General features: G+C 39.6%; 1 protein-coding gene, 1 long non-coding RNA gene and 2 pseudogenes across 5 annotated transcripts; 3 read left to right on the top strand and 1 right to left on the bottom strand.

The window, feature by feature from the left end:
* Positions 1-65506: 65506 nt before the first annotated feature.
* ZNF326 (zinc finger protein 326) lies at positions 65507-101298 on the bottom strand. 4 transcript variants are annotated; one of them, XM_027058653.2, is made up of 12 exons: positions 101133-101298; positions 98584-98628; positions 90095-90130; positions 89888-89999; positions 87331-87736; positions 84760-84958; positions 79118-79229; positions 73619-73766; positions 72221-72320; positions 70250-70380; positions 68361-68456; positions 65507-66474 (listed from the first exon to the last, which is right to left on the bottom strand). In XM_027058653.2, the coding sequence occupies exons 1-12, from the start codon at positions 101146-101148 to the stop codon at positions 66106-66108; spliced, it is 1770 nt and encodes a 589-aa protein (XP_026914454.1). In that variant the 5' UTR covers positions 101149-101298; the 3' UTR covers positions 65507-66105. The 4 variants fall into 4 exon arrangements, with proteins under 4 accessions (XP_026914454.1, XP_026914456.1, XP_026914458.1 ...); XM_027058655.2 differs by having other exon boundaries at positions 87331-87472; XM_027058657.2 differs by lacking the exons at positions 87331-87736; positions 89888-89999 and having other exon boundaries at positions 90041-90130; positions 101133-101201.
* Positions 101299-104220: 2922 nt separating this feature from the next.
* On the top strand, positions 104221-112244 carry LOC106968097 (40S ribosomal protein S2-like; annotated as a pseudogene).
* Positions 112245-122241: 9997 nt separating this feature from the next.
* LOC113599079 (uncharacterized) lies at positions 122242-135822 on the top strand. Its single transcript, XR_008295041.1, has 4 exons — positions 122242-122625; positions 133499-133623; positions 134493-134569; positions 135663-135822. It is a non-coding gene; the product is annotated as an uncharacterized LOC113599079 (long non-coding RNA).
* A 1777-nt stretch (positions 135823-137599) lies between these two features.
* Positions 137600-137830, top strand: LOC113599714 (uncharacterized; annotated as a pseudogene).
* The last annotated feature ends 6349 nt before the right edge of the window (positions 137831-144179 follow it).

Raw genomic sequence — 144179 nt, 5'->3', positions numbered from 1 at the left:
ACTTGGGGTATTTTTATGGGTTTATTTCCCCCAAGTACATTCCTGGGCATAGCTTTCCAGGCTGAGAAGAGCCTGAACAATTAATGTATACATTTTTACATAAATGTTTATAAATTTAACAAAGGGAGAGAGCTTTGCCACAAGAAGCCTCAGCTCTTTTGAAGGCGGTTTTCTAATGATGACCCTTGGCGTGTTGGACCACATGGGATTCCTCTGAGAAGAGTCAGATGAAAATTAGTCTATTCTCATTTCAAACAGAATTTTGCTGAAGTCCTGATCAGAGCATCAGCATGGAGTCCGGGGAGACAACACTCGCTACTTGATTCACTCCGCAGCCTCCCTCTCCTGGTAATTGTTGCAGGAACACATAGTGACAAGGCTCTAGGATGTGAGCGGTCTGGATGTACTCCGGCTGTTACGCTCTGTTTAAAGATTTAAACCATCAGGGTATGATAAGGCTTTTTGATGTTCATTGAACACGGAGCTTGGGTACAGAAGAAGGGGAAAGGGCTTCACCAGAAGGCAATCATCTTTCAGAGCCACAGTAAGACAGAGAGAGGTGGGGAAATCTCAGCCTCAGCACAGACACGGAACAAAGGGAGATGAAAGGGGCAGGGTGAGGAAGGGGCCAGCTCTGGCTGTGAGGCAGAACTCGCTCCACGCTCCACGAGAGTCCGATGCCTTAAAATGCGGGGGAAACATTTAGTGTTCCTCTTTCATTAAAAACACACTTCTGTTCGTGGGGGAGGGGGGATGCCAGCTGCAAATTTGGGTGGCTTCAGTTGACCCTGGATTTAAAAGAGCCTCCCCATGGCTTATTTTGAAATTATTTAATGAGTATTTATTTTGAGTCTGATGAATGTCGTTTCCAGCACTCAGCCCTGCAAACCTGGAAGAAGACCTTCCTTAAAAGTACTTTTTTAAGATCCTTGCACAGTGTTTTCTTCCCCCAAAGGTAAAACCTGGTATTTGTCTTGAAGAACGTAAAGATCAGGAATGAAAAGGCAAAGAAAAAAATTAAAGAAAGTGCCCCCTCCGGAATGCAACTTAATTTCTTCATATTTTTCTTCTTTGGCAAAATACCAGCTTTTCCACCCTCTTCACGGTCCTATTATGCCAGGTTAACTGAGCCTGCACTTTGATCATATTAAGTAGACAAGACCCAAACCAACAATTTCCCATCTTTGTCTCCCCGGCCCCTAGCACAGGGCTGTATGTACCAAAGTCTTAAGAAATGTGTGTTGAATTAATGAATGAATTAATGAATGAACAAACGAACCCATGTGTGCAGGCTCCTAGGAATTGACAGGACACATTTCAATTTCTTTTCTGTGCCTCCATTAAAGGTTTCAGACAACTGCTATGTAAAGAAAGCAAAAAGTTCTGTTATCCCCTGTTGCCTCCTGTCCCAGCAAACACCACCGCAAGGCATAGTTGTCAAGAATGGTTGCTTTGGATGCAGACATACCTCTTATTCAAGGCAGCTTGGCTACTCACCACTGGACTCTAGGAAACTTCACTTTCCTAAGCCTGCTTTTCCCCATCTGCAGACTAGGAGTATTAAAAAGAGCCCCCTTGTGGAGTGAGAAAATCCATGTAGACACCTAGCACCGTATTTGGCATATGGGAAAACTCTCAAAATATTTAGCTATTGCTTTATTATTGCTATATTAGTATTGCTCTCCAAAACATTTTCTGACATGGTGGCACTGGAAGGGGATTTTAGAAATACATAGTTATCAACACAATTTAAATTCAGGATATTATCATCACATACTCTACTGAAGGGTTGTTTCCGTACTTGTCTCTATAGTGACAGGAATAAAATGTGTTGTAACCTGCTGTTCTCTTCTGGTCTGACAATGTGCTCTTGTTCCCACCTCATGTAAGTATTCCATAAGCAGGGATAGGATCCCCTTCTCTTAGATATCAGCAATGGAACAAGAAGTGGGTTTGACCAACCAATACCAGGAAACCAAAATGGATCCTATCTGTTTGAACCTGGAAAGCGATAAACCAGTCAAAACATGTACAGTACTGAGCCATTTCCTCATATATTTCAGTTCACCACAATATAGAAATCACTGCTTTTGAGCAGGCAGAAGGAGATGAGGCCCCAAACCCAACTCCATCCCATGATGGCTACACCCTATCTAAGCCAAGCAAGGGCCATCCCTGATGAGCCATGTCCCAGGAGAAGCTACAAACACCATCACATCTCTGGGAAAGCAGCCCTCCCATGTAATCCTCTCAACAACCCTATGATGAAGGTAGACTTAATAGATGAGAAAATTGAGATGCAGAATGTTAGTATCAAGAGAATGACATTTACTGGCATTTTATTGTATTTCTCTTTTAACATTTTGCTCAGTAACCTACTGGACTGGAGTAGGGCACTCATTATGAGACTGTATGAATCCCTCGGTCCTCTGGATCTCCGTGTCCTCATTGGCATCACTGGGGGGCAGGGAGTAGATGGGCTGGCTATGGTCTATGAATACTGCCAGGAGGCCTGAGCTCCTTACCTAAGGACACTGGAATCTCTGTAGAAACCACACACCTTACATCATGACCTTCCTCTCTACTTTCCCCTGGCCTTCCAGCCTCCAATACCAAAAATGGGAGCATTCCAGCCATTATCATTACTGAAAGAGTCCATTTTAGCAGAGCTCAAATCTAAGGGAGCACTATGGCCAAATAACCTGCCCCATGATTGAGCAGTACGGGAATTACGGTTTCTTTTTCCTTAGCCCACTAACACAGAGAAAGTCAATCCTCTAAAAACAAATTGATTGATGATATAATTTAATATCTTCATATGATTTCTAGTGGCAGAATCAATCTGCTGCCAGCACAACCATCCAAGGCAAAGGAAAAGAAAAACTGCACCAGTTGCTTTTCTTTTATCGCACTTCTGGGTGCTCTAAGAGAAAACTCTCTCCAGAAAATCAATAAGGCAGATTTTGATTTCAATAAGGGGACTGTGCCCAGCAGTCCCCCATTACAGAATTAAATCCATATGACAACACAAAACAATGAAGAGACCCAACTAGCAAGGGATCCATTTGCTTTGTTTGACTTTGGCAGCCAGGGAATGAGACCACAAGACTGGCTGTAATTTAATGCAAACCTCAGCCTATCCTGGTTGTGCATATGGCTGACCCTTAGGGCACGACCATCAATTTTCTATTAAAGATCAGAGATTTGACATATCAAAGTCAACATCTAGCTGAATAACTGCAGTAACCTGATAATAATTCTTTTGTGGATTTCACAGTGGCTTTTCAGTAAAGTATCAGAAAGGTAGCCGATTTCAATCCTGACCTGGCAAGATCTGAATATGAAATAAAGGATTTCAGCTTGATCTCCCCATGATGTGAGGATGAATGTTCTGGTAAATGTTAACTTAGTGCTCTGAGTAGCTCAGTAATAGATGGGTTTAGGCAGTAATAGGTTTAAAATGTCAACTTATTGAATAATAATTTCATGTTGTACAAATACTATGTGTAAGAAGGGATTTGTTTTGCAAATTTTGAAATAAATGAATGGATTTATAATGTCCTTGACTGTTTCATTGTTCCGGTCAGAATTTTACAGAAGAATCAAAATTAGTTTTGCTTTCTCTGGTCTTGTTGTTTTCCTGCATTTGTCTCTATTCAGTTTTCACAATTACTGGGTCATTAATGGAGTTTTTCCCTGTTTTGGTCCCCGAAGCCAAGCTGGTAACATTATTTTCTAGTAAAAATAAAAACTCAATTATCCATCCCTATAAAATGTTTCATGACACCAATAGCATAAAAACCTTTCACCAACTCAGCTGTAAAACATTCAACTGTTCAAAACATAAGAACCAAATAAAATTCTGTTTCCATAACTGAATTCAGCCCTTCAGTCCAATTATAAGCTGACAGCTCTATAAATCCAGGTGGAACACAAGTGTGGGTAAAACCAAATTGTGATTGGGACACTGAGGACCTGGGGCAAACACCTCCACCACAGCCTGTGGAAAAGGTCCCCAGATTCCACAACTAGCCCCCCGCTCTCCATGCACATACATACCTACATACACATACACACACACACTCACTTACTCTCACTCTCTTCCAACCATGCTATATACAGTCAACATCTTTGCTCACGGAAATGGGAGATGCCAAGAAATCACCCAGGTAAGTTCTCTGACTACTTCAAGTCTGATTCTTCAGATCCTCAGCTTACCTCATCTTCCCAGAAGACTCAGAAGGAGAAAACAAAAGGAGCCCACTCTTCAGCCCACCAGCCTGGCAACAGGAGGAGCTTTTTAATGCATAAAGGACATAATTTCCACAAACCATAACACCTGTCAGTAGCTTACAGATGCTCACGCTTGGGTAATATCTACACGAAATGGTCCTGGATGAAATTACTCAACCATTCAGCTCAATGGTTGAACACATCACTCCCTGATCCTGTCCTAGTCTGAGTTGCCCCAGAAGCTGACTATAAACCAAGGATGTGAGTGCTTATAGCTTATTGGAATGTAAAGAAAACATTGGTAAGGAAGTAAGACAGGGAAGCAAAGGGAGCCAATAAAGTGTGCATCCAACTAGTTACCACCTTGGCTAGATCAAACTTAGTTCCTCTGGGGACACTCTGACACAGTGTGGGAACTGAAGTATTTACACACCAACTCCCCTGTCAGTCATTGGTTGAAGCTGCTCCTTCCTTGGTATTTCCAAAGGGCACTCATTCCTTGGTATTTCCAGCCTATACTATATGGTAGGCAGAGGGCTTCAGGGGCCAGCGAAAGCCCTCAGGAAAAAAAATGCAATTGCTGAAAGCTTGAAGTCAGGCACTGAGAACCAAAGCACAAAGTGAAAGTGATGTGGGCAGGGCATTATTATAGCCTCTGCTATAGACCCTGGCCTTTTATTAACTTTTGAACTTTTATAAAGTTATTTGTAAGTTATGAAAGTAATATGGATCATGGAAAACAAAAACAACATATTTAAACACTGCAGAAAAGCTCAACTATTTCTTTAAGACCCTCTTCCTCCCAGTCACTCAGTCCCATTCTCAGGGATAAGCATTTTTTACAGTTTTTCTATATACAAAACCTATGTATTTAAATACATACACACCCACAAAATTTGAATATCCTTTTTTTTTTTTTTGCTACACCAATCAGATCACAGTGGATATGATTTCCTGTGGTTTGCTTTTGTCAGATAATTTATTATCTTGGACATCACTGAATAGTAATACGTCTATTATTTATTTGTCTCAAACTTCTTTGTGGATACTAAGATCAACATACCTTAATTCATTTAACCTATTCCCACTTGATAAACATTTAGGTATTTGTTCCAACATTTTTGCTATCAAAGACAATGCTGCAACCTTATCTGCAATATATACATATATTAGATCTCTCTCTATATGTGTATATATAGGATTATACAATGTTAAACATGCTATATACATAATTCCTAGAAGTGAAATTTCTAAAAGAATATATGCATTTTAAAATTTGACAAATTGTGCCAAAGTAACCTCTAAACATTTCAGCAATTTACACTTCTACCAACAGTGCGTGAATGCGTGGTTTTTTCCTTCATCTATACCAACACTGAAAATGATCACACTTTTTTTTAAGTGTATTTATTTATTTTGAGACAAGGAGCAGAGGGGGGGGGGCAAGAGAGGGAGGATGAGGAGAGAGAGACAGAGAGAGAGAGAATATGAATGAATGAATCCCAAGCAGGCTCCGTGCTGTCAGCACAGAAACACATGCAGGGCTTCATCTCACAAACCATGAGATCATGACCTGAGCCAAAATCAAGTCAGACACATAACTGACTAAGCCACCCAGGTGCCCTCAACACTTTTTAATCTTTGGCAAATTAATAGGTTAAAAAAGTGTATCACTGTCCTACTTTGTGCTTCTTTTATTATGAGTGAGGTTCCTCAACAGTGTTTCTTGGCAACTTCATACATCTTTCTAATGTCGTGGTAGCCTTTTCCTTAATATTTTGAAAGTACTGTTTATAAGAAAATGTATTCCAAGTGTGTGTTTCATTTGTATTGCTGTTTATGGCTTTTTTTGCTGTATAAAAGTATAATATATCTGTGTTTTCAAATTATTTTTATGATTTTGGGGTTTTGTTTCATATTGTAATCTTACTCAAAATTATTTTTTAAAAATTCAACCATTAGTTCTCTAGAACATTTACGGTGTGATTTTTATATTGAAGTTTTTCATCTTTTTTTAATGTTTATTTATTCTGGAGAGAGAGCAAGTGAGCCAGCGCACAAGTGGGGGAGGGGCAGGGAGAGGGAGGGAGGGAGGGAGGGAGAGAGAGAGAGAGAGAGAGAGAGACAGACAGAATCTGAAGCTCCAGGATATGAGCTGTGAATGCAGAGCCCGATGTGAGGCTAGAACTCACCAACCGTCAGATCATGACCTGAGCCAAAGTTGGACACTTAATCAACTGGGCAACCCAAGCGCCTCATTGATTTTTTTTTTTTAATATAAGAAATGAAGTAGAAATATGGTTTAAACAATTTTTTTCCAATGGCTACCCAGTGTCTCCAAACCTTTTCATAAATGTATTTTTAGCATTGATTTGAAATATCTCTTTTATCCACAATTACCATATGAATTTAATTTTTTATCTGGAGTATTCATTTTGTTTTAAATGTTATAGATCTATAATACAGTTTATTATCTGATAAGGCTTGTCCTCTCTAATTCCTAGCATTTCCCCATGTTTTCCCCTCCAGATGACTGTAGTATTTTGTCAAGATCACAAAAAGTTGGTATTTTATTGGAACTACTTGAATATCTAGATTAGCCATGGGAGAATTTTCATGTTTATAACATTCAGTCTTATGGAATAACAAAATTTGTTTTTCCATTTATTAGTGTTCTCTCATGTCCCTAGCCAAGTTTGTTTTGTTGAATTGTGATTTTGTACCTCAGAGAGAGAAAGGTCCAAGACAGTAATTATTCTCAATTATAGCAAACTATCATCATGTTCTTCCCTTGAGAAAACTGAAAGTTTTCTTCGGGTATTTCCTGAACCTTCCTTGTTGAATTCATTTCTATAGCTCAACACATTCACAGCTTTCGTGAGTTGTTTTATCCCACTCTATTTACCACCCTCTAATTGTTTCTGAACTGTTTATTTTTGTGTATTAACTACAAATGTAGCTACTTACTGAATTCTCTCATTGTGCCTGAAGACTTTCCCACCATGTATTATCTTGGATTTCCAAGATCTATAACTATATCAAATATAAATAATGACTTTTGAAGTCTTCTACAAATTTTTTCTTGTCTAATTGCATTTGCTAGTACAATACTTTTAAAATAATGGTAAATAATAACAATGATTATTGGCAATTTTTCTTGTTCCTGACTTTAATAAAAATGCTTCTAATGTTTTATTACTAAGAATGATGCTATTTTAAACTAAACTATACATTTGCATCAAAGTAAGGGAGAATCACTATTACTTGGAATCCATTTACTATATTTTATTGGGGAGAATGTTTTTAATTCACCAGTAAATTTTATGGAATTTTTCCTTTTTTGTGCCTTTTTTGGCAAATCTTAGGATCAACATATTACTAACAATGATGCTATTTTAAACTAAAACATACATTTGTATCAAATTAAGGGAAACAGCATTATGCTAGCAGGCCTTTTCTGAAAACTAGCAGAAAGGATAGTTCCCATTTTAAGAATTAATCTTCGACCAACACAGGATTCTCTGGAGGCCACATGATTTCTCTGGACATGACCCCAAGTATGGATATAGCCATAGTTTAATTCTAAAGTATGTACTGAGCACTTATGTCTATGCAAAAACTATGCATAGTCTGGCTCTTAAAATTAGTATTCAAAGCTAAAAAAACTCACATGCTACTCTAACAAAATTTTGAAAGGGATTTTCCTACTGTCTTGAAATTTAAACTGAAGGCCAAAGCAGAACATAACAAATATGCATCCAGCTGATATAAAAACATTTGAAGAATATACATTCTTCAAATACTTACAAGATTAAAAAAATTAAACAATTAAGAAAATAAAAACCCTAGTTCTGTAACCCAAATCCAGGCTTACAAGAGAACTCAAGACATTCAAAATGAAGATTGAGCAAATGAAGTAAAAAGCTGTCAACTCTCCTAAGCCAAGTGAGAAAGGAGCTTCAGGAAAATCTCTCGTAGACAATGAGTGTTGTTTTCCAGAGAAGACACTGACACATTAATCTCAAACAGATATGCTGAGCTGCAGGGACTTTCCAGCGTCCCTGGATCAGAGCTGAGCCTGGGGCAATTCCTGGGAGATGCTGACAGAGTCCCAGGCTGAAGAAAACTTGTGTAGACCACAGTGACAAGAAAATACAGCAGCATGAGTGGTTTATCCTTCCAGAATTAGGTGGAGCAAGGATATTGAGCTTTCCTTTGAACTAAGGGGTCATCTCATTAGCTACCATCTTGAAAGGTTTCTGTACCAAAGGAGGTTACCTGCCAGAGTAGAACACTACCAGCAGAATGAGGCTGGCAATCTACCATCCTAAGCAGGAGCAAAGACTTGTAAGAGCTGTGCTAGAAAATGGATTTTCAACAGCGAGTGTCAGGGAAGTGCCACAGATGCCCACAGGCACCTCCAAAGTACCCACAGAAACTTCCCAGAATAAGAACGCCAACTTTCAGCTATCTGTCACATGGAAGGCACCAGAGCCAGATTTCATCCATACCCATCAAGTACAGCAGTGCCCTTTCAACTCATCTCATTCTTGCCCTAGCACAGGAGGAACTAGGAACATCAAGAATAGATGAGCAAGGCAGAGTAACAGTGAAAGAACAAAATACCGCACATCTTCTCCACCGGTCTATGGATTTTTTAGTGAGGCTAAGGCTTGATGGGGAGTCGAGGAAGGGAAAAGTTTGGAACTGGAGAAAAGAAGGAAAGAATGAAGCTGTGGTTTGAACTAGACTGGCCATTTTAATGCCTTCACAGGAGACAACTCTAAAGCCAAAGGTGAGCTTTAGAAACTGGAAAAACTATGTGATATGCCCAAAATATTGCCAGGTTGTGGAGACCCAACTGTTCATATCTGAAGGCAAAGGTGAGGTACATGACATAGTCAAAATTACCCTTGAACATGTCTCAGGGGAGTTTACATCAGAGACTGACACCCTCATCTTTCATTAATTCCGACAGAGTATTTCTTCCAGCACTGGAACTGATTGCAGCTATTTCCCCGAGCACAGATGAAGTAGTCGGCTGAGGTTAGCAGCCATGTTGTTGGAAAAATATGTATTTTTAAACACAGGAATCATACCCGGCACAGCAATACACTCACACTCCAAGAGGCACACAGACATTGGGTCTGTGTGAGAGAATGAAAGATAAAAGGTGATGGCCTCCCAAATACTGTGTATTCAGGACCACAGACTAATTAGAAGCAATGGTGAGTGGCATCCCTTACTTGCCCTACTTCAATCGATCAACCAATCTCTAATCCCCACCCCAACCCCCACAACTATGTATAGTTAGATACATCTGGATAGGTAAGACTCACATACCATACAATTCCACTTATCTCACTCTGAAAAGACCCAAAGGTTAGTAGCACACCCTTCTCAATGAGTTCCCAGATAATGAGAGAGAAAACTATGTAAACAAATGTGTAACAGGTCCTCTAGCAAAAGTAAGCTTAGGATCCAGCAGAGATACAAAGGATACATTCTCGTCTTCACCTTGAGGAAGAGGGACTTCCCAAGGGAAGTAAAGTGGTCTAGCTCAGCCGCACCATCCTTAACAGGCAGTGCCAACCGCCCAGAGCAACAGTCTCTTCCTTCTCAGTTTCGGTTGGGAAACTACCACTTAAAATTGATAGTAAAAATAATACCTTTTATTACAAAAATGTCTATAGCCCTTTCAATGGATTGGATGAGAAAATTCCCAAAGAGGTTGAGTCTTGCACAAAGGTATTAAAGTTGGCAGGTTTAGGAACTCAGCCTAGACCCAGTGTGCTGTCTCTTAATTCCATGCTCCATACCTCACTGCCACTGAAGACGAGAGTCATTTGTAAGATTTTTAAAACTTATTTCTCCTGGAATGACATTGCATTGATAGTATTGACAGTAACTCTAATCAGGTACTGATGTAACTATAAACAGGTTTTTTAAAGGGATTTGCAAACATTCATGGGTTGGAAGCACAAAAATGATACCAATATAGAAACATAAGCCTGATGTCGAGGACAACTGTGTCTTTGGAAATTTCAGGTCTTTTTCTTCCCCCAGCTTTATTGGGGTATAATTGACAAATTATAAGTTATTTAAGATAATATCTGTAAGATATTTACAGCATACATGTGCATTGTGAAAGGTTTCCTCTCATGTAGTTAACACTTTTGTTACCTCACATATTTATCTTTGTGCGTCTGTGAGAACATTTAAGCTCTACCCTCCTAGCAAATTTCAATTACATAATACAGTGTTATCAACTATAGCTACCATCTTATACATTAGATCCTCAGACCATATTCATCTTATGACTGAAAATTTGTACCCTTTTAGCAACCTATCCCTATTTCCCACTACCCCACAGCCTTTGATGACCATTTCAGGTCTTTGTGTATAACTTGATTCTCAGCGCCAGAAACCAAGGTCAGACATACTATGGCAATCTCTTTGCTCTCCTGGAGTTGTTCCGCCCACCACCCCAGATACCACTTTTGCCCTCTGACTCCATGTATGCTTTATGGTACACTTGAATAACATGATCCTGGGCTAGCATTCTCTGGTTAGTACAGAGGTAGTGGAGTGTGACAGGGCCCTTGCTTGGAAGCCATGAAACTTCGATTCTAGTACAGGCTCAGCCTTATGTAAGTGATTCATGCAAATTCCTGGGGATTTGGTTTCACCGTCTTTGGAACTGAACTAGTAAGTCCCAACTAAGCTTTATCATGAGGGTCTCCAAAATCCAGCTGCTGCCTTGTCCCACTGTTATCTTCAAGGTCTTTACCTGCCGTCTTCAGGGACACAATCAGGAATCTGACCAGGGCTATGTCAGCCTGAGATCAGCATTTCAATACAGGCCCAGTCAACAGCGCCATGGAGACAGACACTCTTTTCCTCCTCTGCTGGTAATTGGAAGAAAGCACACTAGAAACCCGATTTTCTGACTCTACTTCAATTCCTCTGCCCACCCTTCTCCAAAACCCTTGGCATGGCATGTAAGGGTCCCCACTGATTGACCTCAATTTTCATGTCTTGCTCCCATTCTGCAGAATTTTAAGTTACACTTCTCGGCCTCCATACATTGTCTCATTCTCTTCTTACCATTCATGTGCCTTTTGTACCTCATTGCTTCAGACTGCCCAATGAAACCCTCATTGTTCTCTATAGCTCAACTCCAATGACGGCTCTTTAATAAAACCTTTCCTGATGACAGTCTCGAGGATGGGCTCTCGCTGTTCGTCTTTTACTTCTCTCAAAGCAATTTCCACACCTTGGCTTTTTACTTGACTCTTTCCCACTAAACCAAGGTTGGCAAACTACAGACCAAGAATAAATCCAGGTTGCCACTGTTTGTTTGTTTTTTTAAATAAAGTTCTGTTGGAATACCATGATGCCCAATCATCTATATATTGGCCGTGGCTGCTTTTACTCTATAGCAGAGGCATTGTAACAGAGACCATCAAGCCCCAAAACCTAAGATATTTACTATATGGCCCTTTAGGAAGAAAAATATCAGTCGACCCCTGCACTGGACCATAAGCCCCTTAAGAACAAGGTTATAGTCCCAGCACCTAACAGAATAATTGGCTTATACTAGGCATCCGATAAATGTTGTTTAAATAAATGAGTAGGCTCATGAGTGTTTATGGAGTTAAAATCAGTAACAAAAGACAAAGAAACAGGGAACAGAGAGCATCATAACTTTAAATTTTGGCAAAATAATCTCTCCAGATTCTCTGTTCTAGTTTCACATCCTACCACTTTTTTGGACAATGAGTAAACACTGGGAATCAACATTAATCTTCTAAGTGTCAAAGCAACTAGAATTTGCTACAGCCTAGTTAGAACAAATTAAGCAACTGTGACACTTACAAAATGCTTTAAAATTACAAAATTACTAAATCCACATCCATTTGTTCTGTAGAATATTTCATTCTCTTTGATTAACAAATCTGACTTAAATGAGGTGCAGACCTTTTCACACAGTATTGTAGAGCCTTCAAAAGTACCGCAACTGGTATGAATTGCCTCCAAGCTGAGTATCCATGAGATAATGTAAGTACACTGGTTCAGAGCTTCCAGAAGTAAACACACAGTATCTGGGCCATGGTGATTTTACAGCATATGAAAAAAAAAAAAAAATCTTAAAATGCAAGCAAATCTGGAAAGTACAGCATCCCAGCTTGTTTATAACAGCAATTTCAGCTAGTACAGATCCACAATTTATTTGCAAACAGATTAATTAATGTTTCAGCAGCTGTTTGCAGCCAGTCTGTGATCTTGCTGAGCACAGATGACACTTTTTTCCTCTTCTATTCCATAGGGGCGATTTTAGCAATGCTTAGATTAGATTTTTACTGTATCAGCCTACATGATAAAATAAGTTGAGTCCTGAAGCAGCCAAGATGGCTTTACAAGATCCCCAGGCCGCCGAGTCTCTGGTGGGTCCCCCATGCCACCTTCCCTGGGCTTCCTTTTAATTACGGCCCCAAAATGCCAGTTTGCAAACAGATCTGCAAGATCAAAACCTGCCATTTTTTAAAATTGTTTTTTTCCTTCTCCTTTTAGGTCCCTCAGGGTTGGTATTCAGCAATGTGTACCACTGGGTGTAATAAAAGCAAATGCTTGAATATTTTTCAGTAACCTGACAGAGAATAAACAAATGGAAGAACAAATGTTGAAGAGCCTACAAGTTAACGCACTGCATAAGCTAGGTGGATCGCTTCTGACAGAGCAAGGCGGCTCTTCTGATTCTATTTCTCTTCTTGAAGAAAAAGAAACAGAGAAGACAAGACAAAATCCCCAAAGCCTCACTAGGCTAAATTTCCTTATTCTCCTTTGAACAGACTACACAGATTTTGTTGACTAATTGAGATCAATCCCAGTTGTAAATCGCCTAGCTATCCTACAGCTTTAATTAAGCTACCAGAGGGAGCTGTTTATCAATTAACACTTGTTACAAATTATTAGTAATTATATGGACTTTGTGTATATACCATAGCCTGCAAGACCAAAATTGCTTCCCAGTTGTTAGGGGAGCAAATTGAGTAGCTAATGGGCTATTTGGGTGAAGGCGCCGGGCACCGCCATAATTACAGACCTCCTTTCTTGGCACAAAGATTTAAGGTAAGTTCCAGCACCATCAGCGGTATTTGAATACACACCATTGTCAAGGTTTCTCTCACCAGGACTTTGCCAAATCCTGTTAACTAGTGGACTTTCTGATACAGACGTCGGATCTGTATTTACTTTTTGAGTAACAAACATAATGAAGATAGGAGCATTAGGTAAAAGTTGATAATGTATTCAAGCATTAAAGCTACCTATTGCGGTATGCACTGCATTCTGTGATAATTTTAATTGGCTTAATTGAGATGCGCAAGCCTGATTAATGTTTAATTCCTTTATATTAAAAAAAAAGAGTCAAGTAGTTCGACATTTCTTCAATTATGTTAGATCTTTCCAGACTTCAAAGGAATGTTACATTAGACAGCTAGATACGGGACGAGCTGATTAAAGAATAAAGACTGCTCATTATAATCTAAGAGTACAAAATTGGTTTGTGTAGCCTTTGAAAGTCAAAATTATGAGCTAAAACTTGAGCTACAGTAATTAACCCAATTTATAGTCATTCTTGCTTATCTATTTGCTTATGATTAGTAATTTAAAATGATCCATGGGATTGATTTACAGATCTGAAAGCCATTCAGGGACCCAAAACGTGTTGTTCACGATTCTTAAAAATGTTGGAGAAATATACTTAGTAGCATTAGTAAACATCTATCAGTCAGTGAAAAACACCAGTATGAAAAGACTCGATGGTCAGCTTCACTATCCTAGACGCAAAACATACTAAAATATTTGTATAATGTAATCTACTTGCAAAAAAATTTAGCTTAACTTGAACTTTTCTGTGGCTCTCTGGAAAAACGAAGACAATGTAAAAATTGTGGATTTCTTAAGATCAACTCATAATTTCTCTAATAAATGCTGTTTTTTAAAGGTATATAGATGATATTCTAACATGCAGTGGCATTTACTTTAACGATGTGTAGCAGAAATACTTGTATGGGAGTCATATTTCTCTCTCCCCCTCTCTCTCATATGCATTTTCCAAAATGTTCTAATTTCATTTCCGGAGGTGGTATCACAACAAGCTTTGGGAGAAGTTGGGACAGGCACCCTTAGAGAATTAGGAGATAATAGATATGTACATCTACCAGAAATAAACATTCAGGGGTGCCTGGGTGGCTCAGTCAGTTAAGCTCCTGACTTTGGCTCAGGTCACGATCTCGCAGGTTGTGAGTTTGAGCCCATGTCAGGCTCTGTGCTGACAGCTCAGAGGCCTAGAGCCTGCTTCAGATTCTGTGTCTCCCTCTCTCTCTGCCCCTCCCCTGTTCACCCTCTGTCTCTCTCTCTCTCAAAAATAAAACATTAAAAAATTTTTTTGAGAAATAAACATTCAGAGTCATTATCACGTTTGCTAAATTTTAACCATCTCTACCACCTTACTGATGTAGGGACATGAAAACACAGAACCTTCTATTTGATCAAGGACACACAGAAATTTGAGGCAGAGAAGAAATGGAACTCACAAACTGTTTTTTGGTTTTTTGTTTTGGGTTTGTTTTGGCTTCTTATAGCTCCAGAAAATACAAACCATTTCATCAGAACTGAGTCCAGGGATTCAGGACAAATCACACTTTCAGTCAGTCATAATATTATGACTCCATGTATGAGTCAATGAGTGTATAACAGCATTTCCCAACATGGGTTTCATGGGACACAAATTTACCTAAATGTTACACGAAAAGGAGATTCTGCACATTAGTATGGGAAACCTTGCACTATATCCTTCTCTTGAAATTGCGATGCCTGTTAGCATATCAAATGCTCTATATATTTCACCAAAGAACATTTTTAATTGAATATCAATATTAGCCAACATTATTGAACCACAGTGGTATAATAATATGTATCTAAATACAATACTGGTACTTGCTCTTCCCAGAGCAGCATTGACCACATATGTCCAAATAAATAAACTTTTCCCATCCCACCAGCCTCGCTGAGGGAACGATCACATACCACATTAGAAAGCAGTAAGGTTTTATTCTCCTATTGTTTCTGGCCACTTGTATTAATCATAGAATTTGGTATTCTATGTAGCACATGTGCTAGAGTTCACAAATTTAAAATAAATGTGTGAAATGTGTCCAAGAATTGGGGAGGAAAAGGTTAGTCATTTTTTCACTTGGTGAAAATATGAGTCCTAGACATTTTTTTAAGTGCTAACCACATATAAAATAGCAATTCCTTTCCCTTTGTCCTGTAAACTAAATAAGCAAAAGCTAACCCCTATGGATCGAAATAGAAAGTATATAGGGGTGTGTATATGTGTGTGTGGATGTGCGTGTACCCTAGTGATATCTGGTGACAGCAACTAGAAGAAAAGATATCTCAGTGTTGATGAACATCCCTAGCACCAAGATCTTGGTTTCTAAGTGCCATTCCTCACCAAGGGGAATTAGGGCCTAATGAAGAAACAATTTGTTCCAGGGCTGGGATAGGATATGCACAAGGTGAGCCTAGAACATGCTGCTATACCAGAGATTAAAGTACTCAAAGACTAGTGAGGCCATGTCAAAAGGACCCAGAAGCCAGCTTCAAATGGCTCCCTGCTAGCTAAATCTGGGTCATTTTGAACATCAAAGTAAATAATTACAGTAAGATATTAAAACCCATAGAACATAAGAGTATGTGAGACTATACAAGTATCAGTCCATCAGAAGGGAAAGCTTTTCTTTAAAGTAAAATGCCAACTAATAAACACAAAAGGCATAATGAAATTCCGAGTCACCATTTGACAACTACCGTGGTAATAATTATTTCAGGAAACAATCATTAATGAATGCTAAAACTAGTGGGTTCTAACTCAATGAGAAATTAAAATATTTGCATAGTCTCAAAGTATTTCCCCACAAGATACTTATTAACAAAGGAGAAATATTAACTGTAAGTATGATGGACAAATCTGACCAAGTGATCAAAACCTACATTACCATTAATGAGACATTACCATTAATGTATCTGACATCAAGTGCCTCCCAATAAAATGCACTAAGAGGGACACAACATTACTTCATTTTCCCACCCAAAATGTATAATCAGAATCTAATCATGAGACAACGCCAAGCAAACTCAAACTGAGGCTCTTAAAAAATGACGAGCTTGTACTCTTCAAAAATATCAAAGTCATGACAAAGAAAAAAATCTATTCCACATTAAAGAAAACTAAAAAGACATGACAACTAAATTCAAGTACTAATCTTGAACTGGATTTTGAACCAGATTTTTTTTTCTTTTCAACATAAAGGACATTAATAGGATAACTGACAAATTCTGAATAGGGTTTGTTGATTAAATAATACTATCTCCATGTTAATTTCCTAATTTTCAATTATACAGTAGTTAAGATGGTGTCATTGTTTTTAGGAAATACACACTGAAATACACAGGAGTAAAGTTTCATGTCTGTGACTTACTCTCACAATTCAGAAAAGTGTGTGTGCGTGTGCACACGCACACACACACACACACACACCTGGAAAGAGAATGAAAAAAAAATACGGTAAAAATGTTAACATTTGAAAAATCTGGATGAAGGATATGTAAGGATGTATGGTTTTTGTAATTTTTCTATAAATCTGAACTTATTTCAAAATTAAAAATTAAAGAAAAAAGAAACAAAAGTTATGGCCCTGAGAAGGGAGTGCTGGGAAAGAAGTGCTGAGACCCGAGTGCTTAGCCAGCTACATGCGAGGCTTCCCGTTGGATTCTCCAGGAATGTGTCGCCTGCTACTTGAAGGCTGTCCTATCTGCTGGCCTCTAAAGTCACCTTCCCCTCGGCCCTCCCACCCTCGACCCTGCCAAGCTCAGGTCCAAGTGACTGTTACAGGGCCTCAACCCTAAAAATAACTCTGCATTTTCTTCAAAAAATATTTTTAGGTATGTGCACCCAGAGCCACATTGCAGCCCCAAGTGCTATTTCTGGGACAAGGAAAATGGAGTCAGTATAAAAATGCAGGTAAACACACAGCAAAGGTTTTAGAGGAATAGCTACAAGGAAGAAAAAGTCTTTGAGACTACCCCCCCAAAAAAAATTACTTTCCCCCTTTCAAAATGCCACTATATTCTATAACATGCCCTAACACAGCAACAGCAGGCTGAGAAAACAAACAAGAAAAGGAACTGCATGAAGGAAACAAGATGGTAGGTGCATGGAGTAGCGAAAATGGGCACCAAAAAAAATTGGAAAAGTTTTGCCACTGGGATCATTGAGTGTTGAGAGAAACAAGCTAACAATATCAGTCAATAAATTTAAATTAATTTTAATTTTAGTAAAATTATCGCAATAGCACAGGCTTCTGGGATTGAACAATCTTCAGCTCCCTCCCCTTCCCGCTAGTGTCTTCATAGAATGAGTTAATTTAAACACATACACATACATACACACACACACACACACACACACACACACACACACACACACACACCACTTATTGAAAATACAGATTTTGAGGTATTAAGCCTTTTTAAGTACTCTGCAGATTTAAGGTTTATTATATATGTTCCTGTCAGTGAAATCTAAGAATGATTATTGGGTAAGGTCAGAATGTTGCTTATTAAGCAGATATCCCCAGAATTACAAGGTATGATCCCTAAGACTTGTGCCAAGACCTCAAGGAAAAGTGCAGCAGGAATTAGAGTAACATTGCTATGTTAAGAAATGCGTATGAATCAGAATCAAACTGGACTTAATTAGGGGAGGTATGGGGTTATAGAGCAGCCAGAAGAAAATAGTTCCTTAAAAATGGTTTCTCATTCTGATTTTCCTACTAAACCTTTGTAAGGCCTTGAACAGGTGATTCAAACATTCTACCTTCAACTCCTCTGGCCACTGAATGGAGAACTGTATATAGAAGGACAAGAGAGGGGGAGGCCAGTTAGGAGTCTGCTGCTCTCATCCACGTGAGGACTAACAGCACCTTGGGGCAGAGTGGTGACGGCACAAGTGGCAAGTGAGGGAGCCCAGCCAGTGTCCGCTCCCTCCGAGAGCCTGTGCATGTATCTGCGGATCTGCTTCAACTAAATCCAAGAGGAAAATCAAATCTATTCCTTAGGTTCCCTAAGCTGTTAATATCTTCTGAGTCATTCACTCAGCATCGGCAATAGCATTTATTGTACTAGGGGCCAAGACCTGTGGTAGCTGATAGAACCTGTACAGGGGTGAATGAGAGAGACATCATCTCTGCACCCAAGGAGCTCACAGCCTAGCTGTGCACAGAGACAAGCAAACCAGCAATTACAGCGAGGTGGAATCAAGCTTTGCTGGAGGAGTTCAGGACTTAGGCTCACAAATGAAGCCCAAGCGACTTTACCTTGGGAGAATCAGAGAACACAGTGCTGGAAGAGGTGACAGGTAGGCTGAGATCAAAGAATGTAAATTAATTACTCCTTTAAGATACGTGGACAGGGACGGGAAGGTATGTGGGCGGACAGAACAGAGAAGAGACAGAAAGGGATGGCAAAGTGCAGGAGCTGAAGGGAGTTTGGAGCAGAGAGGAGTGTGTGAAGGAGGGGGAGTAGGCAGGGGTCTTATAACCCAAGTTAAGAAGTTTGGTCTGTATCCTGAAGGCAAGAAGGACAGCTGAAAAGTTATAGCAGGGGAGGAACAGTTATTTGGTCATTTAACAAATAATGGCTGGGCATCTACCATGTCCCAGAGTGTTCTAAACGCTGGGGAATTAGCAGCTAAACATGATCGGATTTATGAGTAGAACAATCACCTTGGCTACCAAATGGAGCACTGTGTATAGAAGAGCAAGAAGGGAGAAAGGGGGACCAGTTAAGAGCTTATTTCGGTTTATTATATGAGGACCAACACAAGCATACCTTGCTTTATTGTGCTTCACAGATACCTTTTTTTTAAACAAATTGAAGGTCTGTGGCAACTGTGTACCAAGCAAGTCTATCAGCATCATTTTTCCAATAGCATTTGCTCACTTCATCTCTCTGCGTCACATTTTACTAATTCTTGCAGTATTTCAAAGTTTTCACTATTATTTTATTAGTTATGGTGATCTGTGATCAGTGATCATAACTTTCCAGAAGCTCAGATGATGGTTAGCATTTTCTAACAATAGAGTATGTTTTAACTAAGGCATGTACTTCTTTTTAGACATAATACTATTTCACACTCTACACTCTTACATGCTGTGTAGGGTCTACACAGACTCTAGTATAGTGTAAACATAACTTAAATGCACTTGGAAACAAAACACCCATTTGACTCGCTTTACTGTAATATTGGCTTTATTGCAATAGTGGCTTTCTTGCAGTGGTCTGGGACTGAACCTGCAATATATCCAAGGTACGCCTGTAGTAGCTGGGGCCAGGGTGGAGACAGTGCAGGTGACAATGAGGAAAACTTGGACTTCAAGAGGCACAGGCTTCCCCAGCTAAGAGAGTTTACTGCTGTGCCTCAAAATAGGGTAAGAAAGTTTGGTGATAAATAGCATTTAGCACACTACACCCTTCATCTTTGAGGAGAGCAGACGCTTCAAGCCTGCTAGGGAAGCATTAAATTATTGTTTTGACATCGAGCACTTCATCAAGTACATTACTAGGTTTGTCCATCCTTACCCAAACCATTATTAAAAGTACATGAAATCAGAAAGAAAATCAGTCTGCCAGCATAACCAGCCTCCCTCCATGTACAAAAGTAAATAAAACTCAGAAAAAAAGTCTGCTAAACATAACCTTTTTCTAAGTCACCAGAAATATTGTTGGCAGCTGCTGGTGACAACTTATTTCATTACATTCTAATGATGTAAACTGCTCCCTCAGGATGATTTAGCTTGCTGCAGACAAAATGCTTATTGCTTCTTTACTCGTGTAGAACACAAATGATTGCTGAGAAACTCAAGCCCGATATTCAGGATTTCAAGCTAACCTAATGGACCAGCAGCACTCTATGGAGAATAGAGGCGGTTCAACAGGAATGCCTTTCACAACCCAAATTACTGCCACGTTGCATTCTACGCATGCAGGCTATTAATGCGGGTTTCATTCTGCAGCCTGGGACTTAGGAAGCCAAGGGAATTTCCTGGCATGGTTCCAACACTTCCCCAGCCAGAACTAGGTAATCAATAAATTCATTAGTGAGGACTGCTGTGGGTAACTTAGGGGAGTAAATGCCTGCATAAAGCCCACACACTGCCTCCAGCTGGTGGGTAGCTTCAAGGTAGTGATTTCTCAAGACCTGCCAGGGAACCAGGTGCTTCAGAATTTTCTGAGGTTATTGTTTAAAACATGGATTTGTTGGACCTCCCTGAGACCAGCTGGAGTCAGAACCTCTGGGAGTAGGACCTGGGTACCAGTACATTTAACAAGATCCCAGAGAAAGGAGATGCGCAACCAGTTTTGTCGGCTCCTTTAAGGGACCGCCTGCGTGAGGCCAGGTACGGAAAGCCAGTTTGTGTAAGCCGCAGAAACAAAAGCATCCTGCTCAGGGGTGTTCTCCGGACACCACGTTCAAGCATCTCTTACTGCTCTGGTTCCAACCTGGGCCCCACTCCCCAGATGTGCTCTCCTGTCGGTTCCATCTGGGAGACCCTACCAACTTACTTAACTTTCTCAGCTACAAAATAGGGATAATATCACAACCAATTGTATTACTACAGGAATTGAGTAAGCTAATACACCTAAGTACTTGACACATACCAAGCAATCCATATCTATTACTATTTTTAATTTTTTCTGGCTTTATTTCTGTCTCACCTCTCATTTCTTACTGGACAAACCTTTGTTTGGTTTCTCCTCTAAGCCCAATACATCTTCCTCCACGCTTCCCCCAAATTTGTAAGTCAAAATCTGAACAGGAGCTTGCCCACAGGCTCCAATCCTACCCCATCTGGCCTCCTTGGAACCACCAACTACCATCTGATGCCTGTGAAGCAAAATTCTTCCCCTGAGTGTCATCCTGCACAAGGGAGCCTCAATGGTCCTGAACTCAAGACAATGGGAAATTCAAGGTGATAGTCCTTACCTACACTAGGAAACAGGAGCTTGTGACAAGCTTGTCCTGTTGCTTGTACACCAGCGAACTGACTGATAATACAAGGGTGACGACCATGGTATTAGTAAGTAACACTAATTAATAACCAAATCTTGGCCAGGCACTATATTAAAGGTTTCAAACAAAAGCACCTAAAAGATATAAATTGGAAAGAACAGTACCTGTTTGAAAAAAATGGAGTCTTGGAGAGTTTATGAAACTTGCCTGAGTTCACACAGGTAGCAGCCAGGATCCTGACATATGTAGCCTGATTGCAGCATTCTTTTTTTTTTTTTTTTAACCATTCCACTAGCAATCTCCCAGAGATCTTGGAATATATATACATATATATTCCAGCCACAGAGTTTTTTGTTTAAAAAAACAATATATATTGTTTGCTTTTTATCAGAAAGTATCTGGCATTCCACATGGAAACCTTGCTGTCTCAGACTGGTATCAGCCCAAGTCACATCTCCTTGCCTGTGGTAGACAATATGCTGTGAGATAAATACCAAGAAAGTGAGATATAGGTGGAGGATTTGGGGCAAAGACACAAACTCTCTGAACTCCATGTTTCTTCGTCAATGAAACAGGGAAAGTAATACCTACCTCACAAGGTTATATACGGAGATTAAATTGGATACTAAATATAGAAATGCCTCAACATGGTATATTGCAACTATTACCAGTTACAATTATTTATTCATTCCAGTATTTATTTATGCAATGCTATGTTCTAAGCGTTGAAGTTGTGACCATGAAGTAAATGCAGTCATGTCTATCAATGTAGAGTTTAGAGTCTAGCAAAAAGACCATTAGAAATTCAAGTAGTAAGTGCTGAAACACAGGATGTACATGATACAATGAGGACATGTAGGAAGAATGCCTGCTCCTGACTTGCGGGAGCTAGGAGGGCTTTTTGGTAAAGGGGAAAGCTCCATAAGGATCTGGAATGTACTAGGGAAACAAAGTGGGAAGAGATGATGGGAAGGTAAAGGAGAATCAAAGATGTCTACTAGCATTTTGGTTGGCTATTGGTGCCTTTTCATGCTGTAAGAGACCTTCAAAGAAATCCTATTTGGAAGAAATGGTAAGTTGTTTTAGATATGATGAGCCCAAGGTGCCTGCGGCTGGAGAGCGGTGTCTGCTAGGCAGCTGGATAAAAGGATCTGGAGCTCAAGAGACTGATTTTGCACGAAGCTATAGGCTTGGAGGCCATTAGAATGAAGGTAATACTTGAAAGCATCAAAGAGTTATTTAGAGTAAGAAGAAATAAGATACTCTAGTCCAAGTAGAGGTTACAGAAGAAGCTAAAAAGGCTTTGGATTCTACTCCTTCCTGCTTCCACATGGACCTACTCTATCAAGTGTCCTATCCTGTTTTGTTTCTTTAGTCTCTCCCTTTATATCTATTCTTCCAATGGGCATTTAAATATACTAAGTCTCAATGATCAAGAAGACAAATAGCTTTTATCTACCCCATAACTCTCTCCAGTCATTTACCCCCTCCCTCTCCTTCATAGCTGAACTTCTTTACAGGGAAGTCTAGAATGGGAATCTCTAGTTCCTCAGTTGCCATTCACTTCTCAACCCACTCCAGCCTGGCTGCTGCTCCTGTGCCTCCAATGAAGCACTCTTACCAAGGTCCCTAAGAGCCTATTTGTTGCCAAAGCTGAAAGATACGTCTTCATTTTTACCTTGACTTCTCCATGGTTTTAGAGATTGGAAATATTCTTTCTTCCTTTTGTTTAGAAAGCACTCATCTCTTGTCCCCCTTAACATGACACTTCCTTGCTTGTCCTCTCCCCTCTCTGTCCCTGCGGCATCCTCTTCCATCTCTCTCAGATAATGCTATTCTTCAGGGTGCTTTCCTAGATCTTTTTCTTATTGCACATTTTCCCTCTTTCCCCCAACCTGGTATTTTAATCCATACCCAAGTTATTAGCTAAGATAGACAGAATCCCAATTCCTTCTTTTTAATGGACAAGGAGAAAAGGATGATGGAATCCATGAGTAATTTTTTACATTTGACTGCAAGAAGTTAAACCTATATGATGGCTTATATGTTCTCTGAAAAGTAACAGGCACAGGCATCTGCTGAACATGTGGTAGAAGGTGGTAAGATTCAAGAGTATTAAAAAAAAAGTCTTGAAATAGTCATGGAGGATTGGGAAGAAGGTTAAGTGGGGAGACATAAGCGGATAACTGAGAAATGTTGAGGTTTTAATTAAAGCTAGAGAGGATGGTTTTTAAATGTCTCTAATATACCCATGATTTCTGCTAGCAATCTAAATATAAGCTTGGAGATGGCCACAAGTGGTTTGATCCAATGTGGAATTTTCCAGGTGGGCTCCATAGAACCCACAAACGGACAATAAAGGAGTAAAGGATTTAAAGATAACAGCAAAAGAGTGGCCAAAGGTAATCTGTGGCAGTCTACGCTGGGAAAAGAGAGAACTTTATCATTTTTTTTTAAGTTTAATTATTTATTTTGAGGGGTGAGGGGCAGAGAGAGAGGAAGAGAGAATCCCAATCAGGCTCTGTGCTGCCAACGTAGAGCCCGACATGGGACTCCAACCCACAAACCATGAGATCATGACTTGAGTCAGATGCTTAACCAACTGAACCACCCAGGTCCCCCAGAAAAGAGATTGGATGATTGGAGAATGAAAATCTTGAGAAGTTTGAAGGAACAGTTGTAACTGATCATAAGTGAACAAGCAAACTGGAAAGAATGGTTGGTCTGGTCAGGGAGTAAGATTATGATTTTATGGTTTCAGAGATGGGACAGTTCTGGATGATGAAAAAGCCTAGAATATGGCCATGGGAGTGGCTGAAGATGAACACAGAGGATGGTCATTGGAGATGAAAGGTGAGTTCATACCAGTATAGGGACCCAATTAAAATGTTGCTTCTGTAAATTCATCATCTCCCAACTCCAAAATAATGTAGGCTCTTCTGTACTCTTTCCCAAGGCGTTTCAATTATTCCTCTTATTCCACTGTGTTCTACTTAGCATGGTCTCTTGTTTACCCTCTACTTGACTGTGAGCCCTTCAAGGAGAAGTGTCAGATTGTATTTTTCCCATCCACCACAGTACATAAGGTCAGTAAGCAAACAATGCTGAATGAATAATTAGTAAACTGTTTCAATATGACTTCTTATCATAGGCCTCTTTCTCTAATTCTTGGCATATTTCACTGTTTTATCTATAAATAAAGATAACTATGCATTGTATTTGTGTATTCATAGCTCTTTTTCAATGATAAAATAGATCTTTTTTCTAAATAAATTATTTGCTAAGGTTTTAGATAGGGAACAATGATCATTATTTTTCCCTTCAATAATATTCCTTTATCACTTTTCCTCACATCAGAGCCATGCCAAGGGCTTGGCTACCGTAGAAATGAAATCTTCAGATAGATCCTCCCTTGATATAGAATTATTATTTCATCCCATGAATGATTTGTTATTAGTTGCCTACCATATTTCAGGCAGGTTTGTAACAAGGCTCTAGAGATAGAATGGTGAACAAGATGGTTACTCCCCTCAGTAAGACCTATAGACAGGGGAGGAAGCAGGTTGATGGCCCAGGAATGGCTCTATCAGTCAGGATATGTTGCAGGGCGCCTGGATGGCTCAGTCAGTTAAGCATTTGACTCGACTTTGTTTCAGGTCATGATCTCATGGTTCATGGGTTCAAGCCCTGCATCGGGCTCTGCACTGACAGCATAGAACCTGCTTGAGATTCTCTCCCTCTCTCTGCAACCACCCCCAACAAAACCTCCCCCTCATCAAAGTAAATACACACACTTAAAAAAAAAAAAAAAAGATATGCTGCAGTAACCAACAATCCCAGAAATCTCAATGGCTAAAAGACAACAAAGGTATATATATACCATAGCAATGTCTATTGTATGTTTTGGCAGCTCTCCATGCCAGATGTCCTCCACACAGTGATTCATCATTGCACCTCCATTAGCAACACATGCTTTCAGAATTTCCATGGCAGGGGAAAACAGGAGGACTTGAGCACAGGGTAACTACATAAATTCTGCTCACAAATCAAACAAATCAAACCATATGGCCACACCTCACTTCAAGAGGGTGAGAAGGTACAGTCCTCTCAGACATTCAGAAATAAAGAAACATACTACTGACCAGTGGAAATACAACCATCACAATAGCAATGCAGAAGGACAGATGCTATGGTATAGTATACTTGGTTATTATAAGAGTACATGGGAGGAGCCTCAAAGAATCAAGGAAGGTTTAATGGAGGACATAACATTTAAGCTAAGAGGCAGAAGATAAGTAAGAATCTAATAAGTTAAATAGACAGTACAGGAAGGCAGAAACAACTATTTATATAAAGAAAGCATGGGGGGCACCTGGAGGGCTCAGTCAGTTGCAAGTCCGACTTAGGCTCAGGTCAAGATCTCATGGTTTGTGGGTTTGAGCCCGGGGCAGGCTCTGTGATGACAGCTCAGAGCCTGGAGCCTGATTTAGATTCTGTATCTCTCGCTCTCTCTCTCTCTCTCTCTGCCCCTCCCCCCCTTGCTCACTCTCTCTCTCAAAAATAAAACATTAAAAATTTTTTTTCAATATAAAATTAAATAAAATAAAGCATGGGAAGTCTACCCCCTTGCCTGGTCCTGCTAGTCCCACAAAAATTGCAGCCAATGACATGAATGTAAATGGTGAGGTAAGAACAACCAGGGTTGGAGGAATCAGTAATGAGCCTAGGCACGCACACACACACACACACACACATAGACAACGGAATATTATTCAGCCATAAAAAAAGATACCTTGCCATTTGCAATGACATGGATGGAGGGTGTAATGCTAAATGAAGTAAGTCAGAGGGAAAAAAATACCATATGATTTCACTCATATGTGGAATCTAAGAAACAAATAAAGGGGAAAAAAAGAGAAACCAAAAAGCAGACTCAACTACAGAGGCCAAACAGATGGTCACCAGAGGGGAGGTGGGTTAGGGATGGGGGACCTTGGTGAAGGAGAATAAGAGTACATGTATCCTGATGAGCACTGAGTACAGAATTGTTAAATCACTTCTTATACATCTGAAACTAATGTAACACTGTATGTTTATGGAATCAAAAATAGCTTTTGAAGTGGAGTGGTGGTAAGGATGCCAATGGACTTTTGATGGTAACGCCTTCCCCCACTACCCTCTAGAGACAATCACACCATGATGTGCAGAGGAATCCCAAAGTTACAGAACAAAACTCCATGGAGTCCACTGATAGGGACAAAGCTACTTCCCTAGCAACTGGGTCCACGACAGAGAAATAACAAGCTGATCATAGATCCCCAACATATTTCTCCTAGTATCCTTGCCCTCAAAGCACCTGCTCTACTGTACTACTCTGCCAGCATGAAATGGTTACTGTAAGGATCCAATGGCTTGAAGCTCATAGTTGCTTAGCACATAATAAGACCTCGATTAAGTCAGCTCTGCCTCTGTGGGCCACACCGAATTAGGTGCTCTTCTTAAGCTACATACTTTCAAACCTCCCCGGCTGGTAAGAATGATCATCTCCATTTTACAGATGGGAAAATTGTGAATGACGGTATGATCTCCCCAAGGATACAGGCCAATAGTGGCAGGAACAAAGAGTTAATGCTAGGACTGTCTTAATTTAAATGCTGATTAAATGGTATTGTAATTACTACCAACAGAAGTAAAACTGCCAAGTTCATTTAGAATGAGGATACTACATTTGACCAAAATTTTCTTCATACAGGTATATACATATGAAGCATTAAGCAAGTATAAACCATTTGCCAATCCTAAAGCCTAATCAACACTGTCTGTACTGATGGTGACCCTCTGGCATAGACATCAAAGAGACATGGCTAAAGTCTTCCAGTTTAAAGTGCCCTTCTCATAATTCTAGGACCCCTCCAAATTTTCATAGTTGGCTGGAAGCAACTCAACTCTCAGAATCACATCTCTCTCCCTCATCTGAACACACTTGTTAGTGCAGATTAGAACTTCTTAAAGATTAATTCTTAAAGCATCCTCAAGCTTCTTTTCCAACAAAGGAAACATCAATTACAGGCTCACACATAAACTTTGCCCCTTTCTTGAATACTTGCTGCCCTTTATAAATCTTAGATTTCTTCCCCTTGAGTATTCGTTCAAAGGAGAGATTTTATTGCCTCCAGGGGTTGTTAAACTGATTGCAATACTGCCTATTTAGAGCAGTTCAGTGGGAATTACGCTGGTTCAATGCTGTCAGACCTAGAATATAGCTGTCAAATAGCATTACAAGTAAAACACCCTTGATAAGAAATAATGACCAAATGTCAATCTGTTTTTCACTACCCTTACTACAGACTTCTCCTGCCACACACACACACAAAGCAATGTTTTACACGTTATAGTAATAGCACATTTCTGATATATCAGTTAAAATTCTATCAGTGTTTTCAAGGACAAAAAGATAGTTCCAAATGCAGTCTGAGTTCAAAAATGGACTGAAGCATGCTTTTTCCTTGTAATGAAGTATCTGGCAATCTGTTTCAAAATGCACCAACTTTATTAATGCAAGTAAATATGATGTGTCTTAAGCTATTTTTAGATGTCACCTGTACTTCAATTTAAAAATTTTAAGTTTCATCATTCATTCATTCATTCCACTAACATTTGTTGAGCTTCTAGGAGTTTGGCATTGTGCTGGATGGTTGTCAGGGTACAGACATAAAGTTCCTTGCAAGCCACTTTAACGGATCTAGATTTAATCCTGTGGGCAACAGCAGACTAAATGAAAAACTTTAAGCATGATGATGAGATTTGATCTTTAGAAAGACTCATTTGGCTATAGGGTCATTCTCTTTCCTCTCTGTTCTTTGTCTTCATAGCATGGGTTATAATTCATAATCACATAAAGGTTTTTACCCATCTTCTCACTAAATTATAAACCCATGAAATCTGGGATCATGTCTACTTTTGTTCATTGTTATATACACACAGAGCCCAGTACAGTTACGGGTATAGAAACCATCTGGTAATTACTTGCAAGATAAAGTGAATAAACAAATTTATTGTGAGGGGTTGACACTGTATTTTAAGAGATCAGTAAGACTATCAGGTTTCTGTAGTGTAGTGGTTATCACATTCACCTAAAAGATTAGTAAGACTGTTGTAGTTTATAGACAGTTCATGAGAACCTAAAATAAGGCAGTGATATTATGGCAAAATAGGACGTGAATATATATTTAATTTAGTACATATTTAGATGACAGAGAAATGTACCTAGAGTAACTCAGAAATTTCTAATTTGGACCTAATGCATATTGCTATGTTTATATCAAAAAAAGAAATATATAGGAGTAAACATTTATTGACTATGCCCTGATGAAATATTTCTAAATTTTAGGTGTTATGGAAGATGGAGTAGATGCAAATAGACACAGTATGTAACCCTGTAAAAAGGGGTTGTTACATCATTTTAAAAGGATTTTTTTTAATATTTATTTTTGAGTGAGACAGACAGAACATGAGTTGGGGAGAAGCAGAGAGAGAGGGCCCCAATGCGGGGCTCTAACTCACGGACTGTGAGATCATGACCTGAGCTGAAGTCAGACGCTTAACCGACTGAGCCACCCAGGTGGCCCTAAAAGGATTTTTAAAGTATAAATAACTTAAGGATTTAATTAGTGATTTAATCCATTTAATCAATTAATGATCCAGAATCACAATGATCAGCAACAATTAATCTTCCCCCCTTTGATCCTCACCCCCACTTCCATCCTCTCTTGATAATTTTCCATCAAGGAAAATTACTTTGATTCTGAAAGAATGGAGTATCATCAGTTCACTAATAAATTGTGTCAAATAATTTCCTCAACTGAAAAGGGTTACTATGTCCTTTTAATTAAAGAATATCACAATGTCCTAGATCTCAGAAACATACTAGATTTGGTTTCCCAAACATTTTTCACCTTCCCCTTCATCCATTCTTTACTATACATGTCATTCCACAGCTCAGAAACCTTTAATGGATCCCCCACTGAAGCTAAAATTACATTCCAATTCAACAGCTTTGCAATCCCAGCTTTGAATCCTACCTGCCTTTCTAATTTATCTCACATACATGACCAATGTCACCCTAAGAGCCAGTTTGGGATTCCTTTTCCCCCTGATATGAGAAAATTGGTCTCGTTACACTATGATCCTGTCAAAGGATCATAGACAAAAGACAAAAGTCTTTGACCGAAGAACAGATTGGTTGCTGTTTCAACCAGCCCTGTTTCTGAAGGGTCTCTGCTATTTCTAAAAAACAAATGTATTCTTCTAAACAAGACGATATTTCCATTACTGAAAAATATTACCATGATTAACTTTACGTGTCAATTTGAGGGATATAATTACCAACAACAGCAAAAAGCACAACAGGCTCCAGAGAAAATTCTAAAAAAAGTGTTCTGTAAATAACCTAAGGATGGAGTGCCTGGGTGGCCCAGTACCTGGAATGTCTAACTCTTCATCTCAGGTCTTAATCTCAGGGTCGTGAGTTCAAGCCCTGTGTGGGGCATAGAGCCTACTATTAAAAAAATAAATAACATAAAGGTACCATTAGAACAGGTGTCTTCATTTCCAAGATGACCATTTTGAAGGGACTCCTACTTATAAGTACCAAAGGTTCTTTGACAGCTGCTGAAACATTGGTTTCTTTTCTTCAGAGTTCCCATTGGATTCTTAAAGTCTTTATTTCTTATGAAGATTTTATTAAATGTAGATGGTTGGCTCCAGTTTCACATTCTTCTTTTTCTCATTTCAATTAATATTTACATTATTTAAGGTACTTTAAATCGTTAAGACACAAATAACAAAATCAATATATTAAGCAAAAGATTTTGATGTGTTCAATCTTCTCTATTAACAAATCAGAATGAACAAAAATTATGAGTCTTAGATTTTTCACCAGAATGTTAACAAATAAATTTGTTGTCACAGCTAAATTGTCCCAAGTTAAAACTCTAAAATTAAATATTCCTAACTTTTTTGTTTTATTTTTTAATTTTTTTTTAATATTTATTTTTTTGAGAGAGAGAGAGAGAGAGACAGAGCGTGAGTGGGGGAGGGGAAGAGAGAGAGGGAGACACAGAACCCGAAGCAGGCTCCAGGCTCTGAGCTGTCAGCACAGAGCCTGACATGGGGCTCAAACCAACAAACTGCGAGATCATGACCTGAGCCAAAGTCGGACCCTTAACCGACTGAGGCACCTAGGCACCCGTTTTATTACTTTTAATCCCAAGACCAGAATGCTTCCAAATAGGAAAAAATGTTTTAGTATTTATTTTTGACACAGACAGAGAGTGTAAGCAGGGAGAGGGACAGAGAGGGAGACACAGAATCTGAAGCAGTCTCCAGGCTCTGAGCTGTCAGCACAGAGCCCAACGTGGGGCTAAAGCTCATGAACTACAAGATGATGGCCTGAACCAAAGTTGGAGGCTTAACTGACAGCCACCCAGGTGCCCCAAGAAAAATATTTTTAACTGCAAAATAAGGTATAAAATAGAAAAGATTTTGCTGTATGTTAATGGAAATGCTATTCTCTTGAAGAAAAAATGTATCTTAGGCTCAGTCATGTTTCCTAGGCTCTCTTGAACATTGTATAGAACAGAATAAAAAGAATACAGAGCTGAAATAAAGAGGGCATGAGACATAAAAATTGCAAAGGTTTTAAAAATAAAAGGTTTTAAGGATTCCTGGGTGGCTCAGTCGGTTGAGCAACAGACTCTTGGTTTCAGCTCAGGTCATGATCTCCCAGTTAATGGGATCGAGCCCCACCTCGGGCTCTACGCTGATAGCTTGGAGCCTGCTTGGGATTTTCCCTCTCCCTCTCCTTCTTCTGTCCCGTCCCCACTCACACACTCTCAAAACAAAGTGTGTCTTCTCTTTCCTGTGAAAACCCTGATACACTAATATAGAGATTTGTATATCAGTCCTCCATATTTCTTAACATCTATGTTAAACTTTAAAAAAGATAGAAAGTATATTTTATTTTTCAGACAGAGAACGTGCAAGTGGGGGAAGGGCAAAGAGAGACAGAGAGGGAGACAGAGGGTCAGAAACAGGCTCTGGGCTGACAGAAGAGAGCATGATGTGGGGCTCAAACTCATGAACTACGATATCATGACCTGAGCCGAAGTCAGACGCTTGACCAACTGAGCCACCCAGGCACCCCCTCTTTCCTAATGCTTACCTCAAGACTTCTTTGTCCTAATCTTCTAATTCATTAATTCATTCTTTGGCTATCCATTATGCTAGTCAATCAATTTACTGAATTCTTCTTTTTGACAATTATAATTTCGCACCCAGTATTTGCACTTTGTTTTTCTCAACTTGTTACAGCTATGTAGCTTGGCTACACTCCATATCTATTTGAGAGTATTTGTTATGCTTATTTTAAACTCTTATCCTGTGGGTTTCATTAATTCCACTTTATGTGGCAGAGGTTTATTTTTTTTTCTGTCATCGTAGTTTCACTCCTTGAGTATTTTCTTCAAGCAGTTCATGTTCCCCTGGAGCCAACTCACTGGTTGACACTGTGCACCTTCAAGAGAGGAGCTAAATCCCAAGCCCCAACTCATTCCCCTTCTTGTGAGAACAAGGATGGGAAAAGTGTCTTCCACTGGACAGTGTCTGGCATTAAAATCTAGGTTTGGCCACTTCCCATTGGTGTTTGTTGTAGCAGATAAGCATGCCTCACAGGAACCCCCACCCTGGTCTTTTGGATTATCTAGACCTGGTAGTTTGGGTGGGTGTGGAGCAACAGAGACTCCTGGTGTTTGTTATCTGCTCCCATCACCTGCCTGCCTCAAATACAACTCTCATGTTACTTCCCTACTCTACCAGGAGCTGATCTGGTGATGCAATTTTTTTTTTTTATGTTTATTTTTGAGAGAGAGAGAGAACACGGGCACACACGCGAGCACAGGGAAGGGACAGAGACAGAGAGGGATAGAAGATCAGAAGTGTGCTGTGCTGACAGCAGAGAGCCCAGTGTGGGGCTTGAACACAGGAACTGTCAGCTGGAACTCACAAACCATGAGATCATGATCTAAGCTGAAGTCAGACACTTAACCAACTAAGCCACCCAAGTGCCCCAAGCAATGCCATTTTCTTTTGATGACAGGGAAGGTCATGACCTACTCAGGGCCATGGAGAGGAATTAAAAATGGCACAATTGAAAAGTTGTCCTCTGCCTATTCCCTGTCCTTGCCACAGAGCCCCCCTCTGCCCTGAGCCACCACTGCCTTCTTATAAAGGGGCTAAACCACATTCTCTCTCCCCAGTGATTTCTCACAGTTTTATGTTGTTCTCTCAGATCCAACAATTCTCTTCATGCTCTATCATAGCTTCCGTGTTGAGTTCAGGAGACAAATAGCTCATGTTACCTCACCACTACTTTTTCTTAATTATAAAGTGTAATCTCTTAAAAAGAGAGAGAGAGGGAGAGAGAGAGAGAGAGAGAGAAAGCATATAACCATTGGATTCATGTACCACATTATCCAGAGCCACTGGCCTTACAGGTCAGGTCATGAAATTACAGTTCAGGAGTTCAAGCCTTGCATTGGGCTCCATGCTGACAGTATGGAGCCTGCCTGGGACTCTCTTACCCTCTCTCTCTCTCTCTCTCTGCACCTCCCTCGCTCATGTACACGCTCTCTAAATAAATAAATAAGCTTTAAAAAGAATTTAAAAAATGCAAATGAAGGGATTCCACTTCCATTTATATAGAAAGATGGAAAGAGCATTACAACTACGTGAAAAGAAAAATCCATGGGAATTCAAGCTGGTGCAGCCACTCTGGAAAACAGTGTGGTGGTTCCTCAAAAAATTAAAAATAGAACGACCCTATGACCCAGCAACTAGATATTTATCCAAGGGATACAGGTGTGCTGTTTCGAAGGGATATATGCACCCCAATGTTTATAGCAGTGCTATCAACAATAGCCAAAGTATGGAAAGAGCCCAAATGTCCATCGATGGATGAATGGATAAAGAAGATGTGGTATATATATACAATGGAGTATCACTCAGCAATCAAAAAAATGAAATCTTGCCATTTACAACTACGTGGATGGAACGTGAGGGTATTATGCTAAGTGAAATTGGTCAGTCAGAGAAAGACAAATATCCTAGGACTTCACTCATATGAGGACTTTAAGAGACAAAACCGATATACATAAGGGAAGGGAAGCAAAACTAATACAAAAACAGGGAGGCAAAACATAAGAGACTCTTAAATATGGAAAACAAACAGAGCATTACTGGAGGGGTCGTGGGGGGGAATGGGCTAAATGGGAAGGGGCATTAAGGAATCTACTCCTGAAATCATTGTTGTACTATATGCTAATTTGGATGTAAATTTAAAAAGTAAAATTAAAACTAAATAAAAGAAAATAGATTCAATATTCTGAAAAAAAAAAAAAGAAAGAAAAATCCAGATAAAGTCCAAAATCCTAACTTTTCTTGAACATACCAGAGCTAAAATCACATGGCAACCAAGTAGCCCGAAATTTAAGGAAAGACAGGCCTTTCTAAGGAGATAAAAATACAAATGCTGACTCACTTGTGGCAAAGCATAGGAGAGAACCAAGGCACCATACAAGAATGTAATAAGTCAAGTAAAATTTTCAACAAATTGTTAGACTGAGCATAAATTAGTATCAGAGTGTAGAATTACTGATCTCTGCAGAAACAAAGGCAGTTCATACCACTCTTCTCCTCTGTCATCTATCGTGTGCATACAACATGTTAAGGTCAGGACAGAAGGCCAGAAAAAGCTTCCTTCAGTGATGCAGGCTATGACACAGGCATATACACTTATACACACAAACACAGGTACACAATTCTAAGCACATTATGTTCAAATTGCTAAAAAAAAAAAAAAATTAGATGGCAAGGGAAAGCTGGAGAAAAAACACACAAAACATACTAAGGAAAAGAGACATGAATTACAGCAGACTGTCATAAACTATACAATCCAGAAGACAATAGAATGACATCCTTAAAATACTAAAAAGGGAAAAAAAAAAAAAAACAAGACAAAACACCCTCTACCCAGTGAAAACATCTTTCTAACAAAAGCTGAGAGAATTTATTACCAGCAGACATACAATATAAAAAATGTTTTTAACAACTTCTTTAGTAATAAGGAATAAGAGATCAGACTTGAATCTATACAATGAAATTACATCTCCAGAAATGATTAAAATAAAGATATATGTAAAATATATTTTTCTCATTTTAATGGCTCTAAAAGATAATTGTCTAAAGTTAAAATAGTACCAATGAATTGAAGGTTAATCACAATATACGTAAAAGTAAAATATAGGATAAGACACACAAGATTGAAGGAAAGATGGACAGATTAGGAGTATGTTATTGTAAGTTTCTCATGCAATAGGTGAAGCAGATTATTGAAGGTAGACTATAATGACTTAAATGTGTGCAGTGTAAACACCTGGACAGCTACGAAGAAGTCTTTAAAAGAAGCAGAAGTAGTAAGTCTAATGATGGGGACAAAGTGGAATTTTTTTATAAAACTCAATGCAAAGGCAGACAGCAAAGATAATAGGACAAAAAAAATCCACCAGCAGGGGCACCTGGGTGGCTCAGTCAGCTAAGTGTCTGACTTCAGCTCAGGTCATCATCCCACGGTTCGTGGGTTTGAGCCCTGCATCAGGCTCTGTGCTGACAGCTCAGAGCCTGGAGTCTGCTTCGGATCCTGTGTCTCCCTCTTTCTCTGCTCCTCCCCAGCTCGCACTCTTTGTCTCAAAAATAAACAAACATTAAAAAAAAAATTCCACCAGCAAAATGGTATGTATAATTCTAACCAATTATTAGGTAAATACACCATTTAAAAAACAGAGATAATCAAATAGTATAAAAAAGCAAAACCTGGGGTACCTGGGTGGCTTAATAGGTTAAGCATCCAACTCTTGGTTTCAACTCAGGTCATGATCTCACTGTTTGTGGGACTAACCTCCCACATTGAGCTCCACACTGACACCACAGAGCCTGCTTGGGATTCCCTCTCTCCCTTTCTCTCTGCCCCACCCCCCAAATAAACAAACTTAAAAAACATAATAATGAACTTAAAAAAAAAGGCAAAACCTAACTGCATCAGTCTACAAGGACTCCCTTTAAACCTAAAAATGCAAACAGATTAAAAGTATCAGATGAAACTATATATGTCTTGTAAAACAATGATTAAAAGAAAGCTGCAGATGCAGGGACTATACTAAGACCAGATAGGGTAGAGTGCACATGATATATTACAAGAAATAAACAAGGACATTGCATGATAAAGGGTCAATTTACTAAGAAAAAAACAGTCCTAAATGTTTACATACCTAACATGTAAGCCTCAAAACATATAACCCAAAACTGATAAAGGTGAAAGGACAGATACAGCCACAATTATTGAGGGTGACTTCAGTACTACTGACTCAATAGTAATTTAAAGGACAAAAAAAGAAACCCAGTAAGGATACATGAGCCATGAATAACACTATTAACCAACCTGACATAATTAATATCCAACAGCAGAATACACATTCTTTTAAGTACACATAGATCATTCACCAAGAAATAAATGAGGCTATAAATCACATCCCCCAAATTTAAAATAATTGGAATGACAAAGTATGTTCACTGACAGTGTCAGAATTAAATTAGAACTCAAAACCAGAAATATATCCAAAAACTTCCCCTACATATTGGAAATTAAATAATGCACTTCCAAATAACCCCCTGGTCAAAGAAAAAGTCAAATAAATAGTTAGAAAACATTTTTACTTAAATGAAAATAAAAACACAACATAAGCTAAATTTGTACAATGCAGTTACAACAATGCATTAAAAGGTATGGCATTAAATGCTTTTATTAAGGGGAAAAAATGGGTCTCAAATCAATGATCTAAGTTTCCATCTTAAGAAACAAAAAGTACAAGTTAAACCCAAAAGCACAAAAGAAGAGCAAAAAAATCAATAAATGTGAAAACAGAAAATAAGAAAAAGGAGTCAAAAAGCTAGTCTTTTGGAAAGATCAATAAAATTGATAACACTGCAGCCAGACTGATTCAGAAAAAATAAGAGAAGATCCCAATTACCAATGTCAGAAACAAAAGAGACATCACTACAGTTCATACAGTCATAGGATAATAAGTAAATATTACCAACATTCTTATGGCCACTTGACAAAAAAAGATGAAACAGAGTCCTTAAAAGACACAAACTACCAAAGCTTACTCAAAAAGAAATAATTTGAATTTTCCTACATCTACCAAAGAAAAATAAATTTGCAATTAAAATTTCCTACAAAGAAAACCATAGGCCCAGATGGCTTTACTGGCAAAATTTCTCAGACTTTTAAGAAACAAACAGTGTCAAAAATATCTATTCTACAAACTCTTCCAAAAAATAGAAGAGAAATGAGCATTTCCAGTCTCATTTTTAAGCTACACCTAACCTTGATAACCAAACCAAAGACATTACAACAAACCATTATCTTTCATGAACATAGACACAAAGATCTTCACTAAACATTAGCTAATTAAATGCAGCAGTTCATTTGTAAGAATTATATAGCATGACCAAGTTGAGTTTATCCCAGGAATTCAAGACTACCTAAACATTTGAAAACATCAATGTAATTCATATCAAAAGACTGAAGAAGAAATTGTTACGATTATCTCAAGAGCAACAGAAAAAACTTCCAATCAAATTCAATATCCGTTCACCATAAAACCCCTCGGCAAACCAGAAACATAAGAGAAATGCCTCACTCCATAAAGAGCTTCTACAAAACACCTGTGGCTTACATAATCCACAATGTTAAAGACTAAATGTTTTCAGCCGTGCACCTGGAGGTCCCGTGCATCTGTCTCTTGCTTCCACAGTGCTTGGGCACAGCAGTCCCGGGGACCCCGTCTTCCAGCGTCCCACCACGCCGCAACCCCCTCTCCAGTCCCAACCTTGGGAACCATCGTGGCCCCCTGTGCCTCCCGGACCGGCCCACCCCGTGTTTTGCGCTCGGCTCCTCACAGCGGATCAAGCACGAGCCCCCGGGCCGGTCGGAAAGCCTCCCCTCGAGGGGCCGCCGCCCAGCCGCCCACCGCCTGGTCAACACGCAGCCGCGGGCTCGCGTACCCACCTCTCTCCCGCTTCTCTTTCCGCCGCCAGGAGGTGGCTCCGGAGCGCGGCCCGCTTCTCGAGAGCCGGTGGAGGTGAAGCCAGAAGGCCTCTCTGAACAGGCAGAGCCACGGCGGCGGCCGGCCTCTTCCGGGACGAGCAGAGGCACAGGCCGTCCCAAGAAGAGCGGGGGGCAGCCCTGGACGCCACGCAAACCACCAGGGACCTGGAGCGGACCCTGAACCCGGCCCTTTATCTGCGCGCCCGGTTCCAACCGCGCAGGCGCCCATCTCCGGGGCCTCCTGCAGAACCGCCGCGAGGTCAGCAGGTGAAGCTCATCCAGAAGATGGAGACCACCTGACTCACCTGGGAGGCCGGCGGCCCCGGGCCGGGCTGGGCGGGCACCGCTGCCAAGCGCCCAGCCTCCGGCACCACGAGGAGCCTCCGGATCCCGGCAGGCTTTGAGGGGCCCCTCTGGCACCCCGGCCCTGGTGTCAGGGCCTCTGGCTGAGGCTCTCCCTGCGGCCCCTAGGCAGGTTTTTGACCACCGGGGAGCCCTCGCCCAGGCCCGGACCAGGTGGAAACAGTAAAGTTTTTTGCCAGTAAAAAAAAAATTTTTTTTTTTAAAGAATGAAATAAACTACTATCATATACCATACACAAAAATAACTCAAAATGGATTAAAGACTTGAACATAAAGCCCAAACCCATAAAACTTAGAAGAAAAATAGGTAACCTCTTTGATATCATTCTGGGCCATGATTTTTTGGATTTAAACCAAAAGCAAAATTAACAAAAGCAAAAATAAGAACGAGGGACTACATCAAACCAAAAAGCTTCTGCACAGCAAAGGAAACCATCAACAAAATAAAAAGGCAACCTACCAAGAGAAAAATATTTGCTAATCATATAAAATATGATTTATCAGCAAAAAAATTTTCTGATAAAAGGTTAATATCCAAAATATATTTCAAAATGCATAGAATTCAATAGCAAAAACCCCCGAACAATCCAATTTTTTAAATGGTCAGAAGATTTGAATAGACATTTTTCCAAAGAAGATATACAGAGAGCTGACAGGTACACGAAAAAGTACTCAACATCATTAATCAGGGATATGCAAATCAAAATGATAATATCACTTCACACTTGTTAGAATGGCTATTATCAAAAAGACAAGAAATATCAAATGTTGGCAAGGATGTGGCGAAGGGGAACTTTGGGCACTGTTGGTGGGAATGTAAATTGGTGCAGCCACTATAAAAAACAATATGGAAGTTCCTCAAAAAATTAAAAGTAGAACTACCATGACCCAGCAATTCCACTTCTGAATATTTATCCAAAGGAAATGAAATCACTAACTTGAAAGATATCTGCACCCCCATGTCCATTGCAGCATTATTTACAATAGCCAAGACATGGAAACAACCTAAGGGTCCATCAATGGATAAGTGAAAAAATGTGAAATAAATATATACAATGGAATATTATCCAGCCATAAAAAAGAAGGTAATTCTTCTATTTGGGACAAGATGGATGGACCTTGAGGGCATTATGCTAAATGCTAAACCAAAAAATAAATAAGTAAATAAATAAATAAAACAAGCTCACAAGTACAGACAGCAGATTCGTGGTTGTCAGAGATGGGGGGGTGGGTAGGCAAAATATATAAGGGGGTGAAAAATTACAAGCTTCTAGTTATAAAGTAAATAAATCATGAGAATGTGATTTAAGCATGGTAACTATAGTTGATAATACTATATTGCATATTTGAAAGTTACTAAAAAAGTTTTACTTTTTTACTGACTTTTACAAGTCCATTCAGCTCTCTTTGTCTTAATTTCCTCATGGATAAAATGAGGTTTTTAAACTACAATTTCCCTAAATCCTTTACAAGTGTATGATTTCAGTTGTATCATGTTTTGTTTTGTTTTTTTTAATGTTTATCTACTTATTTTGAGAGAGAGAGAGAACGTCCAAGGGGCATAGAGAGAGAGGGAGGGAGAAAGAATCCCAAGCAGTCTCTGCTCTGTCAGCAGAAAGCCCGATGCAAGGCTCAATCTCAGGAACTGTGAACTGAAATCAAGAGTCGGACACTTAACTGAGCCAACCAGGTGCCCCTCCAATTGTATCAAATTCTTCATTCTGCATTAAAGGGAATAGACATATATTTTTTAATGTTTATTTATTTTTGAGAGAGAGAGAGAGAGCACAAGCAGGGGAGGGACAGAGAGAGAGGGAGACATAGAATCTGAAGCAGGCTCCAGGCTCTGTGCTGACAGCTCAGAGCTCGAACTCACAAACCATGAGATCATGACCTAAGCTGAAGTTGACCACTTAACTGACTGAGCCACCCAGATGCCCCTAAAATAGACATATATTTAGTGAGAATCCAGTTGTTTGTTCCATGAGCATTTACCAAAGCAGTGCACAAAGACAAATAAAGACACATTTCACCATAGGGGGATTCACAAGACAGACCTAAGTGTTGTGAGTAGCACTGGACCTGGGGTTTACCTCAAAGGAATAAAATTTGGGAGCCTATTCTGTGAGCATAGGTTCTGTTCCCAAATTTAATTATAATACATAGTGTACCACTCTTAGTGAAATCAGACAAATACAAATTGGACAACTAGCCTATATTTACCTTGTCCAGAGGTATGAGAATGTAGATATAATGCACAATTATAACAGAAATAGCACCATTCTTCCAAGCATGGAGAGTAGGGATCAAGGAGGATTTATGACATGTTTTTGGACAGGATCAAATAGTCACCCTGTCCTTGGTACTCAACTCCCACATTTAGAGCTTTCTTCCTTTAGCTACAGCATTAAACACCTATTAAAATGCAATTGATCTTGAGAGGGGCTGCAGTCACTTACGTCTTCATATGAATGAGTTTAGTCAGTTCTTTCTCCTAAAAGAAGGAAGAGAAGAAAGCATGAAGACAAAGGTCCCCCCTCCAACTAGAGGGGAAAGGCAAGGCAGGAAGATAATTGTAAAAGTGCTCTACTCTTTTCCCATTCGTAACTCATTTAAATAATGTTTAATTAAGTTAGGTGATTATAACTACAAATAAGCAGAGTTAGGAACAAGCATTGGGACCCACTGTAACCACACACCTTACAAGAGAAGCAGGTGCACATGGGAACACTGGAGAGCAGCCACATGACAGGAGGGTTCAGCCAGCCACAGTCACCAAATGGCATGCGGTTTGGTCAAGAGCTTCCATTGTGCTTCACAGCTTGCTTAGGGTTGGGTCTGTCTACCATTATCAAACTGTACCTCTGCTGATTCAGAATTCAGTGGAGCACTAAACCCAAATAAGTAAAAGTCATCATCCTGTTGAGCCACATGCTATGGCAAGTACGTTCACTGTGTGCTAAGTGGTAGGCACTGTCAGTTGCTTTATATATTTATAATCTTCTTTGGTTTGCAGCACAGCACAATCCTATGATGGAGGGGTTGTTATTCCATTCTATTATGAGGAAACCGGGGCATAGACAGGTTAAGTAATTTTCCCAAAGACCAAACAGCTATGAAGAGACAGAACCAGGATTCAAAACCATGTCCGATGACTCCAAAGCCTAAGCTCCTAGTTATTATATTTTGCTGAGTTTTGTATGCATTACTGTGAAATATTGCCAACGACATTTATGGACCGCTCATCTGTTTAAACTGTTGTGGAGCACTAAAGGTCAGACCCTGTGCTGTGCGTGGGGAATACAGACATGAGCACAGTCCTATTCCTGAGGAAATATGAATCTAGTAAAGAATACAGTCAGATCACCTGGGTTCAAATGCTAACTCTACTTCTAAGTATGTAAACTTCAGGGAAGTTAGTGAATGTCTTTCAACTTCAGATGTCCTGCATGTGAAATAGGATAAGAGCTCCTACCACACAGGGTTGTTGGGTGGAACTATGAGACAAATACATTAATAGCATAGTGCCAAGAAAACACAGTGGACACACAGTAAACATTAGCTAATATGATGTTGCTGATGCTGTGAACAAGCAGGGCTCATAGGAGGTAATCACAAAGCATGCTAACACTGGTCCTTTAAAATGTATACAGAAGGGACTCTCTAAAATTAAGAAGAAGAAGAAGAAGAAGAAGAAGAAGAAGAAGAAGAAGAAGAAGAAGAAAAAGAAGAAGAAGAATAAAGGGCGCCTGGTTGGCTCAGTCACTCGAGCATCAAGTCTCAATTTCAGTTCAGGTCATGATCCCAGGGGGTCACGGGTTCGAGCCCACCTTGGGCTTCATTCACACTGAGCATGGAGCCTGCTTGAGATTCTCTCTCTCTCTCCCTCTCTGCCCCTCCCCTGCTTGCACACACTCTCTCTCTCTCAAAAATAAAAATAAAAAACATTTTTTAAAAAATTCTCTTTTTCTCTGGGCGCCTGGGTGGCTCAGTCGGTTAAGCGTCCGACTTCAGCTCAGGTCACGATCTCACGGTCCGTGAGTTCGAGCCCCGCGTCGGGCTCTGGGCTGATGGCTCAGAGCCTGGAGCCTGCTTCCGATTCTGTGTCTCCCTCTCTCTCTGCCCCTCCCCTGTTCGTGCTCTGTCTCTCTCTGTCTCAAAAATAAATAAAACGGTAAAAAAAATTTTTTTTTTAAATTCTCTTTTTCTCTGTTCCTGCCCCCTGTTCACACACTATCTCTCTAAAATAAAAATAAATACAGGGACGCCTGGAAGTCTCAGTCGGTTTAACATCTGACTTCGGCTCAGGTCATGATCTCATGGTTCACAAGTTCGAGCCCCACGACGGGCTCTGTGCTGACAGCTCAGAGCCAGCAGCCTGTTTCAGATTCTGTGTGTCCCTCTCTCTGCCCCTCTCCCACTCACACTCTGTCTCTGTCTCTCTCAAAAATAAACATTAAAAGAAATTTTTTTTTAAGATTCCTAGGTAATAAAAAGATTACTCAGATCACTTTATGGCATAAAAACAGTCTGAATTCAGAAATCAGAATGTCCAGTCCTTAAAAGTACGAAGCTGGTTTAATGGTAAGTCAGTAAATCGTCTCTGGGAGGGGGTTGCTGAAGACTGACAGTGTTTATAGAAAGACAGGCCTCATCTTCTGCCTCTTCCCAGACCATGTGCCTCCCAGTGCTCAGGATTCCTCCTCTCCCAGCTGTAATCACTAGGTTTCTCACCCTGCCAGAGGCGGTATGGAGGAGAGGTAAAGAGGGACCAGGAAGTTCTTGTTTTGACAGATTCTCTTTGGGGCCAGTTTCTTGCATTTGGAAAATTCTTTGCTTTGGGTGTTTAAAGATGATGCTTTCCAACAATTTCCTGAATTGTTCAAAGCCTCCTCTGCAAAAGACTTTTTTTAGTAATATTTGACTACACTTCTTCCTTTGTCAAAGGTAATGCATTTTACTCCGGCTGGCCACCTTCTTTGTCTCCAGCTGTCCTGGAGGGGAGCCTTCAGGTAGCAATCACGGGGAGGACTGAAAATGACCCGGCTGGTTCAGTCTCTCACATGATTCACCCAGACTCTGGGGGGGGCCTCCTTGTTCCCACGATCAGAGCAGCCGGCTGACCTGTCTTTGCCTTCTGCCATTTCCAGGCAAGACTCAAAAAGGACTCGTGTTTCCCTCACTGCCAGAGACACACTATCTCCATGTAGTCCCTGTGAGCCCCTTCCTTGGCTCAAGTTGAAGGTAGAAGCACCCTCCCTGCCCCTCGTGGTAGGGGTGGGGGACTCCCAGCACAACTCTTTCAAAAGAAATTCTCCTCATCAAACCTTTACTGGTCTCTACTCTCTTGATCCTTCAATGTCCACAATGTAAGTGTTTTTGGTGGTGGTGGTTTTTGTTCGTTTTTTTCGGAATCAGGAAACTCATGGAAATGTCCATCTTTGGATGATATCTCAGATATTTTGTACTTATTGCATCTTGGCGCCTCCATCAAAACTTCCAATTTAAAATTCTGTTACATTATTTTTTGTTATTGTCATCAAAATATAAAGCAACTATCATACAGTAGGGTAATTGCTATAATACAAATAGAAACAAAGTGCCACAGGAAAATAGAGGACAGATAAACAAATCTTATCCAGGATTGGGAGAAGTCAGACATAGAAGGCTTCACGGAGGCAATGACATAGAAGTCCAGCCTTCGGGGACCCACTTCTTCACTGAACGAATTATTTATTGAGTTCCTATTATATTCTAAACAGTATTCTGGGTGCTGGGGATCTATAAGTGACCAACAAAGATCCCTGCTCTCACAGAGCTTATATGCTACCTAGCAGGAGAGGAGAACAGACAACAAACTAATAGATAAACTACCTAACTTGATAAAAAGAAATGAATTCTATGAGGGGAAAAAGAAAAAGTAGGGCAGGAAAAAGAAGCTGATGAAACAGAAAAGAGGAAGGACACGCCAAGGGGGAACACAGTATGAACAAGGGCCTGGAGGTTTCAGGGGCACGACGCAATCAAAGAACTGAAGACAGTGTGACGTGACCCAGGTATGGAACCACCTTGAAAGCATGAATGCCCGCCAGTCCCTGCTGGAGGCTCATCCCCGAACAGCCACTTGGCACTGAGCTGCACGCTGTCCCTATCTTACCCCGGGACCATATAAACCTTTTGTACTTATTCCCATGGACAATGTCTGACATCTGGAAAGAGAAGTACAAGTTTAAAAACTGGGGCTAACAACCCTGTTTTTTAAGAGAAATTTTATTAAAAATCCCATTATGACATTGAAGTGAAAAGGTTGTGGTGCCTATTCAACAAAATGATCAGGTACCTCTTCCGTAGCTCACCTGTGCCAGACACAGCAATATACAGGTAGATGTGGTCCTTGTGTGTGTAACAAAGCAGACCACAGAGAAGCAAGCCTGGGAGCACAGCCCCGGGGCCCAGAGTGACCTGCAGGCTGCAGGTCAGCAGTAGGCCCCACTGTTCTGTGACCAGCGATGACATCACCTGCTGGAAGACAGCAGAGCAGAGCCCTAGGAACAGAACTGAGAAGCTTCTGTGCCCCTGCTTCACAGTCTAGACAGTAGGTGGAGGCTGGAAGGTAAAATGACAGAGATTGGAAAGCACCAGGAGGGACGGCAGTGGTAAGATAGGTCAAAAGGCAAAGAAGTACAAGTTACCCTTGTAAATGTGGCTTCATTTCCCACCCTTATCCCAAGTCAACCTGACTTGAGGAAACCCAGACAATAGCAGCAACAAGGACTGTGGACTGTACTCACCATGACTATAACTGTAATAGTAAAGGTATCTCAAGAATGCGGCTCTGGCGGGCCTAATTTCTTTTCTTTAAATACCAACGGTAGTCTCCAGGATAGAGTCAGCCCTCACGCTAAAAATCCGCAATTCCAGTCCAACGCCAAGCCTTCTACTGAAATAGCATCAGGCCATCACCAGTAAATAAGTTCTTAACTCCTTTTCTTTAAAAGAAGTTGATACATTCAGCTTGGAGGCACGCTTGCCCAAAGTTAGCCTTCAGATCCGAATGCTGTACCCAAAGACAGAAATTTTGGAATCAAATTATGTTCTCCAACTTTTAAAAAGGGGATATGGTATCGTTAACAAAAAAGATACAAGTTGCGGGAGGGGGTGGGGAGCAACGTTTCTTCTGAAGTTGTGGCCAGAATCTCCTTTGAAAAGTGGGACTCTGCTGCCCCCTGCCTTCCACTATAAAAACTGCAGAAGATAAAACAGGAAATCACTAACTCATTGAAGGACAGTATCTTTTTGTCACACACACACACACACGCACACACACACGTGCATATACCCCCTAAAAACTTAAGGGCTCCAAAAGCATCCTCTGTGATCTCAACCCCATTATTATCTAAACACTGGTCCCCTAGACACAGTGACAAACACATTGAGACCCCGCATGAATCTGCCCGTCTGTACTCTTCCTGGAATAATCCTCTGACTTCAGCCATCATGTCCACGCTAAAGGGGAATCGCCAACTCTTACCACCCAAGCTTTACTCATACCTGGATATCCAACAATGCCTTCCAACTCCAAATGACCAAAACCAAACGGCATTTTCCCTCACAAACAAGCCGCTACGAGGACTTCTTCAGTGAGCTTCATTTCTTTTAACGGCACTATTCGCTAGTCACTCAAGTAAAAAACTAGTATTCCTTCTTTGACTCCCCTCTCACTGGCCCCCTACTGAATCAAATGAATTGCAGGTACTCCCCCCACCCCACCCCCACCCCCCACCCACCCCGCCACCACATTAACAGCTTCCAAACCCACTGCCTCCACTCCATTGTCAGCCTGGGTTAGGTGCTCATTGGGTCCCGGCTATTCCTGTCTGGAGTGTTACACTACCCTTCCAACTGCAATCCCCAGCTCACGCCAGCCTTTCCTCACTCCAGTACATCTTAAAATTGCTGGCAGATTTATCTCCCCGAAGTCCTGCTCTGCTCGTGTCACTCTACCGTCTCCCTCTTGCCTCAGAATAAAACCCATAACCCTTTACCCTGGCAGTCAAGACTTTCCACGATCCGAACCGCTGCTACCATGTCCACGCGCCTTACGCTGCAGCCCCATGGACGCACACGCTGCTCCCTGGAGACAGCGGGTGGCTTTCTTCTGCCTTGCTCCTGATACTTCTTCCTTGCCTGCTTTTCCTCCACCACCTCCACTATCCGTAGTTCTTTCCGTCCAAATCATTTGCATCTTTCAAGCCCTAGGTCGAACGCCACTTTTTCCACAAAGCTTTCCCTAATTCCTTCAACCGGAGTAAATCTTTGTCTAAAGATCATATTCCATCTGTTCCTTTCTTCGTTTCAAATGAGCAAATATGTATAGAGTTCCTCTCGTATAGGAATATACTAGGCCTTTGCACATTGGGGCAAACAAAAAGCCACGACCACACCCCCTTGTGTCTTACAGTCTAGTATTTACCACTTGCCAACTTGTGTTCTCTTTCTGAGAACATGAACACATGAGTAACGCATCAGTGTTTCAGTGTTCCATCTTTTATGCCTCTCTCACACATAGTCTCTAGCAGAGTGCATTGTGTTTGTTATTCAGTAAGTATTTGAATAAGTTAATAAAAGTATTAAATGGTCCTAGATGGCTGAATTTCAGAGTCATTAGTCACTTCCCAAGTTCAAGTAATTGATTAACCCTAAGTTTGAGAGTCTAACAACTTTTATGGATTCCCTGATTTAAAAATTATTCATCGTGTAGGGGTGCGTGGGTGGCTCGGTTGGTTAAGTGCCGACTTCAGCTCAGGTCATTATCTCACGGTTTGTGAGTTCGAGCCCCGCATCGGGCTCTGTGCTGACAGCTCAGAGCCTGGAGCCTGCTTTGGATTCTGTGTCTCCTTCTCTCTCTGCCCCTCCCCCACTTGTGCTCTGTCTCTATTAAAATAAATAAATGTAAAAAAATTTTTTTAAATAAAATAAAAATTATTCATCATGTATACCGTACTCATAACAGATTGAAGTCACAAGCTTTGGAATCAGAGGGAACTAGACATGAACTACAGATCTGCTCTGTCCCTGTTTAGCTGAGTGAACTGGGGTGTGATGGGCCCAGGGGCATTACTTAACCGCTCTGAGCTTCAGCATCCTTATCTGTGGTTGGGTGAGGATTGAGTACTAGGATAAATGCAAGGCAACTAGCACAATCTCTGATGTGTCCATGGCTGGCAAATTGAAGTTATTATTACTGTTATTTACCACTACTGCTTTCCTCTAAATCAAAGCATAGCAAAACTGTTCCCCAAAGCTTGTTGGAAAACTGACTCAACCATCTTTGCCAACACTTTTCTTCCTTGCCATCTCCCACTACAGACAGCTCGGGATGGCCGTGACCCAGTTCTGGCCAAAGAGAGATAAGCAGAAGCCTGATGGAGAACTTCCAGGAAAATACTGGCTTTCCCAATAACACAGACAGATATGCTCGGGGACTGCCTGCCCCTCCATCCCTTCTTCCTGCCTTAAATGTAGATATATTACTTGGGGCTGTAGCAGCATCTTGAGATGATGAGGGAAGGCCAGAAGAAGCAAGATGCTGACTCAGATGACACTGAGCAGCTGTACCAACATCAGCAGTTAGATCTGACCCCAAAATCCATGGTAGGTAGTGGATTTCCCTGCCCTTTGACTTTGGTCTTGGCCACATGTCTTGCTTTAATCAATGACATGTTTGAGAACATAACAAAAGCAGAAGTTTGAAATATGCTAGCATGATTGGGCTTGCCTTTTTGCACATCTGCTTTTCATCATGAACATGATTCAGGCAGTCACTGATCTAAAGAAAGTGAGAATTTGGAACAGCCCTGATCAAATCTGCAGTTTGATCTCAAACCTTGCCAAGCCCAACTAAGATCATCAGCCCAATCCCAGCAAAATTGCAGGTGCACGATTGAGAAAAAACAAACAAATATACATATATAGCTATATGCCACTGAGATTATGCAGCATTAATATAAAAATGGCCAAAACTGTATCTCCAAAACTCTGTAAGAAACAGGTGCACAAGTTTCCCTGCTTTGGATCTCTCTAAAAAGTGGTTTCCAACTGGAAGCGATTTTGCCCTTAGGCAAACATGTCTAGAGACATTTCTGGTTGTCTTAAATTGGGGAGGGGAATTACTGGCATCTAGTAGGCAGAGGCCAGGGATGCTGCTAAACATCCTACAGTTCACAGAACCGACCCCAACAACAATGAGTTATCCTATCCAAAATGACAATGATGTCAAAGTTGAGAAATTTTGTCCTAATACAATATGATATAAATAGGAGTATCTGGGTGGCTATCGGTTGAACGGCTGACTTCAGCTCAGGTTCTGATCTCATGGTTTGAGTTCAAGCTCCACATTGGGCTCACTGCTGTCAGTGCAAAGCCTGCTTCGGATCCTCTATCCCCCACCCCTCCCCCACTCATGCTGTCTCTCAACAAATAAACATTAAAAATGAAAAATAATGTTTTTTAAAAATATAAGACAAATAAGGATGAGATATTTGTTTCCCATTTTGCCACATACCTCTGCTCAGCCATTTATCACATCGATTGATTGATTAATTAGGTCAGTAAGTATTTACTGAGTGCCCACCACCATTCTATGCACCAAGGATCCAGTGCTGAATTAAAAGAAAATATTCCTGTTCTCACAGGGCTTCTATTCTAGTAAAGGAGACCAGTGATAAACAGATAAATACAATGATTTTAGATGGGGTGGGTAGTAAAAGAGTAATACAGCATAGAGAATGACTACGTGGGAAGTCATGTCTGAGAAAGTTGCACTTTAATGTAGCTGAATGATGGAAGAGACCCAGCCACACAGCAGTTTGGGAAAAGAACATTCTGGGCACACAGACAGAAGCAAGTATAATGTACGAGAGGAGCAGAAAGAAGGCCGCTCTACCTGTGGCATAACGAGGAAAGTAGGAGATAAGGTCAAAAGATATTTGCAGGATCACATATGGTAATCTTGGTATGGTACCAACTGTAGACTCAAGTGAAGTTTTTAGAGATGTCATGCAGAGGGGGACGTCAGCGTCTGGCAGAGACCACATGCAGTGCGAGCAAATATTCATGAACACATGTGAGACACTCCTTAGTGCATGTGGAAAGCTGGAATGGGGAGGATGGGAAACTTTACAGGAAAACTAAGAATAAGTTAGTGAGCAGATTTGAACTATTTTTGTTACTATGTCCCATCAGCACCTACAGAGACAGCTGACTGATCCTAATCAAATGTAGGGATACATTTGTGACTAGAGGAGAAAGAAAGCTATTCAACACTTTTTTTTCCCCCACTCAAAATCTTGTGCTTTCTTGGAATGTTGCCTCTCTAGGCTCCTGGCAGGAGACCAGGAAAAGGTTTGTTAGGAAGACACCCGTTGAAAACCAGCATTGCCTCATTACTTCCTAATGATAATCCCACCACAGTTGACCCCAAATTTCCCCCTCTGGTGTTCTAGAACATGGGAAAAGCTATAAAGCAGAATTTAGGCTCTCTGAATCAGAAGGGGGAGCCCGGCAGCCTACAGGCCATGATCCCACTGTGCCATGTATCTACAGGAGGTTTCCAGGCCCCACATAATTTTGACCTGAATGAGCAGGTCATTCCTGGATCGTAACTGTCCCTTAACCATCTGTAAGACTCCAAAGGACAAGGATCCTGTCTGTTTTGTTCATAACTGTATCCTCAGCTCCTAGTGTCTGGCACATAGTAAGCCCTCAATAAATATTAGGTGAATAAATAATGATTCATGAAAATAAAGTCTCACAGGCTTGGAACAATCAAAGAGATAACACAAAGCAAAATAAAATAACTAGACACATCTATTTTTTTCTTAAAGGTCTGTCATTTTATAGATATATACTTCCAAGAGAAAAATAATTATAACATCCATTCATCCACTCAGTTCATTTTTTGGGCATCTAACATGTGCCATCCACTGTGCTAGAAGCTGGAGGTAGGAAAAAAAGAGGAAGATACAGACCTTTCTGGAAGCAAAGGCCTATGGCATAAAGTGGAGAAAGAAACACCTACAGCACATTTTACTGGTGAAGAGAGGGGAAAAAAGTCAAGAAAGCCCAGAAATACTTCCTAAAACAGTTCAATCGAAGGCAGCTTTTTTTTTTTAATCCTAATATTATCAAGCAGATCATTTAGAGTTCAAATTCCACACCCAACTGCTTTTAATATATGTAGACTAGTGGTTTTCAACTGAGGGAGATTTTGCCTCTCAGGGACATTTGCCAATGTCTAGAAACATTCTAGAAGAATTAGGAAGAGCCATGCAAATAAATACACGAGTACAGCTGACCCTTGAACAACACAGGGATTAGGACTGCCAATCCCGGGGTACCTGGGTGGCTCAGTCAGTTGAGCGTCTGACTTCGGCTCAGGTCACGATCTCGCAGTCCGTGAGTTCGAGCCCCGCGTTGGGCTCTGGGCTGATGGCTCAGAGCCTGGAGCCTGCTTCAGATTCTGTGTCTCCCTCTCTCTCTGCCCCTCCCCTCTCTGTCTCTCTCTGTCTCAAAAATAAATAAATGTTTAAAAAAAAAAAAAAAAGGACTGCCAATCCCCCATGCAGTCAAAACTCTGCATAACTTTTGATGCCCCCCCAAATTAACTATGATAGCCTATGGCTGACCAGTCAATTAACACAAATTGACACAGTCAACTAACATGTATGTTGTATGTTATATTATATACTGTATTCTTATAGTAAAGTAAGCTACAGAAAAAAAAATGTTGACAAAGTAATAGGGAAAATACATTCACAATACCGTAAAAAGTCTGTAAGTGGACCCGCACAATTCAAACCCGTGTTGTTCAAGTTCAGCTGTGTACCATTTAGGCAAGTTTTTTCTAATGCAATTAAAATCATAATAAGAATCATTTAATTGCTGCCTCAACGGTAGGTCAACAAAGTACAAATAGTAATACAATCAATTTTTGTGATGACTATGAATAAAAACCTTAACTCTGATGCACAAAGGTGTATATTAATCAGTCATATTCTTAGCATTACAGATCAGATGCAGGGTCTCAGCAACACACTGCCTCATTAGAATTCCAAATTGAAGAATGGCATACTTACATAGGAATTTGGTTTCTTTTATAGTTTTTAGCTCTAGGATAGAAAAGGCTTAGCCCATTCCCTTTCAGTTTAAAATTACAGTCATATGTTCAGCATCCTTTAGCTGGATACGTTTGTTCCCTATAGGAAGTTTATAACTTGTAAAAGGAGTTTTATGCAGAATACAAATTGGGAGTATTACATGACGACCTCTTGAGAACACTGAGTTGTGCAAACAACATCACTTTATCTGACGTAGCAGCTTGGGATTGGTCTATCTGCCCACCCTTGGGCTGTCTGGAATTATAGATCAGGGACATCACTGTCATACCCCAGCTGCTGCAGAAAGCTACTGGAAGAAAGGAGATTTATGAGTATTTTGGTTGTACTGAACCAAGGATACAGGAGCTATACAACAGGGAGCCTGGTGGCTCTAAATTGTAGGCATTATGCAAAAAGAAAATGCAGACTTTGGTGTCAAGGGAGTCCTCCAGGAGCAATAGGACATCTTTGTAAAATCTCTAAAGAATAAATTTAACAGTTATTAAAGAACACCACCCTGTTGTTGCAGACACTGAACTTTATATGACAAGAAGAGATATGAGGGATTTTCAGGAAAACATCTGTCATTTAACAGTGATAGTGACCTCGGCACTGACAAGCAATTCAAATCCCAGTTGAGGAGAGTTATTTACCTCTTTACAATGGCTGAGTATGGAGCTCTTATATTAGCAGGTTATTTAATATCCTGGTCAGTTAAGCACCTCTGATGCTGAAGGAGAAAGTTGTTTGGGATAACCATGATTATTAGTTCTGTATATGAGACACTCATGAATTACTTCTCTTCAATTATATTAAATTATCAAGTGATTTTGTTAATTTTGACCAAAGGCCTGTGCAAACCTAAGGAGAAGCGTAGATGTAATCTTCAAAACACATCATGAAAGATCAAAACTATGTTAAAATGAATATGGAAAAAAAAAAACCCCTAAGTTTCTGTATTAATTTCGCCATGGACTTACCCAGCCAGTACTTCCACTTCTCTTTTATCTCTACCTAAAAATAACTAAGTGTGCAGTGATATTTAGGTAACAATAAGAAAAATAAAACTTCAATGCTGAGAGCTAACTAAGCGCTCCAGACAATGGTAGGTGTTTTACTTATACTCATTCGATTTTTACAACAGTCATGAAGGTAACAAACATTACCTTCATTTTATAGATGAGAAAACAGAAGCTTTTTTTCATTTAAATGTTTTCCCCTGAAATGGACAAATGGACTGAACTAGAAAATGATACAGTGGGGGTAAGGGGAGGGAAACAGCAGGAGAGGAAGATCTATTGAATTCCAGGGCTAATAAGCTGTGTTACACTATGCTGCGACAAGAAATGACATTTTTATTTGTGTCAGACACATGAATATTAAAACCCATCACTTGAAAGAGAAAGCATTAATACTCTAAGTTGATCATTGAGCTCCCCTGGCCCCCATACTCATATATCCAGTTGCTTGCTTGATATCACCGTATCAGTGCCCTACAGGCAATGCCAACTAAACATGCCCCCACATTGACTTACCTAAAACCTGACATTCCTGTTTCTCTTACCTCAAGGAACAGTGTCAACAACTACGGAGTTGCAACGAAAAATGGAATAGAAAGAAATACACAAAAACTGCTAATGGTACTATTACTTGGATGCTCGTATTCTAGGTGTTTTTTATTTTATTCTTTATACTTCCCTGGGTTTTTCAGATTCTTAAACATTTACATTATAAACGTGACACACAATTACATCCTTGTTTAAAAATCAAAGGAAAAAAAACAGAAATAAGCAGTTAAAAAAACACATCACATTCCCAGTGCAACTTCCCTCCTCACATGTAAACACTATGTATCATTTCCCACTTTTCTTCTATGTAAATATATTAGTTTTATTTTTATGCATTTCTCTACAAATATATAGTTTGGAACTTATATAGTTCCTCCAAGTAAAACTCTAATGCATATATTATAACTCTTTTTTTCTTCTGAGCAATATATCTTGATGTCAAAACATACAGATCTCTCTTACTGTTTCCAATGGCCAGAGTATTCGATTGTCGTAACAATCAATCTTTACCACGTTTTATTCATTCCCTTATTGCTGAATATTTAGGTTCCCAATCTCTCATCATTACAAATAATGCTGCAAAGACCATTCTTTTAGATACACTGTTTCAGCATTTCTTAGACACACTCTCCCCACTCCCCACCCCCATTTTATCATCTCTCAGGCTAGAATGCATCTTACAGTCGATGGCATCTTACCATTGCTATCAGCCAGGTGGTATTTGTTGTGTTAAAAACCCTTCCTGACACCTTCTGGTAAAAGGAAAAAAGTTATTAGCCTCAATACATTTTAGATAAGGTGAAATGTTATCTTGGAACTCAAGCACATTTCAGGCATTTGTGATTTCAGGCAAATGAAGAGCTATTTATAGGTTGGATGGCTGGATCAAATAGTATGTGTATTTTAAATTTTGCTAGTTACTTCCCAATTGCCCGCCAAATAAGATGAAACAGTTTATGCAGTCATCAATCATATGAAAAAGGGACTTTTTTTTTTCACCAATAGTGGCTATTGTTAGGTCTCTGAATGTCTATTAACATAATGGTTGATAAATTGGATCTCTTTATTGATTGACCTAATCTTTGGTCTCTTGTCAATATTGCAAACATTTTCTCCCCTTCAACCACTCTTCTTTCAAGTTGAGTGTCTTTCACCCTATGGTAGTTTATGTACCATATTTGTCAATATTTTCCCCTATGTCTGCTGGAAGTTGTAACTTACTGAGAAAAAATTGTGTCCAAAATTACAAATAAGTTTCTTAGATTTTAATACATGTGGAGGGGGTTTTACCTTTATCTCTTTAATCCACTTGAAATTTACTTTTGTGCATAGTGTGACTTAGGTAGGTCTTTTCCCAGTGTAACTATTCTGTCTCCAAATCATTCATAGGCTACTTTATCTTTTACCTTTATCTGTATTATATCTACATAATATTCACGGTTTCTTCAATGTTTTACTTATCTACTCATATTTGATGTATTGTTTTGTTACGCATTTCTAGTAAGAAACATAAGCTAAATTTTCGTTTTTTAAATATCTTTCTTATTTGCATATGAACTTCTCAATCAGTTTAAATGGCATATAGTGCTAGTAGCACCCTAATATCCATTATCCCCTTTCCCCAAATAGAACCTCTGCTTTTTAGCTGGAAAGATGGCCACATAGAATAAATACAATTCCCTGCCTTCTTGGCAGGTACGTTCCCATGACTGTTGTAAGCAATGGAAATAATGTAGAAACGTAAGTGCCATCTTCTGGTACCTCTTCCTAATGAGAAGTTGTGTCACCTTCTTCTCTTCTTCCTCTCCACTGACTGAAATATAGACAGGAAGACTGGAGATGAGGTGTTTTGAAGATGGTGGACTATACAGGGAGCCTCAGTTTCTGATACCTGGAAGGGTACCACCAACCCTGCATTACTTACCTGAACTTTTATATGAAAGACTTCAATCCTAAGTGGCTGTTATTATTTTTTAATTTTTTTAAAAATTTTTTATTTTTGAGAGGCAGAGAGAGACAGAGCATGAGCAGGGATGGGAGAGAGAGAGGGAGATACAGTATCCAAAGCAGGCTCCAGGCTCTGAGCTGTCAAGCCCAACGCGGGGCTTGAACCCATGAACGAACTGAAGTTGGCTGCTTAAGCGACTGAGCCACCCAGGCACCCCAATTGCTGTTATTTTTAACTTTCTCTTACAGGCGACATTAATTCCAAGTAACAAAATCCTATTGGAATTTTAATTAATTTGATGAGTTTGTTTGAGGATAATTAACATCTGGACAATGTTAAGTTTTTACAAACAGGAATATAGAATGCTTACTATTTATTCAGGCATTTTATGCCCTTTATTAAAATGTGTAGTTTTCCTCACATAGATCTTATACTTTTCCCATTAAGGTTTATACCTAGATAATAGTTCAGATTTTTATTGCAAATAAGGGTTTTTTTTTAACATCTTATTTTATTTTTTGAGAAACAGAAAGAGACAGATCGCAAGCAGGGGAGGGGCAGAGAGAGGAGACACAATTTGAAGCAGGCTCCAGACTCTGAGCTGTCAGCACAGAGCCTGATGCGGGGCTCAAACCCACAAACGCAAGATCATGAGCTGAGCCACAGTTGGCAGCTCAACCCACTAAGCCACCCAGGCACCCCACAAATAAGGTTTTTCAAAATTACATTTCAAATTGGCCATACTAGTCTATAGAAAGCTACAGGTTTTTATATGTTGACTATTAAATGAAAGTACATTATTTGTAAGTTTTTCGATTAATCCTCTTCAATTAATCCACTATCTCCACATCACATTGCCTGAAATAATGATTGTGTTCTCTCTCCCTGGTATTTCTATTTCTTGTCAGTAAGTGATTGTACAGCCAGTAGGCTTGATCCTGTCTCAAATGTGGATGTTTGATGAAGGCTTCTGTTGATGTCCTCAGCCAAGTTAAAAAGTTTTCTATTCCTAGCCTGACAAGATTTAAATCTGGATTGAGCGTTAAATTTCAGGAAATGTTTTTCCAGCATCTGTTGAGATTATGTGACTTCTTCTCGTTTCATCTGCCTTTTTTTTTTTTAAGTTACAATAATAGACTTCCTAATGTATTGAGTTACATTAATAGATGATGCTCTATGCTTTGGATAAACCCTACTTTGCCATGACACATTTTCTTGGATTTAATTTGCTAATGTTTTTTCAATGATTCTATTTTCTCCTAAGTGAGATTGGTCTATAGTTATCTTTGCTGGACATTATGGAATAAGCGTTCTGCCAGTCTCAGAGACCAAATCGAGAGGTATTTCAGATTTCTGTATAATCTGGAAAGGCTTAAAGAAATTCTTCCTTAAAGTTTTGTATGGTTTTCATTTTAAATGCAAGCATTTGGAGGACCATGTGTTCTGACTAGATTTTATTAATTGATTGCTATCCATAATTTCTAGCTTATTGCACTGTGATAGCAGGACAGAGCCTGTACATAATTTCTTGTGGCCTGCTTCATGGTCATTTCTCACAGTATTTGAAAAGAAGTTCTCTGTAACTATTGAAGTTTCTGAATTATATAGTTCAAAACCTGTGTCCTCAATTTTAAACTCTTCAGTCAGTAATTTCTAAAAGAGTTGTGTTCAAATACCTCGTTCTAATTGCAAATTTCAGTTTCTCATCAACAGTTTTTCATTATAATTTGAAATCATGTTGTTGTGCATAGTTTTATGAGTTAATTTCTGAATCCTTCCATGTTCTTGATTTTTTAAAAATGTCTTTATTGTGCCCTCTCTCTTAAAATGACAGTTTAGCTCAGGATAGAATTCTAAATTCAAAGTAATTTTCCCACACAACTTTAATGTTTATTTTCGAGAGGGGGGAGGAGCAGAGAAAGAGGGAGACACAGAATCTGAAGCAGGCTCCAGGCTCCATACTGTCAGCACAGAGCCCAATGCAGGGCCTGAACTCACAAACTGCAATATCATGACCTGAGCCAAAGTCGGATGCCTAACCAATTGAGCCACCCAGGACCCCATTCCCACACAATTTTAAAAATTAACAGTTGTCTTCTAGCACGCCAACATACAGATGACAAATCTGAGACCAATGTGATCCTTTCCCTTTATAGGTATATTGTTTCTCTTTAGAAATTTTGAGATTGCTCTCATAATCCTAGGATTACACAAATTTAGTCGGAATATGTTTTAAGTGTTCATCTCCTTTTTAATTATTTTTCCTCAGTACTTAGAACTTTTAATATATGGCCAGCCTTTTATCAGAAAAACATTTTTTTCCTATTATTTCTTTTCTTTACTTTTTCTGTTATCGACTTCTGAAACTCCTATACATATACATATATTCAGTCATTCAAAAGTATTTACTGAGCATTTCATGCACCTGGTACTGTGATAACATGCAGGATTTTCAATGCTAAACTTCCTACACATATGGCTCCAGACCTCATGAAGTTTCATTTCATCTTTTTTAAACATTTATTTATTTTGAGAGAGACAGCACGACATGCAAGTGGAGGAGGGGCAGAGAGAGGGAGAGAGAATCCCAAGCAGGCTCCTTGCTGTCAGCACAAAGCCCAGTGTAGAACTTGACCCCAGGAACTGTGACATCATGGCCTGAGCCGAAATCAAGAGTCAGACACTCAACCGTGTGAGACCGACAGGCGCCCCCATGAAATTTCATTTTAAATGGATGGTGTTTATCTGAATCTTCTACATCTCAACTCTTCTCATAATTTCCACCTATTTGACCTATTCTTATATGAGTCTGGAAGTATCCCTCAGCTTAAAATTCTAGCTCAGTAATTTGATTTTCAGCCATGTTTATTCAACTACTTGGCCTAAAATAGATTTTTATTTCAGCAGTTATTTTTTATTTCCAAGATATTTCTTTCTCATAGCAGTTTGCATTTTTTTAAACTAGTGCAATAACCTCTAAAATTTCTTTGGAGAGTATAATGATATGTAACACTGTATCTAAGAATTATACAGAAAACTTATACTTATTGCTATTTTTACATATAATACTAAATTTGCTTTAGTATGTACTAAAATATTTTAAAGTTTTGTTTTCCCTGAATTGTATCCTCAGGATTATTTCTGCTTATTAAGTATACTACCTATTTTTCATGTTGCTTTCTTCCTTAAATGTCTGTTGCTTCTGTGTTGTCTATTATTGATAAATGAGAAACAAGGGGTCAGCAAACTTTTCTGTAAAGGGCCAGTTAATAGTATTTTAGGCTTTTAAGGCCATATTAGATGTCTGTCACAAATTGTTGTTTCCACAACCCTTTAAAAATGTAAAATCCACACAACAACAGGCAGTAGGAGGCTTACAGATGGTAGTCTGTGAAACTACTAGATTTTTCAGTTTTAATACCTGGAGTTTATTCTCTCCATTTGAGTGAAATACCCTGGCAGATTTTGATTACAAGTAACCTGGCATTTTAATTGTATGAGAGAGGAGGGAGGGGCTTCAGTAAGAAAATGGGAAATGGACAGCCACCAAGTTTTTCTGTTTGCCTGTTTTCTAAGTATGAGGAACCAGAGCTCTTTGTGGGATCCACAAAACACCTAGGGCACTACCACACTTTGATGGCTGCTGTATATATGCTCTGGGAGTCTACTACATCAGAAGTTACACTCTGATGGGCAAACAGCAAGCTGTGCTATGACTTTATCTTGGAAGAAAATCATAGACTAAGACTTCTGAGCCAGGGACTAGCATAACTATTCAAGTCCTTTAATAACATGGCTTACCATGCTACAGCCAGCCACTCTCACAGCTACCTCTAAAACATGGAGGCACTTCCTTAATTTCATCTCGATGTGACTGTGCCTCTCTGTTTCACCAAGATCTGGTTCCTTCTTTTATATCTTGTAGAAATGCTTCGCAGCAACCTTGTTGTCTTTCCATTGTGGTTATGAATTTACTGTTATTACTTGCATTTTTTATCATTGTCTGTTCTGTAATTTTAATAGAACTTCAGAAGATAATGACTTGATTCCAGTATGCCATTTTAATCTGGACCTCTCCCCAAATTCATAAATTATATTCCTCTAATAACTAAGCAGCTTATAGTTGTTCCCTTACACACTCTTAGTCACCAAGAAAGCCATCTCTTATCACCATCAACTCTGCCTCACCCCTACCTCTAACACAGTCTTTAAAAAATTTTTTTTCTAAGGCAATCCCTATCAAAATAATGCCAGCATTCTTCACAGAGCTAGAACAAATAATCTTAAATTTTGTATGGAACCAGAAAAGACCCCGAATAGCCAAAGCAATGTTGAAAAAGAAAACCAAAGCAGGAGGCATCACAATCCCAGACTTCAAGCTATACTACAAAGCTGTAATCATCAAGACAGTATGGTACTGGCACAAAAACAGACACTCAGATCAATGGAACAGAATAGAGAACCCAGAAAAGGACCCACAAACGTATGGGCAACTAATCTTTGACAAAGCAGGAAACAATATCCAATGGAATAAAGACCGTCTCTTCAGCAAATGGTGCTGGGAAAACTGGACAGTGACATGCAGAAAGATGAACCTGGACCATACACAGGTTCTTATACCATACACAAAAATAAACTCAAAATGGATGAAAGACCTAAAGGTAAGACAGGAAGCCATCAAAATCCTAGAGGAGAAAGCAGGCAAAAACCTCTTTCACTGCAGCTGCAACAACTTCTTAACACATCTCCGGAGGCAAGGGAAACAAAAGCAAAACTGAACTATTGGGACCTCATCAAAATAAAAAGTCTGCACAGCAAATGAAACAATCGGAAAAACTAAAAGGCAGCCAACGGAATGGGAAAAGATATTTGCAAATGACAGATAAAGGGTTAGTATCTAAAATTTATAAAGAACTTATCAAACTCAAGACCCAAAAAATCCAGTGAAGAAACGGGCAAAAGACATGAAGACACTTCTTCAAAGAAGACATCCAGATGGCCAACCAACACATGAAAAAATGTTCAACATCACTCATCATCAGGAAAATACAAATCAAAACCACAATGAGATACCACCTCACACCTGTCAGAATGGCTAACATTAACAACTCAGGAAACAACAGATGCCGAGGATGTGGAGAGAAAGAGGAACCCTCGTGCACTGCCAGTGGGAATGCAAACTGATGCAGCCACGCTGGAAAACAGCATGGAGGTTCCTCAAAAAATTAAAAATAGAGGGGCGACTGGGTGGCTCAGTCGGTTGAGCATCTGACTTCGGCTCAGGTCATGATCTCACGGTGTGTGAGTTCAAGCCCCGCGTTGAGCTCTGTGCTGACAGCTCAGAGCCTGGAGCCTGCTTCGGACTCTGTGTCCCCCCCTCTCTCCATCCCACCCCTGCTTGTGCTCTGTCTCTTTCAAAAATGAATAAACATAAAAAAAAAAAAATTAAAAATAGAACTACCCTACAACCCAGCAACTGCACTACAAGGTGTTTATCCAAAGGATACAGGTGAGCTGTTTGGAAGGGGCACTTGCAGCCCAATGTTTATAGCAGCGCTATTGACAACAGTCAAAGTATGGAAAGAACCCAAATGTCCATCAATGGATGAATGGATAAAGATGTGGTATATATATGTATGTGGTATATGTATATATATACAATGGAGTATTTCTTGGCCAATCAAAAGGAATGAAATCTTGCCATGTGCAACAATGTGGATGGAACCAGAGTGTATTATGCTAAGCAAAATTAGTAAGAGAAAGACAAATATCATATGACTCACTCATATAAGGAATTTAAGATACAAAACAGATGAACATAAGAGAAGGAAAGCAAAAATAATATAAAAACAGGGAGGGGGCAAAACATAAGAGACTCTTAAATACGGAGAACAAACAGGATTGCTGGAGGGGTTGTGGGAGGGAGAATGAGCTAAATGGGTAGGGGGCATTAAGGAATCTATTCCTGAAATCATTGTTGCACTGTATGCTAATTTGGATGTAAATTAAAAAATAAATTTAAAAAATAAATAATAAACATTTGAAAATAATAAATTTTTTTTTTTTTTAATTTAAGAAAAATTAGGAAAATCAGATGGGGAAAGGAAGGCAGAAAGAGACTACCATAACTGTTTCTGAGGAGGTCCAAATTGATGGCAGCAGGGACTGAATTAACCACACCCAAGGGTCTGCCCTCCAGCCTTGCAGTCCCCCTTGATTTTATTTGCGTATCAAATAGAGACGTTATCAGGGTAAGGACTATCTACCAAATAAAGTCACATTGTTAATTTAACTGTCACATGAGCTAAAATACTTCTGGCCGGCATGACTACTCCATTTTCTGTCCATCAGCAGAACTACAAGGGATTCCAAATGTCAATCAAAAGTTTGTTGGGGGACCTGGGTAGCTCAGTGGGTTAGGCATCTAGCTCTTGATTTCATGGGATCAAGCCCCGAGTTGGGCTCTGTGCTTACCGTGTGGAGACTGCTTAGGATTCTCTCCCACTCTTTCTGCCCCTTCCCCACTTGTGCGCTCACCCATGCTCTCTCAAAATAAATGTTTCTTTTAAAAAGTTTGTCAATGGGGTGCCTGGGTGGCTCAGTCGGTTAAGTGTCTGACTTCGACTCAGGTCATGATCTCCTGGTCTGTGAGTTCGAGTCCCGCCTGGAGCTCTGTGGTGACAGCTCAGAGCCTGGAGCCTGCTTCCAATTCTGTCTCCTTCTCTGCCTCTCCCCCACTAACAGTCTCTCTCTCAAAAATAATTAAACATTAACAAATATTTTTTTTAAAAATAGTTTGTCATTAAAGCCTCTGAAATGTACACTCAAAAATGGTTGAAAGTGGTTAAGTTTTAAGTTTTGTGCATTTTAAATACATATAAAGTTTGTATTCACAGTAAGGACAATTTGGTAGGCAAAGTAAATGTCAAATAATATAAGCCTGATAATAAGATAACCTGATACTATGTATCTCTAAATAAGAACAACCTTGCCAATAAAAAGTGAATTCTCAGATACTTTTTAACATGCATAACCAACATTTGCCTTTGTGGTTCTTTTTTCTGTATGTCCATGATTTTTGGTACACAAATTTCTGCAGATATTTTATTTTCACCTCATTCTTCGGATTAATGCTTTTTTAAAGATATATTACATAATATACTATTATAAAATATAATACATATATTTGAAAATATAAGTATATTTTATAATAAGCTATAGTATTATGAAATATAACATCTAGATGTTATAACACAGATTGTAGTTAAATCTTGGCAATTCTAGGATCCATTGCCTCCTGATGCAGGATCATAAATTCAAATGTTTACAGGCACAGACAGTTAATATAAATAAGTTAAGACTGACATACAAGGTTGGAGAAGCAGGCAAGGTACAAAACATATAGAACCACAGATGTCACACTAAAAGGATCTCTGGATGTTACACTGACATGTATAAAAAGCCACTGAAGGATTTCAAGTAGGGGAATGATGCAACAGAGAGCTGCTTGTTATATGGAAAAACTGTTAGTCCTACTATTAGAATTTTTTTTTCCTACTATTAGAATTTCATGGGGGCACCTGGGTGGCTCAATTGGTTAAGCATCTGACTTTGGCTTCATTGGTTCGTGAGTTTGAGCCCCGCATCGGGCTGTCTGCTGTCAGCACAAAGCCCGCTTAGGATCCTGTGTCTCCCTCTGCCTTTCCCTTGCTCACTCATTTTCTCTCTCTCTCTCAAAAATAAACAAACATTAAAAAAAAAAAAAAACAAAAAACCTTCACATACTTGTAAGAATTACATAATCCAATGGGAGAAAAAAACAAAAACAAGAACAAGACCCAGTTTTCTCACTCCTAGAGATTTGAAACAGGCCATTCTAATGCTTTTGTAAAATATTATAGAGAGAGGTGCCTGCGTGGCTCAGTCCATTAAGTGCTGGACTCTTGGTTTTGGTTCAGGTCATGATCTCACGGTTCATGGGGTCAAGCCCCACATTCAGCTCCACCTGACAGCACTGAGCCTGCTTGGGATTCTCTCTCTCCCCCTCCCTGTGCCCCTCCCCCACTTATGCTCTCTCGTTCAAAATAAATTTTTAAAAATGAATTTTTTTAAACAGAAGACAATCGTGGCTGGAGAGAAGAATAGCATGATATAAAGCAGGAATGCTAGGCCAGGCCTGATTGCTATAAGGAGTTTAAATTGTACAGATACAAAAAGAAGCAGAAGACTAGTATTACCTGAATTCTATTTTTAGAAAATTACACTTGTGTGTGGAAAACTGAATCTAGCAGGGCAAGAGTAGAAACGAGATTAGTTAATAAACTATTTTAATAATCCAGGTAAGAGATGATGGGGACTTGAACTGGGAATGGTAGTAGCAGATGTGGAAGCAGACAGATAAAATTTGGAAGTAGAAAACTCAGACTTTCCAGTAGCCTGGAGGTAGGAGGTGATAAAAAGGGAAGAATATAGGACGATCCCTAGGCATCTGGCTTAACCAACTGTGTAAATCATATATAAATTTCTTTGGCTATTGTAATTACATGCTTTCTTTTTCCTTAATGCTTATTTATTTTCAGAGAGAGCATGTGCATTCACATGAGTGGGGGAGGGCATCTCATATACTATGAGATCATGACCTGAGCTAAAATCAAGAGTCCAACACTTAAACAACTGAGCCACCCAGGCGCCCCACGTTTTGTTTTTTAATAAACACACAAGTAATACTTGGATAACAGAAGTTGAAAGTTAAAAGATATCATACAAATCCTTATCAGAAAAGTATTGAAAATATAAACTTTAAGGATCACAAAAATTAATCTGCCAGCAAATTAAATTGCCTAACTACAGGGGTGCCTGAGTGGCTCAGTCGGTTAAGGTCCCATTTCAGCTCAGGTCATGATCTTGAGATCCAGGAGTTCGAGCCCCACATTGGGCTCTGTGCTAACAGCTCAGAGCCTGGAGCCTGCTTCAGATTCTGTGTCCCCCTCCTCTCTCTGCCCTTCTCCCACTCACATTCTGTCTCTCTCTGTCTCAAAAATAAACATTAAAAACATTTAAAAAATGAAATAAATTGCCTAACTACAAATTATCTAACAGGATATACATAAATTTGAATTTCTAAATTAAGTACAATTAACAAAATATACTTTATTAATAATACTTTGCAAATAAGCTAGTCTGAATGAAGGTTTTTGTATGTTTCCCACAAGTATTGCTACCCACATGTTCTTTCTCTCTTACTCTACAACATTTATAGGTGACCAGGCTGGCTCAGTAGGTGGAGCAGGCTACTCTTGACCTCAGGGATCGAGCCCTACACTGGGTGTAGAGATTACTTTAAAATCTTTAAAAAACAAATAAAACTGGGGCACCTGGGTAGCTCAGTTGGTTAAGTGTCTAACTGTTGATTTTGGCACAGGTCCTGATGTCGTGGTTTGTGGGATTGAGCCCCGAGTCGGATTCTTCACTGACAGTATGGTATATGCTTGAGATTCTCTCTCCCTTTATGCCCTTCCTGCACACACATGCACACTCTCTAAATAAATAAACATTTTTAAAAATTAATAAAATTAAATTTAAATTAAAATAAAATAAAACATTTACTTAGAAGTTGTTATACAGATTCTTGTTATTCAGGATTCTTTCCAAATGTTTAAAACCTCAAATTGCTAGGGACATTCTTTTTTTAAAAAAACACCCACTTAGTGCCAAGAGAACCCACTAATTATACCTCAAAGGGATCTGTTCTCTTTTTACCTTACCCTTCCACAAGTATTTTTAAATAAAGTAGAAACTAAATAAATGAGAAACAGAAGGTCGATCAAGTCCTATTATCCTTAAAATTTTAACTCCTGAGCGCAAAAGCTTTCTTAAGCCTATTTAGGTAAATACAGACTCTTAGATAGGATCCCAATTTTCTCCAGTCGTATTTGGCTCTAAATCCCTGTAAATGGATACAAATGACTTAAAGCTTAAAGATAAGCAAATCTAGCCCACAACACAGCCTCCAAAAATGTAATTTTAAAAGTTTTGTTGTATGCAAAAAAGTGAAATTCTACAAATGCCTATATATTCACACACTCAATGCCTTAAGATTACTTAATATTCCTATATATTCATCCATTCAATGCCTCGGTATTTTGAGAAGCTATTTTATTTCATTGAGTCCCCCTCCAGAGTAAAGATTCAAAGAAATAAGAGCACTATTTTTCAGTGACATAGATGGTCATTTGAAAATAGGCCATCTGGGGGCAGCTGGGTGGCTCAGTCGGTTGAGCTTCCAACTTCGGCTCAGGTTATGAGTTCGAGCCCCACGTGGGCTCTGTGCTGACAGCTCAGAGCCTGGAACCTGATTCAGATTCTGTGTCTCCCTCTCTCTCTGCTCCTCCCCTGCCCTCACTCTGTCTCTTAAAATAAACAAACATTAAAAAAAAAAAAAGTTAAAATAGACCATCTGTCAGTCTCATCTCTTTTTCAGTATGTAAGCTGAAAGAAGTTTTTTTAAACTATAAAAAGTTTTTTTTAAAAAGGAGAGAAATATTCAGGAAAGAAATACTTGTTTTTTAGAAAAGTGACTACTTTTGCTTCTTGGTTCTTCAGCTACAGACAGACATGACAAAAAAACTAACACAACTATAAAAAATTATTTGTATTCAAATGTATTTTCAAGATTTCAAGATCTGACATAGGCACAAAGAAAAGAAAGGAATTAAAACAAGTATAAACAAGTCAGTTATGGACTGACCTCAACTTGAAATATGTTAAAAAATATTTTAGTAGTACTTTTAAAATGATGGAAGTAAATTTCTTCAACTCTTCTCAATCATCTCGAAATATCCATGAGCTAAACTCCTACATTAAGGCAAAATCTCATTTTAAATACTAATTTAATTGATGAATCATTTCATTTAAAATTGCTAATCCAGGGAAAGAGTTTTTGTAAAAAACGTTTTATTGCTACAAAGGGAAACATGGTCACAAAAAGCCTTTAAGCGTATCTTAACGCAAATTACTATTCAATGTCCAATGCAGTAAAAAAATACACAGTCAGAGCACAAAATACTTGCCCAATTTATCTCTTCTAGGGTAAGTATTGAAAACATTAATGCACACTTGAATATATACTCCCAACAGCAGCATTTAAGTTCAAATGATTAGAATAGATATACTAACAATACACATCTGTTATCCTTAACACCAATTAAAGTAATAAAAATTAAGCTTAAAAATTATACAAACAATTTACCTAATCTAAGTTGGTAACTATAAAAACTAAACTAAAATAGTCTTACCCTCATTTTATTAAACAAATGCCAAACATTTAGAAATTATATAAAACAAATCTGAATGTGTGGAATGCATGCAACATGGGTGTTAACTCTCATATTTTAAACTATTAAAATTCTTACCCTTTTCCACATTACGAGAGAAATTTAAAGCTTCTTTTAAATCTGACTAATACCCTCTATTTAATTTTCTTCAGGTTGGTCAACAGGGAAGTCAACAGGCTTTTCCTTTGCTGCTTCTTCCTCTACTTCCTCTCCTTCCCCCACTCCTCCCTCCCCCACTGCTTCTCCCTCCCCGGCTGCCTCTCCTTCCCCCACTGCCTCCTGGTCCCCTGCTTCCTCTGTGTCTCCCACTCCCTCCACTCCTCCTCCTTCTCCCACTTCCTCTGCTTCCTCCACTTCTTCTACTTCCTCTACTTCCCCCACTTCCTCCACTTCCTCCTCCTCCTCCTCCTCTTCTTCAATAGGTTCATCAATCTTTTCTTCCTCCTCCTCATCTCCTTCTATTTGTTGATCTTGAGAATGATCTTGAATTTCAAAAGGATTCTCACCCTAAAAACATGAGGAAAAACAGCTTTTAAAATCAGCATATTCATTTTTGTTACCAGTGCAATTTTTATTTGCTGTAACATCAAAAATAAATACAATCTGAAGCTTTTTAATTTACGACAAATCATGACATATTTGTTCAGTACCTATTTCATACCAAAGTGGATAAATAAATTACTGAAGTCATTTCTTTATATTCCATAAACTGGAACGCTTACAGGCCACAGTTTCGTAACCTAATTTCTAAAATCATATGCATATGACAAAAGCAAATATGTGGGTTCTGGTAGAAACAGATAGAGATTTATGTCCTACTTAATTACACCAGGATTCAATGTACTTCTGTGGTAGGATCTCTGAAAACAGGTTAAGAGTGGAAAAGCTTTGGGGCGTCTGGGTGGCTCAGTCGCTTAAGCGTCTGACTTCGGCTCAGGTCATGATCTCACAGTTCATGGGTTTGAGCCCCCACGTCAGGCTCTGTGCTGACAGCTCAGAGCCTGGAGCCTGCTTCGGATTCTGTGTCTCCCTCTCTCTCTGCCCCTCCCCTGCTCATGCTCTCTCTCTCTCTGTATCAAAAATAAGTAAACATTCAAAAAAATTTTTAAAGAAAAAAAGTGGAAAAGCTTTGAAACAGTCACTGTAGGAAGCACATTACATCGGTTGGTAATGCGCAAAATTACTGTGAACTGCAGCGAAAATCTGGCAAACACAGCAATGGTACAATTCCATGATACTTGCAGTGAGACAGTCTAACCACAGAGGGCATAGTGCTGGGAACTGGTAAGTGGTGGAAGAATGAGTGAGGACTTTTGGAATGGCAGCACTGCATTCATTGTTGGAAGGACTGACCATGAGTATCCAGGCAAGGGGGTGAAGGTAGAAACAGTTGAAGAAATGGGATAAATTGATGAACTGATTATATCTTCATAGGACAAAGATTTAAAAAGATATTCTGTCAGACTGAGAGCACTTAAAAGTTGAAACAGTTTTTAAGACATGACCAGAGCTGACCATGGGCAGAGGATGTTCTGGGGAATAACATCAGGGAACACAGCAGACAGGAAAGCTGAACAAAGGGATACCATTGAGTAACGTGACACCAGTGCTTCTTGAATTATAATATGTTTCTGAATCAATTGGGATCTTGCTCAAATGCAACTCTCCATTTCTAATGAACTCCCAGGAAATACCAATATTGCTGGTCCATGGATCACATTCATAGTAAAAAATTCTAGAAGAGTTCTCCTTAGTTTAGGTACTTTCTACATAATATGCACATGTGGTAAGCTAAGGAAGCCTACTGCTGTCTAGCTGAACCAGTTAACAGAAGCTGGGGAGATAAAAGTTTATCTAATTTGGAAGTGAAATAGAGGGAGCACCTGGGTGACTGAGTCAGTTAAGCGTCTGATTCTTGGTTTCGGCTCAGGTCATGATCTCACAGTTAGTGGATTTGAGCCCCATTATCAGGCTCCACAGCTGGCAACTCGGAGCCTGCTTGGGATGCTCTCTCTCTCCCTCTCCGCCCCTCCCCCACTCACACCAGCTCTCTCTCTCTCAAAATAAAATAAACTTAAGGTCCACAGTAACTACACATGTTAAGACATATCCCTCAAGTCCTCCTTTGTTTAAAAATCAAGAATAAAGCTAACAGACTCCTGAATCTCTCTCAAATGATCCACGGTGAGAAAGAAATGAGAGAGGAATGACTTATTGTTCCCTCTCCCAACAAATCCCAACAATTAGGAAAAACAATGTTTTTACCTATATGCAAGATATTAAGTAAAAGTCTTCCTAATGTTGCACTATATTTAAATATCAGTTACTATGTCACCATTTGATTATAAAGATACTACAATGTAACCTAAAAAGGTTTTGCCCTGAAGTCTTACCTTAACGAAACGTTCATATCGCGCCTTCACTATTGGATTATTTAAAATGCTTGTAGCAGTCAAGACACTCTCTCTTTTTATTTGTTCTTTATAAGCCTATGAAAAATAGAACACAGTGAGGTACCTGAAAACCATGCCATGAAAATATTTCTATAATTAAAACAACATTGTATGCTCAAATTGCTACATTTAAATTATTTCCCTCCTGGCAAATTAAGCTATAAAGCAACAACTACTGTGACCACAATCTAAACCATCCATGATTAACATAATGAAGATTCAATAAGCCAATCAGACTCATTCACTCAGTTACTACATATGACACATCTAGGTCTACTAAACAGTTGCTCTCCTTTCTACTATACATGCACTTTCCCCCACCCTAACTATTCTAACTACTAATTTTCATGCTATCAAAAGAGAAAGAACAATTTTTCATACTGCTAGAATAGTCTTCCTCTGGGCTGTAGTTAGTCTAAGACTGTATTATACAAAGGAGGACAGGTTAATATGAAATGTCTAGCTGCCAGGGCGCCTGGGTGGCTCAGTCAGTTAAGCATCCGACTTCAGCTCAGGTCATGATCTTGTGTTCCATGAGTTCAAGCCCCGCATCGGGCTCTGTGCTGACACTTCAGAGCCTGGAGCCTGCTTCAGATTCTGTGTCTTCCTCTCTCTCTGCCCCTCCCCCACTCACGCTCTGTCTCTGTCTCTCAAAAATGAATAAATGTTAAAAAAAAAAAAATGTCTGGGGGCGCCTGGGTGGCTCAATCGGTTAAGCGGCCGACTTCGGCTCAGGTCTTGATCTCGTGGTTCGTGAGTTCAAGCCCCACGTCAGGCTCTGTGCTGACAGCTCAGAGCCTCGAGCCTGTTTTAGATTCTGTGTCTCCCTCTCTCTGACCCTCCCCTGTTCATGCTCTGTCTCTCCCTGTCTCAAAAATAAATAAAACGTTAAAAAAAAAAAAATGTCTAGTTGCCAAAAAAGTGTCAAAGGAATGCCAAAAGAGAAGAGAAAGGATGAAGATTTTTAAAAGATTATATGTGCTCAAAGTGACTAACCAAGTCTAAGTTAAATGAAATCACATCAATACAAAATATGAATTTAAGACTCAGGTGTGCTCTATTTAAAACTTAAGCCTTTAATATTTGAATTTTTAAGTTTGCTTCTCAAACAAGCTAGTTTCTCACACTATAAACATTTATTTGAAATAAACTGGACTAAATAAAACCAACCAATTTAGAAGCAGAAATATGCCAATCAAAAAGAAAAGAGTACATTTTTCCTAGAATATTTTAGTAAATTCTACTCAAAAATGTAACAATAGATAGTAACTGGTAATGCTAGGTTTTTTTTATTTTTCCCAGTCATCAGAAAAATGTAGGTTATGATTAAATCTTTCCGTTTTGTTCTAAAACACACACTCTCTCTCATAAAACTGTTTTGAACCAACTTAAAAAAGTGTTAATGAAAAAAACAGTTCAATAGCTATGATTTCCTGAATGCTTACACTGTGTCAGGCACTATTTTAAGTGTCTTTTCTATTGTAACTAACTTAATCTTTAAACAGTCATGCAAGAGTAGAATAGAATGATTATCTATCCCCATTTTACAAGTAAGGAAACTTGGACAAAGAAAAGCTAATTTACTTGCTTAACACATCATGTACTGGACCAGGATTCAACCCAGGACTTCTTGCTCCAGAGCCCAATCTTAACCACCATGCTTAACTTAACTACTAGGCTACACTGCCTCTCTAGTTATCTTTACAGTTTTTCACACATAAGATTAATAGGACTGTATGTAAGCAGGTAGGTGTGAAACAATAGCCTTAAAGGACAATAAAGGATTAATGAACACTTCAATGACTTCATCAAGACAGGTCAAAACTTACCTGCTTCCCTTTGATATGATCAGGAGATTTTAAGTGCTGCTGCACTGAACTATGCAAAGCAGGGATATACACACTGCATGCACTGCAGTGAACAGTCTCCACTTTCATCATGTGATCATCTGCAGTAACACCTACAAAAGAAAGCCAGTTATTAATAAGTAATGATTCATATATTATTTTTGACAAAATGAGTTTTTATTATTTCGTTTCTATGGTTATTCATACCCCCTTCTTCCAAAAAGAAGATCAAGATATGTAGGTTATGTTGAGTTTTTCTACTACGTTTCATAAATCTGCATATATAGATGAAAACTATGGATAACAGATTAAAATTATAAAGTAGAATTACATTATATTTCCTTGCGTATTCTACAATCCTGCTCTGAGTCCCAGGGGTCTGTCCCCCAAATATATAAAAGAAGACAAATGTTGATTTTTGTACTAAAAAAAAGAATTTCCATAATAATGAATATGGGTAGGCAAGGATAGGGAAAAAGAGGTCAAAATTGGGATTCACAAAAAACAAAATATATGTTGGACCTTGAAAACTGTGATCAAGATTTATTACAAGTGAAGTTATAATGTATGCAAGGGAAAGGTGAGAGAAAATGGCACTTTGTGGGAGTTCCAAGTAATTCAATATAGCTGGGGCACTGAGAATAAAGAAGGGACAAAAGAGACAAAAAGAGCAGGGCCTATATCATGGAGAACTTTGCATGCCAGGCATAGGAATTTGAAGTTTATCCTATAGAGGATGGAGACCCAGTTAAACTTCTTGAAGTACTACAATTATGTAGTAGACTTAAGAGATAAGACTGAAAGTAAGGGCACTAGTTAGGAAAATAATATAACTGCCAAGAGAACGATAAAGACTTGAACAGATGCAATATTTAAAGAGGTAAAGAAGCAGACTTGGAAGATATTTAAAAGACAGAACCAATAAGATACAATGTTATAGATATAATAAAGTAAAATTACTTAGGACTAACTTTATACTTGTGGCTTAGATGGTGGGGCTACCTTCCAAGGAAAATGAAAGACCAGTCTTCTGAGTTTTTGTTTTCTTAATGGGGTGGAATAAGCCCAAAGAGCACACAAAATTTTTTTGATACATTCCTTTTGTAAGACTGCTGAAGAGAAAGGCCAATAAGCATCTCGATGTTCAAGAGAAGAGTTCAGAAGATAGATCTGTGTTAGAGACAGAAGTATGTAAGTAATCAACACAGAGGAGATAGTTTAAGCTCTGAGATTAGATGAATCATAAGGAAGGAATATAAAAAGAGAAGATCATGGAACTGAAAACAGAATACTGGGAAATAACAACTTCTAAAAGCTTCATAGAGAGGGGCACCTGGGTGCCTCAGTTGGTTGAGCATCTGATTTTTGATTTCAGCTCAGTTCATGATCTCAGTTCAAGCTAAGTCAGACTCGGTGTGGAAAGCACAAAGCCTGCTGGGGATTCTCTCTTCGCCCCTCCCCTGCTTGCTCTCTCTCTCTCTCAAAAATAAATAAATTCTTAAAAAAATAATAAAAATAAAATAAAATAAAAAATAAAATAAAATAAAATAAAATAAATTTTTTTAAAAGATGTATGTAGTTTTTTTTTTCTTTTTTAAAGATGAAAGCATAGGCTTCAGGGACAGAATCAAGAGGAATAAAAAGAAAAACAGAAGAGTTCACTATTTGAGCAAAAGTCCTTAAAGAGATGAGAAGTGAGAAGACAGAATGTAAGAATTCACTTCCACCTAGAGGAAAAGCTGATTTTTCTTGTAAAACTGAAGTGAGAAACATAATGGTAGGTAGTGATAAATTTGTAAACATGAGAAGAGGAAAAGGAGGTCACCTCTGATGACCTACTCACAGCTACCACATATGACTCGATCACACTAGTGGGCAGCATCTACACTGAAATAGATTATGGTAAGTAAAATATATGTGTTAATTTCTAATACACTTTGTTTAAATACTTACCTTCCATAACATCTTTTTCAATTATTTTAACTACTTCTGTTTGATTATTTGTCTGCTGTTTACGAATAGATGTTTTCTTGAATTTATTCACCATACATTCCTATAAAACAAAATAGGAAGAAACACAAAAAGTTTTCACTGAGCTTAGCATCAAACTCAGCCTATGGAAGATAACATCTGTTATATAAGAACTAATATCTGTCCTCAAGGAGTTTATAGTTCAGTTGAAAAAGACTATCATTAAATACAAATACATTACTGGGATACTTACAAAAAATATTCACTTTCAAAGTGTATTTTAGGCATAAAGAACAAGAGAAATCAAACAGAGCTGGAAGAGTTAAGAGAGGTCTTCTCAGGGCAGGTGGTACATTAAAGTCCTAAATGACAGGAACCAGTTAAGGAATGAAATGAACAGAAAGAAATTTCTGTAAAGGTACACAATTCTGCATGGATGGGGAAGAATGAATGATCACTGTATTTCTAACCTCCTAACAATTCCATGTCTTTTGCCCAAAGTAACTATATGTATAATCAGCAGTCCAGCTCTAGCCTCTTCCGTAAACATCCCTCCCTGGCCCCAACTATCCTCACCTTTTCCAAACCCCCCTGCCTACACCCTCACTCCTGGCCCTCCGATTTAACTGTGTCATCTGTGTATAAATGAGTGTGTTCTTTCCAATTACTGTGAGTTCACTAAGGGTGGTATCTGTGTCTTCAGTCCTTGCATAACACCTTTTGTTAAATAGTCAAGAAAAACTGTTGAACTAGTGACCACACACTGATAATAGAAAGGACACTAAACAGACATCAACTCTCTAGCTCTGAATTCAGACTGCCACTTAACTGGAAGAGTCACTACACTGCTCTGAGCATGATCTTTCATGATAAAAAAGAACTGTGATGACGCTCAAATGAAATAATGAAAGTACCCAGCACAACACTAGGTACACAGCAGACTCTCAACTTATGATAGCTGATTCTGCATCAATAATCAGGTGTTAAAGGAATTCTTTTTCCTGACACCTCTGCCATAAACTACTGTAAAAACATAAAATATTCTTTCAAATTACAAATCTAAAATCTTTACAGAGGAATTCACATCTAGTTTAAAAAAAAAAAAACTCTCTAAGTGACTCTTAAAAACTGAGAACTGAGGGTTGATGGGGGTGGGAAGGAGGGTAGGGTAGGTGATGGGCATTGAAGAGGGCATCTTTTGGGATGAGCACTGGGTGTTGTTTGGAAACCAATTTCACAATAAATTTCATATATTAAAAAAAACTCTCTAAGTAAGTAGTCAATTAAATTTTTAGAAACTTGGAAGAGAGGTGGGAAACTGAAAAACTAAGAAATTAAAATACAAATAAAGTGCCTCTTGATTTAAAAACAGCTACTTACATGCAAAAACTCCATAACTACTTTATCAAATTTGGTTTGTTTCTGAATATGATCCAATGTTTCCTGGTGTGAAGAACTTTCCAGATGTAGCTCAATATCTTTTTCTTCAAACGTTCGGAATTTACAAAATGAACATGTGAATGCCATTCTATAAAGAAAACAAGTTTTCCTTAAATATTGCCTTATTTACTGAGAGTTCATAAGACCATGCCAATAAAACTAATTTTACCAAAATAAATGATTTCCTTTATACCATCTTATGGTTGATCTAAATTTAGCTGAAGTCAGAAAAAACAGTATTTCTTTAAATATTTGGCCAACACTGCTACTATATACCACTTTGCAAATAATGGAATCAGTGGATCTATTTAATCTAGTCCTAAGCTATCCACTTCAAGTTTAGAATTATAAAGCCAAAGCAAACTTCCAAAAATACCAAGTTCTGAAGTTCCACTACTTATTTTTATACTCTGTTCCACTCTCAAGCTTGCAGTCCACCAAGGTAATAACCAACAAAGCCAGGTGAACATCAGACAACCATAATTCACTCCTTTGGAGCTGTTGGGTGACCAAAAACCCTACCTTCTAAGGACCACTTCAGGATGACTGACAAGCCTAGATAAATTTAGAAGCTCAGAAGCCACTCCAATATGAATTTCCCTCTTTTCTCCTATAAAGTGTTCCTATCTTATGTATTCTTTTTATTTCCTTTTCATTGAATTATAACAATAGTTTCTTCATTGGTTTGTCTCTGGTCTCCATTTTCCAATTAATTCTTTTTTTTCTTAATGTTTGTTTATTTTTGAGAGAGAGCGAGTGCACACAAAAGCCAGGGAGGGGCAGACAGACAGAGACACAGAATCTGAAGCAAGCTCCAGGCTCTGAACTGTCAGCACAGAGCCCAATGCGGGGCTCAAACTCACCAACCGCGAGATCATGACCTGAGCTGAAGTCAGATGCTTAACCAACTGAGCCACCCAGGTGCCCCTCTAATTAATTCCTTATATCACTATTATATTAATTTTCCTAGTTAAAACTTTGGGATCTGGAGCCTACTGCTGGGTTTATATCAGAGCCCCCTTGTGAGACACTGGGCAAATTACTTGACTTCTCTGGATCACAGTTTTCTTATCTTAATGCAATGAGAACCCTTATAGAAGTATCATTGAGGATGGAAAAAAAAAAGTATATAAAGCCCTTAGAACAGTTCCCGCCACACAGTAATAATTCAATTAATTAGTCACTTCCTAAAAGAGACAACAGCACTTTACTGGCTTCACTGACTTAAGCATCATAAAACAAAGTCAAAACACTTTTAGCTGCCCTTAAAAAAAGTTTTTAATCTCTCCTATATCTTGTTGGCTTTACCCACTAAATACTTCTATTTTTTTTTTAAGTTATTTATTTTGAGAGAGAGAGAACACAAGCGAGCACAAGAAAGGAAGGGCAGAGAGAGAGGGAAGGAAAATCCCAAGCAGGCTCCACACTGTCAACACAGAGCCTAAAGTGGGACTCGATCTCACAAACCGTGAGATCATGACCTGAGCCAAAATCAAGAGTCAGACATTTAACCAACTGAGCCACCCAGGTGCCCCCCTACTAAATATTTATACAGAAAATTTTTTTAAGGTTTATTTACCTTTGAGAGAGATGGAGAGACAGAGGGGCAGAGAAAGAGGGACACACAGAATCCGAAGCAGGCTCCAGGCTCTGAGCTGCCAGCACAGAGACCGATGCGGGACTCCAACTCACAAACCAAGAGATCACAACCTAAGCCGAGGGTGGACACTCAACCAACTGGGCCACCCAGGCGCCCCATCCCCCTACTGAATGCTTTTAACAGTATCTGGCACACAGTATGTCTTCATTAAATGTTCAAATTAAATCACACTTGCCAACCCCCACTAGAGCCCTGTTCAATCTACACAGCTTTCCATATCCAGAATATGAATGAAAGGTCCCGGTTTCCTTGCTGTAACCTCGAGCCATGCCCTCTACCAGGGCTGCTAACAGCTCCTACCATTTATTTTATTTATCCTACCATTCCCAAGTCAGTTCAAATACTGCCTCCATCCATTTCCCTGATTTTCCTGCACTCCTACTGAGAAGTCACCTCCTGTAAGATCACTTTGTACTTCTCTTCTGGCACTCTTCCCTTTATACTATTGTTTGTTTATAGCTCTCACACTCCTGTCCCCTCCCCCCGGCTCCCTCTACTCTATTATACTGAAAGCATTCAAATATCCAAAAAGAATGTATCCCAAGAATAGTTATTTATTGTCAGTCTCTTACCTTCCTAACTCAAAGCAAAACTGCTCTGATAAATTATAATAATTTTAGACTATTGTAAAGGATTCTTATTCTAAAATGACAACTTAATTGAACTGACATACTTTAGCTTATATGAGATTTATATTTATAGCTAAATGAAAGTTCAGTTCTTTCATTTTCTCCAATTCACACATGTATATTAACACAGATATATCATATCCAAAGCTTTAGTTTTTTTAAACTTTTTTTAATGTTTATTTTTGACAGAGAGAGGGAGCACATGCGCGTGTGCGCGTGTGCACGTGTGCAGCGGAGGGTCAGAAAGAAGGGAAACAGAGGATCTGAGGCGGGCTGTGCACTGACAGCACAGAAGCCTAATTAATGTGGGGCTCAAACCCACAGCGAGATCAAGACCTGAGCCAAGGTCAGACATTTAACCAACTGAGGCACCCAGGCGCCCCCAAAGCTATAATTTTTAAAGGGGAAAGTATTCAGGGTAAATAGCAAAATTAATCTCATAATGTAAAATCAGCTTCAGATTCCTATACACTTGAAACAAAGAGTTCATTTCACTGTTTTCACTAATCCCGTCACCCGTCAAAAGAAGGAATTCTATCCACAGTGGCAGGGATACTGTCAAGGAACAAAACTACCTGCCTCTTAACACTAGAACTTCTTTTCATGGGTTAATTCTTAAGAAGCTTAATCCTATTGTTTCTCAGGTGGCAACAAATTAGGAGTAACATATCAGAAAGAGCACAGGAAAAGGTTATTAAAGCTGGACAGAGATTACAGAAGTACAGCTTAAACAAAAGGGGTTTGAACTGCACAGGTGCCTTATACACAGATTTTTTTATAGTATAGTTCTGTAAATGTATTTTCTCTTCGTTAGGAAAACCAAGTGGCTCGGTTGGTTAGGCGTCTTGACTCTTGATTCTGGCTCAGGTCATGATCTCACAGTTCTTGAGCTCCAGCCCCAGGTCTGGCTCTACACTGACAGCACAGAGACTGCTTGGGATTCTCTCTCTCTCTCTCTCTCTCTCTCTCTCTCTCTCTCTCTCTCTCTCTCTCTCTGCCCCTTCCCCGCTCACGTGTGCTCTCTCTCTCAAAATAAACTTTAAAATATATATATTTTTTCTTTTCCCTAGCTTACTTTATTATAAGAATACAGTATATAATACAAATAACATACAGAATATGTTTATCAACTGTTTAAGTTCTCAGTAAGGCTTCCAGTCATCAGGTGGCTATAAGAAGTGTTGGAGGAATCCAAAGTTACAGATTTGTAACTCTGGAGAATTAGCACCCTGAACCCCCATGTGGTTTATGGGCCAAATGCAATACCTATCTCACTAAAATCAAAGACAGTCTAAGCAAACAAAAAAATCTGGGAATTCAGATGCAACTGAATTTTCTTTTACCACATTTTACATAAATAAGATCAATGTATATGTTAAAACCAAATAGTAACAAAGAATATCCTGTTTAATATGAAAGAAAACGGACAACGTAAACATATCTCCATGGAAAGGTCTGCAGATGCTGCTCTTAAAATATTATTTTCTGAACTAAGATAAAGTTTTAGACATATAGAAAATTCACTTACATGTAATATTTCATTCCCCTCATGCTACACAAATTAACTTTTCAAGAGCAAAACTATGTTCTAAACAAAACATACACTGAATTTACTTTTTAAATTTTATAATCTTTATTTTCCTAGCATAACAGCAATTTCAGAGAAAGATGATGAAAGAAGTATCAAATACTGTCCTTTTGAGAAATTTTCTTAGACGTTTTCATGCACAACTTTACACGTTATATATATATATTTTTTCTACTTTGCCTGCATTTTCTCCATGTTACTACAGGCTTTATAGCCTTCATTTTCAACAATGGCCTAAGACCCCCATAGAGGGATGTGTCAAAATTTATACATACTTGACTACTCTCTGTCACTGATATTTGTTTCATGTCTGGAGCTATTATAAATAATGCTGTAAAGGACAGCTTTTTAGATTAAACTCTTCTACTTTTACATTATCTTCCTGGAGAGATCATGGACTATAAAAAAATTCAAGACATTTTTAAGGACTGTTAAACTGCTTCCCAGTAGTTAAAACCATATTATTTGGTTACCAGCAATTACAAGTGTGTGCTTTGATTGTATCCATGTTAGTAAATCAATGTTTCTTTTCTCCTAATAAAATGCCATGGTATTATTTAAATTCCCAGTTTATCTTACAATGAGTTTCAGCATTTCCCCTAAAACTATGAACTAGCTATTGTTCCTTCACCCAATCATATATTAGGCATCTTGTTTTTACTTTTTAAAAAATACTGGTTGGGTGATGTTTACCTTAGATATTAATCATTCTTGTGTTTATAATATTTTCCAAGTCTGTCTGTTTTCAAGGTGTAAAATTTTATTGAAACTAATGTGGTCATTATTTCCTTTGTAATTTAATCTACCACTTTTAAGCCTAGAAAAAAAGACTTCTGCAGCAATTAAAATATTCTATTTTATTTTCCTGTTATTTTCCATTTTGTAGGTTCTTTAATCCAATGGATTCATCTTCACTGGTGTAAGAAGAGGATCTAAACTATTTTTCTTATTGTTCAGTTGTTCAAGCAACCCCCCCCCTTTTAAGCAATTCTCCTTTTGTTTGCAACATTTGTATTATATATTACATTCTTACATATAACACATGTATTTAGAGGTTAATAATCCTATTATACTAATAGCCTTTTTTTAGTGCCACATATTTTTAACTATTACAGCTTTCAAATGTTTCGATTATCTAGAAAAGCTAGTACCTACTCCTCTACTCTTCTTTTACAGAATCTTCTTTGGAATCAAGATTGACGACACTTGTTACATTTCTACTATTTAGTTTTTCTATCCAAGAATATCACTATGTCTCCATGTAGTCAAATCTCAAGACTTTGTGGTTTTCTTCATGTCATGACACGTATTTCTTTTTTAAGAATACTGTATTTCTAGGTATTTTTTATTTTTAAATTACCATTAGGGATGGAACTCTTTTTTCTTATTTTTCTCAGTGTGACTGCACATAAATACCAAGAATCAAAAATATTCCTATATATCTTTGATCAAGCCTTTTCATTTGACCCCATGAATTTTCTCACATTCCAACTGATGTATTTGCATTTCCTAGGAAACTGTTTTTTAATAAGACCAATTTTCAGACTCTACTAAGCACAAACCTGTATCCATCTCCATATTTCTCACTGTTTTTTTCTCTTCTGCGCCTTTGTTTTTCTCGCCGAGCCTCAATACGTCGCTTTTCTTCTTCTTCATTTTTAGGATCAGTTTTTGCTAGGATATCAACAAGAGTCAAAATTAAGTATCATTTTTCCATCCTCCCTTTTCAGTTCCCACTTCATAAAGCATTAAACATGCAAGGTATATTTGGTGATCACAATCTAAATTGAACTCACCAGAAAAATCAGTTTGAGATTAACCAGTATTTCTTAAACTTCATTCATTTGAATATCATTACCATGGCTTCAGTGTTTTTTTTTTTTAATTTTTTTAATGTTTGTTTATTTTTGAGAGAGAGCGAGAGAGAGAGAGAGAGAGAGAAACAGAGACAGAGCCCAAGATGGGGAGGGGCAGAGAGAGAAAGATGAAGACACAGAATCTGAAGCAGGTTCCAGGCTCCGAGCTGTCAGCACAGAGCCCGACATGGGGCTTGAACCCAAGAGCCATTAGACCATGACCTGAGCCAAAGTCGGACGCTTAACCGACTGAGCCACCCAGGCACCCCTATGGCTTCAGTGCTTTTAAATAAGTTTCTCATGTTCATGACAAACTGCATAGTAATTACAACTGTAGAAATTAGATCCTTTGAATCACCAAGTGTAGTCACTAATCACTCATAAACATCAAAATTACCCAGAGACACTTTTTAAAAATGCACATGCCCTGGTCTACCCCTCTTCCCTAAATCCTTATTTAGGATGGAGTCAGATCATCTGTATGTTTTAAAAGGCTTCTCACATGATTTTGATTCAAAATTTTGCTTTGGATATTACATTTATTTTTGGAAGGTACTGTTGAGGATGTGTATTATATTACACAGAATCCCCTTTATGAGGACAAAGGGAAGAAATTTTTCATGGTTTTTGGTACCAGGAAAAGGTGTATTTCTTCTGGAAATTTAATTTGCTTTTAATCTGGTGGACTGACAATTAGAGACAGTCACATTTTCCATCTGTACATTGTTAAAAAATTGAGAGGCAAACTGAAAATGAAATTAAGAAAACCATTTCATTCATATTAGCATCAACAAAACTAAATAGGAATAAATTTAACAAAGGAAATGTAAAACTTACACAGTACTTAAAAACTACAAAACAGGGGTCCCCGGCTGACTCAGTTGGAAGAACATGAGACTCTTGATCTCAGAGTTGTGAGTTTGAGCCCCATGTTGTGTGTAGAGATTATATAAATAAGAAGATAGGTAGGCAGACATATAGGATGAACTTACAAAAAAAAAAAAAAAAAGCCACCACAAAACATTGTTGAAAAGAGGTTAAAGAAGATGGAAATAAATGGTTCAGAGATTAGAAGACTTAATGTTGTTAAGATGGTTGTACTCCCCAAACTGATCTACAGATTTAATGCAATCCCTATCAGAATTCTAACTGATTTCATTACAAACATTGACAAGTTGATTCTAAAGCTCATAAGGAAGGGATCTAAAGTAGTGACAACAATCCTAAAAAGAAAAACAAAATAGAAAGACTCACCCTTCAGGATTTCCAAACTTACTACAAAGCTACGATAATCAAGATACTGTATTACTGGCACAAGGACAGACCTATAGATTAGCAGAACAGAATTGGGAGTCCAGAAATAAACTCATAAAACTTTGGTCAACTGGTTTTTAGCAAGGATGCCAAAATTATTCTGTTGGGAGAGAACAGTCTTTGCAACAAATGGTGCTGGGCAACTGGACAGCCACATGCAAATGCTAAAATACAAGACCTAAATGCAAGAACTATAGCTAGAAAACTCTTCCAAGAAAACATAGGAGTATATCTTTATGACTTTGGAATTTGGCAAGGAATTCTTAGATATACACCCAAAAGAACTGGGCAGCCAAAGAAAAATAGATAAATTAGACTTTATCAAAATTAAAAGCTTTTGTGCTTCCACACCCCTCCTCCCCCAACCTTTCTTTTAATGGAGGAAAGACGAAGAATATGGCAGATCTTACTCTAGACTCTCAATGTCTTCTATAACTTACCTGGACCTAATATTCAGCAAAATAGTGACTGTTGAGAATGAATTTGGGAAAATACAAAGACACAATTAGATGGTCAGAGTTTAGATTGTCTAAGCAGAATTAGGGACTTAGAAACTATTTCTGGTCTTCCAGAGAACACACATTCCTAGTTATTCAGTATTTTTATCTTAAGGACATGTCTACGTCTAGTTCTTTTTCTCTTAAGTAAGTAATGCACTGCACCATCAGTGCAGAGCCTGACGCAGGGCTTGAACTCACAAACCATGAGATCATGACCTGAACCGAAATTAAGAGATGCTTAACCAACTGAGCCACACAGGTGCCCCACATAATATTTATTATTTGAATTTGCTTTTGTTGTCACATGTACAATAAAACAAGGTGTTATTCTGTCATTGAAACTTTTTGAAATTAAATTGTATACTATTTTACCTTGTAAATTTTTACTTTTGATGTGTCATGTCTGTGATTTATATTGTTTATATCTGTCACTGAAGTTGGCATTTCCTGATTTTAAACTTTTATAGAAATATTTTGAAGTAGCTTTGGCAGTTTGACCTCTTGTTTCTAAAGTGCTTTCAGGGGCGACTGGGTGGCTCAGTCGGTTAAGCGTCTGACTTCAGCTCAGGTCACGATCTCACGGTCTGTGAGTTCGAGCCCCACGTCGGGCTCTGGGCTGATGGCTCAGAGCCTGGAGCCTGTTTCCGTTTCTGTGTCTCCCTCTCTCTCTGCCCCTCCCCCGTTCATGCTCTGTCTCTGTCTCAAAAATAAATAAACGTTAAAAAAAAATTAAAAAAAAAAATAATAAAGTGCTTTCAAAGAGATCATTTTTAATAAATACTAGTTAAGGGGCATCTGGGTGGCTCAGTCAAATGAGCATCTGACCCTTGGTTTTGGCCCAGGGCATGGTCCCAGGGTCGTGGGATCAAGCCACACATCAGGCTCTGAGCTGAGCATGGAGCCTGCTTGGGGTATTCATTCTTTCTTTCCTTTCTTTTTCCTTCCTTCTTCCTAACTATCGATATTTTTTCCCTCTCTCTCTCTCTGTCTCGCCCTCCCTCTCCCATTGCCCCTCTCCCCCACACACACGCTCTCTCTCACAAGAAAACAACAAAAACTAGGTGAGTAAATAAGCTAAATCCTTTTTTCAACATTGCATATATTATAATTTTCTTAAAGCAAAAGTTTATTAAAATTCATCATCAATGATCAAAACAAACAGAATTAAATCAGAGTACCTGACAATAGCCTGACAGTATTTAATTTTATCTTTTTTGTTCTTATTGTCTAAGTTTTAAATTTTTGTTTCATGTAAAGGTTGACTGGGTTTGTTTTGTTTTTTTTTTTGAAATATGAAATTTATTGTCAAATTGGTTTGCAAACAACACCCAGTGATCATCCCAACAGGTGCCCTCCTCAGTGCCCATCACCCACTTTCCCCTCCCTCCCACTCCCCCATCAATAAAGGTTGAATGTTTAAGTCTGTGTTTTTATCTCTATAAGTAAGATAGAGATGGCTAGAATATATAAAGAATATTTTCAACTCAATAAAAAGACAAATAGCCCAACTAATAAGTGAGCAGAACATCTAAATGTGCATTTTTCCAAGAAAGGTATATGAAGAGCCAATAAGCACGAGAAAAAATGCCCACCCATTAGTTATTAGGGAAATGTAAATCAAGACCACAATGAGATACCATTGCATACTACCTGGATGGTTTGAATCAAATAGATAACAAGCCACAGCAAGGATATAGAAAAATCAGAACTCTCATCTACTGCTAGTGGGAATGTAAAATGGTGCAGATGCTTTGGAAAACAGGTGGTTCCTCAAATGATTATACTATATGATCCAGCACTTCTCCTAGATATATATCTAAGAGAAATGAAAACACATGCTCACACAAAAACTTATACACAGATGTTTACAGCACTATTCATAGTCCCCAAAAGGTAGATACAACCCAAATACCCATCAGTGAATGAATAAAGAAAATTTGATTTGTTCATACAGTGGAATATTTCCAGCCATAAAATGGAATGAAGTACTAATACCTGCTGTAACTTGAATGAAACCTGAAAAGATTATGCTAAGTGAAAGAAGCCCATTACAGAAGTCCACATATTTTTATACAATTTTTTTTTCATATGTAAGTTTAGAATACCGGTATCTATAAAGATAGAAAGTAAGTTAGTAGTTGCTCTGGTGTGTGGAGTTTGTTGGGGGTAATGCCTAAAGGGTACCAGGTCTCTTAGAGGAGATGAAAATGTTCTCAAATAGATTAGTGATATTTGCACGTATCTGTGAATACACTAAAAACCAATGACTGGAACACTTTAAATGGATGAATTATAAGGTGTGTGAATTATATCTCAATAAAGCTTTTTTTATTAAAAAAAAAGTTCAGAGCCAAATTACTGTTACTTATCTATGCTGTTTTATTTTATTTTTTAACTTTGTAACATATCTCTACACGAAATCAAGTACACTTGACTAAACTACATGACAGTCAAGGACGTACCTAAATAAAAGCTAACAAAAGGTCTTCTTCAGACTTCTTTGTGAAAACACATAACAGCAAAATAATATACACCAAATATTTTGTCTATTTTTACATGTACACTGAATTACTTTTTGTTTTTTTATATTTATTTTTGCCTTGATGACTGAGAAGTGTTGAGTCTTTCCAAGTAAGGTGAAGTGTAAGTCCCTCTATTTTGTTTCACTTTTTAAGGACTGTTTTCACTATTTTAGATCCCTTGCAACTCCTTATGAGCTTTAGAATCAACTTGTCAATTTTTGCAAAGAAGTCAGGTGGAATTCTAACAGGGATTGTGCTCATAAATCTGTAGATCAGTTTGGGGAATATAACCATCTTAACATTAAATCTTACGATCTTTGAACCATTTATTTAGTTTTTCCATTTATTTAGATCTTCTTAAACTTCTTTCAACAATGTTTTGTAGGTTTTGAATACTGTTTTAAGTTTTATACTACTTTAGTATTTAGTCTTCTTGATGCTAATATGAATGAAATGGTTTTCTTCATTTCATTTTCAGATTGGCTCTCAAATTTTTAACAATGTACAGATGGAAAATGTGACTGTCTCTAAGAGTCGTTCAGTCCACAAAATTAAAAGCAAATTAAATTTCCAGAAGAAACACACCTTTTCCATGAACCAAGAACCATGAAAAATTTCTTCCCTTTGTCCTCATAAAGGGGATTTTGTATAATGTGAGAATACTACATCCTCAGCAGTACCTTCCAACAACAAATATAACACCCAAGACAAAACTTTGAATCAAAATCATGTGAGAAGCCTTTTAACACATTTAGATGATCTGACTCCATCCTAAATAAGGACTCAGGGAAGAGGGGTGGACCAGGGCATGTGCATTTTTAAAAAGTGTCTCTGGGTAATTTTGATGTGTATGAGTGATTAGTGACTACACTAGGTGATTCAATGGATCTAATTTCTACAGTTGAAACTACTATGCAGTTTGTCATATGAACATGAAAAAATTATCTAAAGCATTAAATTTTTTAAAAACTAGAAGTACCATAAGCCATAGCAATTATGTTTTCTCACTTACTGGGTGATTTGCTGAGGCTCATCTTCTCCACAGGCTTTGCTAGCTTGGGTTTCTTGATAAAGGTTCCACCAGGCTTATTAAATGGTTGCATCATTTTTCTCTTTATTCCTCTTGCAGCAGCAACTGTCACATTGGTGGGTTTGTTTTGATAGTCAACAACAATTCCAGGTCTATGAATGCTTCCAAAATCACTCATATGCTGCAAATTTGTGAAATCAAGAAATATTAGCATAATATCTAAAGATAAAGTATGAATTCACACAAATTTTACCTGTTATCTATCTAATAATTTTCACCTGAAAATTACCCAGAACTGAACTAAATTTTACATGTCCGCTCTGAATAAACACATGGAAAACCTTTGTAAATTATTACATGAACTCAAATCCAGTGAATTAGTATTTTTATTTCCAGTAAAACAAATATGGATATTTCCTACCTATTTTTTTAATTTTTACAATTCAAAATTGAGATCATAAACAGCAAATGTGCCTGTCAGAATATTACCACTTGTACAACTCTCTGACAACTCCTCTTCAGAGTTCCTAATTGATGTTTTCCCATGAAAAGACCTAAAAAGACATCTTTATTTCACTAAAACCTGGCTTAAAACTAAGATGCATAAAGAAGACCATATATGAAGTTTGAGGTAAAAAAGATCCAGAAATCATTTAGGATTTCTCCCTGTTGAAAAAGGGAATGAGAAGGCGAGATGGAACATTAGTATGAAATAGGAGAGTTAAAGCATAACCATGCATCAACTTCCAGGACACACTTCAGATAAAGAATTACATCTGACGTTCCATTCACATTCTTACCTAGAGAAACATATTCTGACCCAGAAGCCCAAGAAGCAAAAGTTTACAGACGAAGAGTCATGCAACCAAACGACTCTTGTGTCCCTTTCTCTTCTCTTATCGTTAACAAAATCCACTACACCAAGAGGCTACATGTCCATAGAAATTTATTCTGCTAACCTTACTTTTAGAAGATAAAGACTGAGGAGTAATCTGAAGAGAAGGATCCAATGGGAATTGTACAAGTGAAGATTAAAAAAGAAAAGTCCTGTTGGTTCATCTACTTCATTAACAGGAGGAAAGAAAGAAAAGTCCATTCAGACTAGAATGGTGAACACAAAGTACAGGAATACCTGTTCTTCTATTGTGAAAACAAAATTGATATTTGAAGTCTCATTAAGAAAAAAATCATTTGCCTAAAGTAATATACAGCATGAAAAATGTTAAGTGTTTTCCAAATTTTCAAACTGGAATCGATTTTCAATTTCAAAACCCAAAGCCTACTAACCCCAACAATTTTCAATTAACCTATAGTCATTAATTATGGTGGAAGAGCAACGTATCAGTTGCTTACATTTATATATATGCTTAGGAATCCCTATCTAACCTAGTAAACTTGAATAGTTTAGTGTTTCCAGGTAACTTATAGAGTCACATTAGAAATATCTTCATTAATTATCCATTAAAGGTGCAATGCATTTTACATCAGTAAAGGGTAACTGTTATCAATGCAAAATTTCTACACAAAAAGGACAAACTACACTGATGTACCAAAAGCCAATGAAGAGACAAAAACATGTGCCCTACTACATTTTTTATCAGAAGTACTTTCCTCTGCAAAGAGACTATTAAGAGTAACTGACTTAATTAAACCATTTCTTACATTAAGGCAAAAATACAATATCTTTCATATGACCAAACTATATAACTCCACAATCTACATACACTTACTAGTAAAATTTCATGTCAGTCAAGTTACCTAAGAACATAAGTCATTCTCTTTATACTATGTCCTGAAATAAAACACTTGAAGACTGGTATATTTACTCATGTAAGCAATAATTTACAAAAGATTACTTCCTAGGAAGGAGCCAGAGACATGTCTGTACAAGTAGGAGCTTATTTCTCAATAGTAAAAACTAGTGACACAAGGGAAAACGAAACACCCAGCAACAGGACATATTGCAAGAGAGTAAGTTAGTAATTATATTGACCACAAATCATTCTACAACCTATTAGACATATCAACTTCTTCACCATGTAAACATAGCTAAGCTACCCTCATCTATTATTACCGACTTTTAGTCCCTTGTGTTATATGTGAAATATGGAGCTCTGAAGAAATTCTATGTGCTAGAGTTAGCAGCAAAGTATAAACATTTTATCATACATTGCACCTTTAACCTACTCAAAAACTCCAAAGGGTTGGTTACCTTTTACAATAATCCAAGAACTGTCCCACCAGCAAAACTGCTAGTGTTTTACAAGGAAAAATGCAACTCCTTTTAACCCCTTTTAGACCAAAACCTAATATCCTCACCTTTTTAATAAAGGGAGATTTGGCAAAACTATGAACAATCATCTCACACTGCCACTTGTTTTCTGAAGTGCTGGAAAAACTTTTACAGGCAACCTAAAAATTATGCTTATGATTCAGCTTTGCTTCAAAATACACTGGGATGAACAGTGTTTATTCTAGTTGAAAACCGTGGTCTTGAAAGGGTTTAAAAGAGTGACTAGTGAAAAGAATCTGAAAAGATTCTGTTGTACTTACTCCTCGGCCTCGGCCTCTGCCTGTTGATGGTCCTCCAAAAGCATCATAGTTTCTGCTTCCAAACGTACTTTCAGGATAAGCAGGCGTTCCTCTCCCCCGAGAGCCTACAGGTGCAGGCTTCATATGGGGTGAAGAAAAACTGCTGTAGGAAGAGTAATTCTCTCTTCCTCTGTCCTCCATAAACCCAGGCCTCAATTTTGAACGGGAGTAAGGTGCTTCCCAGCTAGACCCGCCCTGGTTTCTACCTCCGAAAGAGTCAAGGCTATTCCGGTAGGAGCTCTCAAATCGACCACCATAACTACCTCCGAAGCGGCTTTGTTCGGGTTCATTAAAACCATAGCCAGATCTGTACAGATCTCGCCCACCCAGAGAAGACCTGGAGTCGTAAGACTCATAAGGTCCAAACCTGGAAAAGTTGCACAGTGAGGGAAAAAACAAAAGTAAGCTTACTAATGTTAGACAATTCAAAAGACAAATTATCAGATGACATTTATCAACTAAAATTCATTTATACCATACTGGTTTGCACAGTTCTACTTTTATTCACACCCTGATTAGGGCTGGGCAGTTCAACATGAGACCAGATAGAAAGCTATCTGAGTCAGTTTTTAAATATGAATTGAGTTAAGTAAACCTTAGCTTAAAAATCTGCTTTGTGGCAGCTTTTCTATTTTATTAAAAAGATTTGTCTGTCAGTATTTAAGCCCAGCCCTAGTCTTGGAAAAAGTCATTTGCTAAAGTTCACAAACTACTCAAACTTTCTTTGAATCCATCCCTAGTACTGGAAAATACCAAATATTTACAATATTTTGGCTTTCAATAGGGACATAAATTGAAGACTATACCAATATAGGCTATTTGTGACACAGAAGAGATCCTTTTTGCACCCCTTATAATCTATGTAACAAAACTGCTTGTGTCTGTAGCAGTCAAAATTTGGAGAATTATCTCTGCTTACAAAATTTGATATCCTGCCCAACTTTGGGTAAGGTCAATAATCAATCCTCAGTCACTTTCTACTTGTAGACTAGCAAATCTAACAAATCTAGAAGAATAAGCACATAAAATAGAACATAAAAGTAAAAGACCACGAACATATATCCTCTGCATATGAATTTTCAAGGCAGATGAGAAAGAGTACATTTTATATCTTCAATTATTTAAAAAATTATTTCCTGGTAGGAAATTATCACATAAAACTACTCTAAAAAAGGGAGCACACCGTCTCCTCAAGGTTTTAATAGAATCAACAGAAGAAACAAATCATCTTACTTCTCACAAATCCAAAGCATGGATTACAAAAGTTGCTTCATAGCTTACAACATAGTTTTATAAAGGCCCACAATTACACATGAGATAAACGATAACATCTACATAGTTTATCCACATCACATTTACAATGCAATAGGGCAGTAACGGATATATTAAAACAGTTAAATGTGTTACATTACTTCAATTATTTACAGATCACTAAATAGAATGTACTATTTATTTCTGAATCCTGGTAACCGTATAAAAATTATTCCTCTTTCCAGCTCTTTTTAAAACATCTATCACATAAGCAAAATTGTTGTATCTGTTCATTTTCTTGATTTTCCTCTACTATTAAACCATAGTGGCACACTTGAAGCAGAAAGAAGGAAAGTAAAGCATCATTCAGTCCATCCTTAAGGAATCCGGATCCTTCATTTTATGAAGAAGGAGGATAGTTTCAAATGTTACCTAACTAGTTATACTTAGTAGAAATATCTGTGCCTTAAAAGGTATACGCTCTTTGCCTGAAACGTGGTCAACCCTACGGCCTGAGTAGTTCAACTAGTGTTAAGCTTTACACAGTATCAACAGTAAAATATAAAAACAATCTAAACTCTAGTGCATTAAAATAAGCAAAGGTATAGTATTCATGGCTTTAATACAATGCTCCTAGCTTAGAGCACAAGTGTTTTTGGTCTAAGTAGTATCTGCCAATAAATAACCTAGATATGGACTTAAAGAACATTTTATTATTACAATTTGCTCCTACAACTTACTCTAAAATTAAAATTAAAAGAATAACTACCTTAAATGTTTCTCAGAAAACTGAATGTTGCTAGACTGGTTCAGTTAAACCCATTCCAGTCAAAGACTGCTTTGCTGCTTTATAGAACACCCCACATCAGAAAAGACACTTTTAAAAATCATAAAGAAAAAGGTTCACAGATAATATTTCCAATAACATTTTTATATCATTTGTTCAGAACATTCTGACTGATGAGGAGTTAAAAGTAAAGGAAGTAAAAAAAAAAAAAAAAAAAGAGTTCACTACTAAAAGACAGAAAAGCTTACTCTATTATAGTGAAATGAAAATAGCTACTTGAAGTTTTCCTAAAATAATGTCTGCCAGTAATCCTGAGGTAATTTTTATAACCATTAATTAACACCTCTAAACATTTAAAGTGATTATTCAATACCAAATAGTGAAATTCAAGCATCATAACATGCCTAAGGAATACTTAAATTAAAATATCCAGAATCTTATAGTCATCTAATCATTTGGCCAAGTGATTAAGCAATTTACCTGCTACCCCCACCACCACCACTGTGATTGTCCATGCCATATGACTGGTTTAGGTAGGAGTCCATGGATCTTTGACCCCCATAGGATCCATGGCCATAGTCACGGTCCATCCCTATAAAGAGTTTAAAAAGAAAAAAATTAAATGATGCTCACCTTTACTGGCACTCAAAAGAAGAATTTTTAGATAAATATCCTTGAATGTCAGACCTCCATAAGATCCAGGGCCATAATCACGATCCATTCCTAAAACAGAGTCAGTAACAAAAGGTCAGTAAGATATACCATCCTCTTCAGGAATCTTTGCATAAAACACAAGATATTCCTATCAATGATCTGAGATAATAATTCATCATTAACATTTAAGCTAAACTCACAGTAGACAAAGAAGGAAAAAACCTCACAAATGATAATCTACTGAATAATCAGATTTGCTAATAAAACCTATTTTTCAAAAAAACATTATCAACTAAAAAAGTTCTATATTAGAATTATTTTTAATTTAATCAACATCTATTTGACTAGGGTGCTACTTTAAGGTTCTGTATTAGCTTATTCCATAGTACATAATTAATAATAATTCCTACTCTCAAAAAAAATCATTTATTAATGTCAAGAAGAAAAACTTTGTTCTAAGTATACTTTTTTGCATCTAGCTGCTCTCAAAAGATCTAAAAACTCAGAAGCAGCCACATTTTCAATTAGCCTAATTTAAATTTGTTCATATACTAACCGAAATAGACATTTTTAAAAAGTAAAAATCATGGAGTAGGGGACCAACCTGTGGTATTACACCTATAAATAACAACTCAACAAATATTTAAATCCTCAAATACTCTGAATAGCGAATGAATGTGAACTCTAGCAATACAAAACACACACAAAACAAATTCTAATACATTAAGGGTACTAAGTATGTCTTATTACACTGCAATTCCATCTATATCCCAACCTCTGATGTAAAAAATACAACGAAAGAGGTAATAAAATAAATTTAAGATGATTATAAAAATGGTATTTTTAAATCATTTAGAATGTGTCTTATAAAGTCCTTTAAAATCCTTTGTTGTCACCCTCCTCAAATTTTATACACTAATAAATACAACAATATACAAAGAGCAAATACCTTAATTTACATTTTTTAAAACACTAAATTTTAATTACAACCACTTAAATATTTCTGGTCCTAATAATAATGACAGCAGCAACAACTTCACAAAAATATCACTCAGAATCTTGAGACTTTAAAGCTGGAAGCAACCTAAATGATAAAATTCAATCTTCTTGCTTTATAGATTAGGGAACTACAGTCCAAAGAGATGACATTATTTTCTCAAAGTTCAGTATGTATCCACCCTTCTAGCTTTATGCTGTTGCTTCTATGTGAAACACTCCCAGCTAACACCCCAAATATCTGCTTCTTAAAATATTCTCACTTTTAAGGGTGCCTGGGTGGCTCAGTCAGTTAAGTGACCGACTTCGGCTCAGGTTATGATCTCACGGTTTCTGGGTTTGAGCCCAGTGTCGAGCTCTGTGCTAAACACTTGCTCTGAGCCTGGGACCTGCTTCAGATTCTGTGTCTCCTTCTCTCTCTGCCCCTCCCCCGCTTGTGCTCTGTCTCACTCTGTCTCTCAAATATAAATAAATATAATAAAAAACAATTTTTTTTAAATCTTCTCATCTTTTAAAAGTCCATTTCAAATACTAACCCTTTTAAGATCAAATTTAATGATACCATCTCAGTTGATTATCATCTCTTTCTTCTAAATACCTAAAAGTCTATAGCTCTTATACAGTGCTTAGGATACTCTCTCTGCCTTATGTTCTGCTATTTGTGGCCTCATCCTAAATGTACACTCATCTTGTGGGCAGGGTCTGATTTCTACTAATTTTGTACATGCCCCAGAACCATTGTTCTCAAAGAATAGTCTCTTCACCACTGCGAGTTGCTAGGACCTTTTCAGGGATCCACAAGATCAAACTATTTTCATAAATAACACTGCAACATTATTTGCCTTTTTCACAGTGCTGACATTTGCACTGAAGATGCAAAAGCACTGGTGGGTAAAACTGCAGGTCCCTCACCACAAATCAAGGCAATGGCACCAAAGGATATTAGCAGTCATTGTAGTCCTTAATACTGCACACTTGCAGTAAAAAAATAATAAAAAGAGCCATCTGTACTTAAAAATGTCCTTGATGAAACAGTTAAGAATTATCAATTTTATTAAACCATGAGTTTTCAGTACAATTTCTTTCTGGTAGTGTCTGTAGCACAAAAAGCAATTTTGCTGCATACCAAAGTATCACGGTTTTTGCCAGGAAAAGCCATTGTGCAAGTGCTTGGTTGTGAAATGAAATTAGCCACTTTTACAAAGAATACTATTTTTACTAGACAGACAGACTGAGCATTTGGCATTTTCTCAAAAATGAACAAAGTAAAACTGTCACTTAAAGGAAAACAACTAACAGCATTTGCTGCCAATGATAAAACTTGAGCTTTTCAGTGAAATTTAGAATTATATAAAACTTGTAAGTACCAATAAGCATAACAGAACACAATAAGTTTATTAATACATTTTTCATACTAAGACTTCAAATGGGGCGCATTATTTACATTTATAGCTCATCTAAATTCCAACTGTCCACATTCAAGTGTGCAGTCACATGCAGCTCATGGCTACCATATTAGACAACACAATTCTAGATTAATAAAATAGTCATTTATCGTTTTTTTTTTTTTTTTGAGAGAGAGAGAGAGAGCACAAGTGGAGGAGAAGGGTATTGGGGTCGGGGGAGAATTTTAAGTGGGCTCCATGCTCAGCAGAGAGCCCAATGTCAATTATCTGTCTTTAGAGTTGGTAATTTATTCTTATATTATCTCAGATAGAGGGCAATTTTGAAATTAAAATAAAAATTTCAAAATAAAAAGCCTTCCTCTAAACCTCATATTAAAAAATACTCTTAGAGCTAAGTTCAGTTAGATAAACAAAGCAAAAAGTTTCATATTGTTATTTCTGTGAGTTTCAATTTTGAGCTCGTAGAGGCTGCCTTCAAATACTAAATCTTTTAGTTTTTTATTCTGTGTTTTTATTTCACTATGCAGTCATAAATTACTACTATTTATTGAACACCCACCTTATGCCAGGCACTGTAGAGTACACAAAAATTAAGAAAACTACATAGCAATGATTTTGGCTTATTATTCATAGTATGGTTACTATTCAGTTAATTAAAAAGGAAAAAAGGAAAAGTCTTTATACTGTATGTAATCAGTATGATTATAGGGATATAGATTCTATAAGATGACTGCTTCTGTATAAACAACATTCTTCCAGGTTACCAAATGAACTTTTCAGAAATCACTTTAAAAATAAAACTGGAACAGGGCACCTGGGTGGTTCAGTCGGTTGAGCCTCCGACTTCAGCTAAGGTCATGATCTCGCGGTCCATGAATTCGAGCCCCACGTCAGGCTCTGTGCTGACAGCTCAAAGCCTGGAGTCTGCTTCAGATTCTACGTCTCCCTCTCTCTCTGCACCTCCCCCGCTCACACTCTGTCTCTCTCTCTCTCTCTCAAAAATAAACATCAAAATATTTTTTAAATAAATAAATAAAAACTAGAAGAATATAACATGTCTTTATTATTATTATAAAATGAAAGTAATTCACTCAAAAACCGACCTCATGTTTTAAATCAAATCTATTCTATTGCTTTGATCACTCTATAAGTTCAACAAATGTTAAAACTCAGTTACAATTAAATCATAAGGAAGGAGCTGAGGAGTAACAGGAAAAAACAACTGACTTATCAAAATAATTAACAAGCTGTGTCACACCAACTCTTGAAATAGGACCTCTGTTCACCACCTCCACACTACTAGCATTTTGATACAGGCCACCAGCATCTCAAATCTACGTTACTACAACAGCCTCCTAACTAGTTTTCCTGCTTTCACTTTTGCTTCCTTTCTGTTTATTCTGAAGAAAACAGCCAGAATAAATCTGTTAAAATGTGAATTTAAATCATGTTCAGGGTACTTGGCTGGCTCAGCTGGAAGAGCATGCCAACTTTTGATCTCGGGGTGGTGAGTTCAAGCCCCACACTGGCTGTGGAGATTACTTAAATAAATAAACTTAAATAAATAAAGTTCAATGCTCAGTAACTTCCAATGGCTTCCCATTTTGCCTGAAGTAAAAGCCAAACCCTTAAATAATCCGTAAGGCCCTATACCAGTGGCTTTGAACCAAGGACAATTTTGCCTTCCAGAGGACATCTGACAATCTCTGAAAGCACTTTTGGTTTTCACAACCAAAGGGCAGGTGCTGTTCACATCCAGTGCACAGAGGCCAAAGATGTCGCTGAACAGTCTACAATGCACAAGACATCCCCCCACAAAGAATTATCTAGTCCAAAATGTCAATACTTGTAGGGCACCTGGGTGGCTCACTTGGTTCAGTGTCCGACTCTTGATTTTGGCTCAGGTCATGATCTCACGGTTTGTGGGATTGAGCCCCACATCAGGCTCTGTGCTGACAGCGTGGATCCTGCTTGGGATTCTCTCCCTCTTTCTCTGCCCCTTTCCCAGCTCATGCTCGCTCACTCGCTTGCTCTCAAAATAAATAAATAAACATTAAAAAAGAAGGCAACTGCTATATCTGACAAATTCTGCCCTGTATGATTTACCTATCACTTCTTAACTTCATCATCTACCATTCCTCCCATTATCGCTCCACTCTAGGTATACTAGACCCTCAGCTGTTCCTAGAACACAGTATGCACACACCCATTTTTGCACCTGCTGCTCCCTCTGCCTGGAATGCTCTTTCTCTGTATCTGCACTGCTCAATCCCTCCACTCTTTCAGGTCTTTATTTTCTATTGTCTCTTAGATATAAACAAGTTATCTTTGATTTTCAATGCCTCTGGCTACACCTCACCACTCTAACTCTGTCTTAAGACTGCTCAGCAAAAATCATCAGCTCTAGTCAAAACATTCTTAAGTCTCTCTGAAGCACAATGTACTCAGCTGTACCTTTATTCCTGCTTTCCTCTATCTCGAATGCTCTCCTTTTTTTCTCTGCTGTTTATATAAAAAGTTATTGTGAGGCAGGAAGGGAAACATGGAATCATTGAAAATACAACTTCCTTCCAAGAAATGGTGTGGAGGAAATTTTGGTACTTGACATATTTTCCAGTACCTTCTACTTCATTTCAGTCGCTGGAAAAGACAATGCTAACAATGAATTGTATTGTTGGCTTCATTTGGCTTCATATTTGCTAAAGCCTACAGCATTCTCCCTTTAGATAGCCATGGCTTGCATCCGCACCTTCTCAAATCTGTGCTCAAAGATCACCTTAGCAAGTCCTTCCCCAACAGACACACACACACACACACACCACCACCACCACCACCACCGCCAACATCCTCTGTGGCCTTTTTCTTCTAAGCAATTGTTACCATCTAATATACAATATGTGTTACTTCTTTATCTTGCTTATTCTCCAATTCATCCCACTAGATTGTACTCCCTACAAGGGCAAGAATATTTTCCATTTTGCTCATTGCTATATTGCCAGTTCCTAGAATAGTACCTAATACACAGCAGTCACTCAAGAAATATTTGTTAAATGAATAAAGTCAAATTACATCTCTGAAATTAAGTTCCTCATTTATGAAGTGTAGATAACCTAGACCTCAAAGTGTTGTCAAATAATGATCTTTAACCAGCAATGCATTCCAAAGTCATTCACAGCACTTTTTCATCACATGCACAACCAGGGATCCCTTATTTAAAACTAAGATTCAAGAGGACTAGAGTATGACCTAAACAGATAAACTTTGGAAAAGCTCCCCAGGGGAATCTAACAATCACCCTCAGATGAAAACCACTGTTGGAACTAAAATTAAGAGAAAAAATAAAGTTCACAACATTGGTAAAACATTAATCCAAAAGGATATATATATGCACCCCATGTTCGCTGCAGCTTTATTTATATAATAGGAGAGGTATGGAAACAACTTTAAGTGTCCACTAAAGGATGAACGGATAAAAAAGATGGGGTACACATATACAAGGAACAGGACTCAGCCATAAAAAGGAATGAAATCTTGCCATTTGCAACAACATGGATGGACCCTGAGGGCATTATGCTAAGTGAAATAAGTTACAAAGCAAGACAAATACTGTTACGTGGAATCTAAACAAAACAAAACAAAACAAAAAAGCCAAGCTCATAGATACAGAGAACAGGTTAGTGGTTTCTAGAGGGGAGAGAGTGCAGGTGGGCAAAGGGAATCGAAAGGTACAAAAGTCCAGTTATAAAAAAATAAGTCATGAGGGGAAAAAATAAGTCACAGGATATAATGTATAGCATGATGACTTAACTGTTAAGAGATTAAATCTTAAAAGTTCTCATTATAAGAAAAAAATTTAATTATATATGGTGATGGATGGTAACTAGAATTATTGCAGTAATCATTTTCCCAATGTCTACAGTGAATCATCATGCTGTACCCCTGAAATTAATGTAATGTTGTATGTCAATTATACTTCAATAAAAAATAAAGTGCATCTCTTAAACAAAAAGTCATCACTGTGATAGAAATTGCTAAAGTTCTTTTTGCATCACTGTACATTAAGAAAATAAACTTCTGGCCTGGTATGACTCTACATGTCAAAGTCCTACATTTAGACATTAAATCCAAATCTCTGGTAAACACTACTAGAAATTGAAGCCTTTTATCATTCTAAATGTCTCTCTTTGGTGAACGTATTAGTCCTACTCACTCCAGTTTAAGATTTTGGACTCGTTTTTATTCATCCTTCTCAATTTTCTACTCATTACTAGTCAGTCAGCCTGTAAGTTCTGTTAATTTTCTCTAGAAACATCTTACTATTTTCAAAATTACTACTGTCTTCTCCCAAATTCAGGATCTTTAAATCCTAACACCTAAATTTATTAAATGGCTTTTTAGCTTATTTTCCAGTTTTTTCTTTTCTTTTCCTTTTTTAAGATTTTATTTTTAAAAAATCTCTACATCCAGCATGGGGCTTGAACTTACAACCCCAAGAGCAAGAGTCACATACTCTTCCAACTGAGCCAGCCAGGCACTCCTAAGTTTCCAGTTTTCAATCTACCTAAATGTGGATACAAATTAAAGTTCCTCTGGTAGTTTTATTATGACATTCTCCTGTTCAAAACTGTGTTCTTCAAGGGCAACTAGCTGGATCAGTTAGTACAGCATGCAACTCTTGATCTTGGGGTTGTGTGAGCCCCAGGTTGGGTATAGTGATTACTCAAAAATACATTAAGAAAACAACAACAACAATCACAACAACAGCCAGAGGCACGTGATAGCTCAGTCAGTGAAGCATCCAACTCTTGATTTCAGCTCAGGTCACAATCTCAGTTTGTGAGATCAAGCCCTGCATCCAGCTCTGGGCTGACAATTCAGAGCCTGCTTGGGATTCTCTCTCTCCCTCTCTCTCTGCCCTTCTCCTGCTCATGCTCTCTCTCTCAAAATAAATAAACTTTAAAAAAAGGTATTCTTCAGCACTCAATATATACTACTTCCTACACATTGAGCTTTCCTAGCCCACATCAAATACAAAGTTTCTCTAAATTCTTAAAGATGATACACAGAAATTAATTGGACAGCAATTATTCTCATAAAATGGCACATAGTTTTATTTAGTACACCTGCTTCAGTTTTATTTTGTGAATATATTATATTCTGTACACAGCTGAATTTTCCTTTTCTCTGGCAATCAATATGTGTACTTCCACTCTATGGGGGTCCTTTTTTACCTCACTGAATTCTTCCACATTCTTTTTTGTGTTATCATCCTGTCTGGCAGAACTTTAATAACTATCAAAATAACATCCAACTGTACTCTGCCTCTTATGATTTTATCTAGCTCTATAGTGACAACTCTAACGTCATGCTTAAGTCAATGAACAATCAGGCTTAGGGACTCCTGGGTGGCTCAGTCGGTTGGGTGTCCAACTTCAGCTCAGGTCAAGATATCACAGTTCATGGGTTTGAGTCCCACAATGGGCTCTGTGCTGACAGCTCGGAGCCTGGAGCCTGCTTCATATTCCGTGTCTCCCTCTCTCTCTGCCCCTCCCCTGCTCATGCTCTGTCTCCCTCTCTCAAAAAGTAAACATTAAAAAAAATATTTAAAAAAATAAAGTAAACAATCAAGCTTCTTCATGTGCTCCTCTAGACAGCTCTTTATATACAAACACATTTAGACACTAAAACAAATGACCTCAAAAACAAGGTCAAAATGTATTACAATAAAAGCGATATAAAACCAAGACAATAATCCACTTAATCTACATTATTCAATACCAAAGCTTCTCAGTCAGCAAAAAGAACTCGACTAGTTTCTTGTAACTCATCACTCAGAATGTAGTCAAGGCCTTTTGGAATAAATTAAAGGAATCATAATTCAAACACAAGAGTCAAACTATACTGAACAGCCCTGACTTTTTCTGATTCCCAAATTCCTTAATTAAAAAACTATACATAGTGTGACAACATTAACACTGAGCAGTGATACATGAAGAGACAAAACAATGACTGAAACAAGGTAGAACTGGCTTTTTACATTGTTACTTTATGTGCATGTAGAGAAAAACTGAAATGCATTCCTTTAACATTATTTAAGAGAAAACAAAAGAGGATACTCACCATTAAAGCCCTGATAAGTATTTCTGCAAGCAGAGTGTGTATAATCTATGAAGACACATTTAACAGAAAGAAATTAGTAAAATATTAGCAAAAATCTGAAATTACATACTTATCTATTCAAATCAAACAGAATTTCTTAAAATGCCATTAACTCTATTATCTACAAAAATGGAGTGTAAATAATTACAAACATTTAATATGGAAAAACATGTATCTCTCTTCATTATCTCCCCAAGAGGCAAATCATCCAAATTACTAAAATGTAAAAATTCGCTTTAACACCTGATATACAATAATTGCCAAAAAGGGGAATCCACTACTGATTTATACAGGGAAACAAAAGGAAGGCAGATAGATTAAATTATGTATCAAAAATTGCAAAAAGGGCCATGTGAGAATTGATTGCATGTAATATGTAACTGTTTCAAAGTTAATATATTTATTTTACCTACTCGCTCTCTAAAGTTTTCAAGATCTTATTTGAGAATGCATATACACAAACATATATGTTTGCCTTCACTGTATCTATCCAGGATGTGACATCACCAAAAACCATATTGGCAATTTCCGTTAAAACGGATTTGGCAATTGTTAAGTCCTTTAATTAATTTTACTAATAAATACTAAAAGAAAGAAAGCTGATACAGTGATCCCTTGAATGCAACAGAATCCAGCTACACTGCATAGGATTAGATTCAGATGTATTGTTAGTCAAATTCCACTCCCAAATATAGCAGTAAAGGAGAAAAGGAAGCAAGAGAGAGGAGGAGTGTTTACTCACTGACACTGTTTATAATTTTATTACTAACGCTGGAATTGTAGGCACATGGTGACAATAAAAAGTAAGCAAACTAAGTTTTATTGTTTTTCAACTCTCTACAGAAAATGGATTCCCTTGGGGGGGGGGGGTGGAACCACTCCCATTGTTCCCTCCCCCCACCTGGGTAGCTTCTGCTGTACCCTGAGTATTGGTACTATCATCAAACTTTGGTATGAAAACATAGCAATATATTTTTAACTCTCATTCCCAGCTTCGCTACTTCAAATAAACATAGTTTTAAGGTATCTGTATCAAAATGAGTCAAAGTCCAACCAAAACAAACAAAAACACCAGAGTGTGCTACTCTTAACAGCTGGACTTCCTATTTCAAACTAATTGAAAAGGCTCCACCAAAGCGTTATCCCAGGGGAGCCTGGGTGGCTTAGCTGGTTAAGAGCCCTACTCTTGATTTCCGCTCAGGTCACGATGTCAGGCTTCGTGAGATCAAGCCCCACATCTGGCGCTGCACCGACAGCTTGGGATTTTCTCTCTCTCTCTCTCTCTCTCTCAAAATAAATAAACTTTTTAAAACATGGGTTCTTTCAGCCCCCTTTCATATACTTATATTTGGCAGCTTTAATTCTTTTTGGCATGAAATCAAATCAAAGATCAAAAGATCGTTTAGTCAGACTCACGCTGAGATCACAGTACGTTCAATGTTTCATATAATTGTTTCGGTTGGGTGAGGGGCTTACAACTGGTTAGCGAGCCGGTTTTAATTAGACACGTCTGGTTACTCAGGATTAAGACCACTTTAATCACTGAAACCCTTTTCCACGTCTCCCTAACCGACTCATTTTATCTTGACACCAATTCCTATAAAAGTTGGGCAAGATTTGAAGACAAGGTGAAAACCAAATTAATTTTACTCTGGGAGCCTGTGAAAATGGTTTCAAGAACTAGCGTGAGAGACAGCTGAAAGGTATTGCTGGAATACGGTTTACTTAAACGTTAAGTCCAACGCAGGCGGCTGGGCACGGAGCTGAATTTGAAGGGCATGTGATGCCGTGCCAGAATTCTAACTTAAGTCCCATCCATACACAATCCAGAATAAAAAATGCTTAGGTTCACGCAGCTATTTGAAATTAGGGATTAACGACCAGGTAATTTTGGTGGATAAACAGCCCAGTTTGCTAACCAGTAATAGCTTAAGTTTCCATTCGGCACAGAGATCTACCTATACTTGTCACTTACGGACGCCCTTTAAACTCGTCTTCAAACTAAGACGAGAAACATCACTGTGAACAAGCCTCTGGAAATTGTATCTGTTAACAAGCAACCTGGTTGGGGATCTACTACACGGACGAGCTGTGTCGCCGCCCTGTGAGGCGAACGCGACGCGAGGCCGGGGAGGCCCCACCCGCCCCTCTACCCGAGACCGGGGAGTTGGGAGGCGTCGGGGCAATTTCCACGCACCGGGGCCGGGGCGAGTCCGGAGCGCGAGTCCGGGGCCCGAGACCGGAGGCCGTGGCGCTCTGGGCGCGCCCTTCCCCTCACCGAGGCCGGCACGTAACTCCCAGGTCCCCGGCGGCAGCGGGCGCCGGGCGGGCTCGACAAGGCGCGCGGGTTCCCACACAGGCCGATTCCGGGCACTGGGCCCGCGGCGGGCGGGCGGCCTCCGGGCCCGCAGAACAAAGCCCACACGGCCATCTTGAGACCGTAAACAGACCCCCGGGGCGGCCACCCCGCCTCCCGCCCGCCGTGGCGACCAGCCAGAGGCGCCGCTTACCGTCTTCGAAGTCCATGGCGGAGGCTCGGGGCTCACAGCCTCGGCGACGCTGGGCTGAGCTGTGGCAGGCGGCGAGCGCCCGCGACCCGCGGTTCCACACCACCCGTCCTCGCGACCGACAGCGGCGCTACCGGCCCGGGAGCCGCAGGCCACAGCGAGGCTGAGGGGCGGGGCCGGCCGGCGCTGCCAGCCGCCGCAGCGCGGCCTGCGATTGGCTGGCGCGGGCTGGTGGGCGGGCCCTCGAGTGGGGGCGGGAAGGAGGCCCGCTGTCGCGCTGCCGAGTGCTGACTCTCTGGGAGCGGCTGAGGAGGAAGGAAGGTAGAAAGAGGAGCGTCGAAGACTGACTAGGGTCACGGGAAAGCGAACTGGGTGTTCGGGAAATTCTGGCTGCGGCCCGCCATGTTTGATCCTGGCAAGAGCGAAAGGATCTAGTTGGAATACCTCCCTCCTGCCCAAACTAATAAACCACGTGCCGACCTTTTGCTTTTTATTGGCTGGGGATGACTGTACCGAAAATGTTAACGTGTTTTTGGACTTTTTGCTGTGGAGACGCTGAAGTCCCAGACGATTTTTACTCTGTGAGCAGAGAACAGATTGCAAAATAGGAAATAATTGTGGAAATGATCCAAAACAAGCTATTACCAATTTCTGAATTTTAAGGTCCAAAATGAAAGTGCTGTAAAAGTTCAAAACCAGGGATGATTTGTGGCAGAAGTCCTCCAGAACCTGACGAATGACCATGCACAAATATCCACACACCTTGGCGTTGTATTATCACTACTTTGGAAGTAGTGTTGGGGAAGTGGGCAAAATTATTCATCCCACAGGTCAATATGGAAAAAGACAACTATTCATTATGACCCTGGAGGAGCTTGAACTCCAGGTTTAATTTTTTTTTTTTTTTCTGTTAGTAGAGGAAATAGTGTCAACAACGAGTTGATCGCAGGATAGGAAACCATGAATCAAAACCATTTGCTCTTCTTTGAGGTCCAACCAGTTTCTGGAACCAGTTCCAAGAAGGCAGCTTGTGGAAATAGGGCTGGGGGAAAAACTCACAGATATACTATGTGTATTACCATAGCCCCAAACCTGGCCAGGGCATTGTTTCTTCTTCATCACTTTCCTTCTCCACCCTGATTGATTCACCCATTCTCCACCCTTGTTTTCTTTTTTTCCCCCATCCTATACATGTTTCCTAGTCACCTGAGCTGAACATGTTGAAAACTGAACTCATAATTTCCCTCCTCAAACCTGCTCATCCTCCTTTATTCTTTCATCTCTGTTAGTGGTGTCGTGAGCAACCATCCACTAATCCTAGCCGGAAGCCTGCCCGATTCATCTAGTCAAGGCACAGCCCTCTCCCACTCTCTCACGCCAGTTCATACTGAAGTCTTTCATCTGCTTATTACCTCTTAAAGTTTCTTAAACTTGTTCCCTTCTCTCCATTCCCACCGCACTACCTGCAGTACCTAACTACTCTCATTCTCTCTCTCCCAAACTGTTGCTGTATCTTCCTAAATAATTTCTCTGCCCTTTGGCCTTGATTTCTCAGGCTTCTCAGGGCTGCGGTGTTCTAAACACTAATCCAAACATCTCATCATGCGTCTCTATCATGGATTAGATCAAGGCAAAGCTACGTAACCTAGAGCACGTGCGTCCGGATCTGGCCACTGCCTGACCTGCCATCTTCCTACATTTCTCCCTCCTCCTCTCTCCTACACTCTCTCCCTTTTGTGGATCAATTTTAAGCCGCTTCCCAAATCATCCCTATGCTTCTTCATGCCACTAAACTTTTACTTATGCTTTTGTCTCTGCTTGTGATACCACTCAGTTAACCCTACCCATTCTCAAAACATAGCTCAGGATTTACTTCCTCTAAGAAACACACCCACATCCCATCCCGGCACCCTAGGCCAGTACTTCTCAAATATTACCGTGTATATGATTGCCTAGCAATCTCATTAAAACTCACATGCACACTCAGTCAGACTGGGTTGGAGCCAGAGTCTGCATTCCTCACAGGTTTCCAGAAGATGCTGCTGCTGCTGCTGCTGCTGCTGCTGCTGCTGCTGCTGCTGAAACCATACTTGGAGTAGCAAGGCCCTGAGCTAACCTGTTACCGCACTATCTCCCCTGCAGTAAATACTCTGTTTGGCTTTATGTCTACCCACATTTGAAGCCCTTTGAGATTAGAATCAAGACTTCTTTGTATCCTAAGTGCTGAGCACATATATTTGCTAAGTAAAACTGAACTCTCTTGACTTTTTTTTTTTAAGGGTAGACTTAATATTTTATTGCCACTTATATAATCAGATGGCAATTGGGTATACAGTCTTCATACTTGATCTTTCCTTTTGGTAAATAAAAAAATTTACAAGTTTTCAACAGCCAATGGCTGGTTATGTTTTCAGAAAACATAATTAGATTAATTCATTAATGGTAGCTTCAAGTTTTTCCTTACTAGCTCCAGAAAGTTCACCCACCTTTTGTCCTTTTTTTAAAAACTGGAAGGGGGGCGCCTGGGTGGCGCAGTCGGTTAAGCGTCCGACTTCAGCCAGGTCACGATCTTGCGGTCCGTGAGTTCGAGCCCCGCATCAGGCTCTGGGCTGATGGCTCGGAGCCTGGAGCCTGTTTCAGATTCTGTGTCTCCCTCTCTCTCTGCCCCTCCCCCATTCATGCTCTGTCTCTCTCAAAAATAAATAAAAAAACGTTAAAAAAATTTTTTTTAATAAAATAAAATAAAAAACTGGAAGGTTGGCATGCATTTGACTTCACGCTCTGAAGCAACATCCCAACAGTCATCCACATCTGCTTCAAGGAACGCCATGTTGGAATACTTGTCAGAGAAGGAATGAAAGAAAGGCTTAATTATTTTGCAAGGCCCACACCACATGGCTGAAAAGTCAACTACTACAAGTTTTTCCCCTGCACTGTTCAAGGCTTCCTGAAAAGCATACTTGCTCTCAATCTGCTTCACCATTTTGGCGGTTAGGGTCTGACAAGCGGCTGTGAGGACCATGTAAGTAGATCCTAAGTGCTGGACAGAGCTCTCTCTTGACATTTTTAACTTTTTATTTTTCTTGGTATCATGGCAAAGGAATGGTTTGTAACCTGTGGTACTCAGGCATGAGTGTAAGGAAATACATATTGGGTCACACACACACACACACATGCCCTTCTTTCTCTCCTAAAAGAGAAAATTACCAATCATGGAACTCCTAACTCAAGAAGAAAACTGGCCTCAGCACAAATGCCTGGAGAGCCAGAATACATAGATATCTTCTCCCTTTCCTTCCTCTTTCCCAAGGCAGAAGCAGGTGGCCATACCTAGATACCCCACAATACCTGAGAGGCCTTGCAATACCTGAGAGTCCCTCAAGCCATCCCTTAATTCCTTTACCAAACAAATATTGATTGAGCACCAACTATGTGCCAAACATGGTTTTCTTCCTTCACTGTCATCTCTTTCCAGTCCCCCAGAAACTGGCCAGGCAACCGGGCCTGTTCCCACTTGTTTAGGCTTAGATTTTTACCCTGAGGGGCCAAGGTTTTGTACAAAGTCTTAGACTATTTCATTCTCCATTTATTTTGCAGTAGGTGACAGGTTAGTAAATGCCAGAACAGCTAAGCCTGTTGGAAAACAGAAGAGAATATGTTTTATTAAGTGCAGAGGTTAAAAGGATGATGTGCTGATGCCAAGAGAAGTCTGCAGGGAGAAGGAGGAAATGGGGAGCTACATCTAAGACCTGATCCTGAGGGAGCCGTCAAAGAAGCCCTACCATTGCCCTCCCCAGAACCTGAGAAGAGCGAGGTGCATGGGCTCCCTGAGGACCCAGGGACCTCTGTTCCTCATCTCCTGACCCTCCACATACATACCTTCTGCTCCAACAACACAGGACCATCTGCTGTTCCCCAAACAAGCTGTGTATTTTCACAAGCTTTTGCTCACCCTGTTCTCTCTGCTTCTATTGTGTTTCCTTTCCTCCTCTGCCATTCTTCAAGGTTCAATATTCATGTCGCCTCTTTTTAAACCTCTCCCTAAGCTCTTAGTCAGAATCCCCTTCCCTCTGTGTCACCTTAATAGTGGTTAGCACAGTTGGATTCTTGTTGTAGTAAATTATTTAGTTGTATTCCTTGTCTAGCTCTTTGTTCATACTCTTTGGGAATGGAGACCCTTCTCTGTACCCCTTTTATATGGCCTATAGGTAGCACAGTGACGCTGTATGTTAAGGAGGAAAAGCAAAATCACCACTGAAGAAAAGACTGCATCTGACTGAAAGTGAGTGCCCAGAGCTTCCTCTGCACAAAACCACAGCATCCGACAATTATTTTGGAGAATAAGTGACAGTAGGGTTACGAAGGGGAGTTCTGATTTCACAATGCCTTCCCAATTGGCTCCAAATAATTCTTCTTCTCCATGTTCTTTAGGGAACTCATAAATACTTAGAGAGGGAGGTCAAGTACTAAAAATGACTGTCTTAAGGCAGAGCAGCCAAACTTAACATAAGCAAAGTAATTCCTACTGAGGGTTCTGAGGACTTATCAAAGGAGAGCTGGTTATAGAACCACAGCAATAGAAATCAGCTGAAAACAGCTGGTGTTAACAGCACTGAACGGATGTATTTTATACATATGAGAAGATGTCTCTCTCCAATTTTAATTTACAACTTGAAAAAGACACAGGTGTCTCTAAAAGCTAAAAGAAATAGCAATTAAAATAATAATTAGCTTTTATTAAGCCCTATATATTAATAAATGTGCCAAAGAACTTTACATGTATTAACTCCTTTTATCTGCTTAAGAGTCCTATGATGTAGGGGCACCTGGGTGGCTCAGTTGGTTGAGCATCCAACTTTGGTTCAGGTCATGATCTTGAGGCTCATGGATTTAAGCCCTACATCAGACTCTACGCTGACACCTTGGAGCCTGGAGCCTGCTTCAGATTCTGTGTCTCCCTCTCTCTCTGCTCCTCCCCACTTGCACACACATGTTCTCTCTCTCCCACGCATGTGCACGCACATGTTCTCTCTCTCTCCCTCTCTCTCTCTTTCTCTCGAAAATAAATAAACATTTTTTAAATTAAAAAAAAAATCCTATGATGTAGGTAGTACTATTGCCCCTACTTTACTGCTAAGGAAACTGAGACCCATAAAGGTAAAGTTACTTGCCCAAGGACACACTGTTAAAAAAAAAAAGAATAGAGCCAAGATTCAAACCCAAGCAGCCTGGCTCCAGAGCCCATATGTGCATCTCTATCATTCTGAAGTGCCTACTGTGCTCTACCGAGCAGCTCTTGCCTGCCAAGGATTTTGATGGACTCTTTATATGCCTTACTTGTATCCTCACAATAAGATAGGTTATATCCTTTCCGCATGAGGTAAATTAAAGAGAAAGTTAGGTTACTTGTCCAAGACTGCACAATGAGAAATTACTGGTTCCATATACATGACAAATATTATATAATCATGGTCTATTGCTGTTTGGAGCCAACCTTGGAGACTCAATATCATCACCAAAGTTCTCAGGTTAAAAAAAAAAAAAAAAAAAAAAAGGAGAGGGGCGCCTGGGTAGCTCGGTCGGTTGAGCATACAACTTCGGCTCAGGTCATGATCTCGAGGTCTGTGAGCTCAAGCCCCGCGTCAGGCTCTGTGCTGACAGCTCAAAGCCTCGAGCCTGCTTTGAATTCTGTGTCTCCCTGTCTCTCTGCCCCTCCCCCACTCATGCTCTGTCTGTCTCTCTCTCTCTGTCAAAAATAAACATTAAAAAAAAAGGAGAGAGATTTTGCCAATCTCCCAATCTTGCATAATTGTACTAATGCAGTCAAAGAGAGTTATGTAGGAAAAGAAGTGATCATGAATGCTTTGGAGATTCCCCACCTCATCCTGTGCTTTTAGGCCTTCCTCAGATTAGAAAAACTCAATTAGTTTCATGTGCATTCCCTTCCCCAAAAAGCAAGGTGAAATTCCAAACGCAGAAGTGCTTTCCTTAGGTATAACCTATATAAAGTATACATTTCTAGAAAATGAGGTTTATTCCCTATTAGGGTCTCGGTTAAACCTCTGAATTATCGCCTCTCATTTCATCTTCTTAATGTGTTTAGTCCATCATAAATTTTAATCTTCTAAGTAAATTGAGAGCAAGCTGTCTGCGACATCTGTCAACCCCACTGATTGCCAGAATTGATTTGGTAGATCTGCCCTGCTGGAAAGGTGTCCCCTTTCTTCCTGGCTCTGCCACATGTGTCTCTCCCAAAGCTGCACGCTTCATTGAAGAGGATGGTTTTCCTAGAGAGGGGAGGACAAGGATCCACAAGGAGTCAAGTTCTCCTGTGGGACTATCCAGGCCTTGGATAGTAGGGTCTCTGCCACTAGACAATGAGCCACTTGAAGGTGGAGATCTCATCTTTGTGTCTCCAGCCTGCTAGAACCATGCCTGGCACATGGTAGACTCTAAAGTGTCTGTTGAATGAATAAGAAGGAAACAGACCCATAGTCAGCTTCTGTATCTAAATAGCTTCAATTCTACGTTAGGGAAACAAATGTAAATAAAAATACAAACATACAAAATTCAAACATGCACACATACAATCTAACCCCATCTTGAGAGTCAACCCAACACATAGAGTTTACAAACAGAAAAAGGGCACAGTCCTAGGAGACCCAGTAGAGGGCACCACACACCAAATATAGTCAAGGTTTGGCTACAGAAATGGAGCACGTGTCTATCTAGTTCCTGCTGGTCTAAGGTGTTGTGAAAGGACACGGAGCAGAAAATATTCCTATGGGCCTGTGCTCTAAAAGTACCTGAATTTCTATTTTGGTTCAATTGTGGATATAAATTTCCCTGTTTGCCTCATTTCAGTAGATTTTGTTTTTAGAGATGATCTTTTAAAGCACGGAACAATGGAAAACACTGTAGTGGTAAATTTGAAAAACAAGATACAAAATTGTATGTAAAATCTGATAATAGCAATACCAATAATTTTTTTAAAAGACAAAGCATAAATATAAGATGGAAAGAAAAATTGTAAAACATGAACTGTGATTCTTTTTCGTGATGACTTTTTATGTACTCACAGGCATCCATACTTAGTCTTCTATATTCTCCAAATTTCTTTTGCACTTTTATAATGTAATACATATATAATATGTGTATATATATATATACACAATATATATATATGTAATATATATTATTTGATATGTAATATATATATATACACAATATATATATGTAATATATATTATTTGATATGTAATATATATATATATATTTGATACAAAACAAAATGTAACATGTATTAACAATTAGTTCTCCTTAGCCAAATGTTGTATTTCATTCTCTTTGTAGATATTGTTGGGAACAGAGGAAGGAGCCTCTCTCTATTGGTCATTTAAGTCAGTGGTTCTCAAGTCTGGCTCTAGAATCATTCAGGCACTTTTAATAAATGCCAGTATTAGGCTTCACTTTGGAGATTCTTATTTAATGATAAACCTAAAACTGTTACCAGTGCTGATTTTCGAGACACTTGCAAGACAAGGTATTGGAATAAGTTCTCTTCTGTTTCAGTAACTTGTACTTATTGAGAAAATGTCAAGTCTAAAAAAGGAACTTTAGAGATTGAATAACCACACATTAACCAATCGATCCATGTGTGGGAAATGGTGTAACAACTACACTCTGAATTGGGGCTAGTATAGACACTTGTACATCTTACAGCTCTAAAAGCTGGCTTGGTTCCAGTATTCCCCGTAACTACCTTGCAGCCCTTGGGAGGTAATTAACTAATGACAGTAAAGGGCTTTTAAACTGAAACATGCTGTATAAATGCTAAACACAGGAAACACACAGAGGATTTCCACTGACTGCCAATACTTTTGAACCAGAGAGTTGATGCATCTTTCAGCCAATTTCCCCTTTGCAACTAAAATCTTCCTAATCCTAAATAAATAAATAAATAAATAAATAAATAAAAATAAAATCTCCCTAATCCTTATTTCAAGGGAAACAAAAGGAGTTTTTTCTTAAGTGTCTTTCCCACCAATCAAAGACCCAAGATTACCCCTTTACTTTCTCAGAAGTAAGTTTCTGCCTCAACAAAACGTTGCATGGTAGTGTGGTTTGTGTGAATGGCTGGTTGGATTGGATCACTGAAGGTAGGTTCTACACAAAAGGAGTCATATTAAGTGGTCTAATATGAGTCCTGGCACCACCCTTCACATCATCTTTGTTTGTAAAGCAAAAGATTTGTGCAAATGGTAATAAATGAAATACTATAAAAGGACTTCCGGTGAAAAGCAACAGTATTTCCTCTTCTCCTTGTTTAACTCTGTTCCCCTCTAGAGATGAAAACTCTGGTTTCATCTTGTGGTAGGTTCCCCTTCCTAAGGAGAGAGAAAAAAAAGGGAGAGAAAACTTCAAGGTAACCTGGCTATGCACCTACATGATACCATCCCTCATGACCTTGTAAACTGAGACTGCTTAATCAAACTACATGTTTGTGTGTGTTACTATATATGGGAGACAAAGAAATAGAAAATAGATTTAAAAAACTATGCCATGTGACGTTCAGTGCTCAATTCTTCAAGTACAAACCCAACTGAGCAGTACCGGCAGGAATAAAGTTGCTTCCTGGAAATTAAAAAGCCTCAGTGTCATGACTGTGTAAGAATCCTGCTACAATCTGAGGTGAGATCATTTGGTGTTTCCTTTCACTGCACTCTGTATCTCTCTTCTTAGATTACCAACGTCAGTCAATATCAATTGATTGCACAGTATGAAAATGAGCATGTATCTCATAGTACCCTTCTCTTCCTAATATTTAATGGCAATGACGGTTTTTTATTTCCTCTATTAGAACTAATCACTTATGTTTCTAAATAAAGACTCAAATTGCTATTTCTTTTTAATAGAGTATCTGTGCATTTCTTCCTCTATAAAATGAAGGCATTGGCCCCTTCCCATTGCTCTACTTCTCCTCTCCCTTTCATTTTCATCAGCAGCCATGTACCACCAACAGAATTCTTACTGTTTACATTCTTCGCTGCAACCATAAAAAAGTCTTTTCTACTTTGCCTATAGGTTGACTTTAGAAGTTAAAAAGACTGTATACTTTTTTCCAAAGAGTACAGTGTGAGTGAGAGAGCAGGTAACTTTACATTAGAGAAAACCTGGCCAACACAACCTCAGCCAGGTTATCAAGTTCAACAAGAGTGTTAATTCGATATGTCATGTTGATAGCATGTGCCCTTGGTTTGATGTGACAAAATGGCACTTGACCTTTGTGGTCTTCCCTGAAAAACCCATAACCCCAATCTAATCATAAGAAAAACATTAGACGAATCTCAAATGATGGACATTCTAGACCTGTGCTCCTCAAACCTATCAAGGTCTTCAAAAACAAGGAAAGTATGAGAAACTATTACAGCCAAGAGGAGCCAAACGAGACAGGATGACTAAATGTAATGGAAATAGAAGACATTAGGGAAAAACTAAAGAAATCTGATAAAGTATGAACTTTAGTTAATGACAATGTATCAATATTCATTCATTCATTATAGCAAATGGCTAATACTTGCATAAGATGTTAATAATAGTTGATCTGTCTACTGTATTTACATTTTTCTATAAATCAAAAACTTGTTAAAAATAAAGTTTATTAAAATACAAAATAATGGAAACAAGTCAATATGCCACATATACTTTATTATTGATATAGACATTATTCAATATCAATATGCTAGGATGACATTTTCCATGAACCCAGTGTTATAACCCCTGGGTCTCTCAAATGAGGCTATTTCTAGTATCAAGGTCAAATTGATTGCCTTTTCTCTGCACTCTTTTCACTGCTTATATTCATGCCCGAACGTAGTTTGCTTCATGTGTGGTCTGTGACTCTGTTGTTCAGAATTTGCTTTTTCTCAAATTTCTAATTGTCATTTTATCTTGTATATTCTAGCCTGTGGCACTTTCTCCTTAATTCAACCATTAATCCTTCCCTTTCACTTTTTATCTTTCAGACATTTTTTGAAATCTCCACTCCATTGGCTTCCACCCTTTCCCCTCACACACTTTTTTCCCCATGTTTGTTTACTCTTATTCCAGTGGAGTCTTAGCAAGGAGGTTAAGTGCACATAGGCTCATGCTCCTGTCTTGAAAAAGAAGCTTACTTTGCCTTTCATAAGGCAAAGTACGGTTTCATACTCAGTCCTGACGCAGAGTGAGCCAGCTAAGATCTGGCTCAAAGAAAGGAAAGTAGTTTCTTCTCTGAGAAAACACCCAATGGCAGATGTTGCCCGTGCTGTGGAAGGGTCCAGGAGGGCCCTGGGGCCCTGGCTGCAGTGGCTTCCACAGAGGCTTGGGCAGCTGCAGCTGTCACCTTGGTCAAGGCCAGGCCGAAGACAGAGAGTAGAATCTGGTCACCAAGATGGGGTCACCTGAACAAGGACATGAAGAGCAAATCCCTGGAAGAGTTCTGTCCCTCTCCTTGCCCATCAAGGAAACTGAGATCATTGACTTTTTCCTCGGGGCATCCCTCAAGGATAAGGTTTTGAAGATTATGCCTGTGCAAAAGCAGATCCATGCTGGCCAGGGGATCAGGTTCAAGGCATTTGTTGCCAACAGAGTTTACAATAGAGATGTTGGTCTGGGTGTTAAGTGCTCCAAGGAGGTAGCCTCTACCATCCATGGAGTCATCATCCTGGCCAAGCTTTCCATCATTTCCATGTAGCAAGGCTACTGGGAGAAACACTCAGCAAGCCCCACAGTGTCCCATGCAAGCTGGCCGGACGCTGTGGCTCTGTGCCGATGTGCCTTATCCCTGCCCCCAGAGGCACTAGCATTGTCTCAGCCAAGAAACTACTGATGATGGCCAGTACTGACGACTGCTGCACTTTGGCTGCACTGGGCAACTTCGCCAAGGCCCCTTTTGATGCCATTTCCAAGACCTACAGCTAACTCACCACTGACCTCCAGAAAGAGACCGTGTTCACCAAGTCTCCCTATCAGGATTCACGGACTATCTATAAAGGCCCACACCAGAGTTTCATGGAGAGGACCCAGGCTCCAGCTCTGGCCACCACATGGTTTTATACAAGAAAAATGAAGTGAATTAAAGGCTGCGAAAGAAAGAAAGAAAGAAAGAAAGAAAGAAAGAAAGAAAGAAAAGAAAGAAAGGAAAAGAGAGGAAGGAAGGAAGGAAGGAAGGAAGGAAGGAAAAGAAAGAGAAAGAAAGAAAGAAAGAAAGAAAGAAAGAAAGAAAGAAAGAAAGAGAAAGAGAGGAAGGAAGGAAGGAAGGAAGAGAAAGAAAGAAAGAAAGAAAGAAAGAAAGAAAGAAAGAAAGAAAAAGAGAAAGAGAGGAAGGAAGGAAGAGAAAGAAAAAGAAAGAAGAAAAGAAAGAAAGAAAGAAAGAAAGAAAGAAAGAAAGAAAGAAAGAAAGAAAGAAAGAAAAAGTATATGGAGTAGTACTCTGACCAATATGTAGTCCTTAAGGAGAAACAAGTAGTGCATTTGATCAATCAGTGGACTTCCTATTACCAGATACTTCTGGAAGCACATTCTAACCAATCAGTCCTCATACTTGTTTTCAAAGAAACACATGGGAAATGTGTTGTTTATAGGAAAATGAGTTGTTTATTTTTTTATTTTTTTAATGTTTATTTATTTTTGAGAGAGAGAGAGAGAGAGAGTACAAGGAGGGAAGGGGCAGAGAGAGAGAGGGGGACAGAGGATCTGAAGCAGTGTCCATGCAGACAGCACAGAGCCCAATATGGGGCTCGAATATGCAAACCGCATGATTGTGATCTGAGCCGAAGTCCATCATTTAACCAACTGAGCTACCCAAGTGTCCCAGAAAATGAGACGTTTTAAAAAAGAAGGTGACTGGGCACACCTGGGAGGTACAGACAGCTGAATGTCCACCTCCAGCTCAGGTCATGATCTCACAGTTTGTGGGTTCAAGCCCCGCATTGGGCTCTCTGCTGTCAGCGTGGATTCTCTGTCTCCCTCTCTCTCTGCCCCTCCCCTGTGAGCTCTCTCTCCCTCAAAAATAAACTTTTTTTTTTTTCTAAAGGCAGGTGCCTGGATCTTTTTACACAGACTTCTACAAAAAGCACATGCTGTTTTGCCTTGTCTTGGATGAAGCAAGTGTAAACAGTACCAAAGAATTACAGAAGAGAGTCCTAGCGGTCAAGTCTTAAAAGGCATTCGAAGATCATCTAGCTCTAATCCAAATGTTTGACTTCTCAGATGAGGTCAAGGGGGTACTTCTCCAAGGTCACTTAACTAACAGTTGGAACCAATAAGACTAGAAAATGAGTAAGGTTAACCCAAGGAGCTTTCTGACACACACCTCATGCTGAGTCTTGAAGAGCTGTTTTCCACTTGCTTCTCTACAATTTCCTCCCCTCCAACCACATCCTTTCAGGAACTCTAAAAAGAGGTCTGGAGAGAAGGGCAGGATGGAGTAGGAGGATAAGAGGGCTATAGCTGAGAAGGGGTCTGTCTCATTTTTTTTTCCAGGGATCTACTTGCCCTGGCTGGGATCGGTGGACAAAATTAGTAACTCTGGGGATTCACCCTTCTTCCTTCTCTCATTCTCTTACTCCAAACCTGCCTGGGAGAGGTAGAACGCAGATGGCATGGTTTGGCTCTACCTGTTTGACAAAATAAGTGTTCTGGACCTAGAAATTGATGATGCTCTTACAGAAGGTAGCAATGTCCTATGTACATAGGACACCATTCTCCCAAAAGTTGTTTTACTACCTAAATATTCCCACTGACACAAATCATTAAAGGAAGAAAGGTCATAATTTTATGACGTTGAGTTCAGTAATTAATACAAGCAAGACAAAGGCATTTTTCCCCCATACCGTTTAATTTCTTTATTGTTTTTTGCTTCAGGAAACTGAAGAAGAGGAAAAAAAAAATGTTCACAGTACACTTAATTTCTAAAGCTCAGAGTAACAAGGAAGAGGTCCTACCACATGTCCTACAATTGTCTTCTGTAACCCTACTCAGACATTTCCCCCCAGGACAACCATTAGAATACCTATGGAGGATATAACTACAGAATCTAATAACAAAGCCACATTCAATCACCAAAAATCATGGTGCTAATGTGCCAATGTGCGATACCATGTTGAAAACGTAGCACCCCTTCCTAGATGTCAGCTCTGTGATGCACGGAGATCTCACCTCTGCATGCCTCCACTAATTCTCATTAATTTTTCTGGAAATGAAGAAGGATAGTTGTGACTCAGCAACTTTTCTTATTTATGAGGGACAACCTTCGTCTCCCTTAGCAACTTCTCTCTAGCCTTCCAGATTCATGTCTTTTGAGCTGTACCTTGCCAGAGAGTGAGAAGGTTCGATACTAGAATTTTCTAATTTTTTACTTAAGAATATTGGCAAGTGTGGGTTCAATTTTGTTAATGTTTATCTACTTTTGAGAGAAAGAGAGACAGAGCGTGAGTAGGGGAGGGGCAGAGAGACAGGGAGACACAGAATCTGAAGCAGGCTCCAGGCTCTGAGCTGTCAGCACAGAGCCCAACACGGGGCTTGAACCCACGAACCGCGAGATCATGACCTGAGCTGAAAGAAGTTGGACGCTCAACGATCTGAGCCACCCAGGCACCCCTGCAAGTGTGCGTTTTAAAAATGAAGTGTCTACATTGAAAAAATGTATTGTGAGGCTGAAATTAAATATTCAAAAATCTCAAAAAGATCCACCCTCAAACCCAACAAATGCCTATTTAAGGATGATAAGACAGCCATATAAAAGCTATTTGAAAACAAAAATATCTGGTTGAGATATAATAGCTGGTTATTATAGGTCTATTAATGGTATAAAACATGCTATTTAATATGGGTTAAATATTGGTGTTGAGAAATATGGGGAGGTATGTTGGGAAATCAGAGTACAGATTGGATGGTAAATAATCTTAGGGTGCAACAATTTAGTTACATTGCTAAGTGTATGATTGACATATAATACATATCTTTTAATGCACCAAAGAAAACTCACAGAATGAGTAAAGTGTGGCTGGCAGTTGAAGCATATAGGCACTTTTATAGCTGGGGTTTGATCCTAGCTCTGCTTTCAGTTCAGTGAACTTGAAAAGTTTCTTTATCTATAAAGCAGAAATAACAATGGCAACCAATTCGTAGAGTCATTATTGTAAGGATTAAGTGAAAGAATCCATTTAGCACAGTGCCTGACACATAGTAAGCACTCGATATTTGCTTTTATTATTACTCTTGGCAGACTTTTACAGATTACTCATTTAGGGAAAAAGTATTCTGGTATAAATGATCAGCAGAGATCTGATGTATTCCTTTTTCTCTACATTGCCCAATTAAGTTACTTTAAAAGGGAAAAGAAGCTTAAGATGACATATAAATTTCAGAGTCACTGAATGAGGGTACATATAGATAGCAAATTCTGTTATCCAAGGCAATAAGAAAAAGGGGTGTTTTGATTAATCCAATATTCTAATTAACACACAGTTGACAATTTCCAAGGAATTGAAATATTGTATGCACTCAGAGCAAAAACTACTCTAACCACTATTTAATCTCTCTCTCTCTCTCTCTCAATCTCTCTTTGATGTTGCAAAAGAATAAATCATGGACTTTATTAAAATTTAAATATTTTGCTCTTTGGAAAACACCATTAGAAAAGAAAAAGGCAAGCCACTGATTGGGAAAAAAATACTTGCAATGCCCACATCTGACAAAGGAGTTGTATCTAGAATAAATAAGAAGTAATAAGCAATAAGAAAATAACCTAATTTTTGCAAATGGGCAACATATTTCAACAGGTGCCTCATAAAGATATACAAATGGCCAAAAGCTTATGAAAAGATGCTCAACACTATTTGTCACCAGGAAAATACAAATTAAAGTGATGAAGATGATGTGCTATTGTGCATCGAATACAATGGCTCTAATTAGAAAGACTAAGTCAAATATTGAAAAAATACAGAGTAGCTGGAACCTTGCCACACTGCCGGTAGAAATGTAAACAACTCCTTTGGAAAACAGTTTGGCAGTTTCTTATAAAGTTCATACTCAATAGAAACAAAAACATATGTCTACATAATGACTTCTGCACAGATTTTCATAGCAACTTTATTCATAATAGCTGCAAATTGGAAACAGTCCACGTTTTCGTCAGCAATTGAATGGATACAGTGTGGCATACCCATACAATGGAATAGTACTTGGCAATACAAAGAAAGGACCTACTGACACAGTCGATTATGTGGATGAATTTCAAAAACATTATGTCAAGTAGAAGAAGCCAGACTCAAAAAAGCACATACTATATAATTCCAGTTATGTGAAATTATAGAAAATGTAAACTAATCTATAGTGATAGAAAAGAAAACAACAGTTACTTGGGGCCAGGAGGGGGTGACTGTTAAGGAGCACGAGGAAATTGTCGAGGTGAGGGAACTGTAGACCTTAAGTGTGGTATCGGTTACATGGGTGTGTACTTTTGTCAGAACTCATGGAACTATATACACTTTTAATGGGTTCAGTTTATTTGTTTAAACAATATTTCAATTAAGTTAATTTTTTAAAAGGAATAATACAGTTAATCTTTTTTAATAATACAGTCTAGCTTTAAAAAATAGTCAGAGAACTGCTAAAATGTCATTGCAGAAGTAGTTTCAATAGCAAAGAAAAGGAACCAATCTAAGTATTCACTAATAGATACACAGTAATCAGTTATGATGAGTCTATATTACTAAATACGGTGCAACCATTAAAAAGACTGAAGTAGTTCTATATGTTTTATATAGATGTTTATGACCTATAGTGGAAAGCTAGGATACACAACACTATTTATAGTATGCTAAATACTCATTTGCAAAAATATATTCTATGTACATGTGTATATTTATATACATGAAAACTTCCAAAGGATCTATACTAGTTTTACAGACTTTATTTACCTTGAGGGCTAATCATGGGATGAGACATTTGCAAAAGGATTTTTCACTTTCCCATTTTTCATCATTGAATCTTTACAGGAAGCCAATTTTACATGTATAATCGGCAGAAACAGTAGTGATATTTCCAAACGGGAAAAACGAAAGGCAGTTGGAACCTTCCAGGAACCTTCCAGGTATCATTATGAACACCAATCTTTTTGTCCTCTCCAAGTGGGGAAATGTTGAATAACAGAGATTTCTAATTAACTAGATACCAATAAGGATGGATTTACTGTATGTTGCGAAGGAAAACATTCTGCTCCATTCTTCCACCAATAGGCTGAAGAGTCATTGAATTCGTGGAAGGGAAAATATGAGATCAAACCTGGCAAGGTGGGGGTTTTCCATCCTAATCACTTGACCTATCTCTCCAAGACAATCAGTCAATGTCTTCTAGTCTGGGCAACAAACTGAGAGCACCTGCCTATACCACACCTTATGATGACACTCTCTGAGGGTAAAACTGATAAAGGTCAGAGTACTACAGCACAGCTTTTTCTGCAGATCCTTGGAATCTTCCTGAGAAAATGAAAATTTTGATACCCCTAAATGCTCAGACAGAACATTCAAGAGTCCCCTTTTAAAAAAAAAATTCTTTTTAATCTTTATTTATTTTTGAGAGAGAGGGAGAGACAGAGCTCAAGCAGGGGAGGGGCAGAGAAAGAGGGAGACACAGAATCTGAAGCAGGCTCCAGGCTCTGAGCTGTCAGCACAGAAGTCAACGCAAGGCTCGAACTCATGAACCGCAAGATCATGACCTGAGCTGAAGTTGGACATTTAACCCACTGAGCCACCCAGGCGCCCCCAAGAGTCCCCTTATGTAACCGGCAATGTCAGGGCAATCCCAAGAAATACAGATCAGAGTAGCATTGTTCTCAGAAGAGACTTTCAAAATACTGTCGTCTACATGTGTCTTCTCAACTCTGCAATTAAATATTCACTTACTGCTTCCCATAGTTCCCCAAGTCTAGACACTATAATTATCATGACAATTTCTCCAATGTCCTAATTAACAGAGAACGAAAAGCCTGGGAGAAGAAAACAAGGACCCCAGGACTTCGATTCAGCAGTCAGATCTGCCAATGCCAATGAGGGAATTAGCCAAATATAGACGAGAATGATTCATCTCTTTCTTCACTTCCCTATCTCCCCTTGTTTGCCCTTCCTGTATGCTTCTCAAAGGAACATATCAAAACTTTGCTTCTACTTTTCCTGGTCCCCTAGTTAATCTTCCTGGCCCATGAGGCCCTGCGCAGGCCCATCTCAGTCAGCAGAATTCAGTAGGTAGTCTGCTGGACCAAGACATTAGAGCTTGCAGTGTGTTTGGAGAGCTTTGTTTCTATGAATACATTTTGAATGTTGCCTATACGCTTCAGTATATTTTTGCATGACAATTCGAATGTGAGCAACCTGAGCCTCCTCAAGCAGGGCCCAGGGTTCCCATCCAGGAGACCTGCTGAGAAGGACCTCAGAAGGCTGTTCTCCCTACCTTTTCTCTTGTGCTTTAAGGAGGGTCCCAGTGAGTTCAGCCACAAGGCCACTGCACTTATCAGTACCACACCCTCATTCAGCTACCTCAGCAGTGAGTCAAGGAGTTCCAGGGGTGCCCAGATGATGCTCTGCCCAAGGTCAGGGCCACTTTTCATACAACGGGCCTGATACTTACGGCATCTACAGGATGTTTACTTATGAGCCAGAATTCCCCCACAGTTTAGTTCTGTGGGCTGAACCTCCCAGCCCTTCTGGGGAACTCACACTCGGTATCATGTGACTTCTGCCTATTCACTGTCACCTCTCTCTTTTCAACTCTGAAATTTTAATTTCCTGTTTGCTTTTCTGCTCGTCTTTAAAGAAATTTGGAGAGGTTAATGGCAAAAAGGGAAGCATTCGAGGGGGGCCTGGCTAGCTCAGTTGGTGGAGCGTGTGACTCTTGATTTTGGAATTGGGAGCTTGAGCCCCACATTGGGTGTAGAGATTACTTAAAAATAAAATATCTTGGGGCACCTGGGTGGCTCAGTCGGTTGAGTGTCCGACTTCGGCTCAGGTTGCCATCTCTTGGTTAGTGAGTTTGAGCCACACATCAGCTCGCTGCTGTCAGCATGGAGCCTGCTTCGGATCCTCTGTCCCCCTCCCTCTCTACCCCTCCCCTGCTCATGCTCTCTGTCTCAAAATTAAATTAAATTAAAATATTTTTTAAAAGAGAGGGGGAACTTCAGTAAAGGGGAAGAGAGGCTCTGAAGATATAGAAGAAGGTTCTCTGTTCTCTGCCACTCGTTTTACAGATACACACACACACACACACACACACACACACACACACACACCTGCTCACAAGCACACGTATACCAAGCACCCAGAGCCTTGTGAGACCCTGAGGACCAGGACTGTGGCTAGCTAACACTGGACACCCCTTAACTCACAGTGGCAGAGGATTTCTGCCCACCTGCCCCCAGCACTCCCCACTCCTTATTTCCTGTCAACTGTTCTCTTTCTACAAGAACCATTAACCTTTCTGAGAAGCCAAAATGGCTCACAATGTCTTCAAGTTATCTCTTTCTGGTAACAATGCCATGAGTATAATATTTAACAATTTACAAAGCCCTTTCACCTATATACACTATCCTGTTTAAGTTTCACCACAATCCTGTGAAATAGGTTAAATTATTACCCCCTATTTACAGAAAAGGAAATCTGAGTGTCAATCTGGTCGAGCAAAGCAGGCATATGACGGCACTGGGTCTTGGTCAAAATGTAAGTCCCAGAAACTGTGTTATCTGACACCTGCTTCTAGCGTAAACTGCCCCGTCCGCAGCCCCCTGGATCAGGAAAGTCAGATCAGGCTGATGTCTGTGCATCAGTGATCACCGAGTGGACTAGAGGTGAACACCTGGCCTGAGGCAGCCTGTCCATCAGCTGGCTAATGGCTCATGAGGATGCCTGGGGCAAAGAGCTCTACCCCAAAGGAACAATGTGATTAAGCCCAGTCATTTGGACTAGCTCTTTTTGGCATTTAGATTGAAGAATTGGCCCATTAATAAGTAGAGGAAAATAGGGCATACATATCTTAGAAGAAAGGCAGAGAGATCACAAGAGGGAGAAGGCACATACCATGGGAGAGACAAAGGGGGAAGCCAGTCCCTCATGCTGCCTTGACCCCTGATCAGCTTTCTGGTTCCAGTTTTATTACTGTGATAAATCTTCTTTCCTAGGCGAGCTCAATGTTTCTCTGCTCCTTGAAACCAACGGAGACTTTCCACTTTCCACCTTGCAGCGTTCTTTGCTGACTTAGCCCAAAGCACTAGCCCCTGTCAGGTACCTGAAAGGAAAAGTGGGGCAAATGGGTCTCTCAAACCTCTGTAGGAGAGGTGGATGGTCTTATTTCCAGATTTTCTGCTACTCTCCTTTCCCTCTGCCCACAAGGCAACCAGCTAGTCAGGTCAATAAACACAGTTCATTGCAGTCTCCCCAGTTCAACTGGTGAGACCAACAACACACAGAATACACCCCTGAGTCCAGGTGGCTAGTCTGGTTCTTTGAAGACCAACTTCACAAAGATCAAAACTTCTGAATCAGAGAAAGTCAACTACGATAAGGTAAACATGTAGTTTTGATTTACAACTCTGAGCTGTGTGCCAAGGGGAAAGATTCTTATAAACAAAAGGGCAGGGGGTTTTTTCATTAAGAAAAATGCTTTTGAAATTATACTGCAGAGCAGTGTGATTGCTTTAGAAAATCTGTTCTGTAAATTCTTCCCTATAACTAAAAGATGTAGCATTTGGAGGAAGGGAGGTGTCCGGAGGAATTTTCTACCCCAAGGAAAGACTTTCTTTGGGAGAATATATTTCCACTCATCTAGATCTCACAAAAGGGAAGATAATCTGATCTACTACCCAACACTATTCTTTATACTCTTGCCTTTTTTTTCCTCTCTCTTCAATTATTCCTTTTCTATTTTTCCTTCAGCTATAACTTTTTGCAAAGTTAATGTGCATCATTTTTATTGTGTTCAGACTTTGGAGAGGAGCCACTGCCTAAATACTTCTTACCTGTTTTAACACGAAGCACTTGAATACAAGTGCCCAGGTGTTTAAAATCAGTGAATTTCAGAAGGCAGCTGGCTCTGCCATCCAGAATCCAGGTGTCTAAACACCATGTGATCAGCCTGAATTTCTGGCAGTACCTAGAACTTCCCAACCAGGTATATCCTGACATGAAGCAGAATGTAGAAAATATCTACAAGCCTTCAAAGCTAAGGTAGAAACGTCCAAGCCCCTATTTTTTGTTACCAGGGAGAAAGGGCAGTGGGTAAATCAGTTAGGGATGTGTTTATGCAGCAAATAAGAACAACAGGGGGGAAACCACCTAAAACACTAAAGAAGGGAAGATTCAGTAGCCTCTCAAACAGTGAAGTCAGGGCATAAATAGGGCCTTTCTTTACAATTCAACATCCTTAGCAAGTGTCTTTCCTGCTCTGATCACAAGGTGGCTATTGCACTTCTAGTTCAGGTGAATCTGTCCCTTTAAAAAAGTTCTTTCCTGGGGTGCCTGGGTGGCTCAGTCAGTTAAGCCTCTGACTTGGCTCAGGATCTGATCTCACGGGGTTCCTGGGCGTTCCTGGGTTTGAGCCCCACATCCGTCTCTGTGCTGGCAGCTCAGAGCCTGGAATCTGCTTCAGATTCTGTGTCTCTGTCTCTCTCAGCCCCTCCCCCACTCTCTCTCTCTCTCTCTCTCTCTCTCTCTCTGTCTCTCAAAAATAAATAAACATTAAAAAAAAAATTTCTTCCCTTAGGGCACCTGACTAGATCATGTGACTCTTGATCTTGGGGTTGTAAATTTGAGCCCATGTTGGGGAGATTACTTAAAAGTAAAGATTACTTAAACATAAAATCTTGAAAGAAAGAAAGGAAGGAAGGAAGGAAGGAAGGAAGGAAGGAAGGAAGAAAAGAAAAAAGAAAAGAAAAGAAAAGAAAAGAAAAGAAAAGAAAAGAAAAGAAAAGAAAAGAAAAGAAAAGAAAAGAAAAAGGAATTAAAAAGTTCTTCCTAAAAGCTCACCCAGTAATTTCTGCTTATTGGCTAGAACTGGCCCACATAACCAAACATTCCAGCAAGGGAGTCTGGGTGAATAAATAAATTCATTTTCTGGCTTGTATAGCAGAGGGCAACAGGAAAAAGGCTTTCAGTAAGCCAACCACCAGTGTCTGCCACAGAAGGAATAGTAGAGGAGAGGAAGTGCCCTAAAGTTACCCACTGAGATGGGAAGTTCTTAGAGTTACTCCCACAGATGAATGTCCCTTTCTAGACAAGACTGTGTATATAGCTCTTGGTTACTGCCCAATGTTCTATCTGAACAACTTGTGTATGATCAGGCAGAGAAAAGATGCCTTCTGAGAAAGTCTATGGGGAGAAAAGTACTATCTGAACTGGAGGTGGTCCAACTGGAAAAAGTTTTGCATGCCTCTGCTTGGCTAACTGCTACCTGATTCTTCGTTCCAGTAAGTATAGCAATTCCTCCAGAAGCCCACCTTGATTTCTTATACTGAATGATATGCTTTTGCTATGCCCCAGGTAACCTTGAAGTCATCTCTCATAACATCTCTCTCTCTCTCTCTCTCATTTGTAAGGCTGGTTTAATGTCTTCTTTTCCCACTAGACGTGGAAGTTCTAAGAGGATAGAATCCATATCTGTCATTTTCACTGATACTCCCCAAGCACTTAGCACAACATCTGGCATATGATAGATGCTCAGTAAATTTTTATTAAATGGAATTAAACTGATCTGGCTCTCCTACTGTGTTGTGCTCCTTTGTAAGTTATCGCATTTATAATGACATAGTTATTTGTGTGATTATCTTTTTAAGTAAACTCTATCTCCAACTCATAACTGAGGGCTCGAACTCATAACCCTGAGATCAATGCTCTACCAACTGAGCCAGCCAGCCCCCCCATGTGATTATTTGTTTAAAATCTGTTTCCCCACTAACCTATTAGCCCTTTGAGAACAAGGAGTAAGTCAATTTGATTCACTGATGTATCTCCAGCCTCTTTCATATTGCCTGGTATATAGGTAGGGGTGTATATATGTTCCATGAATACCTGTTGAATGAATGAATGAATGAATGAATGATTACTTTAGTAAAGATGTGCACCCTCTCTGACCCTCAGTTTCCTAATCTGTAATAACGACTTGCAAGTTATCATGATTAAGTACCTGGCATGTGTAGAACTCAAAAATATTAATTCCTTTCCTCCCCATTGTGACCACAGACTGAATCTCCAGGGTTTGCCATAAGGATGAAAGAAAAGAGAACAGGGAATTCAAGGAATTTATGTGGGATTTGGAACAAGGAACTTTAATCTGTGACAGGAGGAAGGGGGTGTGATAGTCTGCTAGGGCTGTCTACCATGGACTGGGTTGGCATAAAGACAGAAATTTATTCCCTTACAGTTCTAGAGGCTAGAAGTATAAGATCAAGGTGTCAGCAGCACTGATTTCGTTTGAGGCTTCTCTCCTTGGCTTGTAGATGGCTAAAAGTCTTCTCTCTGTGTCTTCACATGGTCTTCTCTCTTTGCACGTCTGTGTCCTAACCCCCCCTTCTTATAAGGACACCAGTCACATGGGATTAAGGTCCATCCCTGTGAGCTCATTTAACCCAAATTACCACTTCAAAGACCCTACCTACACATAACAGTCCCATTCAGAGGTACTAGGGTTGGGGCTTCAACATATGAATTTGGGGAGGACACAGTTCAGCCCATAACAGGGAGCACTGGAAAATCTGTTGCTACTTCTCTCTCATTTCTAAAAATAGCTCATACACAATCCGCCAGTGGTGGTAAATAAGCTTTAAAATGCAGGCAACCTTCACCTTAATATGAATTGCTTCATTAAGTGGAATGCTCTCCAACTAACCGTGTGCAATCAGTGACACAGGTGGGAGACGAGGTGCAAGAATGAGAAATAAGTAAATTGGCTCACAGGTTGCTACTGGGAAGGGCAGAGGTAGGTAGCCCAAGGGATAATAATAAATAGAACTTATTAGACATTTACTATGTGTCATGCTAAGAATGAATGACATTAGTCCTCCTATTTATTCCTAACATTAACTCGATGCAGCAGATATATTACCATCATCCTCATTTTACAGTGGAGGAAGCTGAAACACAGAGTGATCGGGTCAGAGCAGAGATCTAAATCAAAGTTTGTCTGAGGCCAGAGCCCACGGTGCTGCTGTCTGGGGACAGTTTTCAACATGAGGACATAGACAGCACAAGAACAGGAGTGTCAAAAAGAGGTACGAGGGCTGGAAAAAACAAACTTCTGCTCTATGATTTTCCAAAAATAAAAATTATAATTGTGTGCATTAATTTCGACATGCATGCTGGAGCTGCCGTGCAAGGAATAGAGCTGCCAAATGCCCTGGGATGTACCACCCCACCCCAACACACTAGCCCCGCTGTGTGGGTGCAACTCTTATCTAGGCAGGAAGGGCTGGACTCAGCCCTGGGTGTTCCCCATTCTGGACAGCCTGTGGAAACAGATCCTGTCCTTAAACTCCACCATGACTCAGGGCTTTCTCTAGGGCATGGTTCTCCACCCCGCCAGACCTAATACTCCTTTCTTACAACAGATATTTTGTAACACTTCCTTTGCCATCATGGAATTAAATCCTTAGATAATAGAACCTACCCACACATAATTTCAGGGAAAAAAAAATAACACTACCTAGGGTGACCAACAGTCCTGGTTTACCTGGGACTGGAGAACTTTCAGGGACAGTGGATTTTCAGCACTAATTCTTTATTATAATACATGGAAGAAATAAAGTAATTTAAAATGACATGTATTAGAAGCCTTTGCTTGGGGCACATTACATTAGAATACCCACTGAAGTAGTCAGTTGACTTATCATGAATAAGTTAAGAAATAAGAATGCATTTTATGCCTCTCTGCTAACAAAAAAGTTGGATTTTAAGTCTTAGAAAGGTTTAATTTTAACTTAATTGCAAGAAGCATCAGGTCTCCTGTGTTACATATTTGCACATGACAGTTACAAATGCAGGCTGATACAGTTGTGTCATTCTGGTGACTCAAATGCCATGACCAGCACTGCAGCAGGTAGTGTGATTTTCTGCAATGGTGAACATTTCTTGATAAAGTTCCAAATAAAATAAGTATGATCTTCCCTTCATTTAGTTGGTGACTGAATTCCTAAACACTTGTCTGACGCCAATCAGTTCTCCAAATGACACCTGGTTATCCTGCAATTCTGACACTGACTGAAGTTAGCACAGACCTCACAGGTTAAGGGCTCAGTCCCACAACACCCCCGCCCCCCCCCCCCGCCACCCTGAGATGCCAGTCACAAGCTGTAGGTCCCCAGGTTACCTGTACTTCTGTCTGAGTTGACAGCAAATCAGAGGTGCACCAGGAACCCCTCCTTGGATTAGATCATTTTCCAGAACAGCTCACAGAACTCAGAGAAACACTTACTTATGTTTACTAGTTTATTATATAATGAAGGACATGATAAAGCATATCAATGAATAGCCAGTTGAAGAGATACACAAGGTAATGTATGTGGGAAAGGGTGTGGAGTTTCAGTGTCTTCTCATGGCACACCACTCCACATGGCGCCTCCATGGGTTCACCTGGAAGCTCCCCAAACCTTATACTTCTGGAATTTTTATGGAGGCATCATCACATAGGCATGATCAATCATTAACTCAGTCTCTAGGCCCTCTTCCTTTACCAGAAGACAAGGAATGTAGCTGAAAGTTCCAAGCTCCTAGTCATGTGTGATCAGCCCCCATCCTAAAGCTATCCAGGAACCCACCAAGAGTCACCTCATTAGAACAAAAGACACTCCTATCACCTAAGAAATCCCACGGAATTTGGGAGTTCTGTGTGAGAAACCAAGGTCAAAGACCAAATATTAGAACAAAAGATGTTCCTAGTGCTTTTCCCAGTTAAGAGATTGCCTTGATTTGTTGGTATATTTGAGAATCAGGTGTAAAGAGGGACAATTCTTTGTTGTGTGAGACATCTTACTTATTGAAACAGGTGTCTTCCTCCCCGGTCACCGCCTACTAAATGCTAGCTAAATTCAAGAGCCCAGTCTTGAATTTTCAAATAGCCCCAATTGAGATCCACTTCTCTAGGGTGCCATCATGGAGGTGAGGAAACCCCTGGTGCCAACAGAACTAAGGATTCACCTAGACTGGCGATAACAGCTACCTTGTGGGGTATTGTGATGAATTAAAATGAGATACTATGGAAATGCATAGCACAGTGCCTGGGCCATAGTAACCACTCAATGAATGGTAATCATCCCAGCTTTACTCTATTTCTTAAACATCCCAAACTTACTCCAGTCTGAGAGCCTTAGAATTTTTACTCCCTCTACTTGAAGTATTCTTTCCCAGTCCGGCTCCTAATCATTTACATCTTAGCTCAGAAGGTCATTTATCAGAGAACTTTTCATAGCCATCTATCTAAAGTAACAAACTTAAAAAATAAATAAATAAATAAACAAACTTTATCCCTTCCTATACCCGATCACATTACCTTGTTTATTTCATTCACAGCAATGGTCACAATCTGAAATTACCAGGTTCACTTGTCTACTTGTTTATTGTCTCTTTCTTCCCAGGCACCTTGTCTGTCTCACTCACTGGTCGTCACCAGCCTCTAGAGGAGAACCAGGCACTGAGTAAGGTCCTCAGTAAACACTGACTCAATGAGTGACTAGTGTGATTGTTAAACCAACGCATATGTGGCTTCAACTTAAAACTGATCTAGTTTATATGGACCTTAGAACTAGAAGGTCAACCATGAGATATTCCAGTCCAGCCTCTGGCATCTCCCCTTGCTACAGCTAAGGCAGGGAAAGGAGAACCTTTCATAGCATGGACAAGTTAAGACCAGCTGAGTCGGTTAAGCGTCTGACTTCAGCTTAGGTCATGATCTCATGGTTTATGAGTTCAAGCCCTGAATCAGGCTCTGTGCTTGTAGCACAGAGCCCGCTTCAGATCTTCGGTCACCCTCTCTCTTTGCCCCTCCCCTGTGCAAGTACATGCTCTTTCAAAAATAAATAAACATTAAAAAAAAAAAGATGTGGGGGTAAATAACTCCTCACATACTTAGCCTCGAATACCAGGAACCTATGTCTTTTCATTCCCCAGAGGGACCTGAACAATTAATTTTTGAAGCAGTGAAACAGGAGGAGAGCTGGAGCCAAAGGCCAAGAAGTTGGTTACCTAGTCCGTGGCAGTCCAAAGAAGTGTTATTAAAAAGGTTAAAAAGGAAAATGCAGAGGCCAAAAATGTCCATCTGAAGGACCAGCCAAGTACCCATGCCTTCCTTGAAGCTAGAAGCTATGGAGGCTGTGTTTGTCTACCACGGGCATTGAGAAGCCCCTAGAGAATTCAAGTTTATAAATAAATAGACACTGGGCACTTTCTACATGCAAATCAAAGAATGGGAATTAAATGACCATTTCCAGGGGTGCCTGGTTGGCTTACTCAGATAAGCGTCCGACTTTGGCTCATGTCATGGTCTCTTGGTTCATGAGTTCAAGCCCCACATCGGGCTCTGTGCTGACAGCTCAGAGCCTGGAGCCTGCTTCGGATTCTGTGTCTCCCTCTCTCTCTGCCCCTCCCCCACTTGCACTGTGTGTGCCTCTCTCAAGAATAAATAAACATTAAAAAAATTTTGAGAAATGCCCATTTCCAGCTGCTCTTGTTCCTGAACTTTTCTCCGAGGAGATCGGAGGGTCCTGTTTTCTCATGATGATTGGATCTCTGGATCTTTGTAGACTCTGGGCGACCAAAGGCCTAATTCTTGAGAGAAAAGCCCAAAGAGGCTGCAGTGTGTCTTAACCCAACTTTGTTTTTATCTTTCCCCTATAAGGATTTAGATGCAGGGAATATCATTGTGGGAACAGACACTGGAAACAGCAAGAGGTTTGGAGTCAGGTGGACACAGGCTTGAAATCCACCCACCAATGATTACTAACTAAGACCTTAGATGATTTACATAACTTGCCTGTGCTTCAGTTTCCTGTTTTTAAAATAAAGTCAATAATACTTTTGCTACAGGGTTCCTATATGGACAAAGTAAAATTGCAATATGCATAAAATGTTTGGTATACCTTTGGGGGGCTGCATGCCGAGTATTTATTTCCTCACCACTAAGGGAGAGGGGGACAACGACCTCAAACTGGGGGAGCATGATGAGGATTTGTGTAGAAAATAGAAAAGCAGAGACAAGAAGGAGGAGGCAAAAGTGACTAACGCAGGAAGAGGTCACAGCTGAGTTATCATGTAGCTAAAATTACTTTAGTTCATAATCGGTAATAGGAGGCCCCAGTACACTTCAGTGATTCTGCTTAGGTTTTAGCTTCAGAAAACCTGGCTTCTTGTCCCAGCTCTGCTGCTTGCCAGGGAGCTGGGGCAAGCCATGTCACTTCTCAGGCTCCTTACAGGTAAAATGGGGTTATTAATACCTGGCTTATTGTGAAAATATACTGAGACACAGGATGGAAGGCACCTGACTCCCAGCAAGACTCATACTCTTAGTGGCTCTCCTTAACCAGTGAAGAGCTGCTGAGCCAGCACCTGACGGTACAAGAACAATGAACGTGAGCTTCACTTACTTACTAGCATTTCAGCGGGCATAGTCTAGATTATGCTGTGGTTACAAGTAACCCTAAAATTTCAGTGACTTAACTATGAAGATTTCTTTTTTTTTTCCTTTAGTTTTTAAGTAGGCTCCCACCATGGGGCTTGAACTCATGACCCTGAGATCAAGAGTCACATGCTCTACAGACTGAGCCAGCAGGCACCCTGAAGATCTGTTTCTGATTCACCCTGCTTTCTAGCATGGTCAGCCGGGGGCTCTACGCCACACCACTGTCATCCTCACTCCAGGCCCCAGGTTGACAGAGCAGCCACTAGCAGGAACAGTGCTGGTTGCCATGACAAGGAAAGGATAAGACGGTGAAGCATCCTGACTTTCAAAGCTTCCACTCACATTTCACTGGCCAAAGCAAGGCACATACCTTCGAGTGGGTGAGAAAGTACAACCCACCATATGTCAGGAAGGAAAGAGAATGAGAATATTTGTGAGCAGCCTTAATGACTACTGTAGTTAGGGAGCAGAGACCTCAGAGCGATTTAATTATCTCTTTTCCCAGAGAAAGACTTGCCATGGATTAGCTTGTTGAGAACTGGCACGTTACCAAGGATATGTTTCTCTTTTCTTGATGAAAATAAATTATTAGCAAATAATCTTGCTGAGCTGTTGCACTTTTTGCAATATTTTTGTGTTGCTATGCCCACCGCTGGGTTTCAGTACACTAAATTAATTTCTGTAGGCTTCTTTATTGTAGTCGAGAAGATCTTCCTTTCTCCCGTGTCGTAAATGTGGACCTCCTTTATATGCTGCCTAATCACATTTTGAAACCCCAATTTCTGATGGCATCAGATGCATTGAACATTCTATCAAAAACCATAGATTTGAAATGGCCTGTGTTTGTATGTGTGTTTCCCACTAGAAGTTGGTTCTCTCGACCCAGAAATGCGGGAAAATAATGCTTCCTTCTCACTTCGTAAAATGCACGTGTTTTCCAGATCCTTCTTTTGTAGGAAGCCTTCCTAAAACTCAGGAGGTGTATTGGTTATCTACTGCTGCATAACAAATTAGCCCAATACTTAGTGGGGTAAAAGAACAATAAACATTCGTATTTCCCACAATTTCTGTGGGTCATAAATTCCAGCAGAGCTGGAAGTTTTGAGTCAAAGCCTGCTGTAAAGTTGCAGTTAAGGTACCAGCCAGGGCTGCAGTCACCTGAAGACTTCTCAGAGGCTAAAGGTCTGCTTCCGAGACACAGCCAAAGAGCCACTTCCAAGTGACCTTCCAAGAATCACTCACATGGCTGAGAAGTAAGTGTTCGCTGTTGACAGGAGGTCTCATTCCTCCCTACACGCAGCCTCTCCACAGAACTGTTTGGGATCCTTTCCCCTGTGCAAGTGAGCCGAGAGAGGCAAAGACAGAGGCTGCAATGTTTTTCATGACTGAAACTCAGAGTCACACACTGTCACTTCCACAGCGTTCTAGCACACATTCAGCATAGGATACCACAGGAGGGCATTATACATGGTGTGAATACCAGGAGGCAAGGATTATTGGAGGCTGGCTTTCACAGGAAGTAATGCAAGAATTCTTTCAACTGACTCGAAGTCCACTCCAAATATAAAAAATAAAAACTACAAGATAAATTCTGTGAAGGCAAAGACTTTTTTCTTCTGTTTGTTGTGCTTACCTTTGGACATGACCTAACATAATCGATTCTCAATAAATATTGGTGTAATGAATAGATAAGATGAAAAATCAGGAAAGCTTTTTTTGAAAAGCTCTCAATAAAACATTATAAGTACTATGTATTTTTAAGTTCCAAGTAGATACCAAATAAACATTGAGAATATAAGACAAAGTCCACTCCAAGTTGGTCCAAACTCATCAACTTTTAGTAGTAGCAGGATTTCATCAGGAAGGCAATGTAGCACAGTTTGTAGATTCTGGGTTAAAATCAGGAGAACTCAGCGATGCCTGGGTGGCTCCGTCGGTCAAGCCTCCAACTTCAGCTCAGGTCATGATCTCACGATTCGTGGGTTTGAGCCCCACGTTGGGCTCTGTGTTGACAGCTCAGAGCCTGGAGCCTACTTCAGATTCTGTGTCTCCCTCTCTCTCTGCCCCTCCCCTGCTCATGCTCTGTCTCTCTCTGTCTCTCAAAAATAAATAAATGTTAAAAATAAAAATTTAAAGAAATCAGGAGAACTCAGATGAGAACAAGCCATTTAACGTCTCTGGGCCTCAATCCCCCTACCTACAACAGTAGAGGTTTGGACTACATGATATCAAAGGTACTTCCAGCAAGAACATTCTAACATTATTTGAATGTCACCATACATTTGAAACTAAGCTTATGAGAAAATATTTCTGATCAACTTTATTGATGAGACAGTTCTTCCATATGTGCTAGGTTTGAGGCTAATATGTGTACATAGGTCTGGGTTTGTTTAAGGTTTGCAGGGTGAATTATTAAGTCTATTTGTATAAAAATTCTAGAATTTCTTTCTGGGAAAGAATTTACTTTAATGGAAGTGAGAGTTTCGTTCAAAAACAATTTCTTAAAAATTAGATGTATGGGGCATGTGGTGGCTCAGTCGGTTAAGTGTCCAACTCTTGCTTTCAGCTCAGGTCATGATCTCACAGCTTGTGGGTTTGAGCCCAGCATCGGGCTCTGTGCTGATAGAGCAGAGCCTGCTTGGGATTCTTTATGTCTCCCTCTCTCTCTGTTCCTCCCCCACTTGTGCTCTCTCTCTCTCTCAAAATAAAAAAAAAAATAGACTTAAAAAAAATTGGGACAGGTGATTGTAGAAACAGCCCCATGTCTACCTATCGAATTATCTAATTTCATAGCACCCATTTGCTCATGTCTGCTACCCAAGAGATGGGCTGAAAATAAAATGGGTGCATTAAAATTTGGGGCACCTGGGTGGCTCAGTCAGTTAGGTGCCTGACTCTTGATTTCAGCTCTGGTTAAGATCTCGTAGTTCGTGAGTCCACAATGACAGTGCAGAGTCTGATTGGGATTCTCTCTCTCTCTCTCTCTCTCTCAAAGTAAATAAATAAACTTGAAACAATTTAAAAAACAACAACAACAACAAAAATGGATGCTTTAAATGCTGCAGCAGTTTCTTCACACGTCACCTAGAGCTGAACACAGTACTTCCAAGCGTGCTCTGACCAGAAAGGAAGAGAATGCAAACATTCCCTTATCTGGGGCTTCAGAATGTTAGAATTTTATTCAGGGGGTGTGCATTTCTGAACTCTTGATTCATAGTGAGTTGGCAATAATGAAAACTTCACCTGGACTTTTATTAAACCACATCTTCCCCTGGACTTTGTATTAAACATTCTCTTGTTGGAACCACCCCGTTGTTCTTAGTCTAGGTGTCCTCGGATCCTGCTTTATGCCACATATGCATCGGTGGTGTTTTGGTTAACATCCCCAAATTCCTCCTTCCCCTCCCTTCCATTCCATCTCTTGCTGGATCAACCATGAGCCACAGGAGCCCACTGGCCTAGTTCACACAAATCAGCCTCCACGGAGAGCCGGGTGGACGGTGGAGACTGGATCTGGAGGAACAAGGGCAAGATATTCAGCACAGGTGGTCTTTTCTGGGTCATTAATGAAAATGTGGGACATTCAGGACCATGAATGGAAGTCTTCTGCATAGCCGCTAGAAATTTTTCATTTGATAGTCATCTATTACACACAGACTCTCTGGTATAATAGAACAAGGAATATTCTTTTTTGTATATGTTAAAATTTTCATTTTAAGTAGACTCTACACCCAACGTGGGGCTTGAACTCACGACCCAGAGATCAAGAGTCACATGCTCCACCACTGTGCCAGCCAGGCGCCCCTGACAAGGAACATTCTTAACATACTAATACCTCCTTCTAGTACTGTTCTTTTTTTTTCTTTAGTTTTATTAAGATATAATTCACATCATACAATTCACCCATTTAGTGTATAAATCGATGGATTTTGGTATGTTCACAGAGTTACGCAACCATCACAACAATCGATTTTAGAACATTTTCATCTCCTCAAAAGAAACTCCGTATCCATTCTCGTTCACCCTTCATTCCTCCTCAAACACCCCGAGCCCCTGGCAACCACTAATCTACTTTCTGTCTCTACAGGTTTTGCCTATTCTGGAGATTTCACATAAATAGAATTATACAAAATATGGTCTTTTTGTGTTTGGCTTCCTTCACTAAGCATAATGTTCTCAAGGCTCATGCACATTACAGTGTATACCAGTGCTTCATTTATTTTTATTTTAATATTTATTTATTTTTGAGAGAGAGAGTGCAAGTGAGCAGGGGCAGAGAGAGAGAGGGGAGAAGGGGATGGAGGATCCAAAGCGGGCTCTGCTCTGACAGCAGAGAGCCCGCTTCAGGGCTCAAACTCACGAACTATGAGATCATGACCTGAGCTGAAGTTGGACACTTAACCGACTGAGCCACCCAGGCGCCCCCATTTCATTTTATTGCCAAGTGATACTTCACTGTATAGATAGACCACATTTTCATTTTCTTTACTCACTCACCAGTTGATGGATATTTGGGTTTTTTGGGGCTTTTTGGCTGTGCTGTATAATACAGCTGTGAATGTCCATGTGCAAGTTTTTGTGTGCACACAATTTTCATTTTTCTCGGGTATATGCTCAGAAGAAGAATTGCTCTACTCACACAGGCCATATGGTAACTCTATGTTTAACCTTGTCAGGAACTGCCAGACTGTTTTCCAAGGGGGGCATACCATTTTACATTTCTACAAGCAGTGGGCGGTATTTCCATTTCTCCACTCCCTTGCCAACACTTGGTACTTGTCATTTTCGTGACAGCCATAGGGTAAGTGAAGTAGTGTCTCCTTGTACTTGTGGTTTGCATTTCTCTGATTGGTAAAGATGCCAAGCATTTCCATGTGCTCATGTGCCACGGGCATGTCCTCTTTAAAGAAATGTCCATTCAGGTCTTCTGCCCGTTTTGGAAAATTAAGTTGTGTGATTTTATTATTGAATTGTAGGGGTTCTTTATATATTTTAGATATGTCTCTTATTATATATACAGTTTGCAAAACTTATCTCCCATGGTGTGTGTGGGGTGTCATTTTACTTTGTTGATGATGTCCTTTGAAGCACAAAGCTTTTGGGGCGCCTGGGTGGCTCAGTCGGTTAGGCGTCCAACTTCAGCCCAGGTCACAATCTCGCGGTCCGTGAGTTCGAGCCCCACGTCGGGCTCTGGGCTGGAAGCAGCCTGGAGCCTGCTTCCGATTCTGTGTCTCCCTCTCTCTCTGCCCCTCCCCCGTTCATGCTCTGTCTCAAAAATAAATAAACGTTAAAAAAAAAAAGATTTATGAAGCACAAAGCTTTTAATTTTGGTGACGTCCAATTTATCTATTTTTTCTTTTGTTGCGTGTGCTTTTGGAGTTATATTCTAGTGCTGTTTTGAGAGCTACTTTTTCTTAGCTTCCTGTTCAGGTTTAGAAAAATAGTTCTGATTTCCCTTTCCTGCTCCAAATGACTTAGAATAGTAGAAGCTAATATTTACTAAGCACTTACTATGTGCCAGGTTTTTAGCTAAGAGTTGAGACAGCTTGGGTAAACCAGCCCAGGGCCCCAGAGTTAGGGTGATTAATACAATCCGATTCTGGAGCCCATACTTCACTGTCCTACTGAACATGTATCTTCCTCATCTTGGCATTTGTTTCATTTTTGCAGGAGGAAAACAGTGTATCTGCTGTTAGTGTTGGACAAGTTACTCCGTCCATGTTCTTTGTTTCCTTCCCTTCCCTGAGGTGAGTCCTCCGCCCCACCCTTTCTAGAACTGCCAGAATCTACACAGTCTCCAACACACACACACACTTGTCCAAAAGGGCAAAACAACAGCCTCGTTCATGACACAGAAGAAATACCAAGTCCCTGATGCTACAACTGAAACTGCCCTATCCCAGAGGTGCTGAGTCTTTGGTCATGACAGTCTACGGACTGACAGGCAGGAGCAGCTCTGACACCCCTCAAAAGGGAATTCCGAGCTGGGGTTGCCCTGGAACTCACACCGAAAGCCCCCAATTTAAAACACTTTGCCTGTCAATTCAGTCAAGTCGAATCATGTGGGGCGATAAATGACAAAAGCTTGTCAGAGGAGTTTCTCAGTTCTTCCTTTGACTTGGACAATATCGACGTTTAAATTTCAACTTTAGTTTCTCTAAGTACATGAGGTCAGAATTATGTAACAGGAGCCCACAAGCTTCTTCCCCCCACCCTCTGCCCCCTTTCCCACTGTGTCCAGCTGCCTAACGCAGCCATTTGGAATTCCTTCAGAATGTCTCTGACTCAGCTTCCCTCTCTAGTTCATCCTTCTTGCCGCTGCACCTGCTCAGGCCCTTCTGATCTCTTGGGTGAACTAACTGGACTTATTTCATAGTCTCCTCTTCAATCCAATTGAGTTGAAACAAATGATCCCATCATGGTTATCTTCCTCAATCGATTATGAGATCTTTAAGGTCAGAGACCAAAAAGAATTAATTTCCCTAGAACTAAGCTTGGATTCTGCCATCTCTAGGCATTTAATTAGCATTTGTGGAAGGATTGCTCAGTGCCAGAATGTGCCCACCACCTGCAATAACAATTAAATGTCACGTGAACCGGGTGTTCCAGGAACCCCTCTCCTGTCCTGCTGTCGTGTGCATGGACTTGGCTAGCATTCGAAGGGGGAGGTCAAGGCAAAGTAGGTATCTTGTCTCACACAACTCGGGAGGGGGGAGGTCATCTGCTGGCCTATAAATTCCTCTCTATCTTAGTGATGGGAAAGAGTCTGGCCTGTGTCCCTCCTAGACCCATGTCTACCCAGGCCCACCAAGTGACCAGGAAGTTTGTTGTGTTTCCTAGATACAACCACACCTAATTTCCTGAGCCTAAACACCCTTGAACACCGACGAAGGAGTAACCCCAAAAGTTAGGTAAGCATTGAAAATCATTCCTAGTAGCACAGATCGTGATATCCCGTCTTAGTAACCTGCTCCCTGTGACCTTGTGGGGAAAGGTGGAGGTGAGCAGACAGGACAAGGGATCAATCACATCGAGCTTTCAGGAGCTACACCGAATGGATGTTCCAGTTGCTCTCTACTTCTCTCTCCCCAGGCCTCTGTCACCCTCCTCACATCCTGTCTCTAAGTTTCCTAGGTAGCATCCCCATCCCTTAGCCACAGAAAGCTGCCCCATTCCTCACAAGAGGAAGCCGTCCTAAGTTGTCGCTGTCTCTTCTTAAGTGCAAAAATTAATGCCTTGGACTTCAGCTGGATGTTAATGGAAGATTTCCTCTGCCCAGCCTGCTGCTTGCTCTCAAGTAGGAGGAACGTGGGCTGGTCCTGTAGTGGAACACAGTGTGCACGTTCAGTGCCTTTCCCTCTCAGGCCGTGAGGGCGGCCAGCAGAGGCCAGTTTCCTCCTGAATTACCTAAGGACAGATGTCCACCCCCCCACCCCCACCCCGCGGTCAGTATTACTCATCTGCCAAAGAGAATGCAGGCCAGTAACACAGAGGCAAAGTACTTTTCAGCCATTAGCATGTTTTTCACCTAGCCCTATGATGAAAACTTTGGCATTATTGTGGTAAAGTCGTTTTTGTTTCCTTCCTGGATCCATGTCATTACAAAGGTCCCTGTAAGTTGAGAATGTTTGTTTACTTCCTATGATAGAATTTGTTGATCCCCACATCTCTCCCCAGATGGAGCGGGGGTGGGGAGGATCTTTGCTTATCCTACCACAGCAGTAAAGAAAAAACTTAGAAGTTTGCCTGTAGAAAGAATTAGCAAGATAATTGCAAAGGGGATGTTTATGGATTCAGAGCCTTGATCTATAAAGTGTCCTTAAGAAACTGGCATCTTCAATTTCAAAGGAAATGGTGAGATTCCTAACCCACATGTGTCCTTTTGCCCAGGGGCCAGACTCTCAACTTGTCCTCCTTGGCTTCCTGCTCACTATCTGTAAGATGAAAGGAACTGATCTAAGATTTCTAGCAGATTCTTAGAATTCAATGTAATTCAATTAACATCTACTGAGTATCTGCTATGTGCGGTTTTGGGTGGTGAAAATGCAACTTTGTATCATTCAGGTAGAAATTCCCAGGAATCCTATAACCTGCTTTGAGAAATTGTTCTAGAACAAAGGTGGACACAAACAGTATTATTTCTTTTGCCTCGTCAACCTAACAGCAAAGGAAGAAAACATTTTCCCAAAATGATTTACCCTAAAAACCCCGAGATCTTCTGGGGATTCTGGAGATAGGTCACTGGGGTTTATGGTTTTCCAAATTTCTTCTGCTTTTTCCTTCAGGAGTGACTTCACTTAACCTTGACAGTGACAAAGAAACTTCTTCAAGGAAAAATAACTTTGAAAGGAAAAAAAAAAAAGGATTTGAATAATCATTCAGATCTTAACCATTCTTCCAACAGGAAATATGAGCATATTAATGGTACCAGAAAAATGTGTCAAAAGAGGCTCAACTGGAAAAAGGTAACTTTTTCTTAAACTCTTTCCAGTGATGGAAATTATTCATGGGAATCCAACAGGGAGAAATCTCTGAGGGTAAAACACTGCTATTTTACTGGTGGGTCTTTAGAAATACCCTAACTTTCCATCCATCCCCATTCTAAGAAATCAACTTCCATTGGAAAATTCCAGGCTCAGGCAAAAAAAGTCTACTTAATTTACATTATAATGTAAAACACTGTTTGCCAGACAACTTCCATCACTCATCAGGGTAGCACTGTTTCTCTCTCTTTTTTGTAATGATACGTTACCGAATGATTCTAAACTCGCAGACGCGAGACTATACTTTCACGCATCATTTTTATAGTTTGTTTACTAGAGAAGTTTCTATGAACATGTAGAGCACTGGAAACCATGAGGGAGAGAGGCAGTGTTGTCTCCTGGAGTGAAACTGGCCCTAAGTTTGCTTCTGCAAAGGCCATTTGTCACTGATGATCTATCTTTCTTCTCTTTCTTTGTGACCGGGAGAGGGAGGGCGGATTTGTGAGAAAGAGCCCCCTGAATGGCTTTCTAATCAATTAATTAATCAAGGAATTCTCAGATGCATTTGCCTTCCTACCTTGATTCTAATGTCAGATTCTAAATGAAATTTGCACCAGCACACATACAAACAGAGGCTTTAGATGTAAGAGTCACTCTGGATGATATTCCCTTCCCACTTACCAAAAAAGGTAAGTCTTTTGTTTTTGGTTTTTGTTTTATTTATTTATTTACTTACTTATTTACTTTTGGTTTTTGCTTTGGTTTTACATCTCAGGACACGGTGTCACCTGCTATTTGCTGATCAAAACGTAAATCCAGTTGACATCCTTAATGTCTCTTTCCTACCTCCTCTATATCTCATCCATGCACTTGCCCTGCTGGTTCTGCTCCCAGCTCACCATCCAAGCCTTCCGCTGCTCTCGCTCTCCCCTGCTGCCATCCGGGTCCGAGCCGCCAACATCTCACATAAGGAGTGCCACTCTGGTTTCCTAAACTCTCTTCTCCTCCTACTCTTGCTCCCCTAAAATTCATTTCACCCCTTGGTTTTCAGGTTGATCTTCAAGAGCTTCAATCTGACCCTGTTCCTCTTTGTCCCCTTGACATCTTCCAATGTCTTCCACTACCCTGAAATAAAAGGAAGCCTTCTGGCCTTGAAGGCTCTGTGTGATTTGGCCCACTTTGAACTTGCTGCGTAGTCCTCATCTCCTACTCACCACTCCTAGCCTCTCTCTACAAAACGGTATTTCTCGAACCCAAACATCAACCTCCTTCTCACCTCAGCATCTATGCAATTGCTGTTTTTTCTCTCTGGAGTTCTCTTTAGATTCTTCTCACTGGCCTTTCTTCCCCACAAGTGCTCCACGAACAAGCACCATAGGGATCACATGGGACCTTGTAAGAAATGCAGAAACTGGCACACAACCCCTCACCTACTAAATCATAACAGGCCTTATACAAGATCACCACGTGATTCATATGCAAATTGTAGGTTGAGAAGGTCTAGCTTAGGTCTTAGTGCAATTGTCACCTCCTCTGAAAGGCTTAACTGACCCTCAATCCAAATTAGCTTCCCAAATCAAAAAACCATGTATTTGATTTTTTTCCGATGGCCGTTAACTTTAGATGAAAGTACCTTATTTGTTAACTAATATATTTATTTTTTTCCCCACTAGAGTGTAAGCTCTATGAAAGCAGGAGACATGTTTACATTGCCCACTACTGTTTTACCACCTAGCCTATGTCATCAATACATATTTGACAGATAAATGAATAATCACATATGACTTTAATCTTAATGATCAGAGAGACGGTGAAATAGAATAAGTTTTTGACCTGTATTTATCTGGCTTTATCTGACCTAATAACCAACCGGAAAAAAATATGAATCGAATCAATTGTTTTGGCATAAATCACCTGCTGTACTCCAGTGGAATTTAAGGAAGGAAGGAAGGAAGGAAGGGAGGAATGAAGGAAGGAAGGAAGGAAGGAAGGAAGGTAGGAAGGAAGGAAGGATGGAAGGAAGGAAGTGGGGAGGGAGTGGGGAGAGAAAGATGGTTGGCCTTGGAAGATGTCAGGGTAATAAATGAAGTGACATTGCAAAGGATTCACAGGATAGGACTACAGAGATAAGTAAGAGATTATGGCAGGCTCCCCAACATGGTGTAAATTATGCTATTATTGGTATTTCTCACCTAGAGCTTGTAAAACATTGAAGATTGAAGCTTTATATTTTGTATTGTATTCCCAGGAATATGTCACTAACTAGTAGCCCTTAAGAAGGAGAAAGTATGTTAGCAATATGTGTGGGGTGAAAACCCTCAGTACTGTGTTTCTCCTTTATTCTCACAGAACTACCACACTCATAACACGTCTGACACCAGATGTGCAAAAATTTTTTTCCCCACATCAAGCAATTCTGTGACACCAGCTTGGCGTCCTGCAAATGAACTCAATTCTGACATCTACCTGGAGATGGGATCAGATCAGGTTAAGGGCTCAGTCCCAAGAGACTGTCTCCCATTTCAGATGCCAATTTTAAGTAGTAGGTCTCCAGGTAACCCACAACTTCTGTTCAACTTGGCTAAAATCAGAGGTTCTCGGGGCGCCTGGCTGGCTTAGTCAGTGAAGCATGTGACTCTTGATCTCAGGTTGTGAGTTCAAGCCCCACACTGGATGTAGAGATTACTTAAAAAAAAAAAAAAAAAAAAAAAGTCTTTTTACAAAAAAAATCAGAGTTTCCCATGACCTCCTCTCCTGTGGATTTGATTATTTGCTAGAACAGCTTATAGAATTCAAGGAAATACAGAGAGTTACCAGTTTATGAAAACATGATAAAGGATACCCATGAACAGCCAGATGAAGGTCTACATAGGATAAGGTTGGGAGGGTTCCAAAGGCTTCATCCTCCCAATATGCAGAGGTGTTCACCAACATGGAAACTTTCCAAACCCCATACTGTTGAGATTTTATGGACACTTCCTCATGATCAATTGTTAACTCCATTTCTATTGAGATCAAATTGGATAATTAAACATCAGGAGTTTGTGCTTTGCAAACAGGAGGGAATCAATACCTATGTGCTGAATGAATTAAGAAAAGAACGGTTCCCTTTCCTGATCTTTCGGGATGGGTAACTCCACAAACAAATATTAACCCTCTCCTCACCAAAGGTGGAGACTGTATGGTGAGAACAACAGCACAGTCCGAAGGGTGTGTGTTACAGCTCCTCGAGCAGACCGTCCTTCCCCATGGTGTACACAGAGCAAGGAGCAAGGCCTGCTTTAAGAGCGTAAGAGATGAGGGGCCTGGCTGGGTCAGTCGGCAGAGCGTATGCCTCTTGGTCTTAGGGTTGTAAGTCTGAGCCCCATGTTGAGTGTAGGGATCGCTTAAAAATAAAGTCTTTAAAAAACAAAAAGAATGCAAGAGCCGTATACTCACACCACACCTGTTTGAACGCTCTATTGCCGAGATTTTTAATAATTTTATCTTTGTATTGGATTTTTACACTACATTGATGGGAGCATGTGTGCAAGTAAAGACAGGTATGAGTATCTACTCTTCCTTGTTGTTCCATTTGCATGTGACATTCTTGATGTCCCATGAGTGCAGAATTACTATGGATCCCCATGATGTCGGGGAGTTCAGTGTTACTCAAGGCAGACACAAGGTAAGTGAGTTCCATCTATAACAGAGGGCGGCAGGCACACAGAGCCCTGAGAGGACTTGCTTTTTGCTTGACCCAGAACTTGATTTGAATGAAGAAAGAAATGGTGCTCTAAATATAAATAATGTTGGGGCGCCTGGGTGGCTCAGCTGGTGAAGCATCTGACTTCAGTTCAGGTCACACGATCTCACAGTTCGTGAGTTCCAGCCCCGCGTGGGGCTCTGTGCTGACAGCTCGGAGCCTGGAGCCTGCTTTGGATTCTGTGTCTCCCTCTCTCTGTCCCTCCCCAGCTTGCGCTCTATTTCTGTCTCTCTCAAAAATAAATAAACATTAAAAAAAAATTTTAATGTAAATAATGTTAGTTATTTAACAAATGACGAAAGAATCCCATCATATCCTTATGCATGTACTTCCCTGAATTAGCCAACCATGTTTGCAAAATATGATAACATACAAAGAAAGGGAAAGATGGAAACTCAAAGTTCCTCCTCTTTTCAAGTTTTTACTTATTCCTCAGTAAACCAGAGGTAGAGTGTTGGTAGAATGTCATCATGTGGTGAAATAAAAACAGTTGAATTGGTTTTGTCTGGCACTTCCACTGTCCTGGTAGGAACCAAATCCACATGCATGTGTGAGAAACAAAATATAGATTGTGTAACTTTACTATTCTGCACATAAGTTTAATAGTACTCTTATACTGGCATTTAAAACACACGTTGAGGGGCGCCTGGGTGGCTCAGTCGGTTGAGCGTCCAACTTCGGCTCAGGTCATGATCTCACGGTCCCATGAGTTCGAGCCCTGCGTCGGGCTCTGTGCTGACAGCTCAGAGCCTGGAGCCTGCTTCCGATTCTGTGTCTCCCTCTCTCTCTGGCCCTCCCCCGTTCATGCTCTGTCTCTCTCCATCTCAAAAATAAATAAACGTTAAAAAAAAATTTAAAAAAAAACAACACACGTTGAAGGGGTGGGGGGTAGGCAAAATGGGTGAAGGGGAGTGGGAGACATAGGTTGCCAGTTATGGAATGGATAAGTCACAGCACAGGGAAGAGAGTTGGTGGTAGTGTAACAGCATTGCAAGGTGACAGATGGTAGCTACTCTCGTGGTGAGCACAGCATAATGTATGGAGGAGCTGAATCACTGTGTTTTACACCTGAAACTAAGGTAACATGTGTCGACTACACTTCAATTTTAAAAAGTGGAAAAAGGGACATTACATAATATAAAGATGAATGCTAAATGTTATACCAATCTAAAATTTTAATTTTTACTTAGAATGACATTAAGTCGCAAATGAAAAATACCGTCACAAATCAACAGAATGAGGCAGAAAAGAGCAAACTTTCTACTTTATTTATTTGTTTATTAAATATTTATTTTTGAGAGAGAGAGAGCACAAGAGCAGGGTAGGGGCAGATTGAGAAGGACACAGAGGATCCAAAGTGGGCTCTGTGGGGCTTGAACTCACAAACTGTGAGATCATAATCTGAGCTGAAGTCTATGGCTTAACTGACTGAGACACCCAGGTGCCCCTATCTAGCTAGCTAGCTATGTTTTAAGTAGGCTTTACTCCTAGCACAGAGCCCAACCCAGGGCTTGAAGTCACAACCTTGAAATCAAGACATTGAGATCAAGACCTGAGCTGACATCAAGAGTTAGATGCTTAACCAACTGAGCCAGGTGCCCCGAAAACTTTCTTTCTTTCTTTTTTTAAAAATTTAACATTTATTTTTGTTTTTAAAAAAATTTTTTTAACGTTTATTTATTTTTGAGACGGAGAGAGACAGAGCATGAACGGGGGAGGGTCAGAGAGAGAGGGAGACACAGAATCCGAAACAGGCTCCAGGCTCTGAGCTGTCAGCACAGAGCCCGACGCGGGGCTCGAACTCACGGACCGCGAGATCATGACCTGAGCCGAAGTCGGCCGCTTAACCAACTGAGCCACCCAGGCGCCCCTAACATTTATTTTTGAGAGACAGAGACAGAGTGTGAGCAGGGGAGGGGTAGAGAGAGGGGAAGACACAGAATCCAAAGCAGGCTCCAGGCTCTGAGCTGTCAGCACAGAGCCCCATGTGGGGCTTGAATTCACTAATGGTGAGATCATGACCTGAGCTGAAGTCAGACGCTTAATCGAATGAGCCACCCAGACACCCCGTCAAAAACTTTCTATTTTAAAAATGACTGCTTTTAGAGTGCCTGGGTGGTTCGGTTGGTTGAGCAAGTGGCTCTTGATTTTGGCCCAGGCCACAAGCTCGCAGTGGTGAGATTGGCCTCACGTCCGGCTCCACACTGAGCTGAGTGCAGAGCCTGTTTGAGATCCTCTCTCTATTTTTGCCCCTCTCCCCTGCTCACTCACCATCTCTCTCTCTAAAATAAAATAAGCATGAAAATGACTGCTTTTACAATAACCTCAAACTTGCTTCTAGCTAACAATCTGCAAGCTATCTCTCAAGAGGCTTTTCTTAAAGGAGACAAACCTTCCTCTCCACCCCCTAAAAGCACCACAAAACATTTCAAATGTACCGACTTGAGTACTTTCTCCATCTGGTGCCATTTCCCTTTGATATGAACATACACTCATTCACTAGACATTCTCTGAGTGGAATAGCAGCTCAAAGCTTGAGAGGAGCGTGTATTCTGTTCCCTCTGGGCTAAAGCAAGGCTCATCCAGACCAGAATGACCTGGCAACCACCGGTTAGACACGCGGATTTAAAGTTTAACTTTACACCAACAGTGCAGTGCAGTCCAGGGCAAGGTCCACAGAGATAGATCCTGACACCCTTACCTTTTAGTGTCTTCATGTCTCTGGGTCATTGAGACCTTTGGGTTTTGGCCTCCACAGGAAGACTTCAAAGAGATAATGCTGCTTCTGGCCTGTAGACCCCATGGCCTGTAGCCAGTTGGAAAACTGAAACTATTTACCCAACAGAGCTTCTCAAGCCCAAAGCCCTGGGAAGGGAAATACAAGAGGCAGAGGGTGCATTTCTGAATGCCCCTAGGAAGGTTGCACCATAGCTGGTAGAAAGCCTGGCCTGCCAAGTCAGAAGCTCTCTTCTTATCAGCCATGTGACCTCAGGCAAGCAACTCTCCATTGTCTAGGCCTCTCTCTCCTCATCTATAAAGTGGGAGCAATGAGGGGCACCTGGGTGGCTCAGTTGGTTGAGCGTCCGACTTCGGCTCAGGTCATGATCTCACGGTTTGTGGTTTGAGCCC

The sequence above is a fragment of the Acinonyx jubatus genome, chromosome C1 (genome assembly GCF_027475565.1).
Source record: "Acinonyx jubatus isolate Ajub_Pintada_27869175 chromosome C1, VMU_Ajub_asm_v1.0, whole genome shotgun sequence".
Lineage (NCBI taxonomy): Eukaryota > Metazoa > Chordata > Mammalia > Carnivora > Felidae > Acinonyx > Acinonyx jubatus.
This window is presented reverse-complemented; position numbering and strand designations above follow the sequence as displayed.

Bases quoted from the DNA above. Each gene is read 5' to 3' on its own strand.
- ZNF326 (XM_027058653.2), bottom strand. The intron at 87,737-89,887 runs GTAAATTGCTTA...CAACTTTTCCAG, and splicing joins GGTGGTGGTGGGGGTAGCAG to GTTTGGACCTTATGAGTCTT. The intron at 70,381-72,220 runs GTAAGTATTTAA...TTTCTTTTGTAG, and splicing joins TGAAAAAGATGTTATGGAAG to GTGTTACTGCAGATGATCAC.